The sequence below is a fragment of the Microplitis mediator genome, chromosome 6 (assembly GCF_029852145.1).
Source record: "Microplitis mediator isolate UGA2020A chromosome 6, iyMicMedi2.1, whole genome shotgun sequence".
In the NCBI taxonomy this organism is placed as follows: Eukaryota; Metazoa; Arthropoda; class Insecta; order Hymenoptera; family Braconidae; genus Microplitis; species Microplitis mediator.
In genome coordinates, this window is record NC_079974.1 from 10,377,913 (window position 1) to 10,522,091 (window position 144,179).

The following is a 144,179-nucleotide window of genomic DNA, read 5'->3' on the forward strand; positions in this document are numbered from 1 at the left end:
AGTATGATGTGAGTTATAACCGGGTACCCCTAGACTTTCGTGGTCTTGACGACGAGGCTTACGAGGTCATAATTTGGACACCTTTTGAACTGAAAAGTTCTAAGGGCGCCACTGAGAGTAAAATTGCACGATCTCTCAGTATCGTGTGCAAGGCAAACAAAGCAGAGAATAAAAGAAATCTCAAGGATGAGTCCGAAAATCTCCTTATCAAGGCTGGACCATACAGCTGCAGAGTTAGGTTCTAATATATATTTATTCAATCACTTAATGAGTGGTCGTCAGACTCAACATCATTAGTCGATTTAGTTAATTAATTTAATAAACAATATTTAGCAAAATGTATCCAAATTTATTTATAAAACTTATATGTCAACGGATATGTTCTCTAATTTAATATTCAATATTTTTAACAATAATAAATCTTTGAATTTCCCAACAATATTAACGTGTTTTAAAATTTAATTAATTTTCAGTTTAATATAAATTTCTCAAATTATAATAACAATTATCACTTATTCTAAATAATTTGCTGGCGAGGTAAAATCTATTCTAAATCACACACACACACACTCTGTCCGCAATTATAATTTTTCAATGCCGAAAGTTCTGGGCTGACTTTCCAAACCTGAATTTTATTTTAATTATTTTCATTCTAATAAATTTTATTTAAATAAAATTTCCAGTGATGCGGTCGGTGAGACTCAGCACCAAGGTCACAATATTTAATAAGACGCTACCAACTAAATTTCAGCGCCTTCTAGAGAACGATCTGTGGGACTCAGTATCTCTAAAAGAATACCTGCTAAATTAAATTATTACTAAATTCCAAAATTATTAATTATTAATTAATTAACCAGTGGTCGTTAGACTTGACTGAATTAATTACTTAATACGATGCTACCAAACAAAGACAAACCCAGATACTTAAACAATATAGCGACCGAATGCTCTCGAACCCACACCGTAAAATTCACTATTTCTTTTATAATTTATATTTTACCCTGAATAACTTAATTATCAAATTTTCCCCATAATCGAAACTTTCTAATAAAATTTATAATTTACACTTAAATTTCTCCATTTTAACAATAAAACCGGACTGTTATTTATTACCAAAATTTTCTGTTAAAACGTGGGTGACTCGCCTCCGCCATTACATGTCCTCTGAACGTTCTGCTGTTGTATTTGACTCGTCGTCGTACTCCTTAGCTTGTGACGCAGATCTTGCCTTCTTGAGTATAATGATATCTCAGCAACCAGGAGAATATTGAATTTTGATACACGGTCTTTAGACTTAGCGTATTAATTATTTGGAAAACTGGCTTTCACTGCAGCCACAGCTTCAAAGACGTTATTTTAAAGATGATTTATTCGGGGTCAAATAAAGACGCACCGAGACGACGATGTCCAAAAAGTTAATTTAAAATTGGGGTCCTTCGACTCACCATAGCAGCAACGTGATGTTAAGACTCACTCTTATAAATACTTGTGGAATGTATGGCTGATCTTAAAAGTGACTGATCGCCAGCAGCACCAGGCAGTGAGTGTCGCAACTTGCGACTCTGAGTAGCTACGAAGCAGCGAAGTCACCATTCTCGGACGATGTCAGTACCTTATACTTCTTTATAAAATTTACTGTCACCCTATAACAGGCGGGACTCGAGGCCCCTCATGGTACCCGTTTGTCACACGGCCGAAAGATTTTAACCAATCAATAACAGTCCCAGTATTGATTTATTTGACGGCGTGGGGGCAACGGTAATGCGTAGGCCGAGAGCGCAGTCGAATAAAAATTCAAATAAAATAATTAATTTAATTTAAAAAATCCTTGTTATAGAGTATATGCGAGAATATGTGTGAGAGTGTATGTGTTTAGATGTGTGTAAGCCCCCACACAGCCAAGTAGTAATCATGCTCGATGCTACTTTACTTTAGTGATCGCCCGAGCCACGCGCGTGCCAAACGGCTGCCTCAGCCGCTTGACTATTAATTTATTTATATATTCATTTATTCTAAAAGAGTTGGTGTTATGTCACCACTTTTAGTCGTGATGGCAATGGTCGCTATGGAAATTATTGCTATAGGAACTGTCGATATGGTAACGGTTGTTACGGAGATTGTTGTCATAGCAACGATTGTTTATAATTGCTAATTTCATTATATTTAACTTATATCTAATTACTGGTTCGTCTAAATACCGATTTTCTTGTGTAATTAATTTTGTTCGTTTTCAAGATCAATAAATAAATCCATTAATTAATAATTCCTCCTGTAATTCAAATTAACCCCAGTTTACTCGTTACAAATTTTGGCTGGAACTGCTTGCTTTCGGCTCCGGAATTCTCGGCGCGTTGTTCGTTTGGTTTGGTGCTCCCTGGGGGATCACGGACCGGTTTTGGGAGCGCGTGCCGGTCCTCTCCGCGTTTCCCTGTCTCGGACAGGGACAATCTCGGGAAAACGTTCCTATTTTACCGCAACGCATACAAAATTTCACCCACCGATTCGTACACTGGGCTTTGGTATGTCCTCGTTGGCGACATCTCCAACAACACTCTAGCCAATTGTATTCAAAGATTTCAAGGGGTGCTGTTTCCGCAGTTTTGACGGGTTTCCGGGGTGATTGTTTGGCTTCTTTGGCCAGAGGAGCTTTTTCTTGAGCGACGAGTTGCTCATATTCACCCGCGAGTCGTAAAAGTTCCGGAACAGTAGTGAACTCCGTGCGCTTAATGTATCCACGATATTCTGGTCTCAAGTTTTTGGTACATTCGGGTAAGACGGGCTGTGGTTGACATCTGGCCGTGTCTCCGCATTAGTGTTGGCAGTCTGGTTGCATATTCTGCCGCGGTCTCGGTTGCTCTTTGTACGCGGTTCTGGATCTGTTCTTCCAGCTCAAGTTCGAGGCCTGAAGGCAGATAGAAGGCTTTCAAGTCCGACGCGAAGTCTTCCCAAGAAGCCCAATCCCTCTTGTTATTGCGGTACCAGAGGAGAGCTTTTTCGCAAAGCAAAATTAGGATGCATGGCACTAGGTGGTCCATCTCATACCCATAGCTTTTCGCTAATTCTTCCAGCCGCTCCAGAAATTCCTGGACGTCGCGTTCTCCGTTGAATACGACGCCCCATTTCCGCACCGTCCATCTTTCGAAGCTCGACTGAGTTATTTGCCAATAGTGACTGTCGAACGCGACTTGGTAACGGTGTTCCTTGTCTCGAGGAGCCCACTCTGGGTTGGTTCACTTCCATGGACTCATGTCCTGATCGCCGGTTTCTGTCGTCGCGTCCGCGTCGCTCATTTTCCTCGCGTAGGATTTGAGCTCTGATTTCCTGACGCAATTGGTCACGCAATTCTTGTTCTTCCCTTTCTCGCTGTTCATTCTCGTGTCTCACTCTCGCCTCTCTCTCTTCTGGACCCGATTCACGCGCCCGTTGTTCTTCTCTTTCGGGCAAAATTCGCGCCCGGATTCCTTGACGCAATTGCTCACGTAGTTCTTGATCGGTTCGTTCCGCGGCTTCACGAGCTTCCCTCTCGGCATGTTTTCTCTCAACCTGTTCCCTCTCAGCTTGTTCTCTCGCTTCTCGTGTTCGACGCTCTTGTTCCTCTTGTTCCCGTTCTTCTACCTCGATTCTCTCTCGTTCTTCTCTTTCAATCTCAACTCGCATTTGTTCTTCGCGGCCCTAGCGGTATTAAAAACATTCTGGATACACTCTGGAAATATTCTGGTAACACGATGCAACCATACGGACTCCAGAGTATTTCCAGAATGGTTTTGTGCCCTTTTCTGAGAGTGAATCCAGAGTATTTCCAGAGCGGATACGGAGTAAATTCAAAGTGTTTCCAGAAAGTATCCAGAGTGGATACATACTGACACCGTTATGCATCCACATTGAATACAAACTGATACCAAAGTGTTTCCAGAATGTTTCCAGAGTGGGATCAGAGTGAATACATACTCAAACCAGAAGGTATTCAGAGTAAATGAATACTGAAAAAAAAAAAAAAATTTACCGAAATATATTATTTTAAGAATATACAAGAGCATTTATTGAATACAAAAATCAATTTTTTTCATTACCTGAAACGTATTTTATGTTTTTGGATTGTAAAAACAATTTTTTCAAGAAAACAAAAATATTTGACATTATTGTCACAATGTAATATAGCATCTACTATATGACCATCGAAACAGGTACTTGTCACTCTGTCAAATAACAGAGAAGTACCCGTGCTAGAATTATCTTTGAGTATAGAATATAAGAACTCTGAAACACCTATCTAACCAGGAACAGGACAATAATAGGTTGGGCGCGATCTAGTGGCGAGCACTGAACTATTTCCACTGCTGCTTAGCACCAGTGACTTTCTCCTCCTTCACAATATATCTTCTCCCAGCAAATTGTTCTCTTAAGTCTTTCACATTAAAACCCGGGTCAAAGCTGTCAAAACTTCCATTAACTGTCGACATTTTTAAACACAAGACGATTAATAAATAGTAAACAAAACATAATCAATTCTGTTACTTAATATATTTTTTATCAATATTGCCCATAAATGAAAATATTACGTCGATAATATAATCTAGTTTAGTCCTTGCAAATTTTCAGAACTAAAATTTTTTAAAGTTCAAGAATTAATCTAGTTTTGCCTGCCCGTAATGCAATTGTTTTTTAAAACAACAGATCAAAAACAGCTTAAAATTTTTATAAAACATCAAAAACAGATCAAATAATTAATTAATTAATAATTAATTTTGACTTGTTGAAAGTTCACAGAAAAATCCTGATTATATCTAAACTGAAACCCCCGGATTTTTTTTTACTTCTTGGAGCTATTCTTGAAAGGGTTTAGAAAATATCGCCGTTAGAAAAATTACAAAATTTCGATTTTTTACTTCTTTATTAACAATCTAAAGCATTGAAAAATAAAAAACGTGAATAAAGCGATCAAGAAAATTTATTTTTTTGATTATTTTGTTTTTTTATTGCTAAAAGCTATACAATAATAATTTAAAAAAAAATTTTACTTGCATTATTTAAATAATTGTTATAAATAAATTCATTGTTAATAAGATTTAATAAAATTTTTTTTTTGGGATAAAAATACATAATGAAAATAACAATTTTTAAGAAAACAATTGTTTCTTAAAAAATGATTTTTAATGCTAAAAAGCGAATTTGCTAATTAACAATTTTTTTTTATTTATTAAAAAGTATTCATAAAAATTACTTTTATTCCCAATTCATTAAGCAATTGAGTTAGAGCTTCGGTTACAAGCTCAATTTGTCTAATGATTAATGGATAATAAAAAAGACGAAGTGTTGTAGTTATGTCTTCAATAAGTTATTTTAATAACAATGAAGAAGAACAGAAAGGTAGCGACAAGTCCAAGTGTACAATAATTTAAAAAATTATATAAAATTAAAAAAAAATTTTTTCTACAAAAAAAAAACGCATGGTTATTTTTAGTATTTGAAAAAAATATTGCGTAAAAATTTATTTGTTTATAACAAATAGTTTGTTTAATAAACAAATAATAAATGAATGAAAAATTTTTTTTTCTAATATAACAGAACATGATAAATGATGATTTAAAAAAAATTATGGTTCCTTAATATCAATATTGAGTAAAAAAAAAATTGTTAATTAGCAAATGCGCTGTTTAGCAAAAAAAAATTTTTTTAAGAAACGATTTTTTTCTTAAAAATCCTTATTTTTATTAAGCGTTGTTTCCCAAAAAAAAATTTTATTAAATCTAATTAGCAATGCATTTGTTTATAACAATTATTTTTAACAATGCATTTATATTTACACAATGCAAGTAAAAATTTTTTTCAAATTATTGTTATGTAGCTTTCAGCAATCAAAAAACAAAATAATAAATAAAATTTAAAAAAAGTAAATTTTCTTGATTGCTTTATTTACGTTTTTTATTTTTCAATGGTTTAGATTGTTAATAAAATCGAAATTTTTTTATTTTTTCACCGGCGATCTCTTCTAAACCCTTTCAAGAATAGCTTCAAGAAGTAAAAAAAATCCGGGGTTTTTAGTTTAGAAATAATGAGGATTTTTATGTAAACTTTCAACAAGTAACAATTAACTAATTAACAAAAGCATAGTTAATTAAAAAATTGGGGTAAAAATTGTTTTTCTGAAGATTATTATTGATTTATATGTTTAGAAAGTACCAAATTTTTTTTATTCCTTAGTATTTAAATTTCATGGACTCTGGGCCCATTTTGAAAACACTCTAATTTCATCCTGCACTCATTTTGAGCCCAGTTTGAAAACACTTTGATTCCATTCTGGACTCACTTTGGGTCCATTCTGAAAACACTTTGATTTCATTCTGGATTCACGTTGGATCCATTCTGAAGACACTTTGATCTACTCTGGATCAATTCTGAAACCACTTTGGTTTCACTCTGGAGAAAGGGCACAAAACCACTCTGGAAACATACTGGATTTATAATGTTTACATTCTGACTATGATTGCAGAGTGTTTCCAGAGTGGGTTGAAGGTTGCAAGGGGGACTTGTCGTTATCTGGCATTTCTTGCCTCAGGTGACTAGTCCACGCCGCCTTGGTCTACGTCGGAAGGGTGCTCCCCTGATTAAAAAAGTGAATTGAAAAGTATTGAAAAAGATGAGAAATGAATCCTTTCGAATACTTTCTATACCCCAAGGTATTCATTTTGACATAAAATGAATACTTTTCAATCCCAAAATAATAAAAGAATTTCTGAACTTCCGAGGAATTGAAAAAGATTCAAATGAATTGATATTTTTAATCTTTCTGAATCCTTCTCAATACCTAAATAATCCGACATTTCGGATCAAGTGTGGGATTGAAAAAGATTGAAATGAATTGAAATTTTTGAATCTTTCTGAATCCTTCTCAATACCTAAATAATATCACATTTCGGGTCATGTGTGGAATTGAAAAAGATTGAAATGAATTGAAATTTTTGAATCTTTCCGAATCCTTCTCAATACCTAAATTGAAATGATGAAAGATTGAATTCTTTTCAATACTTTCGAATTCCACTTTGGAATTGGAAAGTATTCAAACGATCGAAATTTCAATTCCATTCAATACTTTCCAAAACCGCCGAGGGATTGAAAAGAATTGAGATAATTTTCAATACTTTTCAATTCACTTTTTTAATCAGGGTCGTCTTCGTTATCGGTGTTTTCGTTCAGTGGGTCATCGTCTGGGTTTTCCATGTTGTCCAGCTCGGCTTCGGATCGGTCGAGATCGAGTAGGAGTTGATCATAACGGCCGGCGCGACCCGCGTTAGCTGTTCACGTTTTGGTTAACTCGGTACGCAGTAAAAATCTCAATTCGGCTAGTGTTGCCCTCAGTTCGACGGTTATGCGGTATTTCTGGAGTTCTTTAACGAGGTCGTCCTTTCGTAGCGACCATACCCACTAGGATAGGCCGAAAATCCGCTTTTTTTAAATTTTCATTATTAATACCAAAAATGTTTTTCTTTGTACAAAAAAAAAATTTTTCGGAAAACAAAAAAAATTTTAGGTCGATATTTTAGGCTCGCCAAATCCCGCTAAAGTTAGAAGTTGTTTAAAATTTTTTTTCCAACACATTTTGATCGGAACTTTAATTCTCTACAAAAAACGTCCTACAACAAAATTACGTAAAGTTAATAGTTACTGAGATAATTGCAATTTTGCTCTGAAAAATGGAATTTTTCAAGATATTAATACTTTCTCAGGGTGAAAAATAAATTTTATCATAAAAATTTCATAGGAAATTCAATTTTCTACAAAATCGACTTAATAAAAATTTATTCAAAGTTTATAGTTACAAAGATAATAGCGATTCTTGGTGAAAGCCACCAAATAACGAGAAATTGACTATCTAAACATATAACTGCCAGTTTCTGACGAACTATAAATTTCAAGTTTTTACCACAAGGCCAATGTTGTAAGAAATTTGATTTTCCATGAAATTTATCTGATAAAATTCATATTTTACCCTCAAAAAGTGATAATATTTTGAAAAATTATATTTCTTAGAACAAAATTGCAATTATCTCAGTAACTATCAACTTTACGTAATTTTATTATAAAACCTTTTTTGTAGAGAATTAAATTTCCGATCAAAATTAGTTGGAAAAAAATTTTAAACAACTTCTAACTTTAGCAGGATTCGGCGAGCCTAAGATATCGACCTAAAATTTTTTTTTTTTCCGAAAAATTTTTTTTTTTGTACAAAGAAAAACATTTTTGGTATTAATAATGAAAATTAAAAAAAAACGGATTTTCGGCTCACCCTAATACCCACGTTTGGGAACCCACTGTCGGTTTTTTAAGCATTGCGAAAATAAAATAATCAAACGAAAAAAAAACGTAATGGAATAGAAATTTGTTTATAACCAATTGTTAAACATAGAAAATTTAAATAATCAAAAGAGTTGCGCAGTACGATTTCACCCGATACCTTGGAAACGATCCACGGTCAAGTCCCTGATCGAGCGCCAAAATTTGTAACGAGTAAAATTAGGGTTAATTTAAATTATTAAATTAATTATCAATTAATTTTGGAAACAACCAAATCAAATCAATTCAATTTTAAACATACAAGAAAATCGGAATTTAGATGAACCAGTCATTAGAAATTTAAATCATGACTTGCAAAATTAAACATTATAATCAATAGCTACCCCTTTTTGCTCGGTTTAGCTCGTCGGAATCCAGGGTTAAAAAAGGGTGGTCATGACACAAATTTAAACAAAATAATGAATAAACTTTATTTTAAACAAAACTTGTACAAACGAATTTGGGCTTAGAGCTCCGTTCTACTACCTGTACACTGTTTGCACGGTTACGCGGTCACACAACGACTTCTCTGTCGTTCACACTCCCATACATACATACATACATACATACATACACACAATACCCAAAACTCTCGCGGCCTATTTTCGCGGTTCCGTTTCCCCCCCCCTCCGTTTGCCTTGGGGTGTCTGGTCGACTTTCCCCTCAGCCCTACACGAGTTTCCCCTCCCATAAGGGTAAGCGGATGGTCTCCGACAAACCTCCATCTACTCGGCTAAGTTCACCCTTTGGCAGAAGGCCTCGAGGTGGGGACCCTCAACGCTCCATGAGAGAAAAGATTCGCTTACCTGGTCCGGTCGGACTCCTGGTAAGTGAGCTTCCTTCGCGTTGACTGGGAATGGTCTTCCTCTGCAACTCTCCTGGAGAGACTAAGTTGCCTCTACGGGCTTTTATGCGCGGTTTTATTACTTTACCTATCCGCTGTAAGTATGGACAGAATAATGTCCGTCGCCCTCTATCGTTGTCCGCGAAAGCATCGTGAACGCAAAATAATTTTAAGTCCACAGCGATAAAATCAAAGGGAATTGAAAAAAATAATTTTTAACGAAAGTACAATTGAATTGAAAGGAAAAGAATTCATTTAAGAGTTTGAATAAACACTAAATACGGAGAACTTAGCCGTGCGAGCTTAACACTTGCGACGGTGAATCGAGCGAATGGAAAGATAATGAGAGAATAAGCGATTAAAACTTAGATTTAATTTAAACTCTCACATATTATTTCTCATATTTCGCCTTATTTCACAATTCTTTCAATCTCTTGAATCTTTTAAAACATTTACTCGGAATCGTTTTTCGTGTTTTTATCTTTTCCCTTTGACTTTGCTTGCTCGGGACTTAAAATAATTTTCACTCGGGCGCGCATTCATATCTTCATACTGTTCACTCGCATAAATGTAATATCACAATAATATTCATTCCCCCATGGAAATAGTATATATTTTAAATATAAAAAAAATACATTTATAAATATATTAAAAATACATTTAAAATAGATAATAAATATATAAAAAATACCTAAATATGTATGTAAGATATATTTAGAATATATTATACATACATTTTAAATATATCACTTTTGGCCGTTTTTCTTACATTTAAAATACATCTAAAATATATGTGGAATGTATGCGTACATATATAAAAAATAAATTCGAAATATATTTTTGAAAATACCTATAAAATACAAAATATACATTTTTAATATATTTTGGTTGTATGCGCTGACTTAGATTCCAAAAGTAGGGAGTCATAGAGTACGAGCGGCGAATATCAGCTTCACGTTGCTAGTGGTTGTCCTAACAGCCTGAGAGCTCCATTATCTGCCAACCGAATAGTTCCACTAGGGCGAAAATCACTCCAGGTGTTAAAGTTGTCCAAGATGACCAGGACACACTGGATTTTCTTTTGAAGGACTGTCAGAGAGAGAAAAAAAATCATTCTCAACAAACCAGGAAGTCCCACTGAAGCACCAAGTGATCCAGGTGTTAGAGTGGTTCAAGGTGCCAGAACCCTCTGGATTTTCTTATGAAAAACTATCGAAGGAAGTGAAGGAATCATTTTCAACCAACCAGGAAGTCCCACTGAAGCACCAAGCGATCCAGGTCTTAAGGTGGTCGAAAGTGCCAGGACCCTCTGATTTTTTTATCAAAGACTATCGGAGAGAACGAAAAAATAATTTTTAGCCAACCAGGAAGCCCCACTGAAATACCAAGCGATCCTGGTGTTTGAGTGGTCGAAGATAATTAGGATTATCTGGATTTTCTTTTAAAAAACTATCAAACGGAGTAAAAAAATTATTCTCATCCAACCCAACAGTTCTACTGGAGGATCTTTATAGGCAAAAATATATAATCTTGGTTACATCCTAGCAAAATAGCATGCTTACGACGATACTAAATATATCAGCCCGGTATATACTATTTTCCCGAGATCTATATTTTTCGCGCGGGCCAAGTACTCCAGGTGTTGAAGTGGCCTAAATTGGCAGGGCTCTCTCTGGATTTTCTGTTAAGAAAATGACACAGGAAGTAAAAAATATCAGTTTCAGCCAACCAGGCTCCCCTAATGGAGCACCAAGCGCCTCGGGAGTTGAAGTATTTTAAGATGAGTAGGATTTTTCGGATTTTGTTTAATAAACTGTCAAAGGCAATGGAAAAAAAATCGTTTTAGCCAACCTGACAATTCCACTAAAGCACTAGGTGCTTGATGCTTCAGTGGAAAATTCTTCTTTACTGAAAATAAATAGTTTTCCGCTATTCATTCTTGTACAAAAAAAATCTCGAGAGTCCTGGTCATTTTAAACCCTCCAAATCCAGTGGAATTGCCTGGTTGGATATTGCTAGTTTCCTTCTAGCTAGTTTCCTTCCTTTGCTAGTCTTTCAGAAAAAAATCCAGAGAGTCCTGGTCATCCGGGACAACTTGAACACCTGGAGTGCTTGATGCTCCAGTAGGACTGCCTGGTTGGCTAAAAATAGTTTCTTCACTCCCTTCGACAGTTTTTTATAAAAAAATCTAGAGGGTTCTGGCACTTTCGACCACCTTGACACCTGGATGGCTTGGTGCTTCAGTGGGACTTCCTGGTTGGCTGAAAATGTTTTCCTTCACTCCCTTCGACAGTTTTTCATAAAAAAATCCAGAGGGTTCTGGCACCTTGAGCCACTCTAACACCTGGATCACTTGGTGCTCCAGGGGGACTTTCTGGTTGGTTGAGAATGATTTTTTTCTCTATCCGATTTTTTTTCTCTGTGGTTTTCCTAGCCACTGCACCTCCATTGCACAAGGGAGGTAGCAGGGCATCACCGTAATGATGCAGTACAGTCATAAGCACAAGTCGGGCCACAGCCGCAAAAATTAAAAAGAGGCGAAAAAAGGGAGAATTTGAATGTAAAGTCTTGTAAAACACGATGAGTGATACAAATAAAATTAAAATTAATTAATATCTTACCGACATATTTATGTATTTTTTATATATTTCTCATCTATTTTTAATATATTCATAAATATATTTTTTTTATATTTAAAATATATATTATTTCCATGGGGGTATTCCTCTAATTTAACATCATTAAATTAATTTATTTCATAAAATAAGATAATTAGCCGTAAGGGAATTCAGTAAGTGTTTCCATTGATTGTTGGTTTGATCGAGTGCGGATTTTTCTCTTGCGAGAACCCATCTGCGTTGTCCAGGTAATTATAAATTTTGTAGAAGCCAGCCTAAGCCAGGGTTCAACCCGCGAATTCTGGTGGCTGCTGGTAAAAATCACCGAAGTCAAAAGCGATTTGTCTCAGTATTGGTAGACTTTCTATAGCTTTTTAACTAATCGATTTTACTAGTTATTTGGGCAATCGAAAGAGCATGTCAGCCGTCAACTTTCCGGTGAACTTCGAGTCATTCAAATAGACTTTGAGAAAATTAAGACTCACAAAAAAAAATTTTTTTAATTATTCAAAACCAACTTTATGAATCAATTCGAAAATCTCATCAGCTCTAGATTTAAATAAAAACACATCGATTGCCACAAGGCTTATTTTAATCAGTTGATTTTGTTTTCAAATATCCCTGGCGGTTTTGAATCACCCTGGAAATAGCCTGGAAACACCCTGGGAGTGGAAACACGGTGGAATCACGGTGGATCCAGGGTGGTTACACGGTGATTACGCAGTGTATGTGAAATCACAGTGGGTAAACCGTGTAACCACCGTGGAATCACGGTGATAAAATGACAAAAAACCCACCGTGTAACCGTCGTGGATCCATCGTGTTTCCAGGGTGATTCAAAACCGCCAGGGATCTCTAAAACGTCCCGATCGATCAATTTTAAAATTTAATTATATTTTTCCTTGCCTATGGGAACTAAGCTCTCCATAGTTTTATAATACTCTTAGAGTTTCTTACTCATGGAAATAATGTGTAGGTATCCCAGATTACGTCCCTCTCTCTCGTTAGACACATAAACAGAAAACGGACCAACGTCCTTGTTATCATACCTGTTGCTGTCAATAATTCTCCTCGGTGCTGCTGGGAATGCGCAACTTTAGTCCTTTCTGGCTCTTATTTTTTTCATATCCTTAATAGTAGTTGGAGATTTTTCAGCCTTTTGTTTTGTTTTTGTTTCTGAATTTGTTGTTTCAGTAGTAGCTGCCAATGTCGCAATTGTGTGTATATTGATAACCAGACAGATAAAGCGTTTGTTGAGCGAACAAAATAAAATTGTGTTATTATTAATTTTATAACCGGGTATCCCTCGAAATCGGTGGTCACAAAGACGAGGCCTACGAGGTCACTAAGCAACTTAATTTTAAGCGCGCCACTGAAGATAAAGGGCTGCACGATCCCTCAGAAATCGTATGCAAGGCAGCAAAGCAGAGAAAAAAAAATCTCAAGGGTGAGTCCGAAAATTTCCTTACCGTGGCTGGACCACACAGCTGCAGAGTTAGGTTCTAATATATTTTTAACAATCCCTCATTGAGTGGTCGATAGAGTCAGCGTCATTAATCGATCGAGAATAATTATTTCAATAAAATAAATTTAATGAAATATATCCAAGTTTATTTACATTATCTTTATGGCAACAGATATGCTTTATGATTTTTGTTTGAGCAAGAACTAAAGCAAATTATTGACAAATTCATTGAATTAAATAACAAATTATATTGTGGTGTAATTATGATGAATGTAGAGTAGACTCAGGTTGATGTTAGATGAAGTGGACTGTATGGACGACTCTGGTGTTGGTGAACAGTCAACGCGAAGTGTGATGCAGCGATAGATTTGGTGGTATGGAGCGATGGAGCTGAGACTGAAGCAGCTCCCTCTGGAGAAGGTGATCAGATCGCTGGATCAGATCCTGGATCTCGATCTGATGAGCAAGTGATGACGTATACTGCTGGTAAACTTCGTATACGCTTGATCAAATCTCGTGTGTGCTCGTTCAAATCTAGTACTAGCTAGTTAAACAGCAAGTAGGCAGCGACTGTTGGAAAATAATAATACGGTGTTAGATGCTTACTCAGATATTAGAAAGATAGCGGCAGATCAGCTTAGGAGTAAGAGGGTGAAGTTAGAGTTCTCGCAAGCCATGAATTGGGGTTACGAGAAACTCAAGCTGAATGTTGTTAGGTTTGAGATTGATTAGACAAGTTCACGACTGTGAGAATATCTCGAGACACACGAAATGTTTATATTTTTCATACGGTAATAGTGATTATTTTGTTACTGTACCTTTATTACAGTATAACAATTGATTTTGAAATTAGTTTATACATTTTATTTATATGATAATTCTAATCTTTTCACCGTTAAAAGTATATTTAATGCTTGCATTTAAGATAGTTTGTGGTAACTAAAATTTGGATACTACAAATAAAAATAAAAATTAATAAATTTTACATGAAATTACACTATCGATTATTAAAACGATACATAATATGAAATAGTATAATACATAGTATAAAATACAGTTTAATAACATAAGAATACCGTTTATTTTTATGCAGTCAAGACATTAATATTACCTCAGTGGTATGTAAAAGCAGGACGACCTGGAGCGAATGCTTAAATATGACGTTCATCGTACATCAATTTTACGTAAAAATATGAGCCGTTTCTTATTAAGCATATGACGGTATTATTATATCACTTTTACGTCAGAATATGACTTGTAATTTATGTAATTGTATGATTTATTTCTTACGTAAATAATACATAAATTTATGACTTTAATATGACGTTACAGTATAATAGGGATAGGACATAATATTTAAGTCATCATTATGATGTCATATAAAAGTCAAATTTTAGGTCTGTTCTATGTCATAATTATGTCACACTATATGACATAATCTCAAAGTCATCAATAAAGTCATTTTTATGTCATATCTATGTAAAAATTTTATGATCTCTATATGACCTGTCTATGACGTCATATGAAGGTCATGTGTTCACTGGGTTATAACCATGTTGTCAACTTTAACCGACCTGTCAAGGTCACACGATTTCCACTCATTAAAGTGCATATTTACAATTATAATAGAAGTATTAGGTGGCTAGCAGCCGACTCTAATTTACAAAATTCGAAATGGTAATAAAAAAATGTTAAGTGGCTAGCATCCGACTCTAAGCACAATTCAAAAATTATATTTAGTATTTTAATTTTACAGTACACGTGTTCGAATTTTTATTTTATGATTCTTATATTTAAACTGAATATTTTAAATTAATGTTCAATATTTTAACTTTACGCGGTTTACTGGATCAGTATTTCCAAAATTTCTTATGACTATGAATTATCATTTTTTTTGTCTCATACCTTTTGTTATAAAAATCACCAACACTTAATTTTTTTCTTTTTTTTCTTCATTATAAAAAAAAAAAAAAGGGTGATTACTCCTTTTCGGTTGGAGCAGAAGAGCGCGAATTTTTTTTTGTTACTCAGGCTCAGTATTTTCTTATCTGCCCCTCCATATTTTCCCATTCGGCCGGCGCACGCATTAGCCTCCCTACTTTAAAGATTTGCCGTGTTAACAGATGTTTTGATGTTTGCTTGACTCTCATTGTAAGTTGTAAAAATAATTTCTTTCTTATGAATTAAAAGAAAATTATTTTCAAAATTATAAAAATTAATCGGACGTAACAATAAAATAATTCTAACTATTAGAATTTATTATAAATACATTTCTCAATTATCTGAAGTTTTTGTAAATTATAACTACATAGAAAACAGTTAACTCAAATCCAGAAAAATATCCTGGATTCAAGAACCTTTTTTACAGCGATTTGGAAAATCAAAATTATCTTGCATCAAGTAAATAATTATCTTGATATTTTTATCTTAAGTCAAAATTATTTTTCTCAAATCGACATATTTTTATGCTAAAATTGAAAAATTTTTGCTTGCTCGAAGTGCTTTTATTCCTTAGAATGAGAGATATTTTTTTAAAGAAAGTTTTTCGTTAAAAGTGAAAATGAATTGTATTTTTTAATCGAACAACTGTAATCAAAATATAATAAAAAGACGAGTGATTTAAAAATTCAAGTTGTAGTAAAACACATGTACCTATTATAGAATCTGGAGATTGCTTGTTAATTATATATAACCATATATAATTATGTCAGATTTTATATAATCATTTGTGATTTCTAACTTCCCGCTAAGAAAATTGGAAATTTTCAAAAAAAAGGGAAGTTATTGGTTTCGGTCCGATTTTCGAAAATCGAGTTTTCATCAGATGTCGACGTTTTGAGGTCCTAGAAAGCTATTCTGACTATTCCCGGACGGACGTCCGTGGGTATGTGTGTGTGTGATCTTTTCTTTGACCGACGATATCTTTGGAACGAATCAACCGATTTGAACGGACTTGGTGGTAATCGAAAGAGCTCACCAAAACTTAGAATTGATTAGATTTTGGGGTAGATCGGTCATATAGTTTACAAGTTATACGAAGAGTAAAAATTAAAAATTTGTTTTGTTTTTGATTTTTTGCATATAACTCATAAACCACTCGCCCGATTCACCTCAAAATATAATCGGTTCTAACTCTTGGTGAGCCCTTTCGATTGCCACCAAAAACGTTCAAATCGATTGATTCGTTCCAAAGATATCGTCGGAAAAAAATTATAATTTTTTAGTGAAGGTATGTCTCACCGGCCTAACAAATTTTTGAGCTCGAAGAGCTCAAAAATTTACAAGTAATAATGTTTCCGAGCTCCCTGAGCTCGAAAACAGCGGGAAGTTTTGGGGCTGGCCCGCAGGGTCAGAGCGGTTGTCAGATTTTTTTCATGGCATTATATATGGGTACATATTAGGGTGATTCAAAAAATAACAAATTTTTTTTTTTCTCGGAAACAGGTTCAAAAGTTTTGTTTAGATAAAAAAAAAGACGCCTGTGAAAATTAGAGCCCTTAATATTAACATTAAGATGTTCCTCATCGCACTTTTTTATTTTCCATAAGAATAACATGAAATTTTTTTTTTACGTCTTCTGATTTATATAAGTAGCTAACGATGCGTCATAGGAATAATTGGCAGGGATATTTTTGTAGGGAATTGAATGCTCTACAAAAGAAGATTCTTATCATTTTTTGAGGAATCTATTTGTTCAAAAGTTATTTAAGGTTGAAGTCGAATTCATATTTAATTGTGAGACTTTCTTACTTTTCCGGCGAAACTATCAGACCTATTACAAAATATTATTGAACCTTTTTTGTAGACATTTTTGTTCCCTAGAAGTTATTTTTAATAAAGTTTTTTCGAATTCTGCATTGTTTTCTAGTTATTTTTATTTTAATGTCAAGCTCTTAAAATCGATCAGACGACTATTTTTTTTATGAGCATGACATTAAAATATAAATAACTAGAAAACAATGCGGAATTCGAAAAACCTTTATTCGAAATAACTTCTAGGGAATAAAATTGTCTACAAAAAAGGTCCAATAATATTTTGTAATAGGTCTGATAGTTTCGCCGGAAAAGTAAGAAAATCTAAAAATTTAATATGAATTCGACTTAAACCTCAAATAACTTTTGAACAAACAGATTCCTCAAAAAATGATAAGAATCTTTTTTTGTAGAGCATTCAATTCCCTACAAAAATATGCCTGCCAATTATTCCTATGACGCATCGTTAGCTACTTATAAAAGTCAGAAGATGTAAAAAAAATTTTTTCCATGTTATTCTTATGGAAAATAGAAAAGTGCGATGAGGAACCTCTTGATATTAATATTGAGAGCTCTAATTTTCACAGGCGTCTTTTTCTATCTAAATGAAATTTTTGAACCTGTTTCCGAGAAAAAAAAAAATTTGTTATTTTTTGGATCACCCTAGTACATATAATTATATATATTTAGGTATGATTATATATAATCCTCTGTGATTATTTTTCGGCGTTATATATAATTATATAGAATTGTATATAATTATATATAGTCATATATAATTATGTGAGATGGTATATAATTATTTGTGATTTTTTTCGTGGCATTATACATAATTATATTTAATTCTGTATAATTCTATATAATTTTATACGAATTATATATAATTCTATATAAACCATCTATAATTGTATATAGTTATACATAATTTTTTTTACTCTGGTGTGTTATGCACAACATACGCGTTCTAACTTTCGTACTATACCTATTACATTCGATCCCATACACCTATAGCTTTTAAAAATATATTAGACTTGTTGCTTAAGCATTTCTTTTTCTTTTATTCTGTATTCTTATTCTATATTTCTCCTCTTATGCTATACCCCTTAGTTGTGGCACGAACAATTTCAATTTTATCCTCGCTAAAGAAGCTTCACTTCAAAAATACAGAAGAGTATTAAAAAGTAATTATTTCATCAATAAAGAATTTTTATATGATTTATCATTTAAACTTTTCGAGCCATTTAATAACATAGAAATATTTGATCCATTTTATTGTATTACATTAACATTAAAAAATATACAGACGCATCTAATCACGAATTTTCTTTCATATATAGTTCAGCCATCTTTCCCTGTTGTTAGAAGACATAATGCTTTCTGAAGATTTTCAACAGCTGTTGATATATCATCGTAATTTATAGCACTCCCAGCCCATTTAATGTATTTTTGCGCTTTGAGGATTTGATCAGCATTCAGGCTAACATTTTGTCTCCCACCTAGAAAAGGATTAGTTATAATACGGTTAAACAATTAAACTTCAATAAGAGAAAGAAATTTTGAAGAGTAAGAACCACTTTTGCATGTTTTAGCTGCACATGTTATTGAACAACATTTCGTGATAATTTGTCACTTTTTCAGGTTGTGTACATAATTTTATAGAAATTTGAATTAATTTAATGTAGAGAAGGCAATACATGATGAATATGATATTTAACTAACCTCAAATATCGCAAACGCCAATCATATATTATCATTGCTTTGTTTGTAACCTATATTATACACATAAGTCTGTCAGTTGCATCTTATTTAGTCAAGCAACTATTATAATAATTTTACAGCTTTGTCAAAAAAATATTTGTTTGACTAAATAAGATGCAATTGAACAGATAGACTATTCCCGGGAAAAAATTATCAGACCTGATCATTAGGGTGGGCCCAAAATCCGCTTTTTTTTTATTTTTCTTTTAATACCAAAAATATTGTTCGTTGTGTTGTAAAAAAAATCTAAGCGAAGGGCAAAATTTTTGAGTAGATATCTTAAGCTCCTCAAAGTGAGTTAAAGTTCAAAATGATCAAAAGTTGTTTTCTGGACTTATTTTGATCGGAATAGTTATTTTCGATACGTATGCGAAACGGTAGAGATTCTGACGGCTTGAAGTGACGTCACGAGTTTGAGGCTATGGGCGCTTTCTTATCAAGACCGAGTTAGTTATCCGGTCGAGCGAAGCGAGGTTTTTGGCCGTTTAAATTTAAAAAAGGCCGACAACGGATTTCGCATTAAAACTGCAATTACCTCAGAAATTATTGATCGTCCATAATTTTATGTAAGTACATTTTTAGTAGGACATAAAAGGGTATAACCGGATTAATATGGGAATTCTGCCCCCATGGCTTTTTTGACTCAAACTTAGGGGGTCGATTTGGTGTCGAATGAAAATGATTCACCTCAATTTTTAGCTCTTTAACTCAAACGGTATTCGAGAATTTCAAAAAAACCTGTTTTTTTGAAATTATTTTTATTTTTATAGTGAAATTCGGAATTAATCAATGATGATTTTTATCCTAATTCTTACGAGTCCAAAACATGAAAAAATCATATGATCGTGATTCTCAAACGGAAAGCCGATTTTTAACGGAGAAAAGAAAATTATAATCTTTATGTTTTTAGCCTTTTTGAAATATGTCACTCATCAAAATTCGTCAGAAAAAGTCTTTCATACTCCTCTATACTCAGGAATTTTTTTGAATTTTTTGAATTGGTGGAACAATTCAAAAAAAATTAAAAACTCATTTTTTTCTTAAAATCTTGCGTTTTAACAAACTTATATTTTTTTTTAGTACAAATAAATACGTAGAAAATTTTTTTTTAACAAAAATATATCTTTGCAAAAGATAAACATAAAAAATCAGTAGCCTACAGTCATTATAAGGGTTATTAATGATTTAAAAGACACTTAAAGGTAATACTTATTAGGGTGTCCCAAAAAAAAACAAATATATTTTTTTTCAACGTCTTATGAGCTCAAAAGTTACTTTATATTATAAAAAAAATCCTCACCGAATTTCAGCCAGATATCTTTACAATTGAGCTATCAAAAAGGGAGTTCCCTTTTCCCATTTAAAATACAAGCGAAAATTTTTCATTTTAGTTTTTTGTTATTAAGACTATGAAAAAAAATTTTTTTTTCCAATTCCACCTGGTATAATTTTATAGGGAATTAAATTCTCTACAAAAAAGTGTTCAAGCATTATATACGTCAAACGAACTGGGACAAAGTCACTGGGTTTCAAAGATCAACAAAAATTTAGTTTCCTCAATGTTAATTTTTTAAAAATTATGTTTTATTTTTATTCCATCAGAAAATTTTGTTTCAAAAAAAAAGTTTTTTCTTTTTTGGAAATTTAAGCACTGTCTGCAATAAAATTGTGGACAAAGCTCCGAAAAAATGTTTGTTTTCATCTTGTTAAAGATTATGAGCTTTTCAGAGCAAAAAACGTGATCCTTTAATTTTTCTTTAAATTTGATCGCGTGAAACAAAAAAACGGCTCGTTGGATTAATCTGGCTCTCTGCAGGGTTTTTGTGGACATATTGAACTGTAAAATGCACAGTCAACATTGTCGATTTCCACAATATTTCCATTTCAGCGTTTGATTTTCCAAAAAACCACAAAAAGCCCTTTTTTGGTTGCATTTTTAAATTCATGTGACGATAGGAAAAATTTTTTTTTCGAAAAAGCAATGGCTAATCGTTGAAGGGGATTTATTCAAGTTTTTAAAACCCACCATTAACTTTCTGTGCGATCATTGGTTTCTGAGATATCGATAATCAAAGACAAAAGGATCCTTTACCATTTGAAGACCGATATCTCGGCAAGAAGTGGACGTATCAAGGTCCATAAAAAAAGGAATTAAAGCTGAATAATGAAGGTATCTGACCCTCATAGTGGTAAAGCGAAAATAATTTTTCCCACGCCCAGAGACAAAAAAAAAAAAAATTTTTTAAATTTGAAAATTTTTTTGTCGTTGGTTTTTCTAAGATTACTCAAAAACTGCTGACGCTAAAAAATTTTAAAGTTCTAATCCAAAAAGTAGATACTTGGAGCTACAATTTCCTTTTTTTTTATTTCTTGTACGACCATTTCTCTCAAAGTTAGAGACTGTTGAAAATCGCCTAAAAATTTAGAATTTTTTTTTGATCCTTTAATTTTTTCTATTAGTGTAATTCTGAACCGCTCCGCTAAATCTCCGCTCAAGTATTCTCAATAATCAGCTAGTATATCAAGGCTACTAATTATTGAGTATATGTTGAATTGTTGCTCGCGTGTTATTAATTATAAATTAATTATCGCGTCATTAACCGCTACCGACCACGTGTCGAATTTATGGGCGCTTTCTTTTACAGTCGCATTCGCTATCGCGTATCTTGTAGTTGCATTCGCTATTTTTCTCACAGTTATTCAGTGTACATATTGTTAAATAAAAATCTGATTTATCATCTGTAATTTTTGTGTTAATTGTTAGTTATTGAATTAACCACACCTACACCAGAATCCCAAAGTACATTCGCTCATTTTACAGTGATTTACTAGTAATTTTTGCTAATAATCGATAGAAATGATCATGTATTATTAATTATTATAAGTTTTTGATAATTATTTTACGAAATATTTAGAGATATTCATTATTTAGGTGATAATATTGGGTACTATAGTATATAGATCAACCCTTTCCCGGTCGACCTTGAATCCCTACTCTTAATTTGAATCGTACGTCTTATTCTTAAAATGAGAGAGCTATAGTCTGTTTTCTAGAGAGGTGGCCGGAAAAATGGTAGAAGGGGCGCTTGTCTACAATACCACAACTGAACTTTCACTCATACAGCCTTACAACGGACTTTGATTGGCTCTATTCCCACATGACTCACACCTAGACTCACTGATACTCCAAGCCTGGAAAGGGTTAATTTCTTTAAGAAAAAAAAAGTCGATTTTTTTTTAAACACTCTAACCCACAGTTTCCTATGTGGATTTCCTATATTGGAATCCAGATACCCATGGTTTCCTCCATGAATTCTGATATAAATACATATACTCTTATATTAATTTCTATGGATTCTTACAGAAAATTTATACTTTTCCTCATGGATTCCTATGGGTTCTCGTACGTATTACACATTCTCATCCATGATTATACATGATTGGGTATGACTTTGTATAAATCAGGTATGGTCATGTATGCTCATGCAAAGTCATACTCAGTCATGTAATCCAATGCATGATGATTAATTTCTCTTTAAACATAATCATGTATGATTGGGCATGACTTAACATGACTCATGCGTAATCAAGCATGACTTGACGTGCATCATGCATGATCATGCACGAATCATGTGTGACCATTCTTTCCTCGCCATGCATGATTGAAAATGGTTTTGCATGGTCACGCATCCCTGTGGAAAAGCTCTCATAAATTCTGATAAGATATTGAATATTTTTTATGAGAATCTATGAGCTTCGAAAATATCTATGAGATTTAAAAAAATTCTCATATGAATTTTTATGAGAATCTATGAGTCAAAGCTTTTGATGTGTTCCTATCATGATTTCCGTACTAGATTTTTAAAAGAATGAGTAAGATTTTTTAATTTATGAGATTTTGTGACTCGAATTCCGCCAACGATTATGAGATTGAATAAGTACTTTCACTTCTATAAGATTGTTACAGTTTATTCTAATCTATTTTCAATAAGAATTGATCAGGCGAATTCCGATGTTATAATACTTACAAAATCTCAATAAGATTATTTTTTTATATGAAATTTCCAGAATTTATAAGTTTTAGTAAGAGTTATCCTAGGAGATAATATCTTATTGAATATCATAAAATATTTGTCATATTTTATGAGAAAATATTTAACATGTATTTCTTCGAAAATTTATGAGACTGAATCAGGAATCACATGGACAAATGCAGACCTTTTTCTCATAAAAATTTTATGAGAATTAGTAAGAAAATCTATAATCGAATTAACTTGTAAAAACTTAAAAGATTTAATTTTAATTTAAAAGCTATGTGATTTATGAGTTTTTGTAAGTTTTAGTTAGAAGGCTATTACTTATAAAATATTATGGAGTACTTATGAGATTTTATAAATAATTTCCATTCACATAAAATATTAATTTTATCAGATTCATTCAAAAATAATTGCTTAACTTCATTTTTTTTTATAAGAATTTACACCAAAAATACTAATATTATCACTATTTCTTGTACTTTAAATATTTTAACTGTTCGGAGATGAGTGAAAATATAAGTTTCTATGTGATTTTTTACAAACCCAGTAATTTATCTTGCCCCATTTTTTTTTTTTTTTGGTGCATTATTTTTTTGTAGCGATATTGCATTTTTTTGGTTAAACAGAATAAAATTTCTCGGAACAAGTACTATTCTTTTCACGCAAGTTTTTTTGTATTCTCCGAACAAAATAACAAAAGTTGCTTAAGCCAAGAGAAAAAATTTCTCGGGAGAAAAGATCGATATGGAGAAGGGGAAAGTCACCGGTGCTAGGTAGCAGCAGCGGGAGTAGTTCGGTGCTCGCCACGAGATCGCGCCTACGATTTGTAGTGTCCCTGGTAAGACATTTATTTCAGAAGTGTTATATTCCAAATTTCAATACGATTTTATTCGAGTACTCCTGCGTCATTTAACAGACCAACAAGTACCTGTTTGGGTTGTACTATAGTATATCCCGTAATACATCATGACTTTAATATTTAATATTAATGTTTACTTGAGTAATTTTTGATGAATAAATAAACGGATTCAATTTCATAGATTTTTCGTGAATAGATTGCTAAATATTTTCCGCGTAAATACTTATACAAAAATTCTTGAGTATACATAATAGAAACTTTTTGAATTCATGCTAAAAAATTCAATCATTTAGCATATAAACTATATGGAAAATAACTGTACTCACATTAATTAATCAGTATCAAATCTTGTATGATTACTTCAGAAATCGTCTCATACAATCTTATTCATTTCCAAAATCTACTCAATTGTAAACTTTACATTTTTCGAAAACTTATAAATACTTATACTCACAATATTACAGCTTCTGTTTCTTATAGATTCTGATAATTTATATGAGAATTTTAAGAAAAAAATTTTTTGGATGCACCATCTATGAGAAAATAATTGTATCAGAATTTTTGAGATTTTTCGTGGACAAATACTGATCGTTTTCTCATAGCCAATTTTTTTTATGAGATTTTATAAGACCTTTTCCACAGGGATGCCTTTACATCAATCATGCAAAGTCATGCACGACCATGCCTGAACCATGCACGATCATGCCTGAACCATGCATGATCGTGTATGCCAATTTTTTCCCGGGTTGTATAGAACATTGGTTACAAAGCAAGACAATAATAATATATGATTGATGTTTGCGATATTTGAGGTTAGTTAAATATCATATTCATTATGGATTATTTTCTTTACATTAAATCAATTCGAATTTCTGGAAAATTATGTACAAAACCTGAAGAAGTGGCGAATTATCACAAAACGTCGGTCAATAAAATTTGTCGCTAAAACACGCAAAAGTGGCCCTTATTCTTTAAAACTTCTATTCAATTACTTAGATGTAGGATCAAAAAGTTCAAAATAAAAAAAAAAATGTTTTCTTTTTTTTTAAGTTATACTTCGTTTGACATGTTATGAAAAATACTGAGAGTGAATTATTATAATTCTATTTGTTGCACATGTTGATATGCGAATCACATCTGAAAATTGCATTCATATTTATAAAGCAGACTCAACGAAAGCATAGTCCTAGAATGGATAAGGGGTGATGAGGAAGTGGTGCACGATATAGGAAATAGGAGTTAAGTGAGAGTAGTGTGTTCCTTGAGCTCGAAAACAGCGGGAAGTTTCGGGGCTGGCTCGCAGGATCAACCGTCTTTCCAATTTTTTTATCTGAGTTGACAGACACGAACGATTTCTTGCACCAATATGCTTTTTATAGCTCCCGGTTAACCGAGACTAATACTTTTATAACCCCGCGAACTGTTACGACGGTCCCAAAAGTTCGTAATTTACAGAGATAGTACTGTGATCAGTTTAAAAAGACTTTCAGCATCTAACAGACATACATAGTTAGAAATACACATACATAGTTAGAAATTTTGTGTTGAATTCATCACCAATTGTTTGTTGCAAACGGTTTACACAAATTTTTGTTAATTCAACATATTGCGTTTGTGTTGCCCTGGCGGACCTAATTTACCATAATTTACGGTGGATTTACCGTAAAAAAACGGCGAACTTACCGTAAATTACGACGGATAACCGCCGATTTACGGTAAATATTGCCGTAGATTTACGGTAAATCCATCGTCAATTACGGTAAAACCACCATAATTTACGGTAAATCGGTATTTTTACCGTAATTTGATTCGTTAGAGTGATATTGAACACAAATTGTATCTTTAATAATTGAACACATAAAATCAGTTATTTTGACAGAAAATTTGTGTAAATTACTCCCGTAAAATAAGAATAAAAAAATCATTGAACCTGATTATATGAAAACATGAAAGTTATCTATGATTATATTTAATTGTAAATCAATTATAATTCAAGTTTCCTTGCAGACAATCCTGCTAAAAAGCTTTGCTTGGTTATAGTAGCGAAGAAACACGCAGGAGTCTCGGGAGTGTGTAGCTTAACAACACAAATTTTGTGTTAATTTTTGAATAACACAAGAAGTATGTTACATCCCTGATTAAAAATATTGATTGAAAAGAATTGAGAAGCGGTCACTCCATGCAAACTGTATATCTATATATACAAACAAAAAAATTGAAATCAATTGAAATTATTGAAAAGAATTCGAATTTCATCACTTTTAATTCTTTTCAATCAATATTTTTAAACAGGGATTCTAGATTATCTAATTATTTAACATAAAAAATCTGTTCAAGTCAAACATCATAAACGGTTTGTGTTGAATTAACGGATTTCTGCATTGAAAATCAACACAAAAAATTCAACACCAAATAAATTTTTAACACAAACACTCAAAATTTCTAACTGTGTACATATTATTTGTTAAATTTGTTGAAAAATAAGTATAATTATTTCTTCAATAATATGATAATTTATAATCCTATAATAAAATTTAGATGAAATATATGTGAAGCCAAACTATTCGTAACGTGATTGGTCGAAACCAAAAAAATATATGCAAACGACACGAAAATATACATTAAAATAAATATACGAAAAACGACACGCGCGCGCTTGCGCGCGAAATATGTACGCTAGTATCAATAAATAATACATATCGACAATTAACCCTTCGTCACTCGCTCAATGAGCGCGGCGCCGCCTTTTTTACAAGTATGCAATTTTCTCATAATTACGGTGACGGATGACGTCGAAAAAATTAGAATGCTTGAATTAGACATTCTAAAAGAATTTCTAGCATTAGCCGCTCCTAAGAAATAAATTATTAATAAAAAAAAATATTTTCATGCGAAAGAAATTGAAAAGCGGCGCGACGCCGCCCAGTTCGAGTTAGTAACCGGTAAATGTCCGCCGCGCGCTGCTGCCAACTTGTGTGTGGTAATATTCTCTTGTACGATATAGATATATAAATATTTAGGTTTGACATTTAGGTATTCTCTCTTAATAGAGATACATTTTTTATTAATAATTAAGAATAATTCTACGCGTAATAAGTATTTTGTCACAAACAAAAATATGTTATTTAAATATTAATTATTATATTTACAAATATATATTTATATTATATGTAATTTGTGTATAATATTCAAGAAGAATTTCGAGGTTATAACCACAACAGGTAATTGAATTTCTTTTTGTTTTTAATTAATTTGGTGGCACGTCTAAATACCCGAAGACAAATCACCCGCGACAGAATACCCGCGACAAAATACCCGACGACAAAATACCCGATACCAAAATACCCGACGACAAATCACCCGACGACAAAATACCCGCAAACCAAAACACCCTCGACAAAACACCCGCAATTAAAAACACCCGCCACACGGTGTGACGCTTTTTGACCAAGATAATTCATCCTGAAAATCAATTGAAATTAAAAAAATCTCTTTATTTTTTTTTCCGTGCATTTTTTGAAATTTTTTTATGTGTGGGTATATTCTTTTAATTGCACACACACAAAAATCGTGAAAAAAGGGCGCTATGCTTCACACCCTTTTATGTATGGGTACATTGATATAATTGCACACACACAAAATTTGAACTAAATAATAATAATTGTAATCAGTATTTTATTTTTTCGTGAAAAAAAAAATTTTAATTTTTGAATAATTGAAATATTTTTCGTTATTAGTAAACGTATCTATAGTTTTGGCATTTTGGCATCGGGTATTTTGTCGTCGGGTATTTTGTCGCGGGTATTTTGGTTTGCGGGTGTTTTGTCGCGGGTATTTTGTCGCGGGTATTTTGTCGTAGGGTGAATTGTTACGCAACCAATTAATTTTGAGTTAAAATAATGAAAAAATTCTAGTAACAATAGAAGTATTATTAATAATTATAGAATTAATAATATTAACAATAATAAAAATAATAATATCAACAATAAATAATTTATTAAAATACATTTGAGTAATAATTTTATGAGCAAGCGATTTTTTTAATAAAATTGTTGTTGAAAAAAATTTAATTTTAATTGAAACGGAGTAATTCCTAATAAAAAAAATTAAAAACAAAATAGAAAATCTATCTTTTATTTTTTAATTTTGATAAATTAATTATTAAAAAAAATTTCATTTAGATTTTTTTTTATATAGATTTAGCAATCTGAAAAATGTGGCAACAGCGTGCTTGATTTAACACGGCGGCGCAGCGCTCACCGCGCGAGTGACGAAGGATGAAAAAGTGATGCGGGTGACGAAGGGTTAATCTCGATTATGCTAAAGCACTTAAAAAAGTTTTCAAACAAAATTTTTACTACTAATAGTCACAGCTATCAAAGGATTTCATAGTTTCATATTTTAATTGAATTTAAACTTTATCAGCTGTATTTACTATGCCACTCTATTTTTCATTATATTATTGTAATAAATTGTTCGTGTTCAAGAAAAAAATTATTTTTTAATCACGTCAAAGAAGTATAACTTTTGCCGCGCATACGTAAGTACACGCGCCCATTTTTCTATGTAACTATAAATACCTGATGATTTAATACTAGAAGCAGCTATAGAAGTATCATCTGATGATTGTGAATTGTGATCCAATGGGATATTACCTGACCCTGAGTCCGCAGGATTCGTGTTAGGGCTCTGATCATTTGAAACCGAAGGAAGATCGAAATTATTGTTGTTAGATGTTGCTTCGTTATCTGATTCTGAAAGTTTCAGTTAATATATGTTATCATTTATGACCCCAAGTCAATAAAAAAACTTCGTTTTGGGCCTCAAGAGCCTCAACTTTTATCTTTTATTTAACGCACGGAAAATAATCTTTCATTGAAACTCAGTCATTGAGAACTGTGAGGTCTAAAGAAGAATTTTTCATCGATTAGAATTCTATATAAAGTCTTGAAACCTTCAAAAAATAAAACGAGTTAAGGTAGTTCGATCGCAAAACGGCTTTCCTTAGGAATCCGATGAAATTAAAATATGAAATCAACAGACATGTCTAATATTTAATAAAAAAAAAACAAAATGCTTTCGCCGATTGTGAAACGAAATATTAACAATCAAAAAGTGCAATAATTAACATGCTAGAGGTCTATCAAGTATAAAAGAAACGCATAGTTTTCTGTATATCTCGAAAACGGTTGAATGTAAAAATTAGAAAATTTTTGAAAAAAAACTATGAAATTCTAAACCGGTTTGTTTAAAAAATGTCGATTTATAAATTATAAATTATTAAATTCAAGCTGTCCAAAACCCTATGACAAGTCATGATTATTATAATAAAAACTCCGATTAAAGCTATTTGAAAAGTATCGATTGTTTTAATTCAAATGCGGTATTAATTAAAATTTTTAACTTCCAGCTAAAAAAATCGATGATTTTCGAAAAATTCGGGAAGTTATGGTTTTCATCCCGATTTTCGAAAATCGAGTTTTCATCAGATGTCGACGTTTTGAGGTCTTAGGAAGCTATTCTGACTATTTTCAGAATGATGTCCGAGTGTTTGTATGTATGTATGTGTGTGTGTGTGTGTGTGTGTGTGTGGATGTGAACGCTCTATAACTTTTTAACTAATGAACCGATTTGAATGGTTAAGGTGACAATCGACAGAGCTTGTTGGCCATCAACTTTCCTAAAAATTTCAGATCATTCTATCAAGTAGATTCGAAAATATTTCCAAATTACGAAAAAAAAAATTTTTTTTTTTTTAGTTTTTTTTTTTATTTCTCAGAAACGAGTCAAACGATCGACTTCGAAATCTAATCAGCTCTAGAATTTAATAAAACGCGTCGATCGCCGCCTTAACCATCTCAATCGGTTAATTCGTTCGAGAGATATCGTTGGAGAAAGAAATGGTGAAAAACGGGTTTTTCTAAATATCTTCGAAACGGCTGAACGGATCTATTCCAAATTTGTAACAGCTCTAGAATTCAAGAAAACGCGCCGATTGCCACCTCAAACGTCTAAATTGGTTCATTAGTTCAAAAGATATCGGCGCTGAAAAGTTAAAAAAATAACATTTCATGTTATTTTTTCCGGATAAATTGAAATATACTATACTGAAATGTGTCTGAAATCATACAAACTCTTCCTCTTTATAGTCTCTTTCGATCATCATTTAATGTCATCTAACTTGTTCTTTAGTTTAAATCATATTATGAGCGAAAAATTGAAAAAACCCAGTCTTTAATGTTTTTCTCGGATATTCCATATATTATTGCTCTGACCCAAGTCAAAACTCATTCAAATCTTGATTTTGATCACTGACATCGATTTCTGCCTCAATACATTTATTACATAGAACATAATCGGGAATCAAAATTTAAAAGCCGCTTCTTCATTAATGATTTTCGATTCTTAACTTTTCAAACTCTAGCATAAAGCGTAACTTGTTAGAGCTTGAAAAGCTCATAAAAAAATAATTGCATGTAATAGCATTTTTAAGCTCGAAGAGCTCGAAAATATATTCACTGTAATGTTTTCAAGTTCCTTGAGCTCGAAAACAAGGGGAAGTTTTGGGGCTGGCCCGCAGGGCCAACCGACGCCCAGATTTTTTGTTTGCAACTTAATTAAATTAATTGCATGCAAACCCTATTGATACGCATCCCGATACATGTAAATTAATTAATCACGTTGCAAAAAAAATTAAAATTAAAATTAATAATATCTTTTTGAAATAAAACAATCGATACTTTTCAGATAGCTGCAATTGGCGTTTTTATTATTATAATAATGACTTATCATAGGGTCTTGGAAAGCTTAAGGAATCAGCTTTAAATACCTATGCATGATATTCAGTAGCTTACGAGTAATTAAACTTTTAATGAAAAGAAAAAAATCTTTAAACATTAATTAGATAAGAAATTAAAATTAAATTAGTGACCTCTTAGAGTTGAGCTAGAGAGCCCATCTTTTCGAAAGATTTTTTTCTCGGCAACCACTAACGTTTCAGGGGGTAAAAGCGAAAAAAAAAACAGAATTCAAAACTTCTTTTGAAGCCAAAATAAATCATGCTAAGGCTGGGCCGTACCAAAAGAGATCTCGAATTTAAGATTTCTAATTACGTTTTGAATATTTATGGGACTCGAATGATCAAAACCTTCCAAGGAAGTTCATCTTCTTCTTTTTGTCGGAAGCCAAAAAAAATCTCTGTAATGATACTTATTTATTAAATAATTAAAAATCTTAAATTCGAAATTTCGTTAGGTATGGCCCAGCTTTAACCGATGATTGAGTTTCTTATAACCGTAGACTTTTTGATGTGGGAGAGTGACCCACACCTCCAAGCCACTATCGCGATGGCAAAAAATACAAAGAAAAAATTTACCTGGTTTATAATTTGTAGAATCATTGCCTTCTTTTTGATCGATTGGACCGGGAATCGGTGTTTCTCCATTTTTTAGACAGTTATGAATGTAAGCTGCTTTCCATTTCGCATATTTTCTGTTTTGACTCGATTCTTCACTCAATTCTCCGAAAGTTGTCAAGATATCATACAGAAATCCAGCTGTGTAAAAACTTAGGACCAAATTTTTTGAAAAATTAGAAGCCCTGTCAAGTTTATCAGCATACGTGAAAATCTTTAAAGCATAATTTTCTAAATAAGCTTGTGCTGCAACATCATTAGTGATGCTGTCATTATCATGTAACTCTTTTTTGGTATTTTCTAACCATGTCATAAGCTTTATCAAAAAATTTGTTTCATCTGGCCTTTTATTTGACTGATTTATCGCAGTTTGCGCCGCATAAAATCGAGCTGTAATCATTACACAAAACTATGTATTAATGAAAATAAACGAATTAAATTGTGATACTGAAATTAGTTGATATCAAAAAATTTTTTGACTTTTTCAGAGGATAAATTTAAAAAAAAAATATTTCGAAAAATTGCACCTGTGGTTTGTTCAATTTTCTACATGTGCATTTCCTTTTTTTTTTGTAATTAAATTGTCAAAAAAAATCAATAATTGTTAATTGTCTGCTAACTTCAGTGTCCTATTAAATTAAATTTTATCAGCATTTTCAACATCTCCCAATAATAATTGGGTTGAAAGCAACACGGAAGAGTAAAGTTGAAGCTGTAAATTGCTTTTTTTTTTTTTTCGAAATTGAGTTTATGCTGGTTTTTAAGAGTTGCCGCTATTTTACTTAAATATAATATAATAAGTCTAAATGTAGCAGATATGAGACAATTTATAAATTTCAAATTCCTGATTAAAAGAAACGATTTGCCATGTTAAATGTCCATAAGAAGGGCGATTCAAAAGTATTTTAAGTATTCAAAAGCATTAAAATGTATTAAAAATTTTGTTTTCCAATCGTTTATTTTAACAAGGGATAAATAAATTAATTGATTCAAATAATGAAATTTAAAAAATTGCGCATACTGATTGTTCAATTATCTAAACACGCAGTTTTTAGTTCTTATTCTACTTACATTTTATTTATTTATTCAAAAATTAAAAAAATTGCCGATTGTCAGCTACATCCACACTCATAAAAACAATTACTTTTGACAGTTGTCATGCACGAAAATAGATTAAATGACGAAAACGTTATTACTTTTGCCTGAAAGTGGAATACTATATTTCGACTCGAAAGAACTTATCATTTGACATAATAGTAACCTAATTTTTTGTAAACAGTTTTGATGGAAATATATTAATATCTGCGAACATACCCCAATAACTAATTATTGGATCCCGTCTATCATGCTCTGATGCAATTTTCAAATAATGTTGAATATTTTTCATAGATGCTGGAATTTCTGGTAAATTAATGTTGGACATGATTGCTTAATTAATAATTTAGCTTTTTGATCTATTGAAAAATGAACTTCGCAAGCAGTACAGCCAGAGCCAGATCGTGCGATATTTTTGTCCCCTCCTGCCATTGCCCTAATAGCACGGTTTGCTTCAACAAAAGTTTACTTACAAAAGTTTCCTTAAACTTTCCGTCAAATTTCCGTCAACTTTGAACTTTTCCGTTTTTTATGACAATTTATATACAACTTGCTCTACAATTTGACGTAAATTTACTACCCGAATTAGAATGCAAATTCACTCCAAAAGTTGACTAGAAAAAAGCTGTCGTCAATTTTCAGGCAAATTTTATGTCAATTTATTGTTAATTTAACTTGAAAAATTGTAAAGTATTTTTCTACCCTCAAATTGTAGACATTTTTATGTATAATAGTTCGAGTTGCTCGTTAAAAAGTTGGTATTCATTAGTTTGCGACCAACTTGACGACAAGTTGTCAACAATTATAGCTTTTGCAACTTTTGGCTACAAGTTACCGCCAACTTTCTGAGAAAGTTGACGCCAGGGAAGAGCCGCAATTCGAAAGCAGGTTTCTGAGAAAATTGAAGGCAACTTTCCGTCAGCTTTGGAGTACCAACTTTTGCGGCCAACTTGGCGTGTAGTTGTGGCTGTTAGTTTGACACCAGTTTCTTGCCGACTTGACTATCAGGGTAAATTGAGCAAAAATTAACCGTAAATTTTTCTTTACAACTTTTGCTGTCAAATTGTTGGTAAATTCGGGCAGCAAATTTCAATGTCAAATTTATGGAGGGTAGAAGTAAGGAGCACTCTCTCTGTATATTAGAAGTGTCCATAAAATCAGATAAAATTATGGTGGTGCTGCTTTAAGAGAATGACTCAATTTGAAAGAAAGCGCCTAAAACTGTTAGAGTAGGACAGAATTAAACGAAGAAAGATATAAATCCGGTTCGTAAGTGCGCGACTTTCAAAAATTTATAATATCAAATTTTAGAATGCCAAGAGAATAATGTTATTTCTGTCTTTGATACAATATATAACAATGATATTTAAAATTTTAATACTTTTTTCAGTAATGAGAACTCAAATACAATGTATAAGAACTAATAAATCGGAAAAAAAAAAATTTTTTTGTGGAGGGTTTGATGGTTAGGAATAATAAAAATTACAATCGAGTACATAAATTTATTTCAAAACATCATTATAAATACTCAACAATTATTCAAAATTGCTGACACTTATTTAAAAACAATAAATCTAAAAAAACTAATGAACAAATTTAAAACTTGATTTCTCAGTCATCGTATTAGTTTAAATATGATTAAAACAATAAAATGTTTAAATTAAACAGGTAACGAGTTTGAAAAATAGAAATTTCCTAATAAAAATTTGTACCGGTTTAAATATACTTTGAACAATGATAAAACGTAAGAAGCATATTAAACGTAACAAATAATCTATATAATTAAGAGAATAAGGAAAATTTTGTTCCCGCCATATCTATATAATAGAATTAGTTAATGTTATTGAAATTGGTATCATTAGATAGGTCTTGACTTTAATTTGTGCCTTTTCATACCTTAAACTTCTTTTAATAGCCAAGTATTGAGATAAATAGATTTATCTATATCATTTGAATAACATTTAAATTACGCGGAAAAAAAGACGATCGTATTTATTTTCTTTAAATAAATTAATACTTTAATTATTCTGTCACTAAATATGACTGAATGTCACTGAATATATGGCTATATTATGTATATCGCGTTACTTATTCCAAAATGACAGATTTTTATACTCCCTTTTGGTTTTAGGAAGCTTCTCAAATACAAAAAAGTATGCATAGAAAAAAAAAGGATTCATTGACACAAAAAATCTTTACTCGCCTTTTTTTAGCGGGAAGTTAAAAAATAGCGGGCAGTCACGGTATGAAAAACAAAAAAAATGTTTTTTGGTTCAAAATTATATTTTATCCCTGAAGTTTCGTTTTCTATAACTTTTTTTCTATCAACTTTTAGCAAATGCCAAAAAAGACCTTTAAAGATCTTAAAAAAAATAGTGTTCGGATTGATTTTAACATCTTGATTTTAAAATGGTAACAAAATTGTCTACAAAAAAAGATCTTATGACTTTTTGTGATAAGTTTGATAGTTTTGCTGGGAAAGTAAAAAGATCTTGATATTTACTATAAATTTGACTTCAAACTCAAATAACTTTCGAACTGATGGATTTATCAAAAAATCATAAGAGTCCTTTTTTATAGAGCGTTAAATTTTCTACAATACTATATTCTGGGCTTATTTGTATAATAAGCCATTACCGAGGCATACAATTTCGAATTTAAAAAAACTTTTTTTCCCATGTTATTCAAATGGGAAATCGCAATCAGCGAGTACTTAATATTAATGTGAAAGGCTCAAATTTTAACTGGCGTCTTCTTTTACCCTACTGAAACTTCTGTGTTCTTAATAAAAAAAAAAAATAGTCGATTTTTTTGAATCAGTCTATTGCTTAGATATAATTTAAGACTTAAAAAAAAAAAAATTTTAAAAGTAATTAAAATTGTTCTTGAAAATATTTAAAATTCTCACTTGACTATGTTATCAATTGAATATTCATTTACATTACTTATATCAACTACTCTATGCAGTACAACTACTTCTGTACTCTACTGTTTCCCTTTGGCATACTTCACTTCATCAATAATCGCCACGTTCACATCTAACCATTCGTGCTCATCAGCGCCTTTGTAGTTGGTTTTGGAACTATAATTTAACAGCTTATCGTGGACACTTTTGAAAGTGATGCCCCATACAGTCAGAACAAGTGATTCATACCGTCCATGGTTACAAGCGTACCAACTGATAAATCTATGATGCGATAACTCCCTGCAGTAGATTTCTTACTAGCATAGTTATATGAAGGACAATTATGTTATAAGATAAATCAATGTTAAAACTTGGCTATGCAGAATATTTCTATTGCAGGACATCTCTATGTAAGACATATCTATGCAAGATAAATCTATATAGGACGTTTCTGTTGCAGGACATCTTTATGCAATATATCTCTATGCAGGATATTTCTATGCAGGATATTTCTATGCAGGATATCTCTATGTAGGATATCTCTATGCAGGATATCTCTATGCAGGACATTTCTATGTGGCAGATTTCTATGCTACACAAATAAATATCTAATTACGTTTCTCCATAATAACATAACTTTAACACATAAATCTTAGTATAAAAAAATAATAAATAGTGGAATGTTTTTTTTTTTTTGTTGAGGCTTAAATTTTTGAAATCGATGATATTAATGATGGAAGTTTAAGTCAAGAAGCGTGTATTTTTTTGAAAAAAATAAAAGAAAAAATTTAAAGGTTGATCAAAATTGTCTCGTTGTCAATCGAGTAATTTAAAAAGTTACAACTCGTACAAAAATTTTCGGATAATTCTTAAATATTCAAATAATTCGGAAATTCGAATTTCGAATTGAATAGTTATATTCGATTCGATTCGAACGCGATTCGCACATCCCTAGAATTCGTTTTATTACCTCATAATATTACCTAATAATTTACTGGTCACAGAAACTAAGGGATAGAAAAAAAATCCGAAATTTTTAGGTGATTTTCAACATGCTGTAACTTGGTGAAAAATGGTTGTATAAAAAAAATAAAAAAAGCAAATTGTAGCCTCAAGTTTCTAGTTTTCAGATCTGGACCTCAAAATTTTTTATCATGTACGGTTCCGGAGTAATCATAAGAAAACCAACGAAAAAAAAATTTTCAAAAGTTTTGCTGGTCTTTCAATACCTCTATGGGCGACAATAAATTTTTTTGAATAATCCGACTGTCTGACTTTACTCGGAAATTTTATGCCCTTTAATTTGGTGGCCTTAAAAAGTCTCTACGACGATTTGGCGCCGAGTTATCATTGATCAAAGCAAAAAAGTCCATTTTGGCTTTGATAATCAATAACTCCGGATGTATTGGTCGTACAGAGAATGGAAGCAGGGTTTTGAAAACTGGAAAACATTCTCTATAAGGCAAAATTAGTGGCATTTGATAGAAAAATTTTTTTTAAAGCGATATTGTTTGGTAAAAAACAGGTCAATATTTACAAATTTAAGGATATTCGGAAATCTTGCTATAACTTTGGATATAACGGATGAACAAAGGATATCTTCGACTTTTTTTCAACCTCAAAGTGTTCTGAAAAAACCCTGAAAATTTCAAATCGCTGCGATTTTTCTTTCTTAGTGCCCCGAAGCTTTAAATTTATCGATTTTGTCAAAAATCACCATAATTGGTAGTTTCTCGGTTTTTGTTCATTTTTTCGATATGAAAATGTTTTTTTTACCGATTATCTTCATTTCTTCGATCAAAAAGATCAATTATCGAAAAAAATTGAAAAAAAAAAAATTTTGAAAAAATTTTTTTTTTTTTTCAAAATTTTTTTTTTCAAAAATTTTTTTTTTTCAAAATTTTTTTTTTTGTTGTATCTGCAATGATTTATCATTGTCAAAAAAAATTCCTAAAATTTTTTTTACCGCCGGCATTAGAGTTACCCAAAGCGTATGTTTGTTAAGTTGACATTTAAAGCAGATGCAGTTACAGCGGTAAAAAAAATTTTTCACCAAGTTACAGCATGTTGAAAATCACCTAAAAATTTCGGATTTTTTTTCTATCCCTTAGTTTCTGTGACCAGTGTATATATTATAATTTCATAATATACCCTGATTAAAAAAAATGATTAAAAATGATTTCACACGTTAAATGTCCATAAGAGACAGGATTAGAAATGATTTGAAGGATTAAAAAGTATTTAAAATGATTAAAAAACAAATCATTTTAAATACTTTTTAATCATTTTTTTTAATCAGGGTAATTTATAAACACATTTTTTATTTACTAAATTTATGAAAATATAACTATACGTTTGAAACTAAACTTTTTGAAGTATGTGAGTTTAGAAAATTCTTTTACAACGTTAATGAATAATTGTATTTTTGTATATTTACTTCTGCCATAGTTTTACATATATTTGTCCTACATACAAATGTCCTGCATAGAGATGTCTTGCATAGAGATCTCCTGAACACAGATATCTTACATAGAGATATCTTGTATAGAGATATCTTGCACAGAGATGTCCTGCATAGAAATATTCTGCATCAAATAATTTTGACATCAAAATATCTTGTAATATAATTGTTCTTAATTATAATTATGCCGACTCAGAAATTTACTACAGAGAGATATCCGAGCATAGAAATTTCTTGCCTAGAGTTTTCTGTTGGTACGCTTGTAACCATGGACGGTATGAATCACTTGTTCTGACTGTATGAGAGAGTGCTCCTTACCTCTACCCTCCATAGTCAAATTACTGCCAATTTCAAGCTAAAGTAGCTATTAGGGTACACTCCATGCTATTTCACCACGGAAAGGGGTAAAAATATCGCACGATCTGGTTGCACACTGTTCGCAAGCTGATTGAAATAGCCGGGGTTGCTCAACAAAAGTTTCTTTCAATTTAACATCAAATTGCTGCACACTTGAGATTTTAGAAAACTTTAACTTGTTATGTCCTCAGTGGCCTCAGGTGCCTCCACCTGTTAATTAATTAGTGAACTTGAGATCCATAAATAGGCGCGCATTTAAATTTCATTTGAAATTATATATTGATATCTTACAACACTTATTGCGTCTTACCAATATTTAGTCAATAATTTAAATAATAAATCGTCGTGGCACATACTTATTAAATTATATATTTTTATTATAAGAAACTTTAAATAAATAGATAAATAAATCTTTATTTTGTATTTAGAGAAATATAAATACAGTTGAGTGGTCTTGGAACGTTTCCTGTCACCCGATACTTAAAACCTAAACAAAACACACGCATAAAAATCATGAATAGGCCCTTGTTCTATAGTTAACAGTAAATATGGTTATAAACAAATGCATACTCTATAATCAAAAAAGAAAAGATATATTTAATAAATAAATGTTACTTATAAATGAAAACCATATCACAAGAACTCAATTATTATTGTTAATATATATACATATTAAATAAAGAGTGACTCGTATAATAAATAAATTAATAGAAATATAGAAATATAACATTAGAATAACTATAATGATGTTTCACGATAAATGATAATGTCAATCGTATCAATTAATTAAATATAGAATAATTATAAAAAAATACACCTCTGATAGTCTAGAATATTTAACTGAAAGATTGTATCCAAATACAGGAAAATAGAATATAAATAATATAAGTATTAAGTAAAGTCATAGAATGGGTAAAGTAAAGAACGTAAATATGTAAGTTTATGTCTCGAATTAGTATTAGTAAAAAGTATAAGTATATTTGGTAAAGAACATGGATATATAAGAATATGGGGCATTCCACGCCAAATCGACCACTTTTGACCCCGACCCCTTTCGATTTGGCTGAAAATTTTTTTTCCTTTTACACCTGATCAAAATCATTTTTCAGAAAATTTTCAAATTTTTTTACTCAACCCAAAAAAAGTTATGAGTTTTTCAAAAATAAGGCTTTTATTTTATCAAACAGCTATAACTTCTTCAAGAATTGACTAATCGGGACGTTTTTTTTTTCAAAATTTTTGTCATTGAATGTACTTTAAAAAAAAAAATACAAAAAAATTTTATGATGATAAACTCTATGAAATTTTCAGTTTTTTTGAAAAAAACCGTGATTTTCTTAAAGTACGTCATGTTTTATTTTTTTTTTTATTTTCTCAAAAAAAACTTCATTTAATGCTGCAGTTTTTCCCGCCAATCCTAGAGTGGGCCGACTATTCCTTCTATTTTTTTTTATCAATTGAAAAAAAAATTTTTGCCCAGTTGGGCTTATTTTGGAGGACTACCACTATCAATGAATTTTTTCGTCTCAATTCTTCAAAGCCGGATGTCATCTATAAATCCTCAAAAATTTCCAGACTGATGTTTAGCAAAATAAGCCCAACTGGGCAAAAATTTTTTTTTCAATTGATAAAAAAAAAATAGAAGGAATAGTCGGCCCACTCCAGGATTGGCGGGAAAAATTGCAGCATTAAATGAAGTTTTTTTTGAGAAAATAAAAAAAAAAATAAAACATGACGTACTTTAAGAAAATCACGGTTTTTTTCAAAAAAACTGAAAATTTCATAGAGTTTATCATCATAAAATTTTTTTGTATTTTTTTTTTTTAAAGTACATTCAATGACAAAAATTTTGAAAAAAAAAACGTCCCGATTAGCCAATTCTTGAAGAAGTTATAGCTATTTGATAAAATAAAAGCCTTATTTTTGAAAAACTCATAACTTTTTTTGGGTTGGGTAAAAAAATTTGAAAATTTTCTGAAAAATGATTTTAATCGGGTATAAAAGGAAAAAAAATTTTCAGCCAAATCGAAAGGGGTCGGGGTCAAAAGTGGTCGATTTGGCGTGGAATGCCCCATATATATATATATATATATGTATATTGTATGAGCATGAGTGTGAGAAGTTGGAGAGTGGAGGTCAGAGATCTCTCTGCCGTCTGATGTAACTTCACTTCTAAGGATGGAAACGGAATTCAAAAAATCGATTTTCGATTTTTCGATTAATCGTAATTTTTGTAATTATAAGAATCGATTAATCGTTGTTCACAATCGATTTTAATCGATTTTTTCGGTTATTCTATCATTCAAGCAAACTATTGCATACAATATGATAATTTACTTAAAAGACAAAGATTCAAAACTTATATTTATATTGTAACTTTTATTTCAACATATCCATACTTTTAAGCTATATCAACATACAAGAACAACAATTTAAAATATTCGAAAACAAACACTTAAACCTATTAGATCTAAATGATTTCTCCGTACTTATCGTTTATACTTGACATATTTGTTGATTTGGTGTTTGTTATGAATCACAGGAACTTATTTGGAAATTTAAATTGCAAACAGCGGTAAAAAAGACTATTAGTACTAAAAAATATGTAGTCATGAGAGAGTTATTAAAAAAATGTAAGCAGTTATGTGTTACTAGCGATAAGTTATTAGGCATAATCACACACAGAGAATTTTACGGTATTTTTTGCATCAAAAATTTATAGAAAAATTACTATAGTCATAGTAACATGAGGACATTTTGATCATAGTAACAAATGATACTGTAGAAATTTTTAAAATACATCGAACAGAATTTACAAGGTGCATTGTAATTTTGAAAAAGCAACAGACAAAATTTATACCAACTGCATACTAAATATTCTGATTTAGCCTGGTAAATTTTACTATGCAGTTGGTATGAATTTTACTTGTTGCTTTGTCAAAATTACAATGCACCTTGTGAATTCTGTTCGATGTATTTCAAAAATTTCTACAGTATTGGTAATTTGTACAATAATTCCATACTGTCCTCATGTCACTATGACTATAGTAATTTGTGTATAAATTTTTGATGCAAAAAATACTGTAAATTCTCTGCGTGAACAGATCTCGTCTTTATATTTTCCATTTGCATGAAAATAGCATCTGCGGACTTTGGTGCGCTGCTGTTGCGACGTCAACCGTACTAAAGTCGGAAGCTTGAAGTCGATTATCAATCGATTTCGATGACGATAGTTCGATTGTAAAAAATCGATTATTTTGAGTGAAAAATCGATTTTCGATTAAAATCGAAGTCGACTTTACCATCCCTATTCACTTCTCTCCGAGAACTATTGACGAGCACAACTGTAATTACTGATCAAATCTAATCTACACTTTATAATAAAACTCAGTCTTCAGATAAAAGTTATTTTATCAATTACATCTATCCTTATCCATAATTTCATTATTTCATTAAATAATAATCATAATCATCATCATCATCATCATAGTCAACAATGAATTTATCACTTTTTTCAAATTCAAAATTGGTCCCGCGTGACAACGAACTGCCCACTGTCCAGGAGGTGGCGTCTGCTCCGATCCTAGTAACCTCCCAGGACATAACAAACTACATTATAGGGATTGAGCAAGTTGAGCTTTATGCCATCTACCGAGAAAAATTACAAGCAAAGTGATGTTAAACAATATTAGATTCGCATTATCAGTGTCTTTAATTGTTTTTTTTTTAAATAAAATAAATTTTCGAGGTATCTTCATCGAAAGTATCGTGTTATATTCACGACTGTTCAAATGTGCTGTATAAAAATAATATACAGGTGAAATTTTATCGTTTCCTCGAAAGTTCACCGAACACCACGTGGATAACCTTCAAACCTCAAAAATACCCTAACAGCCACACTCTAAATACAATTGCTCAGCAAGTTCTACAGTGAAACATTTTCCCCTAACTTAATGACAAGTTTCTGGTAAGCCTTGGCTGGATAACACTTGCATGTAAGTTGATGCAAATCAACTGCCGCCATCTGAATGTAATTTGACAGAAAAACTTGCCGTCAATTTGAAGTGGAACTTTCAATCAACTTCACGTCATTGTCTGACAGTAGCACTTGTGGTCAAGTTGAATTCAAGTTACAGAAAATTTACTGTCAACTTAAAGGTAACTGCTTGCTCTCCAACACTTTTCTTGACTATAGAATACGGTAGTAGCTTGGTTAACTTGTGGATAAGGTGGCCAGTGGTGGATTTACACTAGGGGCAAGTGCCCAGGGCGGCAAATTTTTTAGGGTGCAAAATTTTGAAAAATTAAATATATGAACTATAAGTTTAAGTAAAATTCCAGTATTGGGGCAAATTTTTTCTCGGTGCCCAGGGGCGGCATGAAGTTTAAGTCCGGCCCTGAAGGTAGCTATCAGGGTAAAGTGGCTATTAGGGGGTATAGGTATGTTTCCAGACCTGTTTATACGGCCCTGATATGATAAACGCATAAATATGCTGTTTATTTATTTTTTGAGAAAAGTATTTATAATTGGTACAAAGCTTAAGTGTGAAATTTTTCTAAACAGTAAATGTACGGCTATATCTTTAACAAAAATGAAATTTATTTTTAGTTAAAACTAATTTCATTCAATTGGAAATAGTTTGGAAAGAATTAGGAATATGAATTTATTGTTTAGGATTGATTAATTTTCGAGTAATTTATTAATCATTTCTATGCGTACAGGTAACAGGTTAGAATATAAAACCAACATTATTTTTACTTCATTTATTAGTTAGTTATTTAAGAAAAATGGTTAGAATCGTTTTAGGGTTAGAGATGTTTTAATTAATTAGTTACACCTATATTGTTCGGTTAGTTATTCTGATCTGCAACACACCTTACAGCTGACGTCATTGACTGGCACATGGCGGTAAAATTTGAATTCTGCTTCGATTGAAATGATTTTATTTTTGTAGTTGTGACTTGTTAGGGCCAGTTTTTCGAACCGAGTTTATTTTTATCCGCCCTGATTAAACAAAAGTATTTGAAAGGATTAAAAAAATTTATATCCTTATGAATGCTATCGAATCCTGAAAATATGATTCAGAAGGACTTAACATGATTCAAATTTTTTAATTCTGTTAAATACTATTTAATCCTGAAAACATGATTTAACAGGATTTGAAATGATTTAAACTGTCAAATACTTTTAAATACTTTTTAATCCTAAAAATATGATTCAGGATTAAAAAGTATTCAATAGCATTAAAAATTTCAAATACTGATTAAATTCGTTTATATCCTAAAAAGATAACGGAATGAAAACATTATTTCAGGATTAAAAAGTATTCGGTAGTATAAAAAATTTTAAATACTGGTGAAATTCTTCTATATCCTAAAAAGATAACGAAATAAAAATATTATTTCAGGATTAAAAAGTATTTAATAGCATTAGAAATTTTAAATGCTAGTTGAATCCTTTTATATCCTAAAAAGATAACGAAATAAAAATATTATTTCAGGATTAAAAAGTATTCGGTAGCATTGGAAATTTTAAATGCTAGTTGAATCCTTTTATATCCTAAAAAGATAACGAAATAAAAATATTATTTCAGGATTAAAAAGTATTCGGTAGCATTAGAAATTTCAAATGCTAGTTGAATCCTTTTATATCCTAAAAAGATATTAAAATAAAAACTTTATTTCAGGATTAAAAAGTATTCGATAGCATTAGAAATTTTAAATGCTAGTTGAATCCTTTTAAATGCTAAAAAGATAACGAAATAAAAACATTCGCGTGCTTAAAGGTAAAAGGGCTTATAACAATGTATGCGTCCTTTTACCTTTGCAAAGGTAAAAGGGCGCATATATTTTTTTTTTATTGCCAATCGAGTAGTAGACACATTCTACGCTTAAAATTGAAAAAAAAAAAAATTGAAAGATAAAAGGGCGTGTCTTTAATTATACGCCCTTTTACTTTTAAGAATTCGAAATTTTGGTGATCTAAAGGTGAAAGAGCGTATCACTTTTTTTTCGACCAGCGCACAAAAGAACATATTCGCAGTTTAAAAATTCGTAGTTCTGCAGAACCAAAAGGGCGTATAAAAAAAATGTTTTGATGCAATCAATGTAAAAATGTTGAAAACATTAAAATCTATGGAAAAAACGAAAAAAAAAAAATTTTTTTGTTATACGCCTTTTTGGTTTTAAGAAAAAATTTTAAGTCATAAGGGCGTATCTTGTTTTTTCGATTTAGTATCAGTTATAGATCAGAGTAAGAAAAAAAAATGCCACTCGACAATTTAATTTATAAGAATAAATATTTATTCAAGTGAAAAAAAGAATGAAAAATGAAGAAAAAATAAATTCATCCGGGTATTGGTCCTATGCCATCGCCATCGTCAGGATCATCTGTACCTAAGATTATAAAAAAAAAATTTTTTTAATTTTTTTTTAGAACATAACTTGGTAATAATAGAAAAATTTATAAACTATTATCATTGCTGAAAATTGGACTTTGATAATACCGATGAAAAAAAAAAAAAACAAACAGAAAATAGAAAATAGAACCTTGATTGAAAAATGAAAAAATGCACCTTTGAAAAATTAAAAAATCTAAAAGTACTTTTTTAATTTGGTTAAATCAAATTTCACTGCACTCATAGAATTTATAATTTTTTAAATGCATTTTTTTTATTCTCGAATTATACATATTTTTTACATTAATTGTTGAATCAAAAAAATTATAACAAACTTAAGATTCGATCAAAATTAAATAAAGAAATTTGGTTTTTTACTTAAATAAATATTTGTTCAGATGAATTAAGTTATGGAGTGATAATTTTTATTACCCTTGCAATTTTTGTTCTTACTCTGATCTATAAATGATAACAACCGAAAAAACAGGATACGCCCTTATGACTTTAAAAATTTTTTTTCTTAAAACCAAAAGGGCGTATAACAAAAAAAATTTTTTTTTTGTTTTTTCCATAGATTTCAATCGTTTGAACATTTTTCATTGATTGGAGCAAAAAAATTTTTTTTTATACGCCATTTTGTTTCTAGTAACGCGTTATGTAACATTTGGTATAAAAAATACAATTTTTTTTATGCGCCCTTTTACCTTTAAGTAGTACTTTTCTTAAAGGTAAAAGGGCGTATGTCTTGAGATACGCCCTTTCAGCTTTAGGATACCAACTTTTTTTTTTTCACAGATTTTTATGTTTCAGACAATTTAAAACCGAATGGCAAAAAAAATTTTTTTATACGCCCTTTCACCACAAATCCCTATTAACCCTTAGCTATAAGCCCTTTTACCTTTAAGCACGCGCATTATTTCAGGATTGAAAAGTATTCGGTAGCATTAGAAATTTTTAATGCTAGTTGAATCCTTTTATATCCTAAAAAGATAACGAAATAAAAACATTATTTCAGGATTAAAAAGTATTCGAAAGCATTAGAAATTTCAAATACTGGTTAAATTTATTTAAATCCTAAAAAGATAACGAAATATAAAAATTATTTCAGGATTAAAAAGTATTCGGTAGCATAAAAAATTTTAAATACTGGTGAAATTCTTCTATATCCTGAAAAGGTTATGAAATAAAAATATTATTTTAGGATTAAAAAGTATTCGGTAGCATTAGAAATTTCAAATGCTAGTTGAATCCTTTTATATCCTAAAAAGATAACGAAATAAAAACTTTACATCAGGATTAAAAAGTATTCGATAGCATTAGAAATTTCAAATGCTAGTTGAATCCTTTTATATCCTAAATAGATATTCAAATAAAAACTTTATTTCAGGATTAAAAAGTATTCGATAGCATTAAAAATTTTAAATACTGGTTGAATCCTTTTAAATCCTAAAAAGATAACGAAATATAAAAATTATTTCAGGATTAAAAAGTATTCGGTAGCATAAAAAATTTTAAATACTGGTGAAATTCTTTTATATCCTAAAAAGATAACGAAATAAAAATATTATTTCAGGATTAAAAAGTATTCGGTAGCATTGGAAATTTTAAATGCTAGTTGAATCCTTTTATATCCTAAAAAGATAACGAAATAAAAATATTATTTCAGGATTAAAAAGTATTCGGTAGCATTAGAAATTTTAAATGCTAGTTGAATCCTTTCAAATCCTTCTACTCCTTTCGATTATTTTAGTATTAAAAAGTATTTAATATGATTAATCGTGAATTTTAAAAAAGGATTTACAGTATTTAGAAGGATTTGAAAGTATTAAAATTTCAATCCTTTTTAATCCTGTCAAATACATTTTTTTAATCAGGGCGGGTTTTAATTATCATTGCTGGTATATCTATATATTATTAATAATATATTGATATACAAATGTTCCTACCTTGATAGCCGATTTGAATGCTAATTGTCGTCAACTCGATTTTCAAATTTGATTATTTACATAAAAACTCAATTAAATTGAACCTTGATTTGACACAGAATTTTAGAAACAATTCCTTGTGATACAATTCATGGAATAGATCATTCAACAATTTTTTATTTTTTAAAAAATAAATAATTAAAATTTTTTTAATTTGTACTTTTCGACAAGACGAATAGATCGAATATTTATTCTACAATTACATTCACTACTTCATTATTATATTCTGATAATTTATTGTAAATAATTTATAAATAAAATTATTCAAGTTGATTACCTTTAAAAACATTCATGAATGCAGTAACGATGTATGACTGAGTAAAAAAACAATTAAAATTCCTAGAATTTTGTCTCAAAAGTTACCGAGTCAAAAAACTTTTGATTTCATTAGTATGTCAAATTTTGTAGTAATCGATGAGATTAATCAAAAACACCACAAGAAAAAAAATCTGAAATCCACCTGACTCTATGGACCAGCCCTAAAACTTCCCGCTATTATCGAGTTTTTGAGTTTGACGATCCTAATGTTAATACATTTTGAGCTCTTCAAGCTCGAAAATAGTAATTTCGTGCCTCTCATTGCGAAGTAATAAACAATGAAAAAAAAAAAAAAATGCCACCTGGCAGCCAGAATAAAAGGTAGATTTTTCGAAAATTTTCTGACTTTTCGATAGCTAGCGCTTAGTTCAAAACAAAAGCGGCCTTTGTTCATTTTTACTAAGGTTGAACCAATTTTTTAAGGTCAGTTTTTTAATCCGAGATTCTTAATCCGCGATTCAAATATTGTTAATATACTTTTATACTTATCCCTCGCAGATTTGAATCACGGTGGAAACACGGTGGGTTTGTTCCATTTTACCACTGTGATTACGCGATGTATCCACCATGATTCCACGGTGGCTTTGCCACCGTGTATACACGGTGTTTTCACTGTGATTACGCGGTGGATGCAGCATGGAACCACGGTGGTGAAATAGCACAGAGCCACCGTGGAATCACGGTGGTTACACCGCGTAATCACAGTGGATACACTGTGTATACCCGGTGGTGAAATGGAACAAACCCACCGTGTAACCACGGTGGATCCACGGTGTTTACACTTCCACGGTGTTTCCACCGTGATTCAAATCTGCGAGGGTACATATAAATGTACGAGCAATCCTAATTTATTTGCGTATTACTAAAATCTCGGATTGACAAACTACCCTGGTTAGAAAATACAATTCGCGAGGATTAAAAACGATTAAAAATTTCATCCTCATTAATCGTTTTTAATCGTCACAATCCTCATGGATTTTCACATTTAATCGTCTCTAATCCTCAAATGATGATCCATTATTTTGTAATTGAAACGATCCATGAGGATTAAAAATTTTTAATCCTCATGAATAGTCTTTGATCTTCAATCGGAACCAGAAATTGCAATATTATTTAACGATTAAAAACGATTCATAAGAATTAACAATTTTTAATCCTCATGTATCGTCTTTAATCGTAAAATAATATACAGCAATTTGTGGTCCTGGATGAAGATTAAAAACGATTTACAACGATAAAAAATTTGATCGTTTTTAATCCTCTTTATTCATCAATCGAGGATTCGTGAGGATTCAAAACGATTAAAACAGTTTTAATCCTCACGAATCGTATTTTCTAATCAGGGTAGCTTTGAGTAAACAGGGTTAGAAATAAAAATATACATACGTAACAAAATATCCATACTGCCATTCTAATACGTTGTATCGAGTGGACATCAATAAACCACAATCCAATTGCCCAGATCTAACATTGGACACAATCCTTTTACCCAAAATTCGTTTACCCAGATTTTTAAAATACAGCATACCCGGGAAAATATAATCAGGCATGATCATGCTTGAGCAAGCATGATCATGTTTGACCAAGCATGATCAGTCCTGATCAAGCAAAATCCCTAGAATTATTTTAAAAAATCTGGGCATCGGTTGGCCTTGCAGGCCAGCCCCCAAACTTCCTGCTGTTTTCGATCTCTAAGAGCTTGAAAACATTAGTATAAATACATTTTCAAGCTCTTCGAGCTCGAAAATACCTTTGTTGCCCTTTTTTATGAGCTTGTCAAGCTCAAAAGGGTTACGTTTTATGCTAAAGTTTAAAAATTTAGAATTTAAAATAATTCATGAATGAGTGTTTTTTATATTTGTTCACAACTATGTTCAATAATTAGCTCAAAAATAATAAAGGACTTACGTGATACGTCGTATCTATATCGTGTAATTATATCGTGGTACGAGCAAACATGACGATTTTTAGGCAGTCACTTCTAATGACTTATATAAAGAAGAACATTTTAGTTTCGAGTAATTTTGTTCAGTAATTATGATATTTAATGAAAAAAGCAGATATTGATTTAACATTCATTATTCCGTCGACGATATCTCTTGAACGGATTATCTGATTGGAACGTCTTTGGCAGCAATCGAATGATTTTGTCGAGTTCTAGAGCTGATTAGATTTTGGAATTGACCGATTCGATAGTTTCTGGAATATTCACAAAAAACAAAAATAAACGATTTTTTTTCATTCTTTCGTCGACGATATCTCTCGAACGGATCATCCGATTGAGACGATTGCGGTGGCAATCGGCGTGTTTTATTGAGGTCTAGAGCTGATAAAATTTTGTAGACACACACACACACACACACACACACACACACACACACACACACACACACACACACACACACACACACACACACACACACACACACACACACACACACACATACAGACATCGCTCTGCAAATGTCAGAATAGCATCGTAGCACCTTCAAAGTCGACATATGATGAAAACCCGATTTTTGAAAATGACGATGAAACCAATAACTTCCCGAATTTTTCGCTAATCGTTGATTTTCTCAGCGGGAAGTTAAAAAAATGAAAATAATGATGATTCAACTTGGTTAGTATTGATGTATAGTTAATGTTTACTGGCTGAAAAATGTTATTAAAATTTAACCCGTGACGAGTCTCGAACACACGACCGTCGTGTTATAAAGCACGTCCGCTGTCCACTAGGCTGACCTGCCTCATTCAGATTACGACGATTCTTAACATCTTTTAAAATCTCCGGTTGTAAAAAATAAAATATCATCTGAAATATCAACTACCCGCTAAGAAAATCGATGATTTTCGAAAAATTGGGAAGTTATCGTTTTCACCCTGATTAGCGAAAATCGAAACTTCATCAGATGTCGACGTTTTGAGGTCCTAGGAAGCTATTCTCACTATTTTCAGAATAATTTCCGAGTGTCTGTATGTGTGTGTCCGTGTGTCCGTGTGTCCGTGTCCGTGTCCGTGTGTGTGTGTGTGTGTGTGTGTGTGTGTGTGTGTGTGTGTGTGTGTGTGTGTGTGTGTGTGTGTGTGTGTGTGTGTGTGTGTGTGTGTGTGTGTGTGTGTGTGTGTGTGTGTGTGTGTGTGTGTGTGTGTGTGTGTGTGTCTGTGTCTGTGTGTGTGTGACCGGTCTATAACTTTTTAACTAATGAACTGATTTGGATGGTTAAGGCGGCAATCGAAAGAGCTTGTTGGCCATCAACTTTTCTGAAAATTTCAGATCATTTAATCAAGTAGACTCGAAAATATTGGCAAATTACGAAAAAGCCATTTTTTTTTTAGTTTTTTATTGATTTTTTAGAAACGACTTATACGATTAACTTCAAAATCTAATTAGCTCTAGAACTTAATAAAACGCGTCGATTGCTGCCTTAGCCATCTCAATCAGAGTATTCGTTCGAGAGTTATCGCGGGAGAAAGAAATGGTAAAAAACGGTTTTTTGCGAATATCTTCGAAACAACTGAACCAAACAATTTTAAAATTTTATCAGCTCTAGGACTCAATAAAATACGCCGATTGCCGTCTCAACTATCGAAATCGGTCAATTCGTTCCTGAGATGTCGTGGGAGAAAGAAATGCTAACATCGGTTTTTTTCGAAAACAATGGCACACAAAAGTATTTTCGAGCTCGAAGAGCTTGAAAATGTATCCACAACAAGCTCGAGGAGCTCGAAAACAGCGGGAAGTTTTGGGGCTGGCCCGCAGGGTCAACCAATAAACAGATTTTTTTAATAATGAATGAAAATAATGCTAGTTATAAATTATAAGCAAATCTAACATTTAAATTAATCTTGATAATTCAAGATGGCGGCTAGCAAACGCCTGTATGAAAGTTGCGCTAGATTAATTAGAGCTGATTCTAGTTCTATTGGCTGTTGTAAATGTAAAAAATAGTTCCACAAAACGTGTAGTAACTTGAGTGACACGGAGTTTAGTGTTTACCTAAATGAATTTCGAAAAAACGGCGTAACAAGTTGGAAATGTAACGACTGTGATTTTGAGGTTAGCATTATAATGGGTGAAAGTGAGTCTGATGACAACAATGAACATAAATTGTCTACCAGCAAAAGTGAAATCGAGGAAATTTTTGATAAATATCTCTCTCCTTTTAAAGAGAAGATTGAAAAAATTGAAAAAAGCGTTACGGGTATTCGTGCTGACTTAAATAAATTTGCTGAGCATAATAAAAGTCTCACACAACAACAAAATAAATTCGATAAGAGAATAACAGATATCGAAAATAAACTCACATCCCTCAACATGCTTCCTGACGATCCAAACAGTGTTATCTCTGAGATCAATGAACACAAAAAACGCGAATCCCAAGTTGTTATACTAAATGTCCCTGAATCAAAGAAACCTGTTGGCAACGACCGTCGCTTAGACGACATTGCCAACGTTACAGCGTTAATTCCTCACGAATTGTCAGACATCATCCCCAATATCAAACTTCGACGTCTCGGTTAACCAGCTCAAGGTAAAACTTGCCCAGTTTTACTTTAGACACCTTCTGTAACAGCTACAAGGAGTATCCTGAAGTCCAAACCAACTCACAACCCAGATATCAGATTTAAGCCCAGTTTAACTCAGGCTCAACAACTCCATTTAAGCACACTACACTCAGAGCTTGATGATCTAACTAAGAACGGACATACAAATAAAACAATCAAATATATGAACGGAGTACCCAAGATCGTCGATAAACAAAATTTTCGTCCGCCGAGGATCAAAGACAAAGAAGCCTAAGTTAAACATATACTATCAAAATACGAAAGGTTTAAGAACTAAACTCAAGCATTTCTTAACCTCATCAGCTTGCAACAGTGGCGATGTTATTTGTGTTAGTGAAACCTGGTTAAATGAATCTATTTTCTCCGGGGAAATCGTGGACAATACCTTCACAATTTTCCGGAAGGACAGAGACAACACAACTAGTGATTGAAAACGTGGTGGTGGTGTGCTAACTGCAGTAAAAAAGAATATTATAGCTGATTTAATAGAAGTCAATAATAATGATATTGAACATATCTTCATCGGAGTTAAATGTACTAAAAATGATATTATCATGGGGTGTGCCGACCGCAGATTACATCAGCATTTCAGACTATAATATCCTCCAGACAACATGGATTCATTGATGGTAGATCCACCACCACCAATCTCTACGTGTATACGAACTACGTCTTGGATGCAATGAACCAAGGTCTCAGCACTCATACTATCTATACTGATTTCTCTAAAGCGTTCGATACGGTTGACCACGATACACTAATCAGTAAATTAAATCGGTACGGAATTAAAGGTAAAGCTCTGGAATGGATACGGTCTTATTTATCAGGCAGAAGCCTACAAGTACGAGTAAATGGATATATCTCAGATAAATACAATGTAACTTCTGGTGTTCCGCAAGGTTCCCACCTTGGACCGATTCTCTTCATAATATTTATTAATTGTATTGGTGAAAAATTTAAATCGGAGTATCTTCTCTATGCAGACGATTTAAAAATTTTTAGAACGATTAATGGCAACGAGGATATGAATAGTCTTCAGCACGACATCGATGAACTTCATAACTGGTGCGTAACGAATAAGCTTAACCTAAACAGGAATAAATGAGTCACACTATGTCTTTCTCGCTCAAACCACCAGCACCCACCAAAATATAATATTATATTTCTTTTTTTTTTTATGGCCATTGAAAATTTTATCTATTTACTTTGAATTTCTAACAATTTTTATAATAATTTGTAATAAACTTTATAAAATTGTGTGAAATTTTATCAAATTTTACAAAATGCTACCTCACTCTAGATGCAATAGTGACATCAAATTCTCTAAAGTTTTATGAAATATTATAAAATTTTACATAATTTTATAAAATTTCATCCAATTATATAAAATTTTATCTAACAATTCCTTCCCTTTTGAGATCTTACTTTATAAAATTGTATAAGATTTTATAAGATTGCATATAATTTTATGAAATCGTATAAAACTTTATACAATTTTATAAAATTTCATCTAAATATTACTTCCCTTCTGAGGAATTACTTTATAAAATTGTATAAAATTTTATATAATTTTATGAAATCGGATAAAACTTTATAAAATTCCATACAATTATATCAAATTTTTTTCAATTATTACTCCCCTCACTAAGATCTTACTTTATAAAATAGTATAAGATTGTATAAAATTTTATAAAATTTCGTACAATTATATAATATTTTATCTAATTATGACTTCTCTTTTAAGATCTTACCATATAAAATTTTATAAAATTCTATGAAATTTGATAAAATTATATAAAATTACATGAAATTCCATAAAATTTCGCTGTACAGTCTTATAAAATTGTATAAAATTTTATATAATTTTATACAATTGTGTAAAACTTTATAAAATTTTGTTATATTTTATACAATTTTATAAAAAAATTTTTTCCCGGGTGGGAAAACTTCAAAATCAAATATAAAGTACTTAAAATTAAAATCAAGGGCTGAAACTTGCAGGGAATTTTCTTTTCAATGTCTATAACAATATTTTCAAGTGGGAGTGAAAAAAAAAATAGTCGTTCAAAACGAATCACCCTAATATATATATATATATATATATATATATATATATATATATATATATATTTGTTCGAGATTAATAAATATATATAATCCTAATGATTATTGATTTAAAAAGTTATGATGCTAGGCAGCAGCAGCGGGAGTAGTTCAGTGCTCACCACTAAATCGCGCCCACCTTTTGTAGTGTCCTTGTTAAGATACTTATTTCAGAAGTTATAAATTCTGATCTTGAAGCATTCATGGAACGCGTTACTCGCTGAATACTAGCAGAGAGATGATAATCCATTTTTGATAGTAATATAGGGGTATCTTGTATTACACTATGACATTAATGTTTTCTTGAACAATTTTTGTCAAAGTACAAAAAAAAAATACGTGTTAAGGAAATCAATTATTTTTCTAAAAAACTCTAAATGACTCTTTTGACAGCTGCACAAATTTTCTACTGAGAGTTTTAATAAGTCAGAAAAACTCAAACAAATTCTTTTTATAGTCGCACAAATTTTTGCAGGAAACTATTTTAAAGTATTAAGAAGTCTTAGTAACTCTTCAAGTAAGTTCTACTAACTCAAAATAACTCTTCTGGAAGCGTCCGAAATCTTGGAATTACTCTGACTTTATACGTCAAATTAAAAGTTATTCCGAGTTTATAAGACTTTTTCAAACTTTTTAAGAAAAAGTAAAAGTTTAAGAACTGTTATTCAGACTTATAAGTAATTATTTTCAGTTCCTACAGAGAAATTTTTCCACAAGGGTGGCTTTGCTTAGTCTTATCTAAGCCTTAAGGCTTATTAAACAATAAAAACTAACAGTTTCACAGTACAGATAACTTTGGCTGATAATGATTTAATTATTTATGGATCAATTCAATTTTTCGTAGAGTTCGAGAAAATAATATGTTTTGTTTTAGAAGAATTTGTTATTGAACATACAAAATTTTTCTGTAATGTTGAACATCAGGTGAATATAACTCATATAATGCCTATTCGTGAAAGTGGAAAACTATTATTTCTAACGATAAATCAAATTAAAACAAGTCGCCATGTATTGCATGTAGGAAATTATATACGTAATAGTTTTAAATTATTAAAAAATAAATTTTAAGCAACAAAATTTTTCAATTATAATTATTATTATACATTCTCATCCATGATCATACATGATTGAATATCACTTTGTATGAATCAGGCATAGTCATGTATGCTCATGTAAAGTCATACTCAGTCATGTAATCTCATGCATGATGATTAATTTCCCGTTATATATAGTCATGCATAATTAGGCATGATTTTACATGGTCATGTATGACGTTGCATAATTCGTGCAGTGTCATGAATGATCATTCATGACTGAGCTTGGTCATGCGTGACGTTGCACGAATCATGTGTGACTATTCTTTCCTCGTCACTCATGATCATGCACAATTGAACATGATTTTACATGGTCATGCATGACGATGCATAATTCGTGCAGTGTCATGAATGATCATTCATGACTGAGCTTGGTCATGTATGACGTTGCACAAATCATGTGTGACTATTCCTTTCTTTGTCATGCACGATCATGCACGATTGACCATGATTTCACATGGTCGTGCATGACGTTGCATAATTCATGCAGTGTCATGAATGATCATCCATGATTGAGCTTGGTCATGCATGACGTTGCACGAATCATGTGTGACTATTCTTTCCTCGTCTTGCATGATCATGCACGGCTGAACATGATTTTACATGGTCATGCATGACGTTGCATAATTCATGCAGTGTCATGAATGATCATTCATGACTGAGCTTGGTCATACATGACGGTGTATGAGTCATACGTAATTATTATTTCCTCGTCATGCATGGCAATGCGCAATTGAACATGGATTTGTAAGGGCATGCATGCCTTTGCATGTATCATGCAAATTCAGGCATGATCATTCATGATTAAGCTTGGTCATGCATGATATTGCATGGATCATGCATAACTATTCTTGCCTTGTCATGGTCATACCTGAATCATGTATGAATCATGCACAATCAAGCATGATCAGGCCTGATGATTTTTTCCCGGGTAGTGATAATAATATCTTTTATTTCAACGATTTTATAGCCAAAAAAGGTAAAAATGAAAATAGAATTTAAAATATTATAGAATTGATAACAAACACAAGTTTAACGTTAAATAACTTTTGAAGGAGTTATTTTATCGAAAATTCATAAGAGAACTTTTTTTTAGGGCGTTCAATTTCCTATCAGATTACGCTTTGATCAAATTTTTACTTTCATTTGTATCTGAGAAAAAAAATTAAAAGTCAAAAGTCTAAAAATCCTATGTTATTTAAATGGGAAATATAAAATGATTTCGGCACGGTTTAATGTGAAAATTAAGAGCCTGTTTGTGTTAGATATTTTTTTTTAGGTCATAAACTAAAGATTCAGAGGGCGATCGGTAAATAAAAATCGATTTGGGAAATAACGGACACCCTAATATATATATTCTGCATTGTTTTCTAGTTATTTCCATTTCAATGCCAAGCTCTTAAAATCGATCAGAACACTATTTTTTTAGGAGCTTGGCATTAAAATGGAAATAACTAGAAGACAATGCAGAATTTGAAAAAAATTTATCAATGATAATTTGTAGAAAATAAAATTGTTTACAAAAATGATTAAATGACATTTTATAATAAGTATGATAGTTTTGCCGGGAAAGTAAAAAGATCTCAAAATTTACTCTTACTTGACTTCGAGCTCCAATAACTTTTGAACAGATGGATTTGTCGAAAAATGACAAAAGACTTTTTTTTTTAGAGCGTTAAATTCCCTACAAAAATATATGCTGGGCTTATTCGTACAATGAGCCATTGCCGAGGTGAGAAATTCCAAACTAAAAAAGTTTTTTTTCCATGTTATTTAAACGTAAAATAGAAATTTACGATGAGCGACCTTTCAAAATTGATATTAAGAGCTCCCGTTTCCACACGCTTCTTTTTTTATGACTAGGAAGATATTTCACTGTGGGTTTTGAAAAAAAAAAATGGTCGATTTTTTTGAACCGGTCTAATATACGTATATATATAAACTTTTGAACCAATGGTATTTTTGAAACCTACTCAATGAATTATAATAGATTATAGCAAAATTCTTTGAAAATTCCACCATGAGGAAAAATGCAAAAGATAGATTTCTCTGAAATCTACTAAAAACAACATCAAAAAAACTATCAAATGTAATCATTTTCATAATATTATTTTTGGGCTTACGTTAAAAATGATATGATATTGATATAAATCGTCGACAATATTTTAGAGAAAGGTAAACTTTTTTGAATTTTTTTTTAAAGAGAGAAATTTTTTTTTTTCAATTGAAATATTTACATCTGTCAGAAAATTAAAAATTTTTAAATATTTAATGCTTACGGATTTAAGGTTAAATATCTGCAATAAAGATGATTCATACTCAGTAAACGATCATTCTAACACTACACGATACGCCATTGCTGCAGACGTATAAATAAATATAAAATATATATTCCAAAGCGCTGAATTTAATATTTTTAATTTAAATAACTGGTTAACTCTCTATGAATTAATTTATAATGAATAGTTAATAATTTTACTTATAATTAAATATATTTTTAATAAATAATTAAATTATTATAATATTTCATCAAAAAAACTATTCCACATTAAAATATCTCAATTTTGATATTTATTAATTTTTTATAAATTTTTTTTATCAGTTAAAAATTTACTGATTATTATTTTGGATAGCCAAATTTTTTAAATTATAAATCCTTATTTTAGTGATGATCACTCACTGTCTTGAATTGGAAGCAGCCCTGTGGAAAAGCTCTCATAAATTCTGATAAGATATTGAATATTTTTTATAAGAATCTATGAGCTTCAAAAATATCTATGAGATTTGAAAAAATTCTCATATGAATTTTTATGAGAATCTATGAGTCAAAGCTTTTAATGTTTTCCTATCATGATTTCCGTAATAGATTTTTAAAAGAATGAGTGAGATTTTTTAATTTATGAGATTTTGTGACTCGAATTCCGCCAACGATTATGAGATTGAATAAGTACTTTCACTTCTATAAGATTGTTACAGTTTATTCTAATGTATTTTCAATAAGAATTGATCAGGCGAATTCCGATGTTATAATACTTACAAAATCTTAATAGGATTGTTTTTTGATACGAAATTTTCAGAAATTGTAAGTTTTAGTAAGAGTTATCCTAGGAGATAATATCTTATTGGATATCATAAAATATTTGTCATATATAACAGGGCTATGCTGCTACTCTGGTCGTCCTTTTTAAGGGCGCCACTGGAAGTAATAACGGCCTCCCAGAGCCGGATCTTAGATCATCAGGGTCGTTGTAAATTAATTAATTTGTAAGAGAAGGAAGAGGAAGGATAATTTATAATAATTTTAATACACTTTTTAATTAACCTTTTTTCTTTTTATTAATTAATAACCTTTTTAACCTTATAACCTTTTGACCTTATAAACCTTATACTTCTATTCCTTATACATTATTCCTTATGACTATCGTCAACTACCTTTGACGTTAAATAAACCTTTTTAAGCCAACTACCTTTGGCATCACACACACACGCACACAACTTTATTACTACTATTGGCCAACTACCTTTGGCATTTATTTAAAACAACTTAAAATCGTCGTACCTGACGAACATAATTAGCAATATTAATTATTTAAAATTTGATCCCCTGGATCTGTACACGCGCACACTCACTCTAGTCCCCTGGACTTATTTCCACACACACTGATTTTAAATAATATAAAATGGCGTCCGGCCATCAACTTTCCCGCCACACTTTTACAATAAATAAATTAATTAAATTGAGAATAAGAAAATTTATTAATTAACTTATTTTTAATTGACTTTATCACTTTTATCTTTCTCATCAATTTCCTTCATTTAATAATTATCTTTATCAACAATAAATTTACGTCAGAGATCTCAACGTCGCGTTCACCCAATACTTCAAATTATGTTCTAATGACTACTTTGCATTTCCGACTCTTTCTTTTCGGTTCAAACCCTTTTATTGTTATTAATTTTAATTATGATAATTTATTAACTAATTTTATCTAATAAATTTTAATTATTAACTAATTAATTTAATTGATAATTTTATTTATTAATTAATTAAATTTCTCTCTCAGACTTCTCGCGTCTATTACTTTGTCTTAATTAATTTCTTTATTTAATTCGATAATTTTGGTTAAGTAATTTATTTAATTTTAATTATTTATTTTAATTAACAACTAATTTTAACGCGGACTCGACCACGAAATTTCTGGCTTGTGCTCAGCACAATGGGCCTAGAATTTTTCTACGACGCAGTAATTCCGGCGATGGCCTGGAATTATCAACGACGCCTAGATCCGGCTAAAAGGCCTGGATCTGATTAGACAACCGTCTGGCTTAAATTAATTTTAACAAAATTCTACGACTAATTAATTTATAACGGGCCTAGACGCGGATTACCCGACGAACGACTAAGTATTTTTACAAAATTAAATTAATATTCTGGCTTGGGCCTAGAACAGTTAATTTAATTAATACCTGAGGTTTATTACTGATGTTTTTCCTTCTGTTGCGGTGTCTCCAGTCCTTTTCCGTCAGGTTCCTTTGTCTCCTTGTTGGTTCCTTTGTCTCGTCTTTTCTCGTTCTCCGCTCTCTTTATCGTCTCCCAATTTCCAAAATTTTACTCCTTCACCTGCGTTTCCAGTATAATTAATAATAGTTATAAAGGATACCGGCTAATGGCCTGGTATCTATAATATTTAGAATTAATATCGCTTGGTTCCACAATTACAGAATCCAAGTAGAATAAAATTAATTACCTGTTTGCGTATTGCGCGTCTGCTGGCTTCGGAGGTCTGTCCGGTTGTGTTCCGGTCTCGATTCTCTTCGACACTTTTCACGGTGCACCCACTCGATTAATTTCGGCAACTTCCGGAAATCTGGAAACTCCTACTTACAGCTAGAGAGGGGGATTGACGGACAAGCCCCTACAATTACCACTCCTGGTGACAAGTCGCGCTCTACCCCGGATAACCCTGGAGTAGTTATAGTTTTACCGACGGCGCGTATACTAGGTAATCGTAGTAACGCGGAAAATTCAAATTTTCCCTGTTACACTCCCCCCTGCCAGACTGTTGCCAGGTTGGAAATTGTAGGTTCTCGTCGTCCAAGGATGTTTGGTGTTGACTGGTCTCTCAAGAAAATTCGATGATTAATTATGGATAGAAAAATATTTATTTGGAAGATACAACAACTTTTTACTCAAAATTTTCGTCTTCCGATCGCGGCTCTAACTCGAGCACCTCCTCGCGGTCGTCGAAAGCTGGAACACCCTCATCACAGCCTGAATCTGCTGAGAGATATCCCAGTCCATAGTGAACGCGGTTCCAATTTTCGGGTTCAACCCAATCCATATCCTTCATATGGGGCCCGTTCTTGCTTTTCTTCTTCTTATTCTTTCTTTTCTTTCTCTTACCCTCAGGCGCCTGAGCTCCGGAAACTGGGGCCTGGACAACGGGTTCTGGAGGAACTCGCTGTCCGGCAGTTTCCTCGGCTACTGCTGAGTTTGTTGGACGTGGTGCTGGTAAGGCCCGGGCTTCATCTTGCCATGGAACTATGTCTGGTCGCGTTGACGGGCCTGGTATGGAATCGACCTCCATACCGGCTGATGGGCCTGGTATGGGACCAATTTCCATACCGGCTGACTCTTCTGGGAGTTGTGACTCTCCGGCGTGGCTTGGTAAAGTGGAAGTACTGGAAGTACTTGCCTCAGCTCTTGGTGTTATTGCTGCCGGTGGAGTGGGGTCACTAACTCGGTTGTTTTGTCCGATACCTGCTCTTCTCCTGGGAGCGGCATGTAGAGCCAATTTTCGCACCCTCTCGAGGATAATTTCCTCCGCTGGTCGCGTCAAAATTTCGGCGAGCTTAGCCTCTCGCAACGCGCGGCGTTTGGCGTTCTTCTTACGTCTTAATGCTGCCTTTGCCTCATGATCGACTGATGGTGGTGTTGTGGTTGGCAACACTTTGGAGTGCTCCTGAGGGTCCATCTGACTCCCTGCTGCCGATGTCGGTGGCTTCACAGCACCCTTGTGAGTAGGTGTAACTATTTTTGCTGGTGTTTGCGTAGCTCTACTCACAGCTGCCGATGTAATTTGCCTTGCAGCGACCTGGTGAGTCGACCTGGTGAACGTCCTGGACAACACATAGTCTGACCTTTTTCTAGGAGTCGACGTTGCCTTGCTCACTACTGCCGGTGTTAATGGTTTCGCAGTTCTCTGGTGAGCAGTCTTTGCAGATTTATCCGTTGTTATAGTTATTTTACTCACGGCTGCCGATGTTATTGGCTGTGCAGCACCTTGATGAGTAAAACTGGCATTTACCGTGCCTGCTGTGGCGACTGACGCTATCTCTGGGCCTGCCCGAGGCTGTTCAGGGCGGCTGGAGGCAGTTGGTTGGTCTCCGGACACCACTGGGCCTAGTCGCTGTAAGGCGGACTGGCGTGGTGTCACCGGTATGGCCCCCTCCGACTCTGCCAACAAGCCTGGTTGGTTTACCGCCAACCGGCGATGGGGTTGTCTTCCCGGTGGTCCATACGGCCTTGGATTCCGGGTGTATCTCCTGCGGGATGCCTCTGTATACCCGCGGACTTGATCTCTGGCCCTTCTCCGTCCTCTTTCCATCTGAAATAAATTGGGGTTAGTCGTATGATCGAGGTAATAATAATTATCATTATTTTATTGTGTATTCTTATTAGCAATACGCGTACTCCGGCGCGGTAATTTTAAATCCGGCGTATAATGCGTACCGAGCGATTTACCCGCATCATTACTAAGTTCGACTACAAGCGGACTTACGATTTTTGTAACTGTAACCGGACCTAGATATTTCATACCGAGACTTGCACTATACTTTTGAATCTTATTGCTAAGTTTTCTGTTCGGGTAGAAGACCCTATCACCCAATTTAATTTCTGGTATTTTAAATTCTGTGTTATGATAACTAGCTTGGCGTTCATTTTCGGCTCGCATAATGCTTTCGATTTTATGCCGAAGTTCATCGAGTCGCTGAACTCTCTGTTTCCACTCATCGTTATCAGGAATAAAATCTTCCATTTCCAACTCAGTTAATTTGTCAGATAGTCTGGGCTCTTGGCCATGCACCAGAAAATATGGAGATATTTTTAACGACGAATGATACGAGCTATTATAAGCCAGTTGAATCTCACCTAGATGGTCATCCCATCTGGTCTGGTCTTTATTTATGTAAGCTCGAATCATTGGTTTTATTGTGCGATTAATCCGTTCTACAGGATTCGCTTGTGGATGAGCGACTGCCAAAGGTGTAAATTTTACGCCAACTGATTTTAAATAATCCTGTACAGTCTCGTTGACAAATTCCCTGCCATTATCTGTCACCAGAAACAGCGGGTAAGACCGTAAGGAAAATGTACGTTTAAATGAGTCCAAAACAGCTGCACCAGTGTGACGACGTAAAGGATAAAGTTCGATAAACCTAGTATATAAGTCTTGAATGACTAATATATACTGGTGTCCTTTACGTGATCGAGTAAACGGTCCAGTTACGTCAGCAGCAACAATTGCCCAAGGTCTTATGGGTTGTCGAGTCTGCATCGGAGCTTTTGATGATGATTGTTTATATTTAGCTTGTTTGCAAACCTCACAAGCCTCCACGTAACTGTCCACATCTTGGTACATACCAGGCCAGTAGTATTGGACCTTAATACGTTCATACATTTTATCCCGCCCTAGATGCGCAGCATCTGGGTCTTCATGATGTTTCTGAAGGACTTCTTGGATCTCAGGATCTCGTAAAACCACTTTCCAAGCATTGTCGTCTCCAACAATAGATTTTAATGGATCTGGACGGTGATATTCAAGTCGATCCTCAACGATACGCCAATCCGGAAATCGCCCTGGATTGCGACGTACGTTGTTAAATTTTACTCCATACCAATTAGATACTTGTAAGTGTAGACAGTGGTTAGACCCAAGCTGACCTTTGATGTCCAACCAATCCTCTGGAATATTATCTTCATATATGCGTGACAATGCATCAGGACCTTCATTTTCAGTACCTCGTCGATGTTCAATTATTATCTGGTGTGAAAGCAGCTCCATAGCCCAACGAGCTAACCTGCCGTTCGGGTCTCGTAGTGAGTGTAACCATTTTAATGCCGCATGATCAGTGACGACAGTAAATGGCGTACCTTCCAAGTAACATCGTAGTTTACGAACTGCCCACACTACTGCCAGACACTCCTTCTCGGTGGTAGTGTAACGAGTTTCAGCACCCTTGAGCTGACGACTTAGACAGATAATAAGAAATTCCTTTTGTGTCTCGGGATCTCGTTGTACTAGAAATGCTCCCAGGCCCGTGTCACACGCGTCGGTATATAAATAGTATGGTAATCCGACTTTAGGTATAGATAACGGCTGGGCATCTATCAGTGCACGTTTTAATTTTTGAAAAGACTCTTCTTCCTGGAGTTCCCACTTCCATTCTGTGGTTACACCGGTGAGTTTATTCAAGGGTCCTTGAGCCTTGGCTACATCTTGTAGATGTCTATGATACCAGTTAACGAGTCCCAGAAAACTTCGCAGCTGTTTCCTGTTAGTTGGTCGAGGATAGTTGACAATCGGAGCTATTTTATCTGGATCTGTATGTAATCCGTCTTTGTTGACTATAAATCCCAAGAACTTTACTTCTGGACGACAAAATTTACATTTTTCTGGGTTGATCAGTAGACCAGCATCTCTAAATACTTCAAATACCAGAGCCAAAATTCTTTTATGTTCTTCCATTGTCTCGCTGATTACAATCCAGTCATCTAAGTAAGCGAAGACTTGGTCAGCCCAACTCGTTGGTAAATCTCGTTCAACCAAAAGTTTATGAAATTTTTCTTTCAGCTTATCCATTGCCTTCTGGAACGTGCTTGGAGCACCCACAAGTCCGTATGGCATTCGCAGCCACTCAAATTGCCCTCGTCCTTCCACGGAAAAAGCGGTGAGAGGAATCGACGCAAGAGCCATGCGAATTTGATGGAAAGCCTCTTTAAGATCCATCGTACTGATGTACACTGCACCATGTAGCGCACTGAGTATACGTAACATGTTGGGTAGTGGATGAGCTGGTGGTATTGTCACACGATTGATGGGCCGATAATCCACGCAGAATCGCCAGGTTTTATTTGGCTTAGCAACCATAACCGGCGAGCATGACCAAACACTATAACTGGGTCTTATGAATTTTTTCTCGAGGAGTTCGTCAATTTGTCGATTTAATTCTTCATTTATAACTGGACTACGTCTGTATGGTTTTATTCTGACCGGTCTCGCGTCAGGTTTTAGAACAATCTCATGTTCAATTATATTTGTAAGTCCTTGATTTGGCATACCTTCAAACTTTTTCATTTCAGCATTAATGAAATTTTTGAAGTCCAATTCTTGATCAGCTGTCATTGACGAACACCTTGACGTATTTTCTTTACAGGCAATGGACTCGAATGGATGTATTTCAGCATTACCACTGAACTGCCAAGTTCTGTCTTTACTATTAATTATGACACCAAATTGGAGAGCAAAATCCATCCCCAAAACTACAGAATGACCAAGATCTTCTATCACACTCAGATATTGTTCACCGGCTACCGAGCCGATTTGGATGATAAATGGAGCGCCACCCAGACTTTTGCATAATGTATGATTCGCCAACAGAACACCACGTTTTTGTGTTTCATCTGGTCTTAATTCACCAGAAGCATACTCTCTGATATCTTGATACACTTTAGCATTTATATATGACCTCTCACTGCCAGTGTCTAAAATACCATTTAGCTTGATGCCAAAAATCCACAGTGAGACTGGAATTCTTGCTGTTATTTCAGGTGGTCTTGGTCCTGATCCATGAACAAAAATTTTTCTTTCAGCTAAACGATATTTAATAGCAGCGGACAATGGCTGGTTCTGGAGTATCCCTGGGATAAAAGCTTCTCGAGATGACGGTGTTGTATTGGAGTCTGAGGCCTGCGAATCTGGAGACTGGCTTGGGCCTAGTTCCAAAAGACGCGGCGAAGACATATTAAATTCAAGGTCAACCGGTTCTAAGCCTGGTTGAAATTCATCTTCCCAAGGTACTTCTATTTCATCATCATCTGGCTCCATTATTGATGTGATTGAATTAATGCTGATATTCTGGTCTGGCTGGCTGGATTCTTTAATAATAAAATCTTGATCTTCCATGACTTGTATTAGCTGATGTACAATTTCTGTAGAATCTTCTGACAGATCTTCATGAGTCAGTTTAATTATTTCCTCAATGTCTAAGAGATTTGCAGCCGTCTTAATTAAATGTAAATTATTGCCTGGAATGAATTGTTGCGGCGAAGTTGACACTTCGTTGGCCTGCAATAATTCATACCGGCTATGTGGTAATGATGAAAGGCCTGGATGAGAATACTGCGGCGAAGTCGAGACTTCATCGGCCTGCAATATCCCCAACCGGCTGACTGGTACTGAAGAAGGGCCTGGATGAGAATACTGCGGCGAAGTCGAGACTTCATCGGCCTGCAATATCCCCAACCGGCTGATTGGTACTGAAGAAGGGCCTGGATGAGAATACTGCGGCGAAGTCGAGACTTCATCGGCCTGCAATATCCCCAACCGGCTGATATTACTTTTTGAATTCGTTTTAATTAACCCCTGTTTTGCTTCAAGAGCTTCCTGAGCCGACGGGGAGTTCGGTTCAGGTGTTACCCGTTTTTTCGACTGTCACCAGGTCCGTCTTTATTCTCCTGGTGAGCTGGAGTCTGGTTGTCTGGTGTTGTTGAGTTACTCGGTATATTTTCATTTGCATAAACGAATAAATTGCATCTACTTCTGGTATGCCCAGTTTCAAAGCAGATGTTGCAAACTTCTTGTCGAGGATTTTCGCAAACCTCGAAGACATGTCCTGGGACACCGCAATTGAAGCAAGGTCTATTATATCTTGGAGCCATCACCGGGTTCTGAGTAAAACCAGACGTTGATCCAGGAACTTGATTTATTCTTTGTCTGAACTGTTGAGGTCTCATTGAATTATTTTGAGGTCTATAATAATTCGTGTTGTTTCTCATTTGTACTCCGTATTTATTATTATACGTTCCTGGTGATGTTGCTACCATTAAATTGCACCGGGTAGGTTCTAGGTCTTCTTCTTGGTAATTTATTTCCTCCTCTGCCAATTGCATCATATTAAATCTCGGTTTTTCTTGAAATTTGACCGTTTTGGACACCACAGCTGGTTGTTGTGCTTCTTCGATACAACGGGTGGCTTCATGTAGAGCATTTAATAGATCTTCATAAGAGTGTACCGATCTAGCGAAGACAAGAGTCCGTAACTCATCAGTCAGGTGGTTCCTGATACATGAGACTTGCTCGGATACTGGTGGAGGTATTTGCATCGCTTGATATTTTTGCTGGATCTTTAAGACAAACTCAGTTACATTGTCACCTGGTCTCATTCTCATTCGGCTAATTTCCATGATGATTTGATGATCAGTTGCCGAACTGCCGAAGGCTTTTCTAAATTCTGATTTAAATTGAGCATAATTTGTCCAGCGGAGATAGTTAGCATCAAACCATCTCGCTGCCGCTCCTTGTAGTATGTAGCTCATCGCTTTTAATAAATCCCATTCAGACCAGCCTTCTCTGTGTGATCTGGCCTCAGCAGCGTAAAGGAAATCATTCACCGTCATGTTTTCTTGGGGAAAATGAAGATTTCCCATTTTTAAACTCTGTAGAATGTCTTTCCATCTTCTGTCGTCGTTGTATCTGCCTAGATTCGGTTGATTAGCAGGATTTGGAGCGGGTACCCCCGGCTGATTATAAAAACCATGGGCCTGGGGATATTCCCCTGCTCTTCCTCTCTGATAATCGTTGTTTACCGGAATCTGGCCTTGTGGTCCCATTTGCAGTTGACGTATTTGATCGATTAACTGGTTTATTCTTTCCTCAGCTGGTATATTTTGATTATTTACATCTGGTCTGTCCACACGATTGTTACCAGGTTGACCTTGTGGTAGGTGCTGTTGATCTTGAAATCCGTGGTACTGAAGTCTGTCAGCGGCTGGGCCCTCCCCCCTCGCCAAATGTTGACCCATGGGGGCAACGTTTGCATTATTTAATTGGAGCTCAGCTGCTCTCCAGTCTACCGGTGAGTTGGAACGCCAAGACTGATCTCTTGAATGCCACCTGTTGTCTGATTCTCTTCTTACATCCAATACTTCCCGCATTAGTTGAGATAATTGATTAATTTGCGCAGCATTGTGTTCATTGGTGAGTCTTTGATTTTCCGACAACTGGCGTATTTGCTGAGTACTGCTGTCCATGCGATCGAATAGTCTTTGCATATCCGGTGGTATGTTATTTTCAAGATGGTTCAGACTTCCAGCAAAATCCATCTGATCACGATCTGGTATTGGCCTACGGGGAACCTGGGCCTGCAGTATGGGTGGAAAATCCAACCCACCTGCGGCTAGATTTAACCCGTGGCTACCTGTGTTCGAACTTGAAGGTTGTCGATTCTGTAGTAACGAATACGGAGGCGGCGGATTCTGTGGTAATGACATCGATGGTAGTGAACTTGCAGTCGTTGTAATCGTCGGTGTAGTTCTTGTTGACGTTGTAACTGTTGTAATTGTTGATGTCATTACTGGTCTACCTGGATTCGGTGACATCGGTTGATGACTGTAACCTCGACCTGCTGATAATCGACGTCCTGAAGAGTCTGGGTCTTGATGATTCACCATGATTATTATTTATTTTATTAAATATTTATTATTTATGAATAATAATTTATTTTACTTGATGGATTAAATTTTATCGAACTTAAACTTCTGTTTATGTATTTTAGTTTAAGTTAAAATTTAGTAAATCTTTTATTTTGAATTTTGTGTCCGAGTAAATTTTAATCTTTTGTTTACGAATTTAACTCTGAACAAAATTTATCTTTTATTTACGATTTTAAGTCTGAGTAAAATTTAATTTTTTTCAGTCTTAGGTTTGTGTTTTCTATATTTAGAATATTGACGCATCCGGTAGTGAGTAAAATATAAGTTTAAAATATTTTACTCAATTTTATTTGTCTATGTAAATATTTTATTTATTTAGCATAAATTATTTTAATTATATTCTTTTAAGTAACACGATTATTTTTGTACTTTATTTAATTAATTAGAATAATACTTTTATCGTAAATTTTTTTCTCCGTATTTTTCAAATAAAATTTTTCCACAATTATTTTTCCGGCTATTAAAATAAAATATTCCGTTATTTTATATCTCCGATTTCAAAATTTTTCAAAACCTTTTCAAAATTTTTCTCAACAAATTTTAAAAATTTTTTCAACAACCACACCACACTAATTTTTATTTTTCCGATTTTTTTTTTTACTTTTTTTTTTTTTCGACTATTTATTATAAATTAACTCCTCAACCTCTCTTACAATTATTCACGGGGTTTTTATAAAAGTTGGGCGCCAAATATAACAGGGCTATGCTGCTACTCTGGTCGTCCTTTTTAAGGGCGCCACTGGAAGTAATAACGGCCTCCCAGAGCCGGATCTTAGATCATCAGGGTCGTTGTAAATTAATTAATTTGTAAGAGAAGGAAGAGGAAGGATAATTTATAATAATTTTAATACACTTTTTAATTAACCTTTTTTCTTTTTATTAATTAATAACCTTTTTAACCTTATAACCTTTTGACCTTATAAACCTTATACTTCTATTCCTTATACATTATTCCTTATGACTATCGTCAACTACCTTTGACGTTAAATAAACCTTTTTAAGCCAACTACCTTTGGCATCACACACACACGCACACAACTTTATTACTACTATTGGCCAACTACCTTTGGCATTTATTTAAAACAACTTAAAATCGTCGTACCTGACGAACATAATTAGCAATATTAATTATTTAAAATTTGATCCCCTGGATCTGTACACGCGCACACTCACTCTAGTCCCCTGGACTTATTTCCACACACACTGATTTTAAATAATATAAAATGGCGTCCGGCCATCAACTTTCCCGCCACACTTTTACAATAAATAAATTAATTAAATTGAGAATAAGAAAATTTATTAATTAACTTATTTTTAATTGACTTTATCACTTTTATCTTTCTCATCAATTTCCTTCATTTAATAATTATCTTTATCAACAATAAATTTACGTCAGAGATCTCAACGTCGCGTTCACCCAATACTTCAAATTATGTTCTAATGACTACTTTGCATTTCCGACTCTTTCTTTTCGGTTCAAACCCTTTTATTGTTATTAATTTTAATTATGATAATTTATTAACTAATTTTATCTAATAAATTTTAATTATTAACTAATTAATTTAATTGATAATTTTATTTATTAATTAATTAAATTTCTCTCTCAGACTTCTCGCGTCTATTACTTTGTCTTAATTAATTTCTTTATTTAATTCGATAATTTTGGTTAAGTAATTTATTTAATTTTAATTATTTATTTTAATTAACAACTAATTTTAACGCGGACTCGACCACGAAATTTCTGGCTTGTGCTCAGCACAATGGGCCTAGAATTTTTCTACGACGCAGTAATTCCGGCGATGGCCTGGAATTATCAACGACGCCTAGATCCGGCTAAAAGGCCTGGATCTGATTAGACAACCGTCTGGCTTAAATTAATTTTAACAAAATTCTACGACTAATTAATTTATAACGGGCCTAGACGCGGATTACCCGACGAACGACTAAGTATTTTTACAAAATTAAATTAATATTCTGGCTTGGGCCTAGAACAGTTAATTTAATTAATACCTGAGGTTTATTACTGATGTTTTTCCTTCTGTTGCGGTGTCTCCAGTCCTTTTCCGTCAGGTTCCTTTGTCTCCTTGTTGGTTCCTTTGTCTCGTCTTTTCTCGTTCTCCGCTCTCTTTATCGTCTCCCAATTTCCAAAATTTTACTCCTTCACCTGCGTTTCCAGTATAATTAATAATAGTTATAAAGGATACCGGCTAATGGCCTGGTATCTATAATATTTAGAATTAATATCGCTTGGTTCCACAATTACAGAATCCAAGTAGAATAAAATTAATTACCTGTTTGCGTATTGCGCGTCTGCTGGCTTCGGAGGTCTGTCCGGTTGTGTTCCGGTCTCGATTCTCTTCGACACTTTTCACGGTGCACCCACTCGATTAATTTCGGCAACTTCCGGAAATCTGGAAACTCCTACTTACAGCTAGAGAGGGGGATTGACGGACAAGCCCCTACAATTACCACTCCTGGTGACAAGTCGCGCTCTACCCCGGATAACCCTGGAGTAGTTATAGTTTTACCGACGGCGCGTATACTAGGTAATCGTAGTAACGCGGAAAATTCAAATTTTCCCTGTTACACATATTTCATGAGAAAATATTTAACAAGTATTTCCTCGAAATTTTATGAGACTGAATCAGGAATCACATGGACAAATGCAGACCTTTTTCTCATAAAAATTTTATGAGAATTAGTAAGAAAATCTATAATCGAATTAACTTGTAAAAACTTAAGAGATTTATTTTTGATTTAAAAGCTATGTGATTTATGAGTTTTTGTAAGTTTTAGTTAGAAGGCTATTACTTATAAAATATTATGGAGTACTTATGAGATTTTATAAATAATTTCCATTCACATAAAATATTAATTTTATCAGATTCATTCAAAAATAATTGCTTAACTTCATTTTTTTTTATAAGAATTTACACCAAAAATAATAATATTTTTGATCGATTCGGAAAATAAAAATTTACTTGCACCAAGTAAACAATTATCTTCAAATTTTTATCTTGAATCAAAATTTTTTTTTTCACGTCAACATATTTTTACGCTTAAATCAAAAAATTTTCACTTGTCTCAAAAGTTCATATTTCTTAAAGTAAGAGATATTTTTTTTGGTGCAAGATACATTATTTTTTTGTATATAAAATTTCTCGGAACAAGTACTATTCTTTTCACGCAAGTATTTTTGTTTTCTCCGACTAAAATAACAAAAGTTGCTTAAGCCAAGAGAAAAAATTTCTTGGGAGAAAAGATCGATATGGAGAAGGGGAAAGTCCCCGGTGCTAGGCAGCAGCAGCGGAAGTAGTTCGGTACTTGCCACGAGATCGCGCCTACGATTTGTAGTGTCCCTGGTAAGACATTTATTTCAGAAATGTTATATTCCAAATTTCAATACGATTTTGTTCGAGTACTTCTCTGTCATTTGACAGAGCGACAAGTACCCTTTTGGATTGTACTATAGTATATCCTATAATACATCATGACTTTAATATTTAATATTAATGTTTACTTGAGTAATTTTTGATGAATAAATAAACTGACTCAATTTCATAGATTTTTCGGGAATAGATTGCTGAGGATTTGCCGCGTAAATACTCATACAAATATTCTTGAGTATACATAATAAAAACTTTTTGAATTCATGCTAAAAAATTCAATAATTTAGCATATAAACCTTAATCATTACTAAAGAAACTATAACTTAATCAATCTCATAAATTTTTTCGTTACTATATGGAAAATTACTGTACTCACATTGATTAATCAGTATAAAATCTTATATGATTACTTCAGATATCGTCTCATACAATCTTATTCATTTCCAAAATCTACGCAATTGTAAACTTTACATTTTTCGAAAACTTATAAATACTTATAATCACAAAATTACAGCTTCTGTTTCTTATAGATTCTGGTCATTTATATGAGAATTTTAAGAAATAATTTTTTTTATTGCACCATCTATGGGAAAATAATTGTATAAGAATTTTTGAGATTTTTCGCGGACAAATACTGATCGTTTTCTTATAGCCAATTTTTTTTATGAGATTTTAGAAGACCTTTTCCACAGGGAGCTTCATCAAAATCGTAATCATTCCAATGTTAGCATAGGAATGATTTCCATGCTAGCATAGCTAATGCTACCATTTAAGATCGGACAAATTACTATGTCAAATTTATAATGCGGCTAAAAAATCTGCGTCACCATGCTACATGATAATAATTACTATGTCACATTGGAGAATATATCATTCGTTTTTATCCGTGTGGTCAACATGGTTGAGCTTTATAACACTTTCTGAAATTTTATAAAATGTTTTTTTTACCGAGCAAGCTTAAAAACGCCATGAGAGTCGTTACTTTTATTAAGATTCATGATTATACAACGAAAAATAAGTAATTATCATAATAGTGTCGGTCCAAAAACTAACTTCACGTTTTATTGAATGCTGACGAATGTATGAAGTATTAATAATGGTTTCTCCTCCAATAAAATACTTAGTTCCACCAAGTATTTATTAGGTGGGAATTCATCTGGAAATGTATCTGTTGGCATTATATAACCTTCACTTCCATAAACACCCTAAAATATATTAGAATTAAGATTAGAACATTAGGTAACATGAGATTCAAAAATCAATACTGAATTTAAAATAACGATTTCATGGAAAATGTATTCAATGTAATAATAATCTCTCATGTCTTGAGCCTTGAGCAGATCTTCAGTAAGTCATGCGTAAGTAGCTACTGTAAGTTATACTAGTGCAAGAAATGCGTCAGACACTTTTTCATTGCACCGTGTTCAAGATATCTTTAATATTCTTGCGTACAATACCATGAGCAAGGCATACACAAATCTTGACATTGGTTTCTTGATACACGATCTTGCGAAAGACACATATGTAGAAAAAAACACTAACAGCTAGGGGTCTTGCTCAAGATACTTACTTCAGAATCTTGCTCAAATACATGTTACTAGTGTAATGGATTTTAGCGCAACCTTTAGCGACCAGTCAAACATTCGTTTTGCTTCCTTGTCCAGGTGTTCGACCAGTAAATAATATTGCACTTCTATATAAGTTATTTATATGATTATGGTTTTTACTATTTACACATAAGTAATTTTAACAACTACATAACTGACTTATGAGACTTTCTTTATGTTAGGAATAAGTAAGTGTAAATGTAAGTGTTGTCGTATGAATGCATGTGTGTCTGTGTGTCGATCATCCAGAATGTATATGGATATTAACTATTGCTACTTTAATTTAAAACACTGTGATTGAAGTTAGATAGGCAATTTATGATTTTATTGATCAAAATTTGATGCTATTTGAAACAGAATTATTTCTTTATAGCAATGATTCGTCAAAATTAAGAAAATTATCGTGCACCAATCGCTTAGTACTGTCAGAATTATCTTGGCCTTAATGAATAAAGACTTACTTAGAAAGAATTTCTATTGTCTTCATTTGATATTCGTTTTTTTCTTTCATGACTTTGAACTTGATACACGGAGAAAAATAGAGATAAAAAATCTGAAAACTGAAACGAATCAACTGATTTGAACGTTCTTGGTGGCAATCGATTATGAGTTATACGCAAAAACCCTAAAAAAAAATTTTTTATTCTTATTTTTCGTATAACTCGTAAACTACATGACCAATCGACTCCAAAATCTAATAAATTTTAAGTCTTGGTGAGTCCTGTCGATTGTCACTAAGAACGTTCAAATCGGTTGATTCGTTCCAAAGATATCGTCGGACAAAAAAAGTTGGCACACACATCCACACACACACGGACGGACATCGGGCGGGAAGTTAAAAATGTACGAATGTTTGTTGTGCTGTCGAACATACTTAAAACCGGAAGTCGAGTAATCAACAAGTTATTATGCATTGCTATAATTATAATTAGGAGCCTTTGGAAATTTTATACTAACAAAAGCTATCAGATACCATCATGGCATTGTACACCGTTCACTAAATCGTTATTCCAAAAGTAATAAGAATTCATTGAATCGTTATGTCACCTCAGAATTTTTCTATCTCTCATAGTCAATTATAACTTACAATTCCAGGTGGACAATCGTCTACAGAGAATCCAAATGCTTGAAAAAGCCGACCCATTATAATAGGTTCCTCGATTGCATCACACAAGTCCAGCTGTACATTAAATCCAGTGTCTACAACATATTCACCCATTGATGCACCCGTTAGTTTGAAACATCCCTAAAAATTAAGAAAAGGTAATCTTTTTTTGTTTATGAGCTATAAACTTGTGAATTCAGAAAGTTTAATTCTATTCAAAAAAAGGCTTCATGGTCTAATATCTAAAGTTGTTATCTTATGAGATATACAAAATTTAAATGTGTTAAAACTCAAAATATTTTCACATTATTATGTTTAGCGTATGAAAAATTTGATTTAATGTTCTCTCTAAAAGTAAATTGGTAAAATCTACTGGCAAATAGTAAATATTCACTAATTTTCACTAATTCCGTTTTAGAAAGTTGTTAAATAACCGTTCTTCGTACATTTTGCTTGTTCATAATAGAAGGGTAACTGAAAAAAACTTTGCACGCCTCAATCGCGAAAGCGTTGAATGTGCTTTACTGTCACTCTATCGCTCTCGCTCGTTTCACTGACTTCACTGACTTTGAATCCTCTCTACCTTCTTTATATTACACCAAAGTTCATAAAAATTTATACTATTTTAAAGGAAATTTCTTAAGGAACATTTTTCAATGTTATATTTAGTTAATTTATAATGAGATTAATTTAAAACAATTGATTTAGTCCGAAGTCCTTAGTGCGTCAATTGTGGTGTCCGGGCTCGTAAAAACACGATAACTTTCGAAAAACACAACTTGTCGACTTAATTTTTTTTTTTTTTATCACAAGAACCCTTTTGAAAATCACTATCTGAGTCCTTTTTGTTTAATTTTAATTAATAAAAAACGTAAAAAGTATAAAATAGAAGTAATGGTTAAAAATAAAATAAGCGATTGAGGTGTGCACTTTTGGATTTTCTGAAAAATAAGATTTATCATAAAATAATAAGCTAACTATTTTGAATTTTTTTTACCACTAAACGAAAACTTTTGAACCTTCCCGGGAAAAATGATCAGACCCGACCATGCCTGTTCATGTATGATCAGGCCTGAAATTAGACATGATCAGGCCTGATCATGTCTGAAGCGTTAGATACACTCAGGCCAGATCATGCCTGTTCATGTCTGAAGCGTTAAATATGCTCAGACCTGATCATACACTGACCGAAAGGTTATCTTGGTTCAAAGAGAATTATCTTGAGTCAAGAGAATATTTAGGAAAATGGAATAAATCTTGGTTGAAGAAAATTTTTTCTTAATTTTGATTATTTTGATTCAAAAAGTTATTTTTTCGACTCAAATGGGTTAAAGTTTTAAGTTAAAAATATATGATTTTAGTTCAAAAAGAAAAAATATTTTAAGAAAGTAAATTGTTTTTTGAATTTCTTCATTCATGTATATTGAATATTTTATTCTATGAAATTTAACTTCTCTACGTAAGGAGTCAGATTTCTTAAACCAACTAGTGGCTATTGCTTGAAACAAAAATAAAAAAAATTCAAGTCAAGAAAATCAAGCTCTTGGTTTTTTTCCATAGCAGCATTCGGATAACAGGAGCACTCGGGTCTATGCAGCTTCTCTACTTCGGACACTACTTTGTGTATACACGTAGACGCCCGAAGATCCCAAAAAAATGAAACGAGTCTGTTCAGCGCTGGCGCCGTATATGTGCAATTATATATTACACACCAATATTCTAATAGTATTAGTTTATTAATTATACAATTAACTAATTCATATACATAAATTGTTTTGAATTGAAGTGTTCGGTAAAAATGTGAGTTATTGTAGTTATTAGTCATTATATCTGGTGTTATTTCCTGATTTAAGTTAAGTTAAAGGGTGTCGTTTCAATCGCGAAAAAAGTAAGTTAATTTTTATTTATGCTGTTTTTAATCATATATCAGATAATCAAGTTTGTTTTCATTTCTAATCCTAAGTTCATATAAAATTGTTTCCTTTTTAGTGTGGTATCATGCAGTTCATAGTGTCAATGAAGCCAGGATAAATAACATAACCTTTAATTTATTTTCATAAACAAAAAAAATTTCTTATTGTAATAAAGAATCAAAATTTATTTTGATAATTAATTGTATATATTCTGAGAATTGAATTTTTAATAAAAACAATTAATTTGAAATTGAACTTATTTATTATATTTTAAAATAAAAGTATTTTTTATTTACATTGATGTATAATTTAGTTTTAAAATGAGTTTTTTATTTTTTAAATCTAAAATTAATCGTTCTAAGATGAAGTCTACATTTATTTTGAACTAAATGTTATCAAATCTTTAAATAAATTAATTTTTACTTGGAGTAAGTTAAATGTGCCTCCGTTTAAAAACTCGATGTATCGAAATGAATCGATATCGACTACATTCGAGAGAACGATGTTTTTAGAATGAGTTGGTATCTTCTAAAACCAAGAGCTAAATTTTCTTGAGCCAACCAAGTTGTTTTCTTGTTCGGAGAAACTAAAAACATTTAAAGCAAAAATTTATATTTTTAAATCAAAATTGAATTTCTTTATTGAAGAGCTTTATATACTCTAATTAAAAAAAAAAAAATTTTTACCAAGAGAAAATTTTTTCAAACAAGAAAAGAGGATATTTTAATTTAAGAATTTATTTTTGGAAACGATTTTCTTCTTGACCCAAGAATTCCTTTTTTTGTGTGTACCTGACCATGCCTGTTCATGTCTGAAGCGTTAAATACGCTCAGGCCTGATCATACCTGTCCATGCCTGTTCATGTCTGCTCATGTCTGTTCATAGATATAAAATTTTGTTGACCAAGTATCTATCACCTATAAGATTTTTATTACTTAAAGTTCATACAAAAATTACTTTTCAACTAAATCTCTTAGGTCAGCGGGTAGCGGGTTAAACTTTCGAGCGCAAGGTCCACGGTTCAAATCCTGCACACGCCCGAATTTTTCATTTTTATAGAAATAATTATATATAATTGCATATAGTTATACATAATTATATATAATTATAAAGAGCCATTTTTTATTAGTATATTACTACCCTAGGCCAGAAAGGCTTCGCCTCGGCATCTATATTCCTTGCGTCAGAGCATCCAACTTTTTGGCCGTGGGTTGTATACTATTTTTCTTGATCTCCAACTGAAAGTACGGAAATACGGACAAAGGTGGGGGGAGGGGGCGGCCCGCCTGACTGTTGCAAAGCCGAGGCGAAGCCGAGGTTTTGCTGGTCGGGGCGGGCTAAAAAAAAAAATTTGAAAAATACACTTTTTAAAAAATTTCAATGGCTTTCAACTCTCATAACTGCAGTTATACGCGTATCAAAATTATATTAATTAATTAAGAAAAAATTAAAACCTTAATTAAAAAAGGGAAAACGTAGTCGTGATTTCGCTAAGATATAGATTAAAAAAAAAATTACTTGCAGTTGATATCAATTGGAAGCTGAACAGACTTGTAAAATAAATTTCAGTGAAATCTTCATGTCAATTTTATAATTCGAATTTTCAAATTTTGTAGGCTAAAATTTATTCAACAAATTTCGTTTAACTCCTGATTGATATCAATTGCAAGTCATTTTTTAAAAATTGTATACCTCGGTGAAATTACGACTACGTTATCCTTTTTTCAATTAAGGTTTTAATTTTTTTTTAATTAATTAATAAAATTTTAATATGGTTATAACAGTTGAAAGCTATTGAAATTTCTTAAAAAGCGGGGGCTACGGTCTGAGAATGTCCTTAATATATCTCAGTAGTATTAACTCTTGAAAATTATAGGAAATATCACGATTTAAAATGATCTGTGTTGGTTATGTTGAGCTGTCAGTACGCCGGCACTGTATACTATACATTTTATAGTGTATTACTCATGTGTGAGTATACTGACACAAGCGCGCTTGTGAATATAGTTACACGACTGAGCCAGAAAAAAAACGTAGTCCACCAGAGCGCGCTGTAATTCGTGTAAGCCACAAAAGTTGTTCTTTCTGGAGCAAAAGGCAGCCAGGAAGTCCGTACTTTCGGGTCGGGGATCAAGAAAAATTAATTTATAAAAAAATTTATCAATGCCCAGATCGCACCACGAGGAGGTATCATCAATAGAAAAAATTCAACTCGAATTCGCGCCAAGTATAAAAATAGATCGATCATCAAGTACCGTCAACGCTTTCACGCTTAAAGTGTGCAATTTTTATTTCAACACAAGCACATTTATGCTTGTATCTCTGAAAGTATTAAAGATAATGTCTTGTTTGTTTGAAATTCATTTTTCTGAAAGTGAATTACAATAAAATGCATTGCAAAAAAAAATCGGTCTATCGGTTGACCCTGCGGGCCAGCCCCAAAACTTCCCGCTGTTATCAAGCTCCTTGAGCTCGTAAACATTATTGTGAATACATTTTCGAGCTCGAAAATACTTTTGTCTGCCATTGTTTTCGAAAAAACCATTTTTTAGCATTTCTTTCTCCCACGATATCTCGCAAATGAATTAACCGATTTTGATGGTTGAGGCGTCAATTGATGCGTTTTTTTATGTTCTAGAGCTATTTAGATTTTGAAATCGAGTGATTCGATTTTTTTGTAGATATCCGACAAAAAACGTTTTTCACTATTTTTGTTATCAACGATATCTCGTAAACGAATTGACCGATTAAGACGGTTGTGGTGGCAATCGACGTGGTTTATCAAGTTCTAAAGCTGATCAAATTTTGAAATCGATTTATCGAGTCGTTTTTGAGAAATTTCAAAAAAACCAAAAAAAAAATTTTTTTTGAATTCTTTCGTCAACAGTTTCTCTTGAACGAATGAACCGATTTTGATGGTTGAAGTGGTATTCGACGCGGCTTATAAAGTTTTAGAGCCGATTAGATTTTGGAATCAATCCATCCTGAAAATTAAAAGTTATCGAAATAAAACATTTTTGAAGAAATTTTATTTTTGAAATATCTCCGAACTCAACTTACCGATTAAGCTCAAATTTTTACAACTTCAAGATATTAACAAGCCGCGTCGAATGACACCTCAAAGATCAAAATCGGTTTATTTGTTCAAGAGTTATGAATATTTACATACAGGCCTAGGTACGTACACACATACATATACTCGGTCATCATCGTGAAATTAGTCAGGATAGCTTCCTAGAACCTCAAAACGTCAAAATATGATAGAAATTCGGTTTTTGCAAATCGGACCGAAACCAATAACTTCCCGAAGTTTTGGAAATTTTCAATTTTCTTAGCGGGAAGTTAAAAAAAAATTTTTTGAATTTTTTAAATTTCTAAATTCGATATCCCGGGAAAAAATGATTTTGCCTAATTATATATAATTATATATAAGACCTTATATATAATTAGATCTAAAAATTGGCCAGGTCTAATTATATATAATCATATATAAGTTATATATACTCATATATAATTAGATATGATTATGTATAATACATATACACTAACCCAGGTAGAAAATTGTCTTAGTCGGACAAGTTTGAAACTTCAAAATAGCTTTATTTTAGCTTAACATCTAAGTCTTGTTTTGTAAGCTTTATTCTAGGTTGTTATTAGGATGAATTCTATGACAAGTCTTTAGAGTGTAACTAACCTTCAAATATACCTTGCTGTTAGCTCTTTTTCCACGCGTATGATAAGATTTGTTCTAAGCTTGGATTCTAAACTTAAAACTACCTTATCTGCTAACATTACTCCAAGCGTACATCGAAAACTGAAGTTTGAGGTTAATTAGGAGTTTGTGTTATTGTTTATAAGTGATAAATAAGTTCAATTTTATTTGCAACATATATAAAGAAAAATATTTACTAAGCAAGTAAGTTTTGATTTTTTTTTAATTTATTGAATCACAAGTTTTTAATGCTCATTATAAAAAAATTTGAATTTTTTAAAACGTCCTTACTCTCTTAAGTTAAATCAGTAAAAATGTTACTGATTTTTTCAGTAGTTACAAAATTTACTGAAAGATCAGTAGCTTTGAATAAATTTACTGACTAATCAGTGAATTTAGCTTCACAGCAGTAAAGAGTGCCATCTACTTGGAAGCTTGTTTGTTAGACAGAGGTTGATTGCAAGTTATAATCAAAGTTTATCATTTATATTGCACTATTATTAGGGTAAGTTTAAAATATTTCAACAAACAAAAGTTAATTTATAATTTATATACTAATAAAACTTATTTATTTTTCTCTATTGAATGTGACTAGAATAATTCTGAAATGTCTTTGTAGTTGATTTATATATCTAAGGTAATGCATAACCTCAAATCGTCTAATTAATTATTTTATGTTTTTAAATAAATATTATTATTATTTTCAGATAAATGTTTACACGGTGTCATCAAAACCACTAGGGAAAATATATATAACACTACACATTTAATGCCCAATATCTGATGTTTGTGTACAAAAAAAAAAATAATAAAAAATTTTTCTTTGTAAACATGTTTTCATACTTAAATTACCAAATCTATTCTAGCTAAGAATAAGATATATTTTTAACCTTATAGTAAGCTAAATTGTCACTGTTTATGCAAGCTAAAACTGCAAGCTTTATGTTAGCGATCCAAAGCGTTACCAACTAACCTTGTGTTAACCATAGTTTGTTGGCTAATTTTAGGCTAAAACTGATAAAATTAGCTTAATACAAGCTAATTCCATTGATGACTTTCTACCTGGGAATGGAAAAAATTAAAGGATCAAAAAAAAATTCTAAATTTTTAGGCGATTTTCAACAGGCTCTAACTTTGAGAGAAATGGTCGCACAAGAAAAAAAAAAAAAGGAAATTGTAGCTTCAAGTATCTACTTTTTGGATTAGAACTTTAAAATTTTTTAGCGTCAGCAGTTTTTGAGTAATCTTAGAAAAACTAACGGCAAAAAAATTTTCAAATTTTTTTAATTTTTTCTTTTTGGTCTTCGGGCGTGGAAAAAATTATTTTTGCTTAACCACTATAAGGGTCGGATAACGTGATTATTCAGCTTTAATTTCTTTTTTTATGGACCTTGATACGTCCACTTCTCGCCGAGATATCGGTCTTCAAATGGAAAAGGATCCTTTTGTCTTTGATTATCGATATCTCAGAAACCAATGATCGCACAGAAAGTTGATGGTGGGTTTTAAAAACTTGAATAAATTCCCTTCAACGATTAGCCATTGCTTTTGAAAAAAAAAAATTTTTCCTATCGCCACATGAATTTAAAAATGCAACAAAAAAAGGGCTTTTTGTGGTTTTTTAGAAAATCAATCGCTGAAACGAAAATATTGTGGAAATCGACAATGTTGACTGTGCATTTTACAGTTCAATATGTCCACAAAAACCCTGCAGAGAGCCAGATTAATCCAACGAGCCGTTTTTTTGTTTCACGCGATCAAATTTTTAAAAAAATTAAAGGATCACGTTTTTTGCTCTGAAAAGCTCATAATCTTAAACAAGATGAAAACAAACATTTTAGCGGAGCTTTGTCCACAATTTTATTGCAGACAGTGCTTGAATTTCCAAAAAAGAAAAAACTTTTTTTTTCGAAACAAAAATTTCAAAAAAAAAAAATTTTTTTTGAATTTAATGACTGAGAGATCAGTAAAATCACGGAATGCAGCGACGTAAACGTGTTAAAAATTAGAGGATGTTGGTTTTGTAAATTTCCAAAAGTTATTCCAAAAAAAAATTTTTTTGAAAAAATTTTTTTTTTGAAATTTTTGTTTCGAAAAAAAAAGTTTTTTCTTTTTTGGAAATTCAAGCACTGTCTGCAATAAAATTGTGGACAAAGCTCCGCTAAAATGTTTGTTTTCATCTTGTTTAAGATTATGAGCTTTTCAGAGCAAAAAACGTGATCCTTTAATTTTTTTAAAAATTTGATCGCGTGAAACAAAAAAACGGCTGGTTTGATTAATCTGGCTCTCTGCAGGGTTTTTGTGGACATATTGAACTGTAAAATGCACAGTCAACATTATTGATTTCCACAATATTTTCGTTTCAGCGATTGATTTTCTAAAAAACCACAAAAAGCCCTTTTTTTGTTGCATTTTTAAATTCATGTGACGATAGGAAAAATTTTTTTTTTTTAAAAGCACTGGCTAATCGTTGAAGGGAATTTATTCAAGTTTTTAAAACCCACCATCAACTTTCTGTGCGATCATTGGTTTCTGAGATATCGATAATCAAAGACAAAAGGATCCTTTTCCATTTGAAGACCGATATCTCGGCGAGAAGTGGACGTATCAAGGTCCATAAAAAAAGAAATCAAAGCTGAATAATCAAGTTATCCGACCCTTATAGTGGCTAAGCAAAAATAATTTTTTCCACGCCCGGAGACCAAAAAAAAAAAATTTTTTAAAATTTGAAAATTTTTTTGCCGTTAGTTTTTCTAAGATTACTCAAAAACTGCTGACGCTAAAAAATTTTAAAGTTCTAATCCAAAAAGTAGATACTTGAAGCTACAATTTCCTTTTTTTTTTTTTCTTGTACGACCATTTCTCTCAAAGTTAGAGCCTGTTGAAAATCGCCTAAAAATTTAGAATTTTTTTTTGATCCTTTAATTTTTTCCATTAGTGTATATCATATCGCATCAAAACCAAATCTATTATTGAGCATGTAATTCCTATAAAAGAAAGTGATAGGAGAATGCTGATCAATTATTCCAATGTTAAAATATTAACACAACTCATAAGAGTTGAAAATTATGTATGCAAAAAACCAAACACTTTAAAAACTGTTTGGTAACTGGGTATTATTAACTATACATAAGTTTATTACTTTTTTAACAGACTGAAAAATATAATGTAACCCTTCGTAAATATTTTAAAATTATAATTTATAGTAAAATTGTAATCATTATTTCTGTAAATATACACCTAAAACTATAATGCATTTAACGAGTATTGATCATTAAATATCAATAAAGACCATAGAGCATCTAATATATTAAATAAGAAAAACTAAATATTAAATATTCTATAAATAAAATATTAACTTATATATATACACTAATGCATAAAATTAAAGGAGCAGAAAAATTTTATAAATTTTTTAGTGATTTTTGGAAGGCTGTAACTTGGTGAAAAAAAATCGTATCGAAAATTTAAAAAAAGCATTTTATAGCTTGAAATGATTATTGCGCAAACATGAGAAATACCGCGAGCCACAAAATTTCTAAATTTTTTTTTTTTGTCCGAAGAGCCCACGGACCGCGGAAAAATTCTTTCAACTAAACGAATGCATACATCGTTTAGCAAATTTATTCAGCTTCAATTTGGTTTTTTTTTTAACCCCGTAAGACGATTTGTCGCAGAGATATCAGCCTTCAAACAGAAAATGATCCTTTTGGCTTTGATCTTCGATATTTCAGGTACCAATGATCGCACAGAAAGTTAAAGGGCGGCGTTGAAAACTTGAATAAATTCCCTACAAGACCCTGTCATCAAAAAAAATCGAAGAAAAAAAAAATTTGAAACTTGTTTTTTGTGTTCTAAATTTTTTTTTTGACATTTTTTGGAAATTTTTTATTTTTTTTGTCATTTCCTTGCATTTGCTGAGTTACCAACGCAAAAATTTGAGAAAAGTCGAAAAAAAAAAATTTTTTCATTTTGATTATGATTGCACAATTAAAGGAACAAAACTTGCTCCTTTAATTGTTTAGCTAAAATTTGATCGATGATTCCCAAAAAACGGTTCCATGGATCAATTTAAAAATTTACAGGGGTCTTGGGGGTACATTAAGCTAAAAAAGTCCCTGGCAACATTATTTTTTTTATCGATATTTGCAGAGTAGCGGTTGATTTACTAAAAAACCAAAAAAAGTCATTTTTTTGTACTTTCTTCTAATGGATGTTAAAAATAAAAAAAATTTTTTTTTTCAAAAAATGATGACAGGGTCTTGTAGGGAATTTATTCAAGTTTTCAACGCCGCCCTTCAACTTTCTGTGTGATCATTGGTACCTGAAATATCGAAGATCAAAGCCAAAAGGATCATTTTCTGTTTGAAGGCTGATATCTCTGCGACAAATCGTCTTACGGGGTTAAAAAAAAAACCAAATTGAAGCTGAATAAATTTGCTAAACGATGTATGCATCCGTTTAGTTGAAAGAATTTTTCCGCGGTCCGTGGGCTCTTCGGAAAAAAAAAAAAAAATTTAGAAATTTTTTGGCTCGCGGTATTTCTCATGTTTGCGCAATAATCGGAGCTTTTAAAAAATTTTGAAAAAAATACACTTAAACTAGGGATTTCAAGCTATAAAATGCTTTTTTTAAATTTTCGATACGATTTTTTTTTCACCAAGTTACAGCCTTCCAAAAATCACTAAAAAATTTATAAAATTTTTCTGCTCCTTTAATTTTTTGCATTAGTGTATATATATATATATGTATATATGTATATGTATATATATATATATATATATATATATATATATATATATATATATATATATATATATATATATAGTTAATTTTAATTTGATTATATATAGATCTAAAGATCTAAAATATAATAAAAATTACTATATATGGGTCTATATAGTTCAGGTCTAATCAGATCTAATTATATATAAGGCTATATATACTTTTATATAGGTCTATATATAACCATATATATTCTATATATAATCATATATCATTAGGCAAAATCATTTTTTTCCCGGTATAATTAGGTCTAATTATATATAAGGCTATATATACTTATATATAGGTCTATATATAACCATATATAATTATATATAGGTCTATATATAACCATATATAATTATATATAATACCATATATAATTATATATATTCCATATATAATCATATATAATTATATATAATTAGGCAAAATCATTTTTTCCCGGGATCTTGAAAACTAAGAGAGATCAAAAATTTTATCCCTAAAATAAAGTCTTACTTCGTCGAGTTCTACATAAATTCGTGGTTATTTGGCAGTGCCACGGGAACCATAGACTTGCCGTGCTTTTATATATGGCCATATATGATTTATTTTCTCGGGTAAACGTACTAAAGACTGCATAGAAACAAGAAAATTTTTTTTTTAGTTTTTAAAAGGGGGTTAGCAATTGAAGCAGGATTTTATTAGAGTTCTTCAATAGTATATACGAAAATTCGTTCTATAGAACTGATTTTCTAAAAATAATATAAGTCTGTGTTGAAACGTAACAAAATGTTTAATCTCTATTTTATAATATAAAAGACATGAAATATATGTGAAACCAAACTATTTGTAATGTGATTGGCTATAAGAGCTTAAAACAGCATAAAAATATACGCAACTGACACAGTAATATACATTAAAATAAATATATGAAAAACGACACACTCGCGCTTTTGCGGGCGAAACATGTACGCTAGTAATATAATTAATATGACTCAAAAATTCATTAAGATGAGAAAAAACTTTACTGTTATTGAGAAAAAAAAAAATGATAATCGTAAAATGAGTAATAACAAAAATAACAGTGAAAAACAATAATTACTTGAGATTCTATCGGAACTGGTTTAAGGATCGAAACGTTTACGACCAATGCATTTTGATCATTTATAAAAGTGTCAGGTTCTTCGAAATATTCCTCACTGTAAAATGGACAAGTCATATCCTCGAAAACTATATTCATGGCTCCCTAGAAATTATATTAACGACAATATATTTACTGCGAAAAAAAAAATAATAATAAGTAGAATATACAATTGACATTATCATTAAATATATTACCTGTATGCCAAACGATTGAGAAATAACAACTATAGCGATTAGTACTATCATATTTTCTTGTAAAATGTAATACCTACGAAATACTACAGTATCTATGATCCATATAATTGTAATCAGCCTTATATTATATCGAGGGAGAGATTGTAATTAGATCGAAAATTCCAGACCACCGGTGACGTAAACGAACACTAAACTATTGTCGCAAAATCAATCAGCATCAACGGAAAATTATAATATATAAATGATAATAAGTAAATAATCAGTGAATCAACCTTGGATGAAGTCTTTGTGTATTGATAATTATAAAAGAAGAGAAAAAAATGTCACGAAATTCAGAACTTATGTAATACCGTACTAAACCGGAAGGCAAATAAAAACAATAATTTTTTTAATAATGATAAAATATTAATAATATAATAATAATTAATACATGGAGAAAATTTTATAGTAAAATTTATCATCTACTCTCTTAATCTGAATCAGGGAATATTTACTGATGTAAAATTCTCTAGTATACCAATGCAAATCAGAAAAATGTGACTGATTCAATCAGTAGAAATCGCTTCACTCCCTAACGGACCCAAATTACGGTAAATTACGGTGGATTTACCGTAATTTACGGTAAATATACTCGAATTTTACGGTATTCTACGGTAGATTTACGGTAAAAATACCGTGAATTTACGGTGACTCAGGTCTGCTAGGGCTATTCTAATCATTAAAATTGTTACTGAACAAATTAGTAATCATAACAGATGTTATTAGGCATAACTACTGATTCAGTTTTTGATGCGGAGAAATCAATATTTATTGATTAATGCACATTAAAAAATACAAAAATTCATATCATGATCATATATTAAGCCGCTGATAAAAATAGAATCAACATATGTACAAGTTTTTCGATCAAATACGTTCTCCATTCTGTAATCAAGGGGCATTTTTTCAGGCTCTACATATTCACTGAATTCTTTTAATACATCGATTTATTGATTTAAATTCTTCAATCTATCAAGTGTGGTTTGAAAGTCAAATGCATTTAATAAGTCTTCCATTTCAATATCATCAAGTAATTGTCTGTTAAATTATAGTAATTTTCCATTAAAAATAGTTATAAGCATTTATCTAAATATAGAAATAATTTTTATTTATAAACATAAAATAATTAATAACATAATATCAGGTTATGCATTACCTAAAATGTAAATCAAATGCATACACAAATACATTTCATAATTATTCTACTCACATTCAGTTGAGAATAATAAATAAGTTTCATTAGTATATGAATTATAAATTAACTTTTGTCTGTTAGAATATTTTAAACTTACCGTAATAATAGTGTAATATAAATGATAATCTTTGATTGTAATTTACAATCAACTTCTGTCTAACCAACAAGCTCCCAAGTATACTTGGGCCATCTATAGATGGCACTCATTACTGCCGTGAAGATAAATTCACTGATTAGTCAGTACATTGATTCAAAGCTTCGGATCTTTCAGTAAATTTTGTAACTAATGGAAAAATCAATCACGTTTTTACTGATTCAATTTAAGAGAGTAGTTATACACGAAAGGAAATAATCGTTAGCTGCTACCGATTATTTCTCAAATAATACTCATTTGTGGGTTCCATTTTGTAGGTCTTTTGGCTAAAAAAACGTTAATATCCCTGATTAAACAAAATGATTAAAAATGATTTAAAATGATTTGTTTTTTAATCATTTTAAATACTTTTTAATCCTTCAAATCATTTCTACCCTCGTGGACTCGGGATTACTCCGAAATCATGGTGAAATTTCGGTGAAATCATAGTGAAATGACAGTGAAATCACTGTAACTTTGTGCCATTTGCTTACTGTGTGATAATTATCATCCGATGGTAATTTTATGATGATTTCACCATCGATTCATAGTAGAATCACAATAGCATTACAGTTAATTTACAGTAGTATAGCTGTAAGTTGACAGTGGTATTACTGTGTATTTACAGTGATTTCACTATCAGTTTATCCTGGATCTGCAGTGTTTCAGTCATGCTTTCTCGGTAATAATACCGTCATCATATAGTGATTTCACAGCAGTCTTACTATAGATTCTTCGTGAAATCACAATAATATCGCTGTGAATTGACAGTAATATTACTGTGATTTCTTAATCATTTAATCCTGGATCTGCTTAGTTTTCATCGAGATTTAGGGGCAATATTGAGATCCTATATTTATTGATTCAACGATAATAATAATAAAATTAATAATAATATTATAATAGCAACAATAATCCTAATCTTGGTTTTTCAATAAATAATTTTTCTTGTTTAAAAAAATTATTTAGTATCCATCCCTTTGTACGACTTCATGTAATTATTCCTCTGGAGGATTAAATGCTATTTTTTTACCCTCGGTAAAGAAGGAATTTTATTTTTTTTTAACGCATGATGGGACTCGAACTGCCGACCCTTCGATTGAGAGTAGCTTAAGTCATGTACTTTAGCCCGCTCGGCCACCACACGCATTCGGAACTTAATATTCAATCTGTTACTTCATGCTATTCAATACTATATATGGGTCATTCCACCAAATAAAATTATTTTTACGGGGCGACCCTCGTCGATTTGGTTCTAACTTTGTGGAGTCGTTCTATATATTAAAAAAAAAATTCTCTGAAAATTTGAGCCTTTTATATGCAGCTGTTTCAAAGTTATGATTTTTTTAATTTTTTAAAAATTTTTGTTTTCAACTTTTTCATTAATTTTTTTGAAGGGAAAATTTTTTTTTAAAAAATGAGCACATAACAGTTTTTCGTAGGAAAAATTCTCAGCTTTCCAATAAGAATATCCATTTTTTATTCTATGTTACAGAAGACCTTTTAAAATTCGATTAAAGACGAAAAAACGATTTTTATGACTGTGCGGCGCTTGATACATCTAATTTGATATTTTTTTCTGAAAGCTGAGACTTTTTCCCACAAAATATGTGATTTTCACGATGTGCATATTTTTTGTTGGAACAAAATCAATAATTATTAAAATGCAAGTCGTTGATTTTATAGTTTTAACAAACTGTAATAGTTCATTGTGTGGCAAGAGATGAAACAAAACGATGTCAGACGAAAGTAAAGTAGGCTGCCCGAGCCGTAGGCAAAAGCTGACAGTAACTGCAATCTGAAGTTGTGTTTCATCTAGTGTTACACACTATTTTTTTCATGATTACCTGCATTGAAAATTATTATCAGTGTCAGCAGCTAGTTAGAATCAAGTTATATGAAGACCAATGGTGTGATCAACCATTAGTGTACGCCTAACTTATGATTTGCAATTTATAACTAAACAGAAACCATAAATACTATTTATTATGCACACAAATTCTTATAAAACTTGAATACAAAGTCAGAACTGTCATTAACGCAGATGACATCAATAGTCTGAAATCACTATTGAACAAAACTCAAGAATCAAAGTTCAAATTACTTATTCCTAGACTTGAACCATTGATGCTGGTATCATGAAAAATAGTTTTATAATGTTTTTTTTAGAGCTTTACTGCAGATACATACCTGAAAACATATCCTCACACCGCAAAATTTATACATCCGGATATTCAAAATTTTACCAGCGTTGATTTCACTGTTATCACCAACCCTTATTAAAAGAAACGACTTAAAACGATTGGAAAAAAAATTTTAAATACTTTTTAATGCTTTTGAATACTTTTAATACTTTTGAATCACCCTTTTTATGGGCATTTAACATTACAAATCGTTCCGAATCGTTTCGTTTAATTAGGGAATGATGACTTTTTCTTAAAATAAATGTTTTAGACGTACGATACTTGGAGTCAGAAACGGTGAAAGAAACACAAGCAGTGCACCCTATCTCACCTATTGTTGATAGCTTAAGATATATATGTGTTAAAAATGTATCAACATTCTCAAAACAAATGAGAATTAACGTTTTTTAATCGTAGAGAGTTTATATTTTACTTGATTTTGTGCAAACAAAAAATATGCACATCGTGAAAATCACATATTTTGTGGGAAAAAGTCTCAGCTTTCAGAAAAAAATATCAAATTAGATGTATCAAGCGCCGCACAGTCATAAAAATCGTTTTTTCGTCTTTAATCGAATTTTAAAAGGTCTTCTGTAACATATAATAAAAAATGTATATTCTTATTGGAAAGCTGAGAATTTTTCCTACGAAAAACTGTTATGCGCTCATTTTTTAAAAAAAATTTTCCCTTCAAAAAAATTAATGAAAAAGTTGAAAACAAAAATTTTTAAAAAATTAAAAAAATCATAATTTTGAAACAGCTGCATATAAAAGGCTCAAATTTTCAGAGAATTTTTTTTTTGATATATAGAACGACTCCACAAAGTTTGAACCAAATCGACGAGGGTCGCCCCGTAAAAATAATTTTATTTGGTGGAATGACCCATATACTCAAGATTAAGCTATAAGAAAAATTATTTTATTAAATACTATAAAATTAAAAGAATTCGATATTTATCAAAAAAAAATTTTTGCCTTTATTTGTAAATCATCAAGTTTTCTTAATTTAAGAATATTTTATTTTAAATTATGATAAATAATAAATATTTACTATTGAAATATTAATCTAAATGATATTCTCTTTTTTTTTTGCAGTAGTTTAAATTCAATTTATACAGTTTTAAAAAAAAAGTTATTCAATTTTTTTATTTATTTATTTTTTTTCATAATTCTGAAGAATTTTACCGTCTTAAGCTTTTATAAAATTAACTAAATTAGATAATTACAGATAAAATTTCGCTCGGAAATTCCTAAAATAGCTAAATTTATAATAAATAAAATACATATGTGCCCAAATATTTGCTAAACTTACAAATAATTATAGGAGCATTTATGAAATAATTGATGTTATTTTTTTTTTTTAATTCCATTTCTATCGATTAATGACATTAAAAATTCAAATTTTGATTTCGAAATTGGATTAATGATAGATGTACCGTATCAGATCACTATCAAAGTAGAGTTAAATCATGGAGAAAACGCTAATAATTTGCTGTGAAAATATCATAGAGTCACAGTGCTAATACTACTAGGTTGTCATGGGATCACGGTAAATTCATGGTTAAACCACTATGAAATGACTGTGAAACTATTGTAAAGTCACCGAGTTAACACTATCAGATTACTATGGAATCACAGTGAATTCGTAGTGAAATCACGATAAACTGACTGTGAACCCATGATAAAGCCTCAGTGTTACCATTGTTGAGTTACCATAAATCGATAGCTGATCGACAGTAAAATTATCATGAAAGTATGGTAATTTAATTGTAAAATTACTATATAACCAGAGTGACGAAATGGCACAAAACGACTGTGAATTCACTATGAAATTACCATCAATACACAGTAAACTTACGGTAAAATTGATTTCACTGTGATTTCACTGTGATTTCACAGTAACCCCGAATCCGCGAGGGTAATCCTGTCTCTTATGAACATTTAACGTGTGAAATCATTTTTAATCATTTTGTTTAATCAGGGATATACTTACACTCAGGAAAAATTTCTCTTCGGACAATAAAATCGGTTTTGTTAAATTCTGTTAAACTAAAATTTATTTCGGACAACTAAATTTTGTTACGTCAACATAATCTATTTTGTATTTTTTAACAAATGATTTAATAGACTCCGTTTGGTCGACATTAATATTTCTCTCTCTATGATAATAAAATCAATTGGTAAAATTAAGAAAATATTTATTTAATAGACAACTAAATTATTTTATAGTGCCAACAAACCCAAATATTAAAGCAAAATATTATTACACGGAAAAAAAGGAACTGTAATAAATAAAGTTTGATGTCTAATAATTATAATATTTTTAGCAATTAATATTAATTCAAATACACTAATGGAACAAATTAAAGGATCAAAAAAAATTCCAAATTTTTGGGCGATTTTCAACAGCCCCTAACTTTGAGAGAAATGGTCGTACAAGAAAAAAAAAAGGAAAATTGTAGCTCCAAGTGTCTACTTTTTGGATTAGAGCTTTAAAATTTTTTAGCGTCAGCAGTTTTTGAGTAATCTTAGAAAAACCAGCGACAAAAAAATTTTCAAATTTTTTTGATTTTTTTTTTTTGGTCTCCGGGCGTGGAAAAAATTATTTTTGCTTAACCACTATGAGGATCGGATACCTTTATTATTCAGCTTTAATTTCTTTTTTTACGGACCTTGATATGTCTACTTCTCGCCGAGATATCGGTCTTCAAATGGAAAAGGATCCTTTTGTCTTTGATTATCGATATCTCAGAAACCAATGATCGCACAGAAAGTTAATGGTGGGTTTTAAAAACTTGAATAAATTCCCTTCAACGATTAGCCATTGCTTTTTCGAAAAAAAAATTTTTTTCTATTGTCACATGAATTTAAAAATGCCACAAAAAAAGGGCTTTTTGTGGTTTTTTGGAAAATTAAGCGTTGAAACGAAAATATTGTGGAAATCGATAATGTTGACTGTGCATTTTACAGTTCAATATGTCCACAGAAACCCTGCAGAGAGCCAGATTAATCCAACCAGCCGTTTTTTTGTTTCAAGCGATCAAATTTTTGAAAAAATTAAAGGATCACGTTTTTTGCTTTGAAAAGCTCATAATCTTTAACAAGATGAAAACAAACATTTTTTCTGAGCTTTGTCCACAATTTTATTGCAGACAGTGCTTAAATTTCCAAAAAAGAAAAAACTTTTTTATCGAAACGAAATTTTCAAAGAAAAAAAATTTTTTTGAATTCAATGACTGAGAGATCAGTAAAATAACGGAATGCAGCGACGTAAACGTGTTAAAAATTATTGGGTGTTGGTTTTGTAAATTTCCTGAAGTTATCCAGAAAAAAAATTTTTTCAAAATTGTTTTGAAAAAAAAGTTTTTTCTTTTTTGGAAATTTAAGCACTGTCTGCAATAAAGTTGTGGACAAAGCTCAGAAAAAATGTTTATTTTCATCTTGTTAAAGATTATGAGCTTTTCAAAGCAAAAAACGTGATCCTTTAATTTTTTCAAAAATTTGATCGCTTGAAACAAAAAAACGGCTGGTTGGATTAATCTGGCTCTCTGCAAGGTTTTTGTGGACATATTGAACTGTACAATGCACAGTTAACATTATCGATTTCCACAATATTTTCGTTTCAGCGCTTAATTTTCCAAAAAACCACAAAAAGCCCTTTTTTGTGGCATTTTTAAATTCATGTGACGATAGAAAAAAATTTTTTTGAAAAAGCAATGGCTAATCGTTGAAGGGAATTTATTCAAGTTTTTAAAACCCACTATTAACTTTCTGTGCGATCATTGGTTTCTGAGATATCGATAATCAAAGACAAAAGGATCCTTTTCCATTTGAAGACCGATATCTCGGCGAGAACTAGACGTATCAAGGTCCATAAAAAAAGAAATTAAAGCTGAATAATGAAGGTATCCGATCCTCATAGTGGTTAAGCAAAAATAATTTTTTCCACGCCCGGAGACCAAAAAAAGAAATCGGTCTATAAGTTGACCCTGCGGGCCAGCCCCAAAACTTCCCGCTGTTTTCGAGCTCGTTGAGCTCGAAAACACTATTGTGAATACATTTTCGAGCTCTTCGAGCTTGAAAATACTTTTGTATGCCATTGTTTTGTAAAAAACCATTTTTTAGCATTTCTTTCTCCCACGATATCTCGCGAACGAATTAACCGATTTTGATGGTTGAGGCGGCAATCGACGCGATTTATCAATTTCTAAAGCTGATCAAATTTTGGATTCGATTTATCAAGTCGTTTTCGAGATATTTCAGGAAAAATAAAAATTTTTTTTTTTTTAATTTTTTCGACAACGGTTTCTCTTGAACGAATGAACCGATTTTGATGGTCGAGGTGGCATTCGACGCGGCTTATAAAGCTCTAGAGCCCAGTCCATTTTGGAATTAATCCATCGAGCACATTAAAAGTTATGCAAAAAAAACATTTTTGAAAAAACTTTATTTTTGGAATATCTCTGAACGAGCCCTACCGATCAAGCTCAATTTTCTCTCGGCTTCAAGATATTGACAATCCGTGTCGAATGACACCTTAAAGTTCAAAATCGGTTCATCCGTTTAAAAGATACAGGTATTTACATACGTACGTACGTACATACATACATACATACATTCGGACATCATCTTGAAATTAGTCAGAATAGCTTCCTAGGACCTCAAAACGTCGACATCTGATGGAAGTTCGATTTTCGTAAATCGGACCGAAACCAATAACTTCCCGAATTTTTGAAAATTTACAATTTTCTTAGCGGGAAGTTAAAAAATTAAGAAAATTTTTTTGTCGCTGGTTTTTCTAAGATTACTCAAAAACTGCTGACGCTAAAAAATTTTAAAGTTCTAATCCAAAAAGTAGACACTTGGAGCTCCAATTTCCTTTTTTTTTTTTTCTAGTACGACCATTTCTTTCAAAGTTAGGGGCTGTTGAAAATCGCCCAAAAATTTGGAATTTATTTTTGATCCTTTAATTTTTTTTATTAGTGTAGTAATATCGTGATTTCAATATTTAATAAATAATAATTATAAATCGAATGCTAAAATATACAGTTCATTTAGATAAAATAATCATTTAAAACTAGAAAAAAGACAAAGTCAATACTAAAAAAATTAAACTTTAAAGAGTAACAGCTAAAATATAAATATCTATCGTTTTTAAAATAAGAAATTAAAGTCTTAAACAATGAAAATATAAAGGATATAAAATAATAAATTTAGTTAGAACGTTATTTTGTAAAGTCCTTTAACTAAGAAACTTTACCAGGAGTTGTTTTTAAATTTTAATATTAGTCAACAGTCAAATTTAATGATATAAACGGGGATAAATAAATTTTTACGGATATTTATTATTAAAGCAAATATTAAATATTCCCACTGAAATCAATGAAGATTGATTATGTGAAACTGTATATTATACTTCGTCAATTCGTAAAAAGTACGTGTCAGCCTCAGCAAATTTTATTGTTTGATGCAGTAAAATTTCATGCGCTACCGCCATCCATTTAAGTACGGAAATAACTTTCGATTCTCATGCGCATGCGGTGGGCGAGCGCTCTGTGCCAGGGACTGGACTTTGTTCACGAAAGGTCGACAGTTCGAGCCCGTGAGTCGGCTGAAATTTTTCTGATGATTTTTCATATAAGAATTCGAACAACTACATATTGTACCCGACTGAATTAGCTATTCATAATACTGGCAAGGATGCAATCAATTAGATGCACAACGATGAGAAAACAGACAATGGAAGAAGGGAGAAGGAAGCGGTGAAATCAGAAACCTGAGTAGAGAACCTTGTTCTATGAGAGCAAACGGCAAAAGCCGGAAATAAATAATTCAAAATAACAGAATATAAAATAGAACAAAAATAAATGTATTTTTGTTATTCGAAACAATAAAAATGAGGGTTTAGAACAAAAATTATTACTACGGTAGCATAAGATAAAATAACGATCGACTATGAAATTATACATATCGGCTTGGAAATTTTTATTGTTTGATACTTTAAAATTCATGGTTTAACTTTTTATTTTCACTATAGTCAGTCTAAAAATTATCATTCTACCATTGAAACTATACAATTCAAAATAATAATTTTTACTATTAGGAATTTTAAAAACTATATCTTTATCCTGTACTTTTTTTCTTTGAGCATAAGTATATTTTAACAGATCACTCATATATTTTAACCTTATACTTTATAATAAACAACAAAATCACACCCGGGCGCCGCATTACTATTTGAAACAATAAAAAGTATTGATAATTCGAGTAAATTTTAACATTTTTTTTCCGTGTATATTAACTCTAATAAATATTAATTAGACACAAAAAGATATATTTATTTAGAATAAATATATATTTGTTCGAGGTTAATAAATATATATTTAAACCTAATGATTATTGACTTAAGAAACGAGAAATTCATTTAATTAAAATAAATAACAGAGTGCTATTGTCATTAATTAGTTATGAATAATGTGAATTAAATAAATTTTTAGTTGTAAATAGATTTCAATTAAAAGTAAAAACGATTTGAATCATTTTAAATTAAATTGAATGAGAAAATAATACATATAAGTATGAAGTAAAAAAATTTTTTTTTTGTTTTATTTAAAATGTACTTTTTATTTTTGTATATCGAGAATAAGTATTCAAGAAAACATCAATGCTTTCATGCAATACAAGATATATTACCATCAAAAAAGACAGTTGTCACTCTGTTGAATAACAGAGGTGTACTCGTCCCATAAATGCTTCAAGTTGAGAATATAATAATTCTGAAATAAATTTCTTATCAGGGACACTACAAGCTATGGGCGCGATCTAGTGGCGAGCACCGAACAATTCCTGCTGCTGCTGCCTAGCACCATAACTTCCTCTCCTCCATATTTATCTTTTCTCCCAAAAAATTTTTCTCTTGGCTTAAGTCTTGATGATAGCGAACAGCAGCGGGAGTAGTTCGGTGCTCGGTACTAGATCGCGCCCACAGCTTGTAGTGTTCCTAGTAAGAAATTTATTTCAAAATTATTGTATTCCCGACTTGAAGCATTTATGGGACCCCTGGCGGTTTTGAATCACCCTGGAAACACCCTGGAATCACGGTGGATCCACGGTGGTTACACGGTGGGTTTTTTCATTTTATTACCGTGGTTCCACGGTGGTAAAATGGCACAAACCCACCGTGTAACCACCCTGGATCCACGGTGTTTCCACTCCCAGGGTATTTCCAGGGTGATTCAAAACCGCCAGGGACGGGTTACCCGTTGTAAATTAGCAGAGTAACGATAACCTTTTTTTTATAGTAATATAGGGGTATCCTGTATTACACTATGACATTAATGTTTAATATTAATGTTTCCCTGAACACTTTTAGTCATCCCTGATTAAAAAAAATGATTAAAAAGTATTTAAAATGATTTGTTTTTTAATCATTTTAAATACTTTTTAATCCTTCAAATCATTTCTAATCTTGTCTCTTATGGACATTTAACGTGTGAAATCATTTTTTTTAATCAGGGATAGTACAAAAAAAAGTACGTGTCAAAAAAATAAATCATTTTTCTAAATATGCATTTATTTAATTGTTAAATAAATGTTCTGTCGTTTTAAAATAATGTTTAATTATTATCAATAACCAATTCTCTAAGGCTCACTAATATATTTAATTATGACTACTTTATAAGCTCTACAGATAATCAACTTGATTTTATGCTTGCTACCTAACGCCTAATTATCTTTACTAAGTATTTTATAGTTTCTAATAATTTGTTTTGTTGGTGGATTATAAAATATTTAGCTCATATAACCAAATATATGATTGACAATGTGCAATCAAATCATTTTTTTGTCACAACTAAAATTTAGTTGTGAGAGAGAGTACAACTGGGAATACACTAACTGCTTGTGTACTCATTGATTAAGGGTTGGAGTTATCCTTTGTGACGCATTCGCTAATCAAGAAGCTGGATATACAACTCAGTAAAGCGTCTGTATCATTACGTGGGAATGGTAATGTGTCAGTTGGGCATTCGCTTGGGTCGTGCAAGATGACGCTGCATTCGCTACACAGTGTGGGGATGATTACCACTACTTAAATAAGTTTCAACACATATATATATGCAACACAAGTATTAATTTAGTTTATTTATCAATTATTATAATAACAGTCTTATTATCTTTATTAAATTATACTTTTTAGTAATTAAGCGTCGGGCTTGCGTATATGCTTATATTTCAATAGATATCAGGTGTAAACTACCAACTTGATCTGCCGTACGGGAGCATCAAGAAGGTATTATTGTATGATTGTATTATTGTATGATATGTATAGTATGAGTGTAGTAAGTATAGACATTTAGTATGTGATATGTATGTGAGTTAGGTGTGAATGTGTGAATGCATGAGTTTGATTGTGTGTGTGTAAATCCCCACAACAGCAACGCTTCTATCACTATCCAAGCTCATGTGCTTGCTCTACTGCCGGTAAACGTACCGTCATTCATGCTCACTAACAAGAAGTGGCCGCCAACACTTGGCTACAATTCGCTGATCCAGACTTCTTAACTCCACGACCTATTGACATAATTCTGGGTGCATACTCTGGTTTGACGAAGATGACATCCCAAGAGTATTTGCACTCGCTACGGTTACGTATGGAACAACATCAGCTCTATATCTCGCTGAAAGAGCACTTTTACAACTCGCTGAAGATAAAGGAAATAAATTTCCGAAAGCTGTTAGACCACTTACCAATACACGCTATGTTGACGATATCTCTGGAGGCGCAGATAAACTCGCTGAGACAATTCAAGTTGCTCTCAACACAAAAAATATGTGTGCCGCAGGATGTTTCCCGCTTGCTTAATGGGCAAGTAATTCAACGGAATTACTCTCAAGTCGCTCCAGTTGAAACCCAAGAAGATACACCAAAAGAACTTAAGGATACTACTGTAAAAGTGCTCGGGTTAACCTGGAATTCAACACAGGATAAATTCCAGTTTGGCTATTCGATTCCAGAAGCATGGCTAACTACGAAACGCACAATTTTATCTAAAATTACTCGCTTGTTTGATCCACTGGGGTTTTTGGCATGCATCATCGTGGGAGCCAAGATGTTCGTGCAGAAGCTCTGGCTGCAGAACTTCGACTGGGATGCTACGCTACCACCGTTGCTTCTTCAAGAATGGAATTTATTTAGAGATGAATTACATCAGATCTCGAAGATTCAGATACCTCGCTAGAATTATGTACAAAAAGGAGTATCGATCGAATTACATGGATTCTCTGACGCTTCTCAACTCGCTATGCCCCCATGGAAATAAAATACATTTTAAATATGAAAAAAATATATTTATGAATATATTAAAAATATATTTAAAATAGATGAGAAATATATGAAAAATACATAAATATGTATGTAAAATGTATTTAAAATATATGAAAGATATATTTTGATTATATCACTTTTGGCCGTTTTTCGAACATTTAGAATACATCTGAAATATATGTGGAATGTATACGTACATATATAAAAAATATATGAAAAGTATATTGAAAATATATATCTAAAAATACCTTTAAAATACAAAAAAAATACATTTTTAATATATTTTGGTTGTATGCGCTGACTTAGGTTCCAAAAGTAGGGCGTCGTAGAGTACGACCGGCAAATATCAGCTTCACGTTGCTAGTGGATGTCCTAACAGCCTGGGAGCTCCATTATTTGCCAACCGAATAGTAGTTCCACTAGGGCGCAAAGCACTCCAAGTGTTAAAATTGTCCAAGATGACCAGGACACTCTGGGTTTTCTTTTGAAGGACTATCGAAGGGAGTGGAAAAAAAAACATTTTCAATCAACCAGGAAGTCCCCCTGGAGCACCAAGTGATCCAGGTGTTTGAGTGGTCCAAGGTGCCAGAACCTTCTGGATTTTCTTATGAAAAACTATCGAAGGGCGTGAAGGAAATCATTTACAGTCAATCAAGAAGTCCCACTGGAGCACCAAGCGATCCAGGTGTCAAACTGGTTCGAAGTACCAGGACCCTCTAGATTTCCTTATAAAAAACTATCAAAGGAAGTAGAAAAAAAACATTTTCAGCCAACCAGAAAGTCCCACTGGAGCACCAAGCGATCCAGGTGTCAAACTGGTTCGAAGTACCAGGACCCTCTAGATTTTCTTATGAAAAACTATCAAAGGAAGTAGAAAAAAAACATTTTCAGCCAACCAGAAAGTCCCACTGGAGCACCAAGTGATCCAGGTGTCAAACTGGTTCGAAGTACCAGGACCCTCTAGATTTTCTTATGAAAAACTATCAAAGGGAGTAGAAAAAAAACATTTTCAGCCAACCAGGAAGTCCCCCTCGAGCACCAAGTGCCACGGGATTTGAAGTATTTTAAGATGACCAGGATTCTTCGGATTTAATTTAATAAAATATCAAAGGCAATAAAAAAATCGTTTTAGCCAACCTGACACTTCCACTAAAGCATTAAGTGCTTGGTGCTTCAGTGGAAAAGCCTTCTTTATCAAAAATAAATTGTTTTTCGCCATCAATTTTTGTAAAAAAAAAAATCCCGAGAGTCCTGGTCATTTTGAACCCTCCAAATCCAGTGGGATTTCCTGGTTGGCTAAAAATGATTTTTTTCACTCCCTTTGATAGTTTTTCATAATAAAATCCAGAAGGTTCTGGCACCTTGGACCACTCAAACACCTGGATCGCTTGTTGCCCCAGTGGAACTTCCTAGTCCCTCGCGGACTCGGGATTACTCCGAAATCATGGTGAAATTTCGGTGAAATCATAGTGAAATGACAGTGAAATCACTGTAACTTTGTGCCATTTGCTTACTGTGTGATAATTATCATCCGATGGTAATTTTATGATGATTTCACCATCGATTCATAGTAGAATCACAATAGCATAACAGTCAATTTACAGTAGTATAGCTGTAAGTTGACAGTAGTATTACTGTGTATTTACAGTGATTTCACTATCAGTTTATGCTGGATCTGCAGTGCTTCAGTCATGCTTTCTCAGTAATAATACCGTGATCATACAGTGATTTCACAGCAGTCTTACTATAGATTCTTCGTGAAATCACAATAATATCGCTGTGAATTGACAGTAATATTACTGTGATTTCTTAATCATTTAATCCTGGATCTGCTTAGTTTTCATCGAGATTTAGGGGCAATATTGAGATCCTATATTTATTGATTCAAAGATAATAATAATAAAATTAATAATAATATTATAATAGCAACAATAATCCTAATCTTGGTTTTTCAATAAATAATTTTTCTTGTTTAAAAAAATTATTTAGTATCCATCCCTTTGTACGACTTCATGTAATTATTCCTCTGGAGGATTAAATGCTATTTTTTTACCCTCGGTAAAGAAGGAATTTTATTTTTTTTTAACGCATGATGGGATTCGAACTGCCGACCCTTCGATTGAGAGTAGCTTAAGTCATGTACTTTAGCCCACTCAGCCACCACACGCATTCGGAACTAAATATTTAATCTGTTACTTCATGCTATTCAATACTATATATACTCAAGATTAAGCTATAAGAAAAATTATTTTATTAAATACTATAAAATTAAAAGAATTCGATATTTATCAAAAAAAAATTTTTACCTTCATTTGTAAATCATCAAGTTTTCTTAATTTAAGAATATTTTATTTTAAATTATGATAAATAATAAATATTTACTATTGAAATATTAATCTAAATGATATTCTCTTTATTTTTTGCAGTAGTTTAAATTCAATTTATACAGTTTTAAAAAAAAAGTTATTCAATTTTTTTATTTATTTATTTTTTTTCATAATTCTGAAGAATTTTACCGTCTTAAGCTTTTATAAAATTAACTAAATTAGATAATTACAGATAAAGTTTCGCTCGGAAATTCCTAAAATAGCTAAATTTATAATAAATAAAATACATTTGTGCCCAAGTATTTGCTAAACTTACAAATAATTATAGGAGCATTTATGAAATAATTGATATTATTTTTTTTTTAATTCCATTTCTATCGATTAATGACATTAAAAATTCAAATTTTTGATTTTGAAATTGGATTAATGATAGATGTACCGTATCAGATCACTATCAAAGTAGAGTGAAATCATGGAGAAAACGCTAATAATTTGCTGTGAAAATATCATAGACTCACAGTGCTAATACTACTAGGTTGTCATGGGATCACGGTAAATTCATGGTTAAACCACTATGAACTGACTGTGAAACTATTGTAAAGTCACAGAGTTAACACTATCAAATTACTATGGAATCACAGTGAATTCGTAGTGAAATCACGATAAACTGACTGTGAACCCATGATAAAGCCTCAGTGTTACCATTGTTGAGTTACCATAAATCGATAGCTGATCGACAGTAAAATTATCATGAAAGTATGGTAATTTAATTGTAAAATTACTGTAAAATTACTATATAACCAGAGTGACGAAATGGCACAAAACGACTGTGAATTCACGATGAAATTACCATCAATACACAGTAAACTTACGGTAAAATTGATTTCACTGTGATTTCACTGTGATTTCACAGTAACCCCGAATCCGCGGGGGGTTGGCTAAAAATTATTTTTTTTCACTCCCTTCGATAGTTTTTCATGAGAAAATCCAGAGGGTCCTGGCACTTTGGACCTTCTTTGACACCTGGATCGCTTGGTGCTCCAGTGGGACTTCTTGATTGGCTGGAAATGATTTCCTTCACTCCTTCCGATAGTTTTTCATACTAAAATCCAGAAGGTTCTGGCACCTTGGACCACTCAAACACCTGGATCACTTGGTGCTCCAGGGGGACTTCCTGGTTGGTTGAAAATGATTTTTTTTACTCCCTCCGATAGTTTTTCATAAGAAAATCCAGAAGGTCCTGGCACTTTGGACCTTCTTTGACACCTGGATCGCTTGGTGCTTCAGTGGGACTTTCTGGTTGATTGAAAATGTTTTTTTCTCACCTCCGGGCGGAAAGCGTCAACTTTCGTCCCGCTGTGCAAAACGAAGTTGCCGCTTTCCGCCTCCGTCGAGGAGAAAAATAGTATACACTCCTCGGGAAGTAAATAAGAAAGCCTCAGATCACATGTTTGCTGACCTCGGCTTCGCCTCGGCCAACAATTACATGTGATCTGAGACATTTCTTACTTTACTTCCCTAGGTGTGTAATATACTATTTTTCCACTCCCTTCGATAGTCCTTCAAAAGAAAACCCAGAGTGTCCTGGTCATCTTGGACAATTTTAACATCTGGAGGGCTTTGCGCCCTGGTGGAACTACTATTCGGTTGGCAAATAATGGAGCTCCCAGGCTGTTAGGACATCCACTAGCAACGTGAAGCTGATATTTGCCGGTCGTACTCTACGACGCCCTACTTTTGGAACCTAAGTCAGCGCATACAACCAAAATATATTAAAAATGTATTTTTTTTGTATTTTAAAGGTATTTTTAGAGATATATTTCGAATATACTTTTCATATATTTTTTATATATGTACGTATACATTTCACATATATTTCAGATGTATTCTAAATGTTCGAAAAACGGCCAAAAGTGATATAATCAAAATATATCTTTCATATATTTTAAATACATTTTACATACATATTTATGTATTTTTCATATATTTCTCATTTATTTTAAATATATTTTTAATTTATTCATAAATATATTTTTTTTATATTTAAAATATATTTTATTTCCATGGCGGTGGCTGCTGTCGTCTATTTAAAGGTTACTGACGCTACTGGAAGCTCCAATATTTCGCTAGTGTATGCCAAAACACAAGTCGCACCATTGTAACCCATAACTATACCAAGAATGGAGCTCAATGCCGCTGTTTTACTTGCTCAACTGGTACTCTACGTCAAGAAAGTCTTGACACTGGAAAAGATACCAATTTTCTTGTGGACCCTCTAGATTTCCATTTACAGTTGACCTGGAACTCGCTAAGACTTGGCTGATAAAGTATACTCAAAGTCAGTATCATTCGCAAGAGCTGAAGCTACTGAAAGATGGTGATTCTTTACAACGAAATCATCGTCTTGCTAAATTGATTCCCTACGTCGACTACAACGGAGTAATCAGAGTCGACGGTGGCTTGAAGAACTCGCTACTGGATGATGAACAAAAGAATCCAGCAATACTACCAAGATCATCACACTTAAGTACGCTATTAATTGATCATTCGCATCAGAGAACATTTCATGAGGGAACTCAATTAACTCTCGCTGATTTACGGAGATCTGTCTAGATAGAAGGTGGGCGAGTTCCAGCCAGGTCACACATTCTTCGGTGCGTCGTGTGCACGAGACATAGAGGTGTTCGTGCACAACAATTAATGGGACAGTTGCCATCCGCTCGTGTAAGATCGCTGTATTTGTTTATCTTGCTGCGTTCGCTATACACCTTGAAATTGTCACCGATTATTCTACTGACGCTATTGTTACGTCCCAGCCTGCTCAACAGATGGCCCTGCCAATTTTTAAATCTTAAATAATAAGAGACCGACCTGAGACCCGCCAAATCGATATATTTAAATAATAGAATTATTAATAAAAATATATTTTCTTAAAAACGTATATTAATAAGTATGCATCTAAAAATAGTCAAATAGATAAAATATTTTTAATGCATTAGAATATTTATTCATCGCCGCCGATTTCTCTAAAAGAATGTTGATGAATAAAAAATAGATAAGAATAATTGTACGACAAATAATGAATGTCAAAAGAATAAAAAGGTAAAATTAGTTTTTCCACGAAAAAGTGACAACGTCGAAAAACATCTTCCGACTGCTGACGCAACAACATCTGCGTCGAACGATGATAGCCAACTCCCACTTTTGGGAATAAGGCCCTAATACCTTATCCCACTTTTCTCTAGGGTGTTGGCTCGCGTAAAAATATAAAAAGCCGATGCCCAATGCATCACTCGTTTACGCTTACATACTCTTACATCATCCAGAAATTATAGTAATGCGGTTTAGAACACGCAAATAAACTCCCGGCTTAATTAAATTATATTATTCTTTTTTGACTCGAAGTTATTTGTCAAATAGTAATTATAAAACTCAAGTGTATTTTCAACCAAATTCTTCGACTATTCTATTTTATATGAATAAATCAAACATATTTATTCTCTAATAAAACGATCAAGTTAATTCGAGCTTTCGAGAACTACCCATGTATCCGAAGATCTACAGTCAGGTCCAATTCAAATAATTCGCGCCGGCAGATCACAAGCCGACATGACTCCAGGACGTAACACTTTCGTCACAGCATTTAGAAGATTTACTAGTCGGAGAGGCGCCTGCAGTACCCTATACTCGGACTGTGGTACAAATTTTGTAGGAGCAGACGCTACGCTGAAAGAATTCGCAGCAGGATCGAGACAATTAATTAATGTAACGGGACCTAAGTCCACCTCCTCCACGGAAGCCGATACCTCGCCTTTTTGGGCATACTCGCGTTGCGTGTGGTCCCTATTTTTATAATCAATACCACCATATATTATAAAAGCGAAATATGAGCATAAGCTCACATTAACTTACCCATTAGGCATGCATTGCATGTGGGTGTCTCACCAACAACCACCACGAGATTGACCTCATTTGGACCCATACACTCCTCCCATCTCAGGAAATAGAGAGACTCTGGTCGAAGTGGGGCTTGGAATGGATCCCCTATGGTACCAGACTTCAGCTCTGGTGAACTGCTTGCATAGATTAGTGGTGGGACGCAAGTTCTCCCCATACCCTATGTAAAGGGCCACTCCACTTGTTTCTTTCGGGTTCCCAACAAGCAATTATCCGCTTGTTTCGTTCGCCCCTTCTAAGATTTTCTACTTTCCCCAAACCAGATGCACACTAATTATTCAAGCCAAATCAAAGTAGGGCGGCTTGGAGGGGCAGGATCGAGACAGCTAAGGGAACTTCAGTATTTACTCGCTACAGATAGCACAGACTAGAAGTTCAACCTGTGTCGAAAATAAAATATCTAACGTCCATCGCTATTTCAAAAGCCTGTGACTTGTTCCAAAATAAACCAAACGGCAATTTTTTTTTTTTTTTCATTTTCTTTTTTTTCAGGTCTAGTTTTTAAAAAAAATTATAATAAAATTGTTTATAGGTATCTTCAATTTTTTTTCCACTTTTTTGAAAAAAATCCAAATTTTTTTAAGGATTACCACTATCAATGAATTTTTTCGTCTCAATTCTTCAAAGTCGGACGTCATCTATAAATCCTCAAAAATTTCCAGACTGATGTTTAGCAAAATAAGTCCAACTGGGCAAAAATTTTTTTTTCAATTGATAAAAAAAAATAGAAGGAATAGTCGGCCCACTCTAGGATTGGCGGGAAAAATTGCAGAATTAAATAATGTTTTTTTTAAGAGAATAAAAAAAAAAATAAAAAATGGCGAACTTTAAGAAAGTCACGGTTATTTTCAAAAAAGCCGAAGATTTCATAGAGTTTCTCATCTTAAAATTTTTTTGTATTTTTTTTTTGAAAAGTACATTCAATGACAAAAATTTGAAAAAAAAAAACGTCCCGATTAGTCAATTCTAGAACAAGTTATAGCTATTTGATAAAATAAAAGCCTAATTTTTGAAAAACTCATAACTTTTTTTGGGTTGGGTAAAAAAATTTGAAAATTTTCTGAAAAATGATTTTAATGGGGTATAAAAGGAAAAAAAATTGTCAGCCAAATCGAAAGGGGTCGGGGTCAAAAGTGGTCGATTTGGCGTGGAATGCACCATATATATATTTGGCGACGATACTTTAGGATTAGATTGCAATAATCACTGCCTAAGTGGCCAACTACCAAAGAGTGAAACGTTGTGAGAGATAATGAGAAGAGGAGAGATAGAAAAAGGTATTTGTGGGGAGAGAGGCGTTTCGTCTACGATAGCTGAGACTCCTCAGTTAGGTGTGACTATCGTATACCTCACCTAAGACGCCGTGTTGGAAGTTACATGTTATATATTGAAATAGGCATAGGGACGAGATACTGCGAGAGGTGCAAGTTGTAGATGCCATCTCGCGGAGTAAAGCCGAACCACCACATATATATTAGGGTGAGCCAAAAAAACCAACCTATCGAATTTATGTCTGAAAAAGGACCTATATATCGAGGGAAAAATTCTCCCATTGGGCAAAATTTTTAGCTCAATTTTAAAAGGTGTCGGTAGCCATTTGAAATTTCCCATTTAAATAACATGCAAAAAAATTTTTTTTGATTGTAAATACTATAACTTTTGAACCGTGTGAGATAAAAACTCGGCTCTAGAATATTCTTGAATGGCATTAAATTTCTTCAAAAAAAGTCCTTGGAGTCGAATTTGTAAACTCGATATTTCGTATACTAACAGGCCATCAAAGTCTAGAGTAAACAGAATCATACTAATTTAAGGTTTTATTTGGATTTTCCAAATACTTCTCTTTTATTGTGATTGATAACAAAATATTATTTGTAACAACGTGGATATTGTTGGTGGTTTCATTGCACTACATGTAGAACAAATTTTCTCGTAGTATTGATATTTTTAATAAAAAAGCCTTAAATTTGTATAATTCTGTTTACTCTAGACCTTGATAGCCTGTTAGTATACGAAATATCAAGTTTACAAATTCGACTCCCAAGACTTTCTTTCAAGAAATTTAATACCCTACAAGAATATTCTAGAGCCGAGTTATTGTCTCACGCGGTTCAAAAATTATAATATTTTTAATCAAAAAAAATTTTTTTTGCACGTTATTTAAATGGGAAATTTCAGATAACTACCGCCACCTTTTAAAATTGAGCTAAAAATTTTGCCCAATGGGAGTATTTTTTTCTCGATATATAGGTCCTTTTTAAGACATAAATTCGATAGGTTGGTTGTTTTGGCTCACCCTAATATATATATATATATATATATATATATATATATATATATATATATATATATATATATATATTAGACTGATTCAAAAAAATCGACTAATTTTTTCTTCATTACATCGAAAATATTGTTGGAAATGACGAAAAAAAAAATACTGTGAAAGTTTGAACTCTTAATATTGATATTAACACCTGCCGTATCGCAATTTTCTATTTCCCATTCAAATAACATGGGAAAATTTATTCTTTAAGCTTTGGAATTTTGTAGCTCTCGGTGGGACCAATACTTTTAAATGTTCAAGAGATATTCTTATGGGAAATTTGACGCTCTATAAAAATGGTCTCTTATAATTTTCCGATAGTTTTATTTCTTCAAAAGTTATTCTAAGTTAAAGATAGATTGACGATAAATTTCTACATTTTTTAATTTTTTTGACGTAACCATCAACTTTATCGGAAAATTTTACGGAATATTTTTTATAAAGCAGTTAACTGAAAATTTAATATTATTAATTTTAAGCAACAAAATTTAGATTATTTAAGAAAGTTTCCAGTTAATTGCAAATAACATACGAATTATGAGAAATATCGATAATTTTCTCTGAGATTAGTTGTAGGAAATAAAATGGTCTATAAAAAATGTCCTGTAAAATTTTCCGATAAAGTTGATGGTTGTGTCAAAAAATTAAAAAAATGTAGAAATTTATCGTCAATCTAACTTTAACTTTGAATAACTTTTGAAGAAATAAAAATATCGAAAAATTATACGAGACCTTTTTTATAGAGCGTCAAATTTCCCATAAGAATATCTCTTGAACATTTAAAAGTATTGGTCCCACCGAGAGCTACAAAATTCCAAAGCTTAAAGAATAAATTTTCCCATGTTATTTGAATGGGAAATAGAAAATTGCGATACGGCAGGTGTTAATATCAATATTAAGAGTTCAAACTTTCACAGTATTTTTTTTTTCGTCATTTCCAACAATATTTTCGATGTAATGAAGAAAAAAAAAATTAGTCGATTTATTTGAATCAGTCTAATATATATTAGGGTGTGCCATTTTGAGGCGAATTTTTTTTTTCAACAAAAAAATAGGCTGAAAACTCGAGGGAAGGTGAGAAAAGAAGCCTGTTAAAAGCGGAGCTCTTACTATTAATATTTAGAGGTGCCTATTTCTAATTTTCCATTTCCCATTTAAATAACATAGAAAAAAAAAATTTTATTTTTTTATTTTTCTTGCTCATCATTCGCACCCCATATAAATAAGTCATAGCATAATTTTGTAGAGCATTGAACGCTCTACAAAAAGGTCTCTTATCATTTTTTGATTAATCCATCCATTCGAAAGTTATTAGAGCTGGAAGTCAAATCTATAATAATTTCCAGATTTTTTTACTGTTCCAGCAAAACTATCAAACTTATCAAAAAATGTCATAAAATTTTTTTTATAGACAATTTTATTCCCTACAAATTATTCTCAATGAAGTTTTTTTAAATTCCGCATTGTTTTCTAGTTATTTTCATTTTAATGCCAAGCTCGTAAAAATAATAGTCTTCTAATCTATTCTGAGAAAAATTACATTTTTCTAATTATATAGAAACTATAACAAGCATTAAGTATTGTGTGTTACGAGTTACGAAGTTGTCTATATTTAAGGAAAAACGTTATTTTTGACATTCGTCATCCTTAAAATGCTTAATTGATAAGATCTAAAAAAGTTTTTTTAAAATATCTTCACAAATACACATTTTATAAAAAAAAATGAATATGACCTTTTTTGTCAAAAATTCAATTTCCTACAAAATTGTTCCTATGATCTTTTCCTTTAATCTGCATATTCCATGAAATATTTAAAAAAAACCGCGATTGCATCGAAAAATAAACTTTAATTGTCCTGCGACACGTGTTCTTTTTACTTAAAACGAAAAAACTAAATCCCCCACGTATTTTTTCACTAAAAAGAAGCTTTTTATGGGGTGTCTGAGAAAATTTAATTTTTAACGAACACCCTACTATGTATGGTCATATATGACTGTATATGGCCATGTATACCCATGTATGCTCTCTTAAATTGAATCAGTAAAAACGTTATTGATTTTTCCAGTAGTTACAAAATTTACTAAAAGATCAGAAGCTTTGAATCAATTTACTGACTAATCAGTAAATTTATCTTCACGGCAGTATAATGAGTGCCATCTACTTGGGAGCTTGTTGGTTAGACAGAGGTTGATTTCAAGTTACAATCAAAGATTATTATTTATATTACACTATTATTACGGTAAGTTTAAAATATTTTAACAGACGAAAGTTAATTCATAATTCATATACTAATGAAGCTTATTTATTTTTCTCAACTGAATGTGAGTACACAGAGAAAAAAAAAATTTGGAAAATCCAAAAGTGCACGACTCGTAATGCTCATATATTATGAAATAATAAATAACAATAAAAAAAATGGCGGGAAGTGCGAATAAATTTAAAATATATACAATTCTCTTTCATTAAAACTTGTCTTGTTTTTTATTATGTTATTATTTTTTTATAATTATAAAAGAACTTATTCAAAATATCTCGATTAATAACAAAAAAAAAATAAACGTAAATAAAAACAAAAATAAAAAAAAATTGAATTGAAAAAAAATTCAGGCCTACCAATTAGCAGAAAAAAACAGCTGTTCTAGGACGGTAATGCACAAGCGCCCCTAGCGGAATAAATGTCCGTATAATGTATAGGTAGATATATATCACCATCCATGTTAGTTTTACATAGATATATAGATATATAGTTATACAGCCTTTTTTATTCTTTTATTAATTGTAATTAAACGACACTGAGTTACCTAGCCATTTGCAATAGGAGACCTACAATTATTTCAAAGAATTTTTTTAAAAAAAATTTGATTCAATTACTGCATTTTTTCGCAAGTTATCGTGTATACGGGTTTCATACTTAACGGACAGGAAATTTTTTAAAACTATTTTTGATGTTTTTTCCGTTTATATTCAACTAAATAAATTTTTGAAAAGTATGGAATTAATCTCCATTAAATTTTCTTCAAAATAGTATGCAAACCATCTTAATTCCGTAAACTAACAAGGGTATAATAATTGATTAGTTACCGAAGTGAGGCGAAAAAAAATTTTTCGATCGTAAAGCACGAACGAGTCGTGCAATATTGCGCTCACCACTCAAAGGTATCGTGATATTCACTCTCCTCGGTTGGTTATACTTTGTATACAGAACGTGTTGGTCTATCGTATCGTGATTACTGCGATCCAGGCGGATCCCGAAATCATAAGATCGTTTTGCTATAGTAACGATCCGTTTTATTTTGTTATAATAACTATCTTTTAAATCATTCCTTTAACGATACGCCAGAAATCTAAATAATTCATATAGGCAAATAGCCATAAAAAATTTGAGGTTAAAATAGATAAATTTTCAACTTTAACTTCATTGTAATTTTGTGTTTAGTTGTAATTAATAATCACATGTTTATAATTCTAATAGGTGCAATAAAAAATTATTATTTAATATCAAAAAATGTAAAGTAATAGAATATACGTAATTAATTGATGTAAATTTTACAGTCTTTTTTTTTGAAAGAAATTAAAAAATTAATCGATAAAAAAAAGAAATTCTTGCATTAAATATATAATTCGTATTTTTTTATCGTCGTTGTGTGCGCTTTAAATAAGTAATAATTTTACAAATAGTTCAATTCCCATAGAGATTTTATAAGAATGAATGAGTTCTATGAGAAGTGCTATAGTCAAGTATAGGGCCTTATACATACAGCTATAAGAATCTATCGGATTTTTTAAGCAGGGGTTCAAAACATCCTTAACACATGTTAAATCTCATTTTCGGCGAAAAAACAATCGCGTAGGTAAAATTAAATAATTTATTAACATGTTAATGTCGAGTGAAAATAATTACTCCTTTACTTTGCTTGAATTGAAAAACAAAATAGAATTCTTTGAATTAATTTTGTTGCAATAATTAAAGGCACTAAATACACGGAGAAAAAATATTGTTCTGAGAAGTAGACTGTATAGTTACAATAACAATACGAAAAAGTTTTTTTACTAGATTGTTACTGCAACGATCTACTGTATCGTTCTGACAACAATACGGTAGATAGCTCTGAGACCTATACCGTCTCGTTCTGACAGCTAAACCGTATGGTTCTTTGTCCTATCTGACGTCACGTGCGTTGCAAATGATATGAGACCTTTAAAAATCTTTATCATTAAGAACTAAATGATAAATAAATAATTTTGATTAAATAAAATAATTTATTTATTAAGCGTCTGCTAGCAACAATTATACCCGATACACAAAATAGATAGTTTCAGGAACGATACGGTACTGTTACCATAAGTATACATATTGTTGTGGTAACGATCTACGAGTTGCTATACTTTAGATCGTTCGAGGAACGATATTTTTTTCTCCGTGTATGTAGTTGTTGAAACCATAAATTTATAAAAGTGGTCTCTGAAATTATGTAGTTATGATAATTTCATCGCATTGAGTTGGTTGACTAGAAAAGTATAATTGTCGTAATAAAATGCTCCTGGTCATGCTAAATTAAAAATATTTACATTTACTAATAAATACCCAGATAGCAACATGACGTCTTGATGAGTTCTGAATGAGTTCCTATTTATGATTTGGACGTCTTAAAAACATGTTAAAGAAGTCTTTAAGAAGTTCTTAAGATGTCGAATGCGCCACCTAACGAACTCAGTAAGACGTCTTTAAAAAGAGTTCTCAAAGAGTTATTTTTTTTGACTCCGCAAATAAGACTTCAGAATGAACTTACCATGACGTCTTAAGGAGTTCCTAATTTTGACTTCATTTTGACTTCAAAAAAGTTAAAAAAAGAATACATTAAGACGTCACTAAACTGACGTCTTATTTATGGAGTCTTCAAGAACTCTTAATTAAGAGTTCTTAAAAATGACACCTTTAAGAAGTCATTATATGACTTCTTGAAGACTCCTTCAAAAATACTTCGTAAAGCAGTCATTCTGACTTGAATGCTGTCTGGGTAGTCATCTCTGTTATATTTGTCTGTTATGGTTAAAAATATCACATTAACCCTTTCCCGAAAATACGTCTCGAAAAGTATTGGTGTGAGCTGTTTGGGGATAAAACCAATAACCAATCACAGTTCGTAGTAAGGCTGTGTGAGTAACGGTTTAATCGTAGTAGTGTATGCATGCGCCCCTTCTACTATTTTTTCTGCCCCTTCGCTACTAAACAGGCTAGCGCTCTTTCACTTTAAGACGAAGACGTACGATATAAATTAAGAGTAGGGACTCAAGGTCAGCCGGGAAAGGGTTAATCATTGAAACTGCAGTCGATAGTGAAGGTTTTATTTAACTATTGTTTACTAGTTCAGGAAACCATTTTTCCTCTCAGTGTGGGCAGTCTTAAACAATCAAATTAAGTAAAATTTGAATGATTAAAATCCCCCAAAAATTGAATTGCAAAAGCACTTTTTCTATGCTCTCTTACAATGAATCAGTGAAAAGTACTGCATATAAATGAATATTCACTGAGAATCAGTCCCAAGTATATCACTCATTGAATCAGTAGTATACTTGGGACTATTTGTGGAGTGAATATATATTTATATATTTACAATTAAACATTTACTTTTTCCGATTATTGATGTTAATGTTATTTTCTATGGGCATTTACAGGTCGTTCCATTATGAGTTTAAAATTGGTTAAAAAATTTAGTCATTTCTCGCATAAAGTCACTCCCCGAGTATGTATTGTTGGTTCGGGTCCAGCCGGTTTCTATGCTTGTCAACAATTGCTTAAGGTAAAGAAAAATTAATGATTTTAATTTGATATAAAAATTTATTCGAGTTATTATAGTTATCTGCAGATGTGCATATTGATATATTGGAACGTTTACCGGTGCCATATGGATTAGTCCGTTTTGGCGTCGCTCCTGACCACCCTGAAGTAAAAAATGTTATCAATACATTTCATAAAATTGCGAAAAATCCTCGAGTAAGTTTTATGGGTAATATCAATGTAGGTGAAGTAATAACAGTGGAGGAACTGAAAAATAATTATCACGCTGTTTTATTGGTAATTACTTAATCATGCGAAAATTATTGTTTTATTGGCGAATAACTTGAGAACGTTGAATTTACAGGCTTACGGTTCTGATCAAGACAAAGTACTTGGTATTCCTGGTGAAACATTAAATAATGTTATTTCTGGACGTCGGCTTGTTGGATGGTATAACGGAGTACCTTCTGATAAAGATTTAAAAGTTAATTTCGACACTGAAGAGGCTTTAATAGTTGGGCAAGGAAATGTTGCAGTAGACATCGCTAGAATTTTATTAACGCCAATCGATGAATTAAAAGTAAAAACTCTTTTAAATTTGGTTGGGGTTACATGAGCTATAATTGATTGAAAGTAGATCAATCGAATTTTTCGACTGCCAAGATGTTATAAAATACTTCTTTGACTTCGTAAACTCAAAGATAGCAACTTAGATTTATATTGTAAAATTAATTTCCATATAGCAGTTTTTTTCAAGGCAGATTTGAATTGAAAGTCTTAAGCGAGCCTTACACAATAAGAGTTTTGGTAAAGTTATTATTCAATTCTACAGGGAAATCGGCACCATAAGCATGTTGAATTTGCCTTGCGCATGGCTTCCTCAAGATCTGATCAAGTTAAAACTGGTGGGAGAAGGAATAGTATGGAGAGTATCGCACGACTTGAGCAGATCTTGAGCAAGCCATGCGTAAGTATCTACTGCAAGTTTCTTGGGCAAGAAATGCGTCAGAAAATTTTGGCTGTACCCTGTTAGAAATATCTTTATTATTCTTGCCTACAATACCATGAGCAAATCATGCACAATTTTTCAGTCAGTTCCTTACTACGCAATCTTGCGCAAGGCACATACGTAGAAGGAGACACTGGTAACTATGGGCCTTGCACAAGGTTCTTACACAAGAGCACTTGCTTAAGTACGTGCTACTTGGGTAATGTACTCAGTGGGTTATATAAAGAACTTGCTTTTGATTAAGTTTGAAGTCATCATTGTTCTCTAAGTTTTTTGTCCAAGAGGTAATGCGCGTAATTTTTTATCATCTAAAATTTAATTGTGAATTGTCTACATTCCTAGAAAAGACGAATTTGGACAACAGACTATATTAAAGAATATTTTTTAAAGCAAGTCTTAAAAAAATCGATTTATCGACTTTCAACCAAATTGATTTGATGTGTTAAATTGTAGTACTTTCATATTTCAGAAAACAGATATAACATCGTACGCTTTAGAACAATTATCTCAGAGTAGAATTCGAAAAGTATGGCTAGTTGGTCGAAGAGGACCCTTGCAAGCTGCTTTTACAACTGCTGAACTACGTGAAATTTTAAAAGTGCAGAATTGTACAACCATGTGGCGATCTGAGGATTTTCAAGCTATTGAGGAATACCTCCCTAATTTGCCACGTCCGAAAAAGCGATTGATAGAGCTAATGCTTAATAATTTATCTCACACAACATTTGCTGAGAAGAATTCTACTAAAATGAAAATACTCGCACCAGTTTTTTTCAGAAGCCCAAAAGAAATAATTGGCACAAACTTCGTTCAAAGAGTTATACTTACTAAAAACAATGTCACTGGTAATAACTTTCTTACTGCGAGAGCAGAACCTACATGTTTTGAAGAAGAAATATCATGTGGTTTAGTTATTAAAAGTATTGGATATAAATCTGTACAAATCGATAAAGATATTCCATTTGACCAATGTGTCGGTCGAATAATTAATTCTTATGGTAAAGTCAAAGATAATCTTTACGCTGCGGGGTGGGCTGCTACCGGGCCTACAGGAGTTATTCTTTCAACAATGACAAATGCGTTCCAAATTGGAAATTTGATAAATCAAGAGCTCAATTCGAGTCACCCCAAAGAAGGTACTAAGAGACTTATAAAAATTTTTAAAGAAAAAAATGTACCTATTGTTAGGTTTGAAGATTGGGAGAAAATTGATAAAGTTGAATGTGAACGAGGAAAAATCTTAGGAAAACCAAGGGAAAAGATAGTTGATATCGCAGAAATGTTAAAAGTAGCACTAAGTTGAAAATGAAACAAAAAAAATAAACACACATCTTTCTGCACATTCTAAAAAAAATACAATTGCTAATTTTCACAGTCACTGAACTTTTCGGTCTTAATAAATTAAAATTTAAACAGTTCTTTATAATATGTTTTCGGCACAGTAATAAAAGAAAATATAGTCATTACTGAAATTGAATAGTTTTCATGAGTTTACTTGTTACTATTGAGATTTTTTAATTTTTAATGAGGAAAAAACAACGGGACCGTGGATTAAACAATGACTAAAAATCAATTTGATCGTGAACCATGTTCCATCTACTTACAACTCCGAAAATTTATGAATTCTGATGTATATGGTTTTAAATAAATAGATCTAATAGTATACGTAAGTCTTGGTAATAATAATATCCTTTAATAGGGTAGTTGTCCGTAATGTAAAATATAATTAAAACTATTCTTATTACAAAAAAATTTTCAAATCGTTACGTTTAAAAAAAGTAATAAATAAAAGTGATAATCCTAAACGTGCCTCATTGTTTATTTCAGTATCACCCACCAAGAATTGAATCAAATTTTCCCTGATGAAAAAATCTTACGAAATTCGATAGATTCTCATAAATTCTCATTGAAATCGGTTATTTATGTTATAGTCGTCCCGATGAAAGCTTGGGATTTTTTCCCACCACGATTTCTTCCCCCACCCTTCAAAAGTTGGTTTGGCACATGCGCACATTTGATGACGCATGCGCCCATTCTAATATTGTAGTGGTGGGGGAAGAAACTGGTGGGAAAAAAATCCCAAGTTTTCATCGGGACAACTATACACAGAACTCATATAACTATTATTTATTAATTTAAACAATATTCTATGTTGAGTAATTATCTGACTATTTTCATCCACCGACAGAAAAGCTAAACTTATTAAAATCAATAAATTTATTGTTTATAAGCCTATACATAATTAGATCTGATCATATATAATTAGATATAATCATACCTGGCTGTGATAACCCCATATATAATCATATATAAGTCTATACATGATTAGATCTGATCAGACATGACTGATATAAACCCTTATATAATTAGATATAGGCCTATATATAATAAGATCTGATCAGACATGGCTAATATAAATTCATGTATAGTCGTGCATAAGTTTATATATGATTGGATCTGATCAGACATGACTGATATAAACTTATATGTAGTTATATAGGTCTATGTATGATTAAATCTGATCAGACTTTATTGATATGCAACCTATAAATATTTGATTATGGTGTTCGACTGCCAGGTCAGCAAAAATTAAATTTCGCGCCCTTTTTAATCTGCGCACCCGCCCTTGCGTCGAATTTGGTTTAACGGCACGAAGGTAGGGGTAAACTGGACACCTCGTCGCCAGACGACACAACCGAAAATTAATCATCATCCACTTGTCGAACTGAGCGGTCGCTCAAGTCTTTCTGTTGTATCAGAATATTACCACAGTTTATTATTCAGGCAGACGCCACCAATTAAGTACAATATCTTTCTTCTAAGAGTCGTTCCAAATAAGTTCTACTTCAAGTTTTTCGTTGGAAGGAAAGATCCTGTTATTTCTCGCCATCAAGATGACCAGCACCGCAAAACACCTGGGACAGGTCGATGTAAGTTCTTCAGGATAAAGGTTTTTGGAATTTATAATTTTACGTTTGTCAAACACGTGGAGGAGATCCCCTGATTTATCTTATCGTCTTTTATTCTAAGTTTTTTTTTATTTATTCGTATTATTTTCGGTGTATGCGAAAATTTATTACCGGTTAAATTTAGTTGTCAGGATTTTCCCTCGACATCGCTGAATTTCTTTATTAGTTTAAATTGAATAAAAGGCTCTTGAATCATTATTATAATTAAATCTATTAAGAAAATTTATATTAAATAAAGCTGGGACTGGTATCCCGATGAAACAGAAGTGGCGCATGCGCGGTGGAATTACGTCGCGAAACTTCTAATTTATTAATTATTAATTATAAACAAATTTAACATTAAGTGTATATATTAAACAATTAATTATTTATTTATAATAAAAGAGCCATAATTAAATTTAGAATCATTGTTACATTATTTTAACAACCTTTTCCCCTATTCCAAATCGAGCTGCGTACTCAGCTACGTCAGACATTTCAGAACCCAAAAATTTCAAACACTCAAGTTACTATCGAAGGATTGTCCGAACTTCCTAGTACGGGGAAGCGAGGGCAAACCCTTACAATGTATATACACGGAAAAAAAAATATTGCGCTTATCGCTCACCAACGGAGAGCGACAGTTGTATCGTGATTAGTACTAAATTGTTACTTGATTTTCACGATATATATATCGATATGAATGAAACACTAGATACTTATTATATAATCCTACGGATTGTGAATAATGTGAATATACTTAAATGTATAGTGATCGTCAGTTAACGTATCCATATCCTACCAAAACGGATCGTGATTATCGCGATCTACTTCTCAAGCGCCACCACTCATATAACCAAATTTTTTATTTATAAGATTATTAATTATTTAAAGCGAACACAATGACGATCAAAAAATACGAATTATATATTTAATGCAAGAATTTCTTTTTTTAGTCGATTAATTTTTTAATTTATTTTTGAAAAAAAAAGACCGTAAAATTTACATCAATTAATTACGTATATTCTATTGCTTTACATTTCTTGATATTAAATAATAATTTTTTATTGCACCTATTAGAATTATTAACATGTAATTATTAATTCCAACTAAAAATTAAGTTGTAATGAAGTTAAAGTTGAAAATCTATCTATTTTAACCTCAAATTTTTTATGGCTATTTGCCAACAAAATGGATGTTACTATAGCAAAACGATCTTATGATTTCGGGATCCGCCTGGATCGCGATAATCACGATCCGATAGACCAAGACTTTCCGTATACAAAGTATAACCAACCGAGGAGAGTGAATACCACAATATCGTTGAGTGGTGAGCGCAATATTGCACGCCTCAAGCGCGAAATAGACCAGTCATTTTACTCCTAGGCTACCTAAAACTCGATGCTATGTAAAATTAAATTTTTTCAAAAATTTCTAAAAATCGAAAGAAATAAAAAAATAAAAAATGTACAAAAATCGGTGAATTGAAAATTTTGTTATTAACAAAAAACTAAAAAATAAATAAATACCGTGTTACATTCTGGCTTCTCAACATATGGGACAGAATATTTTTAAATTTACCAGGTTGACGTCGTTAGGGTGTCGATAGACCCCAGGTGCGTCAGCTGTTGACCTTCTTTTATTTTATGCAAAAAAGTTTATTGACTTACCATGGTGGGGATTATGGGCTCCATAAGTCGGCCCGAATAATCCCTTTGATGCCTCCGTTGAACGCGAACAAGACGAGCCCTGAAGACTCGGTTCCTTCGTAGGGAAAAGCAATTTTAATTGGTCGATCAAACCACCAGAGCTCGAAGGCTCAACAACAGAAGAGCTTGAAAGCCCAACAACACACGAGCTTGACGGCTCAACAACACACGAGCTCGAAAGCTCAGCAACACATGAGCTCGAAAGCTCAACAAAAACTTCCTCCGACCCAACTCTCGGATGACCTTCGGTGAGGTCCGCGATAACGCCTCGAATCCCGCGACCGAGCTGTACCGCACATCCTGACCTCCTGTGTCATCGGCCTCGAAGCATGAATTTTGGATTCGGAAAGGAAGTGCTTGGGCTGCCCGTATCGGCGCCCAGTATGAGGTGTGTATTAATATTGGGCTGCCAGTGGCGGCGCCCAAAGTTAAAAAGGAAAATGTATTTTGAATGAAATACGGATATATATTTTGCTTCAAGTCCGAGTGACAGGATCAAGCCAGCAGGTTTGTGTAGAGTTCTTGGCTCTACTAGATCTTGTGATCGACTGCCTGTAAACGACTGACTTTCAATCGACTGGCTTGATTCTGTCGCTCCTTGGTATTATACATTTTCAAAAATGTTAACGTTGCATCTCAGGTTTCCTATGAGAGAATCGTCGTGGCCCGGATCTCATGCATCGTCATCTGTTTAGACTATCCGCGAGCCACGGCGACTCTCTTATCGCAAAAGATTTCCGTTACATTGTTGGCGGTGAATAAAAATAATATCGCCAACAAAGTAACGATTTATTAATTTATTAATTAATTATGATTATAAGAAGTTTCGAACCGTTTATTCGCCCACTGTGGCGAATAAATAATTCGAGACTTCAAAAAAAAAATTTCTAAAAATTTTTATTTAGATTTGATTAAAGCCAGAACGTAACAACCGCGTATCTTGAAATAATTTTTGTTGGGAATTTAGGTATGGTTATCGTGAATGAAACGAATCAATTTATTAAACAAATGAATATTATATCTTTTATTAAAATACGCGCTCTAGGGTATGTCTTCACTCGTAAGAGATTTAGCTTAGACTAACTTATTCTTTTAATATTATTTAACACTGAGGTCCACCAACCTCTCCTCTTTTTGTATAACAAAGATCTCTAAGTTTAAAATATATATATATGAGTGCAAATGAAGAAAAACATATTGCCTTGCATTTACTTGGAATCTCTCGTCGACCCATGTACCTAAGGTCATAAAATTCGATCCATCCCTGATTAAACAAAATGATTAAAAATGATTTCACACGTTAAATGTCCATAAGAGACAGGATTAGAAATGATTTGAAGGATTAAAAAGTATTTAAAATGATTAAAAAACAAATCATTTTTAATCATTTTGTTTAATCAGGGATGCTAGCTTTCTTTTCCTTAAGTAAACATATACATATTTTGAACTCAACTTACATATATATACTACAACTTAAATGCAACACTGTTCGAAATATTATTTCGAACAGAATATTTAGTAAAGAGAAGTATTAAATAAAATATATATAAGAATAAAGATTGATTTTTGTACAGAGAATCCAACAATTTTGAAACCGATTAAATGCATCAAAATGCAATATATAAATTGCGGGTATTGTAAAACAAATATCACAGATAATATAGAAAAAAAAAATTTACCCTAAATGTCTTTATTTATTTTATAAAAATAGTTTTTTATAAAATTTAATAAAACTAAGACGAGACATTTACCGACACAGTCTATAACGTGAAAGTGGCGCTGCTTTCGCCTAGGAGGCGTGGCTTAAATTCAAAACGCTAAAAACTCCGAGACTAAATTCATCAAAAAAAAAAATTTTTTTTAACTTTTTAATACTATTGAATAAATATTCAAAAATTTAAATACGTCAGTAAATAAATGCAAGTGTATATTACGTATATTAGTTGATATATTTTATTTATTTGTTTACTTTAAGCAATAAAACTTAAAAAATTTTTATCTCTAATAAGTATTTATTAATATTTATTATAATATTATTATATTTATAATGATATTATTATATTTGTCATAATAAATATTAATAAATACTTATTAGAGATTAAAATTTTTTAAGTTTTATTGCTTAAAGTAAACAAATAAATAAAATATATCAACTAACATACGTAATATACACTTGCATTTATTTACTGACGTATTTAAATTTTTAAATATTTATTCAATCGTATTAAAAAGTTAAAAAAATTTATTTTTTTTGATGAATTTAGTCTCGGAGTTTTTAGCGTTCTGAATTTAAGGAGGCTTAAGCCACGCCTCCTAGGCGAAAGCAGCGCCACTTTAACGTTATAGACTGTGTCGGTAAATGTCTCGTCTTAGTTTTAATAAATTTTATAAAAAACTATTTTTATAAAATAAATAAAGACATTTAGGGTAAATTTTTTTTTTTTTCTATATTATCTGTGATATTTGTTTTACAATACCCGCAATTTATATATTGCATTTTGATGCATTTAATTGGTTTCAAAATTATTTCAAGATACGCGGTATTTATTTTTTTTTTTTTTAGTTTTTTGTTAATAACAAAATTTCCAATTCACCGATTTTTGTATATTTTTGATTTTTTTATTTCTTTCGATTTTTAGAAATTTTTGAAAAAATTTAATTTTACATAGCATCGAGTTTTAGGTAGCCTAGGAGTAAAATGACTGGTCTAAAAGCGCAGTTGTGCTTTATGGACGGTTTTTTTTCTCCGTGTAGACTGATTCAAAAAAATCGACTATTTTCTTTTATCAAGGACACACACTCAAAAGTTTCAGTAGGATAAAAGTAGACGCTGGTTAAGATTTGAGCCCTTAAATAAATATTAAGTACTTTCTGATAGCGATTTTCCATTACCCCTTGAATGACATGGGAAAAAAGAAATTTAAGTTTGGAATTTTATATCTCCGTAATGACGTATTGTACAAATAAGCCCAGGATCTATCTTTGTAGAAAATTTAACGCTCTACAAAAAAATACAACTATAATTTTTTGATAAATCCGTTCAAAAATTATTTAAGCTTGAAGTTAACTTTATAGTAAATTTCGAGATTTTTTTACTTTCCCAGCGGAACTATCAGACTTATCACATAATGTCATACGACCTTTTTTGTAGATAATTTTATTTTCTACAAATTATCTCTGATAAAGTTTTTTAAAATTTCGCATTGTTTTCTAGATATTATACCATTTTAATGTCAAGATCTTAAAAAAAATAGTGTTTGGATCGATTTTAAGATCTTGACAGTAAAACGGTAATAACTAGAAAATAATGCGGATTTTTAAAAAACTTTATCACAAATAATTCGTAGGAAATAAAATTACTTACAGAAAAGGTTCTATGACATTAATGTGACAAAATTTTGTGATAAGTCTGATAGTTTCGCTGGGAAAGTAAAAAGATCTCGAAATGTACTATAAATTTGACTTCAAACTTAAATAACTTCTGAACAGATAGATTGATGAAACAATCATATGAGTACTTTTTTGTAGAGCGTTAAATTTCCTACAAAGATATATCCTGGGCTTATTTGTACAATACGTTATTACGGAGATATAAAATTCCAAACGTAAAAATTTTTTTTTTCCAATGTTATTTAAATGGGAAATAGAAAATCGCAATCAGGGAGTACTCAATATTAATGTTAACGGCTTAAATTTTAACTGGTGTCTTCTTTTATCCTAGTGAACTTTTTGAGTGTGTGTCCTTGATTAAAAAAAATAGTCGATTTTTTTTAATCAGTCTACAGTATACACAAACATTACGCAGACTTCAAATGTAATATCAATAACTCGGTCTATAGATATATACACAGAAAAAAAGGATACCTTGGCGCAAGAAATTTTTTTTTGCCGCAAGAATATTTTTTGCTATTTTGAATGAATACGAAAATTTTCTTGGTTCAAGAAAAAAATTTTCTTAAATTTAGTCATCTTGGCATAAGATTTTTTTTTTATTCAACCGATATAATATATGTTTCTTGAAGTAAGAAATATTTTCTTACAGTGAGAAAAATAAATATTTTGCCCCAATATATAATCAATTGTCAGAAAAGTAAAATATTCTTTGTTTAAGAATAATTTATTTTGAATCGAGATAATTTGTGACTCGAGTCAAGAATTAAAAGTACTCGACTCAATGGTAAGAAATATCTTGGTTCAAGTATTTTGTTGTGTTGCGGCGAGTAAGCGTAGACGTTTGAACCAACAGCAATTGCGTTCACGGCCCAACTCGAAAATTCTCTTGGGAAAGCTAACTGTACTATACTAAAGTGGCGGTAGTGTAGTCTCTACGTTGTACAGTGTGCTTACTGGATATAGGTAAAGGAAACGAACGTTCATGGAATCGTCGGATAGCATAACTGGTAAAGTTCTCGCGTGATGCCGAATCGGTCTGGGTTCGATTCCTACCATGAGTAAACCATTTATTTTTTCTTAAGTTGTTCATAAACCATTAATCGAGGATGTTTATTTCTTATCCCCTCTACTGCCGTATCGTGATATTCTGAATATACACATATAATATCCTGCTTCAAAACATTTAATATTTATACTAGGTTAAATTCACTCAAAAATATAGGACGATATATTTTTTCAAGTAGAGTCATTTATATTCTTGAATCGAGACTACATTTTTTTTAAGTCAAGAAAAAAAAATATCAATGGGAGAATTTTATGTCTTCCGTGAAGTAAATATTTGCATGATTCAAGAAAAGTTATTTTATTAAGTTAAAATTATAATTCATTTAAACCAAAATTAAAATTTTCTCATTACAATAGACCGTTGTCTTGAGTCGATAATGTAGTTTTCTCAAACGGTGAATAAATGTTCTTCTGCCACGCAAAAAAAGTTCTTGGTTTGAGATGTTGATATATATTGTGACAATTTACTATACTCACCAACCAAGACAGAAAAGTATCTTGTTTCGATAGTTTTTTTTTACTTAGTTGGAAACAAAATAAATTTGATTTAAAATAATTATTCTTGAATCAAGATTATTTAACTTGAATTAAAATTTAATTATTTTTGACACAATATTTTTATAGTATTAGTCGAAGAAAATGTTCTCGGATTAAAAAAAACCCAATTACTCAGCCCAAGAATAAAAAAATGAAAGCAAAAATTATCTTGGGCCAAGTCAACCTTTTTTTCTGTGTAGTTTAAACGTTAATGATTATAAATTCTACAAGGATAATAATAATAAAATTTTTTTTCAATTAAATTTATTTGCTTGCTTGGCCGATTGCTGGCTGCCGTTTATCGGCCGATAGTCGAGCGCCAATAATGGGCCGAGGTTATCATTCCGGCTATTAGCCATTTGTCGGCCAATAAAAATTGCCATTGCTGAGCCATTAATCAACATTCTTGGCTTAGTAATGGCCCGATCTAGGGCCGGTTTCCAAACTTTGCATGGGTTGGCGGTATGACCCATAAATTAAATAAAGTGTGACTCGTATAAATAAATGAAATAAATGGTGGCGGATAACGAAATCTACAATGATAGAAATATAGCGTCAGAATAATTATAATGGCGTTTCATGGTAAATGATAACGTCAATCGTATTTAATAATTAAATATAGAATTTTTCTAGAGAAATATATCTCTGATAGTCTCGAACATTTAACTAAAAGATTGTCCACAAGTACAGCAAAATAGAATACAAATAATAAGTAAAGTCGTAGAATGAATAAGAAAAGAACGTAGATATATAAGTACATATATTGTATAAGTATGTGTGTGAGCATAAGGATAATGGAGAGAAGTTGGAGAGTGAAGAGTTAGAAATCTTGCTAGTCGTCGGACGTAACTTCACTTCTCCCCGAGAACTATTTATGAGCACAACTATATTTACCATTTAAATCTTATCAACATTTTATAATAAAACTCGACTGATCAGTCCTGAGATAATAGTTATTTTGTTATTATATTAATCCTTGCCCAAAATTTCATTATTCCACTAAATAATAATCATAACAAGAATACACTGTAAAAATTCACTGGGGTAAGTCCAAGCGGTGTAAGTGTAAAAATCGGCGGTGTTAAATTTCAACACCGAAAGCGGTGTGAAAATAACACCGCTGCCGGTGTAAATATTCTAGACCGGTTTTAAAATAACGCCGCCGCTGGTGTAGATATTCTTTACAGGTGTTAAAATATTTTACTTTGTGAATATTTTTACTCACTCGATCACTATACTTGTTAATAAATGATATTTTTTATTAATTTTCATAAAGTAGTGACATTTCTTTGTGTTTTATAATCTTTAAAATTAATACTCCAAGCGGACGCAGTTTACCCTGCTTTTACACCGGTATTACTCCGCTTTTACACCGTTTACCTCGCTTTTACACCGATATTACTCCGTTTTTACACCGGTTACCCCGCGGTTACCCCGATTTAACACCGGTATTTTTAACACCGATGAATTACTCCTCCTACACCGGTGTAATTTTCTTTTAACACCGGGCGGCGTTAAAATGAGTCCATTTTTAAGACCGCTCTTTTTACAGAGTAATAATCACCACAATCATCGCCATCAATAAATAAATTTATTGATTTCAAATTCGAAATTGGTCCCGCGTGACAACGAACTGCCCACTGTCCAGGAGGTGGCGTCAAATTGAGCGTAAATTTAACGTCAAATTAAAGCCGCTATTTTATGTATGCGAGACATCAAAAATTAAATAACTAAATTTGACTGCAGTAGTAGCTCAAATTAATCTAAATTTTTTAGCTTCGATTTTACATCTTCAGAAGGTAATTAGTGTGCCATTCACCCTAATAGCACAATTTGCTTTAACAAAAGTTTACTTAGAAAAGTTTCGTTGAATTTTTCGTTAAATTTCCGTCAACTTCGGACTTTTCCGTTCTTTACCACAGTTTGTATATAAGTTGCTACTGAATTTGACGTAAATTTACTGTCTGAATTAGAATGAAAATTCACCAAAAGTTGACTCGAAAAAATTTGTCGTTAATTTTCAGGCAAATTTTATGTCAATTTATTGTTAATTTTTGACTTAAGAAATTGTTAAGTATTTTTTTATACCCTCAAATTATAGACATTTTTGTGTATAAATTCGCTTACCTTCTGAAATGGTAAGAAAGAACATTACCGACTTTTTTTTATCGTAAAAAATAATCTCTAAATTAAAGAAAATTTAACCGTAAGTTTTTCTTTTAAGCTTTTGCTGTGAAATTGTTGGGAAATTCGGGCAGCAGATTGCAGGTAATTTCAACATCAAATTACTGTCAATTTCTAGCTAAAGTGACTATTAGGGGACTTTCATACTAATCGATGTACGACAAAGTCAACTTTAAAACATTTGTACTTGTCATCAATGCGATGTATATTCACATTATAATAAAGTCATTCATTTTATGTTGAAATTTTATTTAATGCGATTACGAAAAGTTATCAGCACTAAATTTTAACAGTAATAACAAATTACAAAATATTTTTTTGATTTACTTTTGAAGAGTCGAGTTAATTAAGGGGCATTTACATTTATTGTCAATTTAGTTTCGTTCAATCACATGAAAGCCCACAATAATTTTAAATCAGTCACTTAGTGTTGCTTACACAGTTTTGCGATATTGATATTTTAGAGAATGTGCCCTGATTGCCAAGTTGGTAAGAAACTGGCATCAAACTAACAGTCGCAACTAGACGCCAAGTTGATGGCAAAAGTTGGAAATCCAATAAGTTGACGGTCACTTTCTGAGAAAGTTGGTGGCAAAAGTTGGCAATCCATAAATTGACGGAAAGATGCCTTCAATTTTCTCAGAAACCTGCTTTCGAATTGCCCCTATCCAAAAATTCCCATGGAATCCACTGTTATGTCCTGGGAGGCTACTAGGATCGGAGCTGACGCCACCTCCTGGACAGTGGGCAGTTCGTTGTCACGCGGGACCAATTTTGAATTTAAAAACAGTGATAAATTTATTGTTGACTATGATGATGATTATGATTATTATTTAATGAAATTATGGGTAAGGATAGATGTAATTTATAAAATAACTTTTATCTGAAGACTGAGTTTTATTATAAAGTATAGGTAAGATTTGATCAGTAATAACAGTTGTGCTCGTAAATAGTTCTCGGAGAGAAGTGAAGTTACATCAGACGACAGAAAGATCTCTGACTCTCCACTCTTCGACTTCACCCACTATTCTCATACTCACACACATACATATTCAATGTATGTACTTATCAACGTTCTTTCTAATTATATACTTATACATTTATACTTTCTACTAATACACTTACGAGATATGAGCTTACACATCTACGTTCTTTATTTATCCGTTCTATGACTTTACTTATTACTTATATTATTTATACTCCACTTTCCTGTACTTATTAATACAATCTTTCAGGTAATTATTCTATATTTAATTATTTAATACGATTGACATTATTATTTATCACGAAACACCACTATAATTATTCTAATGCTATATTTCTATATTTCTACTAAGTTATTTATAGTACGAGTCACTCTTTATTTCATATGTATATATATTAACAATAATAATTGAGTTCTTGTGGCATGGTTTTATTTATAAGTAACATTTATTTGTTAAATATATCCTTTTTTTATTTGTTTATAGGGTATGCATTTGTTTTAACCATATTTACTGTTAACTACAGAACAACACGGAAAAAAGAGCAGTTGAAAAATTACAGTTTCTACAGTAAAAAAGGCTTTCGGGGCAAAAATCTTTAAACATTAAAGCTTAAACTGTAATTTTAGAAATTTGTTACAGTAATAAAATTAATACAATTTTAAGCAGCAAATTTTACAGTTTAAATCGACAATATCGAGTTTGAAACTGTAATATTTGTTATTTCTGTAAAATTTACTGATAAAAAATGTAATTTTTACAGTTTCAGACTCGGAGCGCTTTACTACTATACGAAACTGTAATTTTTCAACTGCTCTTTTTTCCGTGAAGGGCCTATTCATGATTTTTATGCGTGCGTTTTGTTTAGGTTTTAAGTATCGGGTGACAGGAAACGTTCCAAGACCACTCAAACTGTATTTATATTTCTCTGAATACGAAATAAACATTTATTTATCTATTTATTTAAAGTTTCTTATAATAAAAATATATAATTTAATAAGTGTGTGCCACGACGATTTATTATCTAAATTATTGACTAAATATTGATAAGACGCAATAAGTGTTGTAAGATATTAATATATAATTTCAAATGAAATTTAAATGCGCGCGTATTTATGGATCTCAAGTTCACTAATTAATTAACAGATGAAGGCACCCGAGGCCCTGAGAACATAACACCTCTACTGCGACAAAAACCGCGTAGAATCCTATAGATTGTATTGGTTTCTATCCGGTTTTTGTCGCAGTTGAGTGGATTCTATGGGAATTTTTGGACAGGGGCGGCTCTTCCTTGGCGTTAATTCTCTCAGAAAGTTGGCGGTAACTTGTAGCTAAAAGTTTCAAAAGCTAAAGTTGTCGACAACTTGTCGTCAAGTTGGTCGCAAACTAATGAATACCAACTTTTTGACGAGCAGCTCGTGCTATCAGGGATTAAAAGACAGAAAATAATGTACTATTAGGTCAAGTCAAGGTTACTAGAATAGGGTATTCTAGTAACCTTGGGTCAAGTGAATGGCACCCGGTAATTCTGACTTTCACTAGATAATGCGGTTTTATAAATTCCATTACTAGATGGCGAAAGTTGAAGATTCTATGTATTTTAAATTGATGAATTTTATCTTCTACTATAAATACTATGCTATAAAGATCCTGAATTCTTTCAAAATTATATGATATCACAATTAAATCTTATAAAATTGTATAAAATTTCTTATGAGTTAAAAATTTTATAGCTCAATGTTCGAGCCGAGCAGCCACTGGAATAAACTGATAGATCATATAGGACTGAATCAAAATTTTCAATTATTTTTTCCGCAACTTAATATTTTTGTTTAATAATTATTGTTTGTAAAGTTTAAATAAATTTTATCAAGCCATTTTCGGTGTTGAATTTTATAAAAATATATTTTCATAGTTTCTCTAGCAAATTGATTGATCAGAATAAATCTTTATACAACTACAAGAGTGTATCCAGTTGTACTTTTCATCTTAATCAAAGATATTCTAAATGATAACCAATAACAAAAAAATTTAATTTTATTGTGTAACATTTGATTTGAAAAATTAACATTCTGCGTGATTTAGTAGTCACAAAAGGGCCCTATCCAAGAACCGCATAGAATCCTATAGAATGTATTGGTTTCTATGAGGTTTTTGTCGCATTTGATTGGATTCTATGGGAATTTTTGGATAGGGGGAACGGTTTATATTAAAGAGAAGCCAACTCGCGGCATCTAGCAACTATTCAACAAAGTAAATTCAAAAATCAAAAGGTAAAAAATATCTCTACAGTTGAGGTTTTGTTCAAGGTTACTAGAATAGTCTGACCTATTCTAGTAACCTTGGTTTTGTTGACGTCACTTGTTGCGTCTCAAATTTTGATGTCTCATAGACGTCTAATAACAGCTTTAAGTTTACGTCAAATTTATGTGAAATTTGACGTCAAAAAGCGCTCAAAAGTTGAACTGAAATTTTCTATGTGTACTGTATGTTTAGGTTACCACTATATTTAGATGGTGTATTACCGTACGAAGGACGGTGTGGCTCAATAAGTTATCGATCAAATTGAACGGAATATAGTATAGTGCCGGATAGCTCAACTGGTAGAGCACTCGGCGCGATACCGAATTGGTCTGGGTTCGATTCCCAGTTCGGGCTATCTATATTTTTCTCAATTTATCTATAAATTGTCTTATTGAGAGGTTTGCATGCTTAGGTTTCCACTATATTTGAATGGTGTACATCACTGAGACGACAAAAGTTTTAGCTCAAAAATTGTGCTGACATTCTGGTTATCTGGGCTCCTAGGACACGGCAGCAGATTGTCGTCAACTTTCTGGGCAAGTTGGTAACAGCTTGCAGTCGACAGTTACAAATGTACTGAATTGTCGAATGTTACTGAAATTGTCGACAAGTTGTTGTCAACTTGATCGCAACTAATTACCACCAACTTTCTGACTAGAAGTTCTTGCTATCAGGAATAATTATCGTATAGGTTTGCACAATCGAACAATTTTTTCCCTTTCCATACAATTGGTACCAACAAGTCCTTAGGACTAAATTCTTACAACTATATGAAATGATCCGCTCACGCATGCGCAAATAGCAGCTTTTATCTCTCTTTATTTGGCGTATGCGTGTGAGAAAGCGGGATAGAGATTGCTGTTTACTCATGTGTGAGCGGATCAGTTCAACACATGATGTCAAACTCTAAAAAACATAGCCCATTGATATATATTTTGATATGACTTTATTTATTTGTAAAATTCGCGACTTGAAAGATGAAAAAAATTTCATTTTATTTTTCACAGCTTTACAGGAGAGGTAATCGAGAAAAATCAAGTATCAATGTGATTTTTCAAAATACGTTAAACTACATACGTCATACATAATGTTTATTGTTTATACATGCGTAAGAATTCAGGCCAGAAGTGAAAGTTTTTAAACATGACATATTTTTGAATGCTAAGCTGATTTAACTATGTATCACAGTGTATCGCAGTGCTTTGAATAAGTTGTGTATTAAAAATTTATTATAAAATGTTTCTGAGAAGTTTGTTTCCTACTATATTTATAAGAAATTGTTCTCTATCAAGACATCTGAATAAAAATCATCCTATCTCATGCAAGGAATGGAATCGAATCTTAAAGTTATATAAAATTGATGTAAGCCAATCTCAATACTTTACTACTAAAATTGGGAGCCAGGCGAATCAAAGACCTGACTGGAATCGAGCAGTATCAGAAGCTGAAAAAATTGTTGGATATCCTACTTCTTTTCTCAATTTAAGATGGTTGTTGAGTGATGAAATAGCTAATGTTGCTCTTCACCTCAGAAAGTTAGTTGGGTCAAATCATCCATTACTCAAAACGGCAAAGTTAGTTTTTATGACTACGAAATTATTCTTATCATTAAATTATTGATTCGTATATAGAAATTTTATTATAGGAGTCTTATTTACAATGGAAAGAATAACATGCAAGCATGGGGTCTTATAGTTTTACTTATCTCTAAAGCAGCTGGTCATCACAATGTGGATGCTATGGAGGAAGATAAAGCTGCAGGGGTTTTACATAATCAGCGAGCACTTGCAGAAGTTACTGAAATGATAAGAACTAGCCATCTGGTTCATAAAGGATTGGTTAATATTCAATCTGGCGTCTATCCTGAAGCTTCTGAATTAAATGATATGACATTTGGTAATAAAATTGCACTATTGAGTGGGGATTATTTGCTTGGGAATAGCAGTGCTGAACTTGCTACGCTTCGAAATCAGGATGTAAGCTATTTATACATTTTTTTTAATTTTCGTGAATACTATATATTTGGGAGTCTGTTATTTTGGGGCTTCACCTCATAATATCTCAGAAATGACGTCTCAGCCAAAATCACATCAGTCAAAATATATCAGGTGAAATAACTCGATTTTACGTTTGATATTGGTGTAAGTTGATATTTTCCCTGGTAAAAAAAAAAAAAAAACCATATGGAAATCCAGCCTAGAGTCCAATGTGGATTCCCACATGGCGTCTTCGAATAGATTCACATATCCCTTATTAGAAGAAACGATTTAAAAAATTAGAAAAAAAAAATTTTAATATTTTTTAATACTTTTGAATCGCCCTTCTTACGGGCATTTAACATTGCAAATCGTTTCGAATCGTTTCTCTTAATCAGGGATGGTTTCCTATAGGAATATTATTCTGTTCTTTTATTCATATATGCGTATTAACCCGGGAAAAAATGATCAGACCTGATCAGACATGAACAGGGATGAGTCTTCAAACCTGATCAGACATGAAAAATGATCAGGCATGTTCATGTCTGATCAGGTATGTTCATGTCTGATCAGGTATGTTCATGTCTGATCAGGTATGTTCATGTCTGATCAGATATGTTCATGTCTGTTCATGCCCATCCGGGTAAAAAAATTATATATAAAAAATGGCCCTATATAATTATATATAATTATGTATAACTATATTCAATTATACATGTATATAATTATTGCTATAAAAATAAAAAAAATAAAAAATTCGGGCGTGTGCAGGATTTGAACCGTGGACCTTGCGCTCGAAAGTGTAACTCGCTACCTACTGACCTAAGAGATTTAGTTGAAAAGTAAGTTTCGTATGAACTTCAAGTAATAAAAATCTTATACGTGATAGATTCTTGGTCAACAAAATTTTAGATCTATGAGCAGACATGAACAGCCATGAACAGACATGAACATATATGAGCAGACATGAACAGGCATGGTCAGGTATGATCAGGCCTGCGCGTATTTAACGCTTCAGACATGAACAGGCATGCACAGACATGACCAGGCATGGACAGGTATGATCAGGCATGAGCGTATTTAACGCTTCAGACATGACCAGGCATGAACAGGCATGGACAGGTATGAACAGGCATGATCAGACCTGACTGTATTTAACGCTTCAGACATGAACAGGCATGATCAGGCCTGAGTGTATTCAACGCTTCAGACATGAACAGGCATGGACAGGTATGATCAGGCCTGATCATGTCTAATTTCAGGCCTAATCATACATGAATAGGCATGATCAGGTCTAATTTCAGGCCTGATCATACATGAACAGGCATGCTCAGGTCTGATCATTTTTTCCCGGAGTGTTCCTATGTGGGAATCCAGGTACCCACAGTACTTTCTGATGTTGAATTCTCATATGGGAATCCAGGTATCCATGAATTCCTGTATGGATTCTTACATAAATCCATACTTTTCTATATGGATTCCTATGGGTTCCCATGCAATCCCACATGGATTTTTTCGATAGAATTTACTTAAAGATATTATAGTGACTGAAATATTTTGACTGAAATGTAAAGAGGGGTCATCTTTTGGTCATTTTAGAATTTTATCCATCCTATCGAGAAAAAAATGTTAATACTATGAAAAACAAAATTCCTGTCAAGTTTGAGCCTGATCCGATAGCGCCAACCCGTACTTCAAAACTCCTGAAACTTTAAACTTAAAATACATTGGTCTTTCCGAATTTTTTTCCATAAATTTTATTCGATATTTAAAATCGAATAAAAAAAATTGATGTTGCGTAACAATCATATTTATATTTTCAATTAAATCTAGAAAAAATTATTCCCAAAAAATTCAAGCATTTTTGAGTTTGAGTTGCTGAATAAAATCGTATAAAGAAAAAAAAAATCTGAAAACCGCCTGACCCTGCAAACCAGCCCCAAAATTTTCCGCCGTTTTCGAGGTCAGGAAGCTCGAAAACATTATTACTTGTAAATTTTTGAGCTCTTCGACCTAAATGAACTATTAGACCGACAAAACTCACATTTCACTGAAAAAAGTAATTTTTGTCCAACGATATCTTTAGGACGAATGAACCGATTCAAGCGTTCTTGGTGGAATAAATAAGACCCTGGGCGGAAATCGACGAGACTGGATACCTACACACTTGGAGAGAAAAATGGCCAGCTGTATGGTTGTGAGAAATGACTTAGGTACTTACAGGTGGTCCTCGTCGTTGCATCTCCTCGGTTGACGACGGTTCACAGCAACAGAAAGAAACCTCGGGGAAAATTTAACTTGACGGAAAACAGAACTTATCATTGCACAGACTCACTTTATGTTTACGTTTAATTAATAGTTTTGTAAAATTTTAAAGTAAAGATATAGTTAGAGGTGACAAATAGTGTAGAATAAATTATTCGAAAGCAGATATAATTGTATGAGGTACCAGGTTTTGCGTCTCAGACTCAAGTGTCTGTTGAATAAACCTTCGGGGCGGTCAAGCCCTCAGCTGACCCCACTCCTAATCGCACAGGGGACAAACATACGGTTCCCTGCTGCGCGAGGCCTACCCCCATGCGTTCCTTAACCCGAAGACAAGGCTAGGCTGGAAATGAAAAGAAATGCAACAAAGATGGAGTGCCTTAACTCTCACGTCTTCAAAACCAGAATCGCACTGTCACACTCCCCGTCGCCAGACTGAAGTTGGGGCTCGGAAGCTGAAATAGCTTGACGAAACCAGAAAAGAAATATTTTGGATGAGGTGGTCAATGACGAGGAGGTCGTCATCATGGTCCAATGCTGAGACATAACTACTAGACCGGCTTGACGGTGCCGTGATGAAGATCTCGGGAATCTGCAACTGGACTAACTGGCCCTCTTGTTTGGGGCCGATAGAGGCCCCCTCAATTCTTTTTTCAGGTTCGTCGCGTGGCAGACGAACAAGCCTGGGATCTGGTAGAGGTGAGTTTTCGTCAAAGACCCAACAGATGCTAATTACGAGTACATGAGCGGCGAAGCAAAGGATGAGAGGGCAGCGGTTTCGGAGGGCAATACCCCTTCCTCGGCACAATCTCGACAAATCTAACTTTTACTGGGGCCGTCTTGGCTGCCTCAGCCGCCCTGGCCAACGCTGCCTTTTCTCTCCTCTCGCGACGAAGCTCGGTCTGAGCTCGGGCCAAGGTGCCGTAGTAGTCCGGGTTGCTGAGGTACCCTTCCAGGTCTCTACGGTTTCGGGCTTCTCTCTGTAAGTAAAATTAAAGAAAATTTCCAAATTACGGGTTCAGTCTTTTGCTACGCCTTGGTAACTTTAGATCTGGAACGTAGTGATTTCCTATAATTTTTCCAGCACTGGTTTTCAACTCAACTATCAGAGGGCTGATGACTTTATTAACTACTGCAGGCTCCAAAAATTTATTTGCTAGACTAGAACTATATTCATCGATCCTTTTACTTAATTTCCTATTGGGATAATAAACAATATCACTGACCTTAACTTCTGGGGCTTCTGAGAGCCCCTTATTTTGGTACTTTGCCTGTCTCTCACTTTCAACCCGCATAACTTCTTTAATTTTAGTTCGAAGTTGATCAATTCGATTAATACGTTCACGCCAAGCCACGTTATCATAATCAAGATCATCTAATTCAAGGCTAGTAAGTTTACCAGATAAACGTAGTTCCTTACCGTGAACTAGATAATAAGGAGACATGTGCAAAGACGCATGATAGCTGCTATTGCAGACGAGCTGGAATTCTCTCAAGTGCTCGTCCCAAAAAGTCTGGTCTTTCTCTATAAACGCTCGCAACATGGGTTTCAGAGTGCGATTGATATGTTCCACTGGATTACTTTGGGGGTGAGCAATCGCAGTGGGTATAGATTTTACCCCAGTTTCAATTAGATAGCCTTTAATCTATTGAATCATAAATTCTTTCCTGTTATCATTTACAAGAAATAGGGGATATCCCCAACGCGAAAATATACGACGGAAACTCTTCCTGACGTTAAGACCAGTTTGTTTTCTCAGCCGAAAGATTTCTATAAACCGCGTATATAAATCTTGCACAGTTAGTATGTACTGATAACCAGATTTTGATCTGGGAAAGGGGTCCGTGACGTCAGCAGCCACGACAGCCCACGGTTCAATGGGTTGGTGAGTGCGCATTGGGGCTTGAGTTAACGACTGTTTGTATTTTACCCTCTTACAAACTTCGCAATTTTCAACGTAATCACCTACGTCCCTATACATACCGGGCCAGTAATAATTCACCCACAAACGTTGATACATTTTATCACGCCTCAGTTGACCTGCATCTGGCACGTGGTGATTTCCTTTTAATCGGGAATCTCGTTTTCCCTTACAACCAATTTCCACGCGTTATTATCGTCATCGTACTCTTTCAAATAATCTGGTTTATAATATTCTAATCTATCGTCAGAATTTATACGCCAGTCACTAAAATTTTCAGGATATTTACGGACATGAGATTTTTTAACATCATACCATTGGTTTACTTGTATACGGGTGCACGTTGTACCCTTAGTTTTTATATCATTTAATACCTGAGACTAGTCAACCGGTTCCTGATCTTCATATAAACGCGATAGAGCATCGGGGCCTTCATTTTCAACCCCACGACGATTTTCAATGTTAACTCGGTGCAATAAAAGTTCCATCGCCTACCGAGTAAGTCTACCATTGGGGTTTTTAAGAGTGTGAAGCCACTTTAGAGAGGCGTGGTCAGTGACCACAGTAAACGGTAACCTCTTTAGATAACACCGTAACTTCCGGACGGCCCATACAACCACCAAACACTCTTTTTCCGTCGTAGTGTACCGAGTCTCGGCACCACGAAGGGGACGACTTAAACAAATAATCAAATGTTCCTTTCCCGAATCAGGTTCTTTCTGGACCAAGAACGCGCCTAAGCCCGTATCGCTGACATCAGTGTAAAGAACATACGGTAGATCTGGTTTGGGCACTGCCAATGGTTTTGCATTAATAAGAGCTTTTTTCAAGTCTTGAAAAGCCCTCTCTTCCTCATCACCCCACTTCTAATCCGTATTTGAACCGCAAAGTTTATTTAAAGGCCCTTGTACTTTGGCAACATTTTGTAAGTGCCTATGGTACCAATTCACAAGTTCACAGAAACTGCGAACTTGTTTTTTAGTAGTTGGTCTTGGAAAATTGACAACAGGAGCCATTTTTTCGGGGTCAGGTCAAAGACCCTCAGCATCGACAATGAACCCGAGAAATTTAACCTCTGACCTCGCGAACTTGCATTGTTTGGGGTTAATGAGTAACCCTGCTTTGCGGAATATCTCGAGTACTAATGATAATATGGCCTTGTATTCTTCATAAGTTTCATTTATGATTACCCAATCATCTAGGTAGGCAAACACTTTATCAGAGCACGATCTGAGCAGCTTCCTGTCAACAATTTTCTGAAAAAACCTTTCCTTCAGTAAATCCATAGCTTTCTGAAAAGTGGAAGGGGCTCCGGCCAATCCGTAGGGCATTTTAACCCAGGCTATAGAATTATACGCAAAAAACCTAAAAAAAATTTTTTTAATTTTTATTTTTCGTGTAACTTGTAAACTACATGACCAATAGACTCTAAAATCTAATCAATTTCAAGTCTTGGTGAGTCCTTTTGATTGCCACCAAGAACGTTTGAATCGGTTGATTTGTTTCAAAGATATCGTCGGAAAAAAAAAGTTTACATACATACACACATCCACACACACACACCCACACACGTGCGGACGGACGTCCATCCGGAAATAGTCAGAATAGCTTCCTCGGACCTCAAAACGTCGACATCTGATGAAAACTCGAGTTGCGAAAATTGGGGTGAAAACAATAACTTCTTATTATTTATTCGTGTGTTTAGAAAGTACCAAATTTTTTTCATTCCTTAATATCTAGATTTAATCGGTTAAAATAATTTTTTTGATCGTGCTATTGATTCGGTCGACGAGCGTGCACGCGCCGTTACCCGTTTTTAGTCCCATTTTCACCGTTAAATTAAAATAATAAATATGGCCGGCACAGTTCGGGGAAGATAGACTTTTTTTTTAGGAAATTTGCTGCTCTTTAAAGCACTTTTTCAAATTTTAGAAATCTCAAATAGTTTTCGAAATATTTGCAAAAAACCAAACCTCTTCTTTTTTTTACTAAATTGTTTGTAACTTTACAATTTTTGCGAGCTTCTTAAACAGCTTTTCGTCAAAAAGGCACTTGTTCATCGACATTTTGTCAATTTTTTTTTTATTTTATTTGATTTTTAATGTAAAAAAAAAAGACTTGAAAGAACAATTTGTTGGGAGAAGATATATGTGGAGGAGGAGAAAGTCACCGGTGCTAGGTAGCAGCGGAAGTAGTTAAGTGCTCGCCACTAGATCGCACCCAATCTCTTGTGCTGTCCCTGGTTAGATATATATTTCAGAGTTGTTATATTCCATACTTGAAAACAATTCTGGCACGGATACTTCTTCGTTATTTGACATAGTGACAAGTGCCTGTTTTGGTGGTCATATAATAGATGCTACATTGCATTGTGACATCAATGTCTGATATTTTTTTTTCCTTGAAAAATTTATTTTTACAATCCAGAAACATAAATGACGTTTCAGTAATCAAAAAAAGTGATTTTTGTATTCAATAAATGCTCTTGAATATTCTAAAAATCATAAATTTCGGTAAATTGTTTTTTCTTCATACCCGGACGAAAGTACGTACTTTCGGCCTCGAGTTTACGGCAGAAAGTCTAACATTTCTGCTGTGCTGGGATTACTCGCGCGCCGTTTACAACAGCGGGCGGAAAGAAAGTAACAGCGGGACGAAAGAGTTTTTCGTGCACACTGTTACCCGGTTATACGAATACTACCGTCACTTCGAGGAGATTTGCTGACACTCTCGCTCATATTTATAACCTCAAAACTTGTCTAAAATTAATTTGAAATTTTATGTCTGTGTTTTTGGAAAAGTAAAATTTACTAAAGATTAATAAAAACACAAAAAATTATTTTTAATAAATTTAGTAATTAGAAAAAAATTAGAAATTATTTATGATACTGAAGTCAGCCGATGTCTACTAATTTTTTGATTTTTTTTTTAAACGATAAATTATAAATTAAAAAATTATTTAAAAAATTATGCCTACAGTTTTTTTTAATTTTCTACAAGTGCATATTTTTAGTTTTTATTTTTTTGTAATGGATTTAAAAAAAAAAGTAAAATCCGAAAATTGTTAATTGTCTGTTACCAAAAGGATCATAATTATAATTATTTCTTTTAACAATGTGTAATGATCATTTTTTTGTAGATATATTTGATGCCTGCCCCCCGACCAGCAGTACTCGCTTCGCTCGTGCCGAAAATGTCGGGGCAGGCATCAATACATGCTAAAACGTGGTTATATAATTTATACATCTTTGATTTGTCAACGTACTTTCGTCCGGGTATAAAGAAAAATAGTATACACTACACGGACAGAAAGTTGGAGAGCCCTGAACTGCGCGTCTGATGCACAGTGCAGGAATCTCCAACTTTCTGCCCTTGTAGAGTAATATATTATTTTTTCAGTATTCATTTATTCTGAATACTCTCTGGTTTGAGTATGTATTCACTCTGTTTTCACTCTGATTCCACTTTGAAAATATTCTGGAACCACTTTGGTATCAGTTTGTATTCACTGTGGGTGCATAACGGTGTCAGTATGTATCCACTCTGGTTACTTTCTGGAAAAACTTTGGATTTACTCTGTATTCACTCTGGAAATACTCTGAGTTCACTCTGAAAAAAGGGCACAAAACCGTTCTGGAAATACTCTGGAGTCTGTATGGTTGCATTGTGTTACCAGAATATTTTCAGAGTCTTTCCAGAGTATTTTCAAGACCGCAAGGGATAAAAAAATATTTATCCGAGCGCGCCAGATATTCCGAAGAGACGTTAAGTACACCGCAAAGAAGCTCCTATTCAAAAGACTGACGATTTGGACGCGACCAAAACTCTTGGCAAAGGTTTGAAAATCCAAAAAAAAAATCGTGACCTTGAAATATTCGAGCGTATCAGATTAACATACAGACGGTTCAGTATGGTGTCCTTGTCGAGCTGACCCATAATCTTACAATTATGTGAAGGAATTTCCTTAATCTGAAGGGTTTAAAAAAAGCTTTACATTAAAATGAAAATAACTAGAAAACAATGCGGAATTTCAAAAAACTTTATTCATGATAATTTGTCAGGAATGAAATTACTTATAAAAAAGTTTCTATGACATTTTGTGATAAGTCTGATAGTTTTGCCGGAATAGTAATGAGATCTCAAAATTTACTATAAATTTGACTTCAAGCTCAAATAACTTTTGAACATATGAATTTATCAATAAATGACAAGAGACATTTTTTGTAGAGCGTTCGATTTCCTCGAAAAATATCTATCGCACATAAAATCCGTTCTTCGGTTTGAGAGGTAGAATATTCTAAAAAAAAAAAATTTTTTCCCGTGTTATTCAAACGAGAAATAGAAATCTGCCATGCGCTACCTCTAAATATTAAAATTAATAGCTCTGGCTTTGACAGGCGTCTTTTTTCAGTACTCAGAAGACATTTCAATGCGGGATTTCAAACAAAAAAAATAGTCGATTTTTTCGGATCGGTCTAATATATATAATGAAGAAAAAAACGGAGACAAAAAATTTTTAATCTTCATCGTCACTTGAATTATCGTCGACAGATAGAGAAAGCGTGAGAACGGAAGAGAGGCGTGGAGTGGGGAATACATAGTTCTCAGCAGCTGCATGCACCACCCTATATTGAGGATTTTAACTACTTCGGGTTGTGGAAATCGGCAGATTATGTTATTTCCGTAATCCTTGAATGAATCCCTTCAAAAAAAAAAAAAAAAAAAATTAACCGCGCTCGAGTAAATCCAGGTGACTTTTTTTTACAATTTTGTGACTCTCCTATTTCCTTAGGTCAAGTGCAAACCGTCAGATTATTGAAATACACACTTTTCTGCAAGTAATTAACTCACTTTACCTTAATCTGACGCGCTCGAGTTTTTCGACCTATCGATTTTTTTCTTTTCACTATTCCTATCGGCTGCCCTAAACGCATGTCCCTATGTAAAGAGCTCACATTTGGTGGGGGTACTTAATAGGGCGTAAGATTTCCCCCCTCATGTTATTCTGCTGCGCTCGAGTAAATCCCGAAATTCCCGCTTGGGCTCCCCTACTATAATATTGGATTTGTAAGTATAGGAATCGCAAAATTTTTCATTTTTTATAATATCATTATTTTTACAATTTCATTCAAAAACTTAACCTATAAAAAACTGACTTTTTTGAAAATTTTATTTTTTCTACATCTGAAAGAAAGTATTAATATTAATTTTACGCAACAGCATACTTCGTTTAATCGTTTTTGAATAACAATTAAAAGTTATTTAAAAAAGTAAAAAAAACCAATGTATTTTACGTTTCAATTTTCAGTCGTTTTGAGGGAATGGTGAACGTTTTCGGATTAGGCTCAAACTTGGTAGGAATTTTTGTTTCCATAATATTAACATACTTTTTTGGTAGAATAGATAAAATTTAAAACCACCAAATAAACTAACACCCTACTACTTTTACCTTATTTACTTCGTTTGCAGTTGGTAGAATTAATGTCAAGTGCGGTTCGTGATCTAGCTGAAGCCGAATTTATTGGTAGAAGAGATAAACAAAACAATCCATTACCACCGTTACCTGATGAAAATCGTGTAGGATATGCTGTCAGAGAATGGACTTTGCAAAATGTATTAAGTGCTGGTGCATTGCTTGGTAAATCATGTCAAGGAACTTTAAAATTAGCTGGACATAATAAAGACATACAATCTCATGGGTACCTATTTGGAAAACACTTGGCTCTCGCTTGGCAGGTAAGCGTTCTGTATTGCTAAATATTATAACACTTATATTGTGTCTGAACGGACACAATACGGAGTAAAGTATGTAGACGTTTCTATAGACATTTAGTCACGACTATAAAAAAAAATCTGTGGACCGGCTGACCCTGCAGGCCATAATCTGCGTTGTGAACTCTGTTTATCGAACGGTGCGAAAAAGTTGAGTAAAGTCAAAGTAGATGTCCTCAACTACCACCGGTGTTGTGAAAGTGAGTGTTGAAATGATATTTCACCACGCGTCTCAAGATTTGTAACTGAGCTCCATCTATTAAACATTATAAGAACTCGTAAAACAACTTAACTCGTCAGCACTCCCGTCAGCTTTTCAGTATACTTTACGCCCGTGATCAGAGTTTTGCTCACGCTTAACGCGTAGGCACCAAACAAATTTTTTCAAATTTTAAGCGAGAAAATATTTTTCATAAATTAATTACTCTATGTATTATAAGAATAATAAAAAATAAATAAATGATAGTTGTAATTTATTTACGATTAATAAACGTAATTTAAACTTTAAAGAATTCAGCCGAAATACTTCGCACACCGTAGACTGCCGAAAGTATACGAGCACTCACGAGAGTAACCGAACATAGAATTTTTTTACTTACGCCTTTACGCCCGTTATGAGAAAAATGCTCATTTTTTGAGGAGCATAAAAAAAAAATTTTTTTATAATTTCTATGACAACCAAACAAATTTTTTTTAAAGCGGAATCTGAAAATAGATAAAACTATTCAAAGATAGAAAAAATTTCAACTATTCGTTCCATTTGAAAAAAAAAAGTTATTCATGTTTAAAAGCGAGCGTGAGCAAAATGATCATAACGGGAGTGCTGACGGGTTAAAGTTTTTTGTCAAAATCCATGTTGAACGGCTAGTACACTAAATATGGTTAATCAATTCATCATATGTGGAGTGTGTTATACCGTGTGGTTGTTGTTGTATTTATTTTGTTGATAAATATTTAAATTAATAATCAGAAATTGTTGGAATTAATGAGCCGCTTCAAACGCCACCTCAAAAAGCCAAATCAGTTTATCCGTTCAAAAGTTAGAGAATATTTACATACAGACATACGTACGTAAACACATATATACACTCGAACATCCTCTTGAAAATAGTCAAGATAGCTACCTAGGACCTCAAAACGTCAAGATCTGTTAAAAACTCGGTCTTCGAAAATCGCATCGAAACCAATAACTTCCCTTTTTTTGAAAATTTTCGATTTTCTTAGCGGGACATTAAAAAAGTGAAAAACAGTTGACCCTGCCGGCCAACCCTAAAACTTCTCGTTGTTTTCGAGGTCCTTGACCTCGAAAAGACACCAATGCTACTTTATCTGCCAGCAGATATTCCGCAAGTTGTTGAGAATGATCGGTGCCGTATATATTGGAACGAGGCATTCGCAACAACTCGGAAAATTGACCACAACAAACCTGACATTGTGTTCTTCGGTAAGACTACTAGTGACATTAATTTCATTGAGTTTTTAGCACCTGCAGCGTATATAAAATTTCCGTTAAAGAAGAGTACAAACATCAGATACATCAGGATGTACTGTATCATACCTCATTTTAACGTGAAAGACCGTACTTTGCAGTAAAATACGATATTTCCGCGTTAAGCTATGTATTTTACGGCAGAATGCCATATTTTACGATATTTTGATGGTAAAAGCATCTTGCGGTTCAAATGCATCTTGCGGTACAAAAGTATTTTACGATACAAAATTATTTTACGATATAATAGTAGTTGATAGCTATACCAAATTTTTCAAATTACAAAATTCAATATGATGATATAAATTGTGGTGACTTTTTAATTTTTAAAACCTTTGTATACAAACTTTGACTTTATTTAGCACGTGTCCAGTGCATCTTGATAAAATTTCATTATTTTATTGAAAAATTTATTGAAAGAATCGAGATTAAGTAAGAAATGCGAAAAGAAAAGAGAAAATCTTACTGCTTAATTACATCCAAAACGATTTGTTAATTGCTTCGACAGTATTTACAATAGTTTCGTTTACTATTGAAATCAAAATAATAAAGTTATGTCTTGCTAAAAAACTCTGACCATTGTAGGACTACTGTATAGTGTACAATATTTAGTCATAAATATTATACATTATTATTACACACATTATTATTACACTATTAAAAATTGATTATTATTGTTTCAACGCTACTTTTAGAAAAGATGTTTTTTACTCGAGGTCTCTTATTCACGTGGTCACATAAACAATTATCTATACTACACATTTGACCTTAACCTCAAAAAATACGATAGCTTTTAACATTTGATATAAGCGGTACTGTGATCATTCAACAAATAAATTCGGTATGGGCCATATTTTATCAAAAATTACCTACATCGCGGTAAAAATGCAGCATATTACCGTACCTTACAGTAATTTCTCATAATATCGTAATTTTTGGTGGGTCACATAATTTATGATAGGTATCATAATTTTCGGTAAAGTAAGGTAATTCAGGCCCGGCAGGAAAAATATCTACGCTGCATACATATTTCTTACAGGCGATGAGTCAAATACAAATTTTATTAAAATTAATCTATCAAATTAATGATGTTTTGTTAAATGTATAAGTACAAATAACTAAAGACTTCAATTGGTCTTTTGAATTATCATTTATAGGCATGTTTAGACTTAAGTCCTTTCATTGGCAAAGACAGATCGACATCTTTCAATCTATGTTCTGCTCCGGTTATGTTTCACATCGAACATGATCCATCTATTTTGATTGAAATAGACAAGGGATTGGAGTCCGTCCATAACGTAGATTACGCCAAAGTAAGAATAAAATGGATTATTTTCATTTTAGCTTTTACGATATAAATGGTTTTTATTTAATAATTGAAATTTTAGGTATACGATCAAGTTAACAGAGGTCCGGGAATTGAGTTGACGAAACAACTCCAAAAAGATCATTCTCAAAAAGCAATGGAAGTACTAAGTGTTTTTCAAGAAAGTGATGCTAGAACAGCATTATCCAATATCATCGCCGCTATGGGAGATTTTTAAAAATATACTCATAAGTGATAATAGGAATAATAACATTGCGACGGATATGCAAAATTCATTATTTTTTTTATTCAGAGTATGTATATAATCGTAAATGCATTTTTCATCAGTATACACACAAATTTTAATATTTTAACAATATTAATAAAAGTTCCTAATCTCAATATAAACAATGCCTCTCAGTACTAAAAATAAAAATAATGTTTCGTAGAATCAATAAAATGGAAAAAACTAATCTATTTCCAATAGATTGAATGTTCTCTCGGACGAAAAATTCGACAGATGTCTTTAATCATAAATAAATTTATCAATATCTTTAAGAAATATATGTATTAATATTTTCAATAAATATATTTATCTAATTGATAAAAAGAAAATTCGAATTTTCAGCTATATTTGTGAAAATGTTGAAAAAATTTAGAAGTGCTCACCTCGATTGTTCATGTTATATTTTATACAATAAATTTCATTTAATAAATTATTGAAACAAATATTCCTACTGTAATACTAAAAAATTTATTCAGTTTAACGCACCTATAAAATTTTTTGGCCTTAAGATATCAGCAATTTTTCTTTTCTAAACCTAAAAATTATGATTTTAAATAATCAAGGATGTTGAAGTTTTATAACACAACAATAAGAGATAGTTCTGATTAACCGTGTAATTTTCAAATAAAAAATACATGATAAATGTATAAAGCCACGATAATTCGATATACCATTAGTGGAATACAGGATAAAAAGTACGCAGTTTACTCGACAACATATTTAAAAACACATCTTCAACAGAGATGAGAGAAGTTTTACCTGGACTTCGAGCGAGGAAATGGCCTAACAGTGTCAATCGAAATATTTTCTCAGTCGCCAAT

General features: G+C 32.3%; 5 protein-coding genes across 10 annotated transcripts; 2 read left to right on the plus strand and 3 right to left on the minus strand.

The window, feature by feature from the left end:
• Positions 1-2,299: 2,299 nt before the first annotated feature.
• Positions 2,300-3,657, minus strand: LOC130670512 (trichohyalin-like). The gene is made up of 2 exons (XM_057473923.1): positions 3,043-3,657; positions 2,300-2,722 (listed from the first exon to the last, which is right to left on the minus strand). Exons 1-2 carry the CDS (start codon positions 3,655-3,657, stop codon positions 2,300-2,302), a joined length of 1,038 nt encoding a protein of 345 aa, XP_057329906.1.
• Positions 3,658-18,267: 14,610 nt separating this feature from the next.
• LOC130669713 (vacuolar protein sorting-associated protein VTA1 homolog) lies at positions 18,268-32,619 on the minus strand. The gene is made up of 4 exons (XM_057472744.1): positions 32,394-32,619; positions 31,041-31,469; positions 28,246-28,419; positions 18,268-18,507 (listed from the first exon to the last, which is right to left on the minus strand). Exons 1-4 carry the CDS (start codon positions 32,500-32,502, stop codon positions 18,350-18,352), a joined length of 870 nt encoding a protein of 289 aa, XP_057328727.1. The 5' UTR covers positions 32,503-32,619; the 3' UTR covers positions 18,268-18,349.
• Positions 32,620-41,580: 8,961 nt separating this feature from the next.
• On the plus strand, positions 41,581-115,022 carry LOC130669669 (NADPH:adrenodoxin oxidoreductase, mitochondrial). Of its 6 annotated transcripts, XM_057472690.1 has the most exons (6): positions 73,263-73,392; positions 108,497-108,670; positions 112,108-112,232; positions 112,289-112,507; positions 112,575-112,790; positions 113,689-115,022. In XM_057472690.1, the coding sequence occupies exons 3-6, from the start codon at positions 112,119-112,121 to the stop codon at positions 114,520-114,522; spliced, it is 1,383 nt and encodes a 460-aa protein (XP_057328673.1). In that variant the 5' UTR covers positions 73,263-73,392; positions 108,497-108,670; positions 112,108-112,118; the 3' UTR covers positions 114,523-115,022. The 6 variants fall into 6 exon arrangements, with proteins under 6 accessions (XP_057328676.1, XP_057328675.1, XP_057328671.1 ...); XM_057472693.1 differs by lacking the exons at positions 73,263-73,392; positions 108,497-108,670 and adding an exon at positions 41,581-42,055; XM_057472692.1 differs by lacking the exons at positions 73,263-73,392; positions 108,497-108,670 and adding an exon at positions 42,398-42,466.
• LOC130669670 (uncharacterized) lies at positions 71,442-85,100 on the minus strand. Its single transcript, XM_057472694.1, has 4 exons — positions 84,947-85,100; positions 84,711-84,854; positions 73,217-73,375; positions 71,442-71,727 (listed from the first exon to the last, which is right to left on the minus strand). The coding sequence occupies exons 1-4, from the start codon at positions 84,995-84,997 to the stop codon at positions 71,584-71,586; spliced, it is 498 nt and encodes a 165-aa protein (XP_057328677.1). The 5' UTR covers positions 84,998-85,100; the 3' UTR covers positions 71,442-71,583.
• Positions 115,023-129,207: 14,185 nt separating the features above from the next.
• Positions 129,208-143,770, plus strand: LOC130669791 (all trans-polyprenyl-diphosphate synthase PDSS2). Its single transcript, XM_057472857.1, has 5 exons — positions 129,208-129,916; positions 129,988-130,318; positions 139,975-140,241; positions 142,924-143,079; positions 143,155-143,770. The coding sequence occupies exons 1-5, from the start codon at positions 129,579-129,581 to the stop codon at positions 143,308-143,310; spliced, it is 1,248 nt and encodes a 415-aa protein (XP_057328840.1). The 5' UTR covers positions 129,208-129,578; the 3' UTR covers positions 143,311-143,770.
• The last annotated feature ends 409 nt before the right edge of the window (positions 143,771-144,179 follow it).

What these genes read in the sequence shown, in the direction of transcription:
- LOC130670512 (XM_057473923.1), bottom strand. Translation starts at nt 3,657, where the DNA reads ATGCGAGTTGAGATTGAAAGAGAAGAACGAGAGAGAATCGAGGTAGAA. An exon ending in GAATTAGCGAAAAGCTATGG is followed by an intron (nt 2,723 to 3,042) that starts GTATGAGATGGA and finishes GGATACATTAAG; the next exon opens with CGCACGGAGTTCACTACTGT.
- LOC130669713 (XM_057472744.1), bottom strand. Translation starts at nt 32,502, where the DNA reads ATGTCCAACATTAATTTACCAGAAATTCCAGCATCTATGAAAAATATT. An exon ending in TTCTACAAATTATAAACCAG is followed by an intron (nt 28,420 to 31,040) that starts GTAAATTTTTTC and finishes TGAAACTTTCAG; the next exon opens with AATCAGATAACGAAGCAACA. An exon ending in TTCTAGTATTAAATCATCAG is followed by an intron (nt 18,508 to 28,245) that starts GTATTTATAGTT and finishes ATCCTTTTCTAG; the next exon opens with GTGGGAGACAAAATGTTAGC.
- LOC130669669 (XM_057472688.1), top strand. An exon ending in ATTATCACGCTGTTTTATTG is followed by an intron (nt 112,508 to 112,574) that starts GTAATTACTTAA and finishes TTGAATTTACAG; the next exon opens with GCTTACGGTTCTGATCAAGA. An exon ending in CGCCAATCGATGAATTAAAA is followed by an intron (nt 112,791 to 113,688) that starts GTAAAAACTCTT and finishes TTCATATTTCAG; the next exon opens with AAAACAGATATAACATCGTA.
- LOC130669670 (XM_057472694.1), bottom strand. Translation starts at nt 84,997, where the DNA reads ATGATAGTACTAATCGCTATAGTTGTTATTTCTCAATCGTTTGGCATA. An exon ending in CTCAATCGTTTGGCATACAG is followed by an intron (nt 84,855 to 84,946) that starts GTAATATATTTA and finishes TATAATTTCTAG; the next exon opens with GGAGCCATGAATATAGTTTT. An exon ending in ACGATTGTCCACCTGGAATT is followed by an intron (nt 71,728 to 73,216) that starts GTAAGTTATAAT and finishes AATATATTTTAG; the next exon opens with GGTGTTTATGGAAGTGAAGG.
- LOC130669791 (XM_057472857.1), top strand. Translation starts at nt 129,579, where the DNA reads ATGTTTCTGAGAAGTTTGTTTCCTACTATATTTATAAGAAATTGTTCT. An exon ending in ACTTGGCTCTCGCTTGGCAG is followed by an intron (nt 140,242 to 142,923) that starts GTAAGCGTTCTG and finishes TATCATTTATAG; the next exon opens with GCATGTTTAGACTTAAGTCC. An exon ending in ATAACGTAGATTACGCCAAA is followed by an intron (nt 143,080 to 143,154) that starts GTAAGAATAAAA and finishes TTGAAATTTTAG; the next exon opens with GTATACGATCAAGTTAACAG.